At 41.3% G+C, this 144,179-nt stretch overlaps 2 protein-coding genes and 1 long non-coding RNA gene across 8 annotated transcripts; 2 read left to right on the top strand and 1 right to left on the bottom strand.

Moving 5' to 3' along the window:
• The first annotated feature begins 32,772 nt into the window (after positions 1–32,772).
• On the top strand, positions 32,773–64,258 carry LOC125460597 (uncharacterized). The gene is made up of 4 exons (XM_048548236.2): positions 32,773–33,260; positions 48,685–48,832; positions 51,344–51,505; positions 61,430–64,258. Exons 1-4 carry the CDS (start codon positions 33,176–33,178, stop codon positions 61,650–61,652), a joined length of 618 nt encoding a protein of 205 aa, XP_048404193.1. The 5' UTR covers positions 32,773–33,175; the 3' UTR covers positions 61,653–64,258.
• A 21,734-nt stretch (positions 64,259–85,992) lies between these two features.
• On the bottom strand, positions 85,993–99,510 carry LOC125460599 (uncharacterized). Of its 2 annotated transcripts, XR_007249282.2 has the most exons (4): positions 99,179–99,510; positions 97,819–97,928; positions 86,987–87,131; positions 85,993–86,148 (listed from the first exon to the last, which is right to left on the bottom strand). It is a non-coding gene; the product is annotated as an uncharacterized LOC125460599 (long non-coding RNA). The 2 variants fall into 2 exon arrangements; XR_007249281.2 differs by lacking the exon at positions 86,987–87,131.
• On the top strand, positions 98,155–139,531 carry card19 (caspase recruitment domain family, member 19). 5 transcript variants are annotated; one of them, XM_048548234.2, is made up of 7 exons: positions 98,198–98,289; positions 116,326–116,477; positions 125,696–125,832; positions 129,810–129,963; positions 131,766–131,828; positions 133,037–133,108; positions 135,823–139,531. In XM_048548234.2, exons 2-7 carry the CDS (start codon positions 116,471–116,473, stop codon positions 135,936–135,938), a joined length of 549 nt encoding a protein of 182 aa, XP_048404191.1. In that variant the 5' UTR covers positions 98,198–98,289; positions 116,326–116,470; the 3' UTR covers positions 135,939–139,531. The 5 variants fall into 5 exon arrangements, with proteins under 5 accessions (XP_048404188.1, XP_048404191.1, XP_048404187.2 ...); XM_048548233.2 differs by lacking the exon at positions 98,198–98,289 and adding an exon at positions 102,986–103,051; XM_048548231.2 differs by lacking the exon at positions 116,326–116,477 and having other exon boundaries at positions 98,155–98,289.
• Positions 139,532–144,179: the final 4,648 nt, after the last annotated feature.

Here is a 144,179-nt window from a genome sequence, read left to right as displayed (position 1 = left end):
AAACATGACCAAGGACACCCCATGTTGATTAGCAGCTATAGTGTCTCTACCCCAATCTTTAACTGATGAAGCAGTTATCCTCCATGTTGAACATCACTTAGAAGATACATTGAGGTTGGAAAGGGCAATAGATGTACTCTGTGTGGGAGGATTCAATGTCCACATCCAAGAGTGGTTCATTAGCATTCGCCATGCTGGCCTTGTTCTAAAGGACACAGCTTCGAGTCTGGGCCTGAAGCAGCGAGTGAGGGACCTTGTCTTCACCAAACTACCTGTAGCAAATGCATCTGTAAACAACAATGTCACTAAAAAATACAATGGCACTGCCTTTATAGAGATAATGGATCATCTTCAAATTGAGATTACCTTCTACTACTGTGTGGTTCTACCGCTGTACTGAATAAGATAGACTTCAAGCAGACATGGCACCTCAAGGCTGAGTAGTGATGGGACTCTGTGGGCAGAATTGTTTTCAACTGCAGACTCATGACCCACTCTAAAATTACAACCAAGCCAGGAGATCAGTCTTGGTTGAATGAAGAGTGATTGAGGGCATGCTAGGAGCAACACCAGTTAGACCCAAAAATGAGGCATCAACCTGCTGAAGCTATAATGCAAGACTACTTGCTTGCCAAACAGCATAAACAATATGCAATGGACCAGCCTAAACAATCCCACCCCAAACGAATCAGATCTAAGCTCTTTGGTCCTACCACATCCAATTGTGAATGATGGTGGATAATTAAACATCTCACTAGAAGTGAAAGAGAATCTACAAATATTCCCGTTCTCAATGATGGGGAACTCAGCACATCAATACAAAAGATTAGGCTGAAGCTATTTGCAAGCACCTGCAGCCAGAAGTACAGAGTAGATGATCTATCGCAGCCTTGACCTAAGGTCTCCGGTCACAGATGACAACTTTTAGCCAACTTGACTCACTCCATTTCATACTAAGGAAGGAGGAAGGTACTGGACATTGCAAGGGCCATTAGGCCTGACAACATTCCAGCAATAGTACTGAAGATGTGCTTCAAAACTTGCCCCTCCCCTAGCCGAGCTTTCCAGGACAGCTATCACAATGATGCAATGTAGAAAATTGCCCAGGCATGTCCTATCCCCGAAAGGTAGGGGAAATACAAATTGGCCAATTCCCACCCATCAACGTACTTTTGCTCATCAGTAAGGTGATCAACATCAACACGTGTCATCAACAGTGCTATTAAGCAGCACAAATAACCTACTCAGTAATGCTCAGTTTAAGTTTCACCAGTCCCACTCAACTCCCTCATTATAAACCTTGTCAAGATAGCCTAATTCCAGAAACAGGTTGACAGTGACTGCCCTTAACATTAAAATCCATTCGGTCAAGTATGACATCAAGGAGCTGATGACAAAATGGAAACCAAGAGAAAAGCTCTCAGTGGTTGAAGTTAAACCTAGCATAAAGAAAGATAGTCGTAGGTGTTAGAGACCAATAATCTCAGTGGCAAGACATCATTGCAGGAGTTCCTAAGCATAACATCCTAGAGCAACTACCTTCAACTGCTATATTAATCATCTTCCCTCCATCATAAGGTCAGAAGAAGGGATATTTGCTAATGATTGCATAATGTTCAATACCATCTGCAACTCCTCAGATACTGAAACAATCTGTGTCCAAATTAAACAAGACATGAACAACACTCAGATGTAAGATAATAAAGTGTGAAGCTGGATGAACACAGCAGGCCAAGCAGCATCTCAGGAGCACAAAAGCTGACGTTTCAGGCCTAGACCCTTCATCAGAGCTCAGATGTAGGCTGGTAAGTAGCAAATAACATTTTTGCCACACAGCTATGAGGCAATGACTATTTCCAACAAGACAGAATCCAATTGAGAATACCATAGTACTCTTAGGGTCGGTGTTCTAAGATTCAATGACATCAGCATCCTGACTTGAAACTATATTGCTATCCCTTCACTGTTGCTCAGTCAAAATGTTGGAATGCCTATCCTAATAGCACTATGTGTGTGCCTACACCACGTGACTGCAGCAATTCCAGAAGACAGTACTTGACAACATTCTCAAGGACACATAGGGATAACTAATAAATGCTGGTCCAACTGGAGATACACATATCCTGAGCCATGAATTTAAAAAAGATATTCCAGTCACCAAATTTAGAAATAATGTCAAAACTTTAAAGAGGGTGCAAAGGAGATTATCAAATAAATCATGAATTAAATATTTTATTTCATCGGAAAGATAAGTGAAAATGTGATTGTTCTCATTGGGGCAGGGAAGGTTTATTCAAGATTTGACAGTGGTGTTCAAAATCCTGAAGGAAGTTGATGGAGTAAATGGGGAGAAACTGTTTTCAGTGACAGCACGGTTGGTAACCAGAGGTCACAGATTTAAGCTGAAGAGCTAGAGGCAACACATGAAATAAATTGCTGCATCAAGTCATGATGATCTGTAATGCATTGCTTGAAAACGTGGGGAAAGCAGACAGGATAATCATTTTCAAATAGCAAGTGAATGAATATAGTAATTGAATAAGGAAAACTTGCAGGGCTGTAGGGAAGGACCAGGAGAGCAGGTCTCACTAGATAGCTCTTTTGAATACCTGATACAGAAGTGGATTGGCCAAATGGCTTCCCACTTGCAGTAGTTTTCTGTGATTCCCGTGAGTGCACTTCCTCACTCTCATCTAAGTATTTTTAATGCACTGATGTATATATAGAAAACAAACATTTCATTGTCACAAACTATTTATCCCTATCTATCCAGGTGAATTTCTGGCATATGTGCCAACTCCTAATTCTGAAAGATAATGGCAAACCATCCAGCTGCATTGGCCCATTGTGCTTCAGAATCAATAAAGGTACAAAGCTTATCAGTAATTTTAAAAATTGAAAAAGGTCACAAGTCATTCATACTTCAGCACTGAAAGAGGCCATTTACCTCATGATGTTTTTGCCTGTGATAGATGCACATTTGAGCAACCTTTTCCAATTATTTTTCCTTGCTTTCTCCCAATTTTTGAATGTTTCTATTCTTCACATGCTTGTCAAATTCCTCCATAAATTCAGTGATTGATTTGAAACAATGCATTCCATTGTGGCAGCACAGTGAGTCAGTGGTTAGCACTGCTGCCTACAGGATTAGGGACTCGGGTTCAATCCCATCGTCGGGTGACTGTCTGTGTGGAGTTTGCACTTTCTCCCCATGTCTGTGTGGTACCCTCTGGGTGCTCCGGTTCCCTCCCACAGACATGCAGGTAAGGGTGGTTTGGCCATGCTAAATTGCCCATAGTGTTCAGGGATGTGTAGATTAAGTGGGTTCTAGGGGGATGGGTCTGGGTGGGATGCTCTGAGGGTTGGTGTGGACGTATTAGGCTAAAGGGCCTGTTTCCACACTGTAGGAATTTTATGATATGATGATTGATTTTAAGTATCGTGATACCTTCCATTGTCTAATAAAGCTTATATGAAAAAAAATCTCCAATTATGCATTTTACAAAAGAAATTCGCTGACCAATGGAAATAATTCTGCACTTTTTACAGTTTCAAAGCATTTTGGCAATTTGAATGCATCTTAAATCATCCTGTAGTGAAAACAATCATAGTTTCTAAATAAAACAACTTGAATTTATGGGTTGTACATAAATAGTGAGGTATCAGTGAAAGCACTGAACTATACTTCAGCTTGATTTTCTGATTTTGGAAAGAAAGTCAGATTTCCAAAAAAGGGAAAAAAAAGATCTATGTCACAATACAATAACTGCCATAAATTGAAGTTTTCCTAGTCATTCATTACATTAACCATTCAGCTGATTAGCTTATGAATACTTTCCTTTACAGAATGACCTCTGGAAAGGGGCCATACAATATGACTGTTTTCAGTGGATATAATCAGTATGGCAATGAAAAGTGACATCTATGAATCACCTATATAAGTAGTTAGCTTGTTATACTGTGTTGGTGCTTGAAATATTTACAGTGAAGTAACGGGATGAAAATCTCCTCTGCAACTCTCATACAACATACCTACCATCCAAGGTTCAGTTTCTGATCATAAGCATTAACAACGCAAAAATAGCTTCTAAATGAATGAAAAGCATTATAAGGCATAAATGACTGAACATTGAATAATAAGCAATTAGTCACAGATGATAAGTCATGACTGAAAAGTTCACTTTCCGGTTTTGAGAAGTGTAATTTTATGTCGTTAAGTTGTAAATTTTGCTTAATAGCTCTATTAAATAGGTATGTGTGCATATACATGTTATATAAATAAATAGACACCTCTTCAGTTTTCCCTGTCATATTTTTCAAGCCAAAAGAAATTTCTGAGATAAAATAAATCCTGAAGCTGGAATTTCTCACATTTAATTTTTATGTAAGGGCATATAAAGTAAAAAGGCAAAAAAAAAGACTTTTATGTTGCTCTTATCATGATTTCAGGACCACCTAAAATTCCTTCCACCCAAATTGTTTTATTTAAGTGTATTCCTGCTTTGCTGTAGCAAACGTGGCAACGAATTTGCACAAAATGAAGCCCCACAAGTAGCAACAAAATAATCACCAGATTGAATGGTCGGTATTTTAGCAGGTTGTTGTGGGGTAAAAAGTGCCTTAGACTACAAAAGAACACTTCTGCTGTTCTTTGAAATAATACACTAAGATCACTTTATTCCCATCTGTTTCAAGACTGTGAAATGCATGTAATGTCCAACTTTGTGGTCACAAACAATCTTGACCATGTCAATTGGACATTGCGGAAAACTGATTTCCTCTCAACTTGAACTGTAAGTATTCACTAACATTTCTCTTCTAACGCAATGCTGCCTTACTTTGGTGAGGTACTGCTGGGAGGAAGGATGTCAGTGGCCATACAGAATCACAATCTCCTTTTGTATTTGCATGACATGACTTGCACTGTAGTCATCAGGTAAGGTCCCTGCGTCTGAGATCTATGTAGTGATGTGCCATGGCCCTCTTCGTTGGTATGCTCCGTGTCCTATTGCATGGAGCAGATAAACTACCATTTGTGAGTGATGCACATGCTGATTACTCACATTACTTAGGATCTGTTCTGATTTCTGCTGACTCTCCCCGATTAACAGAAATTTTTGAGGTGATCATATCTATCTTTGATTGTAGATTTCAACAATTTCCTCATCACAAATGTTAGGCTAACTGGTCTGTGATTCCTTGGTTTCCCTTTGTCACTTTTCCTAGAGAGTGGAATGACATGAACAATTTTCCATTCCAGAGGTACAACTCCTAAATCCAAGGAACTCTGAAAGATTATGGTTAGGGCTTTGACAATGTGCTCTGCCACTGCTGTTTCCACCCATAGATGGAAACCGTCAGATCATGGGGACTCCCTGGTGAGAGATTGCAGAACTTCGAAATTTGGGTGACATTGTACACAATTGCAAACCTTAGTAATCAGGCACAGTGAGTAATTAAACAAGTCTAATATAACATTATAGTTTATTGCGAGTGGAAATGAAGACAAAAGTAGGAAAGTTATCTTTCAAAGCATTGCTGAAACCATATCTGGTGAATTGTATACAGTATAGTTCACCTTATTTAAGGAAAGACGTAAGTGCATTGGAAGAAGTTCAAAAGAAGTTAGCTACAGTAATATTTCAATAGGGAAGGTTATCCAATGAGGAAAGGTTATACAGGTTACGCTTGTATATGATAGACTTCAGAAGAATAAGAGGTGACACTGTTGAAACATACAATATCCTGAGGGATCTTGACCAGCCGCATGTCGGAAGGATTTTTCTTTTTGTGCGAGAATCCAGAACTAGAAATCACTGTTTCAATATCAGGGTGCACCTATTTAAGACAGAAATGAGGGAAACATTTTCTCTCAGCTGGTTTGATTGAGAGTCTTTTGAACTCATTTCATCAAAGGTCAGTGGAAGCAAAGACCTTGAATATGTTTAAGGCAGTGGTAGATAATGATTGATGAGCAAGGGAGTATAAGATCATCGAGGTTCGGCAGGAACATGCAGTAATCATATTAGCCATGATGTTGTTAAATTGCAGAGCAGCCTCGAGAGGCTGTGTGACTTATTTCTGTTCCTAATGTTTGTAAAAGCTGTGGCAAGTAGTTATTTATGGTAACTCCAAAGGAACAGACTAAGTATTAAATTCTCCATTGAATTTATTAGTCTTAGCATTCAAAGTGTTGACTATTTTCTGGAACTACTGATAGGACAGGGGAGGTGATGGCCTGGTGGTATTATCACTAGACTTTTAATCCTAAGACCAAGGTAAATTTGAATCCTAAATGGTGGAATCTGAATTCAATAACATTCTGGAATTAAGGGTTTGATGATGACCACTGCCATTGTCGCTTGTTGGAAAAAAACCATTTCATTCACTAATGTCCTTTAGAGAAGGAAACTGCCATCCTTACCTGGTCTGACCTGCCTGTGGCTCCAGACCCACAGCAATGTGGTTGACTCTTAACTGCTTTCTGGGCAACCAGGGATGGGCAATAAATGTTGGCCTAGCCAGTGAAGCCCTCATTCTGTGAATGAATAAAAATTTTAGTCATGGTACACAAAAGAGGACCCAATGATCCATCATGAAATCCAATTTCAATACAAGCTTCAGTTAGGCTGTCTTTGCTTTTCTTTCTGTCAATGATGTTTAGTTCTCCTTGGATCTCCTCCATTAGTTAAAGTTTAAACCAAGACAATGCAACAAGTGCTGAGCAGACAACTATTGTGGCTATACTTCTGTTTCCACTGATCAGTAATCTATTCTTTTCAAACTACATTCATTCCATTTTCCAACAACCTTTTGTGATTGATGTAGAGTAAAAGATCAATGGATGGTTGTCTCATAGTCTTCAACCGATACTCCAAGCTAAAAACAATTGCAATTGATCAGAGATGTTCAAGTGTACAGTTGACATAATTAGAAATTTAATGCAGTAGTGCATTGACAATATGAATAATGTTCAGGAAATTCCCATTGGATCTTAGAAATGGTTATATTGTTGCATCAAAGATATAGAGAAGCTTTTCTGCAACAACTAAAAACATTTTGTGGAATTTTGCATACATGTTACCATTGAGCTCTTCCTATATTAAACAACGGTAATAAAGCAAACCCCATGTTTTCATTTTAAGCAAGTATACATTCACATAGGCGAGTCCATTCAATTAAGAAGCATACAGCTTTTCTCTTTGTCCTGACATTTATCAACAATAAGTACAATTTTGCTGCAAATAGTAAGTACATTTACTCTTTGTAAGTTAGTATTAACCTGGAAAGGTCATCAAATTTTGTTTCATTAATCTTGTGAAAATTTTTAATTTACTCCTTTTCTTCTGAACTAAATGTCTTTTAATTACACCAAATTTTGCAGGATCGAAAAGAAATTATCCTTATTATAAACCATTAGGTACGCTGGAGATTATATTGCGGAAAATAAGCACCACAAGAGAAAGCATGTTGAAGTGCGCCAGTGGGTTTGTAAATGAAATTAAACACAACAGAAATTATCTTGAATTAGGCCAGATTTGATGACCCTCTCAAATGTTGAAAATGTATGCTAATGGGCCAGATTTTTCAGAAATAGGCCATTGAACGTCACCTTCCATTAGTTAGATTTAGATCTGTGCTCTTCACCTCAAAAATTGGCCCACAGAGTTTCTAAGTGTGATTTCGTTCTCGTGCATTGCTAAAGAAAGGGTATCAGGAACCCGAGTCTATTAGTTGAGCACCAATGTGAGTTAAGGATTGGGAAATAAACACAACACCTGAGACGGAGTGTGATTATAGAAGATGAATTTGAAGTCAGATTTGATACAGAAAGAAAAATAGGAGGAAAGAGAAAACATAAGAACATAGGAACCAGGTGTGGAAGTAGGCCACCTGGCCATTCGAGCCTGCTCTGCCATTCAGTAAGATCGTAGCTGATCTTTTCATGGCCTCAGTTCCACTTGCCCACCCCCTCACTATACCCTTAATTCCTTAACTATTCCAAAAAAAATCTACCTTAGCTTTAAAAACATTCAATGAGGAAGCCTCAACTATTTCACTGGGCAGGGATTTCCACAGATTCACAACCCTTTGAGTGAAGAAGTTCCCCCTCAATTCAATCCTAAATCGGCTCCCCCTAATTTTGAAGCTATGCCCTCTTCTTTTAGTTTCTCCCACTAATGGAAACAACCTCCCTGCTTCTATCTTATCTGTTGCCTTCATAATTTAATATGTTACTACAAGATCCTCCCTCGTTCTTCTAAATTCCAATGAATATTAAATTAAGAGACTAAGTAAGAAAAATGCAATCTTTTAAAATCAGCTTGAAAGGTTTAAACACAACAAAATAAAATATTTCACTTGTAAAAGTCACTTCAGAGCTAATGAGGTTGATTGCCAATCATTAATATTGCTTTTTAAAGAGGTATTTATGTCAATATAATAAGATTTGACTTCATGATGATTTTAATAAATTTGGGAGGTCCCTTTAAGGTGGAGAAAAGGGAAGCTAAAGGCAAGATGCCAACATTGCAAAGGGATAAGTGTAGCAATACAGCTTAGACAACAATCTTTGGGATACTCACATTGAATAGTCCAACTGTGCCTCACTTAAGATTTCTGTACCACTTACCCATATCAATATCAATGAGTGCAATTAGATCATAGATTCCCTACAGTGTGGAAACAGGCTCTTTGGCCCAACAAGCCCACACCGAACCTCAGAGCATCCCACCCAGACCCATCCCCTTGTAACCCACACCTCTCTGAACACTACAGGCAATTTAGCATGGCCAATCCACCCAACCTGTGGACTGTGGGAGGAAACCTACGCAGACACAGGGAGAATGTACAAACTCCACACAGACAGTCACCCGTGGGTGGAATCAAACCCAGGTCCCTGGTGCTGTGAGGCAGCAGTGCTAACCTCTGAGCCACCGTGCCACCCCTGGCACAAAATTTGACAAGTTCTGGCCCATTATGGTTAAATTCCTCTAAATGTGTGGATAACTGCATAAGTTCAATATCTAGCCATTAGATTCAGAAAACAAATGGCAGAGTATTTTAACCTCTGTGTTATAATGTCAAGACCAGGTTGCCCAATCATTTGGCTGGTATGATAAGCAATCTGTCCACTTTTGCCATGCAAAATCTGACAGCTCAGTCAGTGATCCATTTAAATATGCCCTTCAGGCTGATTTTTTAAATTGTGATTGTTGGGAAAGAAGCTGATACTGCACGTATTATCACCTATGCATCTTTGACTACATCATTTCCTTTTATCACAGCTGCTCACTCAGTTATCAGAACGTCGCTCACATGCTGATGAATGGTTTCCATTGTTTTTCAATGGAGAATCAAACTAATTTTGAAGCAGTAACAAATTTTGACAATGCTGAGGGAGTTTTTCTCATATTTCGTGTAAGGCAATTGAACAGGTCACCAAAATGACTGTCTCTTCTTTTCTGGTGCTCCTTCATCTTCATGCAATTCTTAAATTTATATTATTTCTGTTGAATGCATTTGCAACCTGAGGTAGCCTTGCAGTTAAAGTGGCAATTGATAGATTCTGGTCAAAACAGGAAGGAAGCTGAAATAACTGCGCAGAAACCAGCCAGCTTAGAGTCAGTGATAACAAGGAGTCGAGCTGGATGAACACAACAGGCCGGGCAGCACCAGAGGAGTAGGAAAGCTGGTGTCTTGGGTCTGGACTCTTCTTCAGAAATGTGGAAGGGGGAGGGGACTCGGAAATAAATAGAGAGAGGGGAATGCGATGATGGAAGGTGGATAAAAGAGCAGATGGGTGGAGAGAAGACAAACTGGTCAAGGAGATGGGGATGGAGCTAGTAAAGATGAGTGTAGGTAGGGAGTTCGGATGGGGATTGGTCAGTCGAGGGAAGATGGACAGGTCAAGGAGATGGGGATGAGGCTAGTAGGTAGGAAGTGCGGTGAGGGTTGGTCAGTGAAGTGGGAAGAGCGGATAGGTGGGAGAAAAGACAGACAGGTCAGGATGTGGTGAGCAGTTTCAGGGCCAAAGAGATTACCAGAGGGTTGCAGTGGAAGACAGATCCACTGAGGTCTTTCCGAAGGGAGGAGGGTAACTTCTTCAAGGTAGGCATCCTCAGTCCCTGAAATCAGGACAATCTCTGAATCTCCTCTTTATATCAGTCAGCCAGGGTTCCCTGATTTGTGTAGGTTAACAACCCCAATCAAGGATCTCATAGTCAATAAAAACCACCTGGTTCCGAATACCACAGAAGGCTTTTCAGCAATTTTCATCACACAACTATCCCATTCTTGGTAAGTGACTGAGATTAATATTGGATTCCTATAAATGAGGATTATATTGTAAAGAGTTATGTCATACATTGTACAGCTACACATTGTATAACAATTGGTGCTTTTTTAAAATTAATTAATAATGAACATTTTGTATTGTGGATATATAAGAGTTATAGCTAACAAAGTATTAATCACAGTTTAGAAAACGCATGGCTCACTGAGTTGTGGTGACATGAAAAACCAAGAATCATTAAATGTCACTTTAGCCGAAATATTTTACAGGCAATGTGCAGTCTATTTCTTCTTGCCCCTTGAGGTAAAAATCCTTAGTAATTCTCTGTGAGCTTAACGAATCAATACACTTCAGCAGATCTGCCAATCAGCTGTAAACTAAAATAGCTCATTTTTCACATTAAAATCCGTTTCATCCTATTTGAATTTATCTAGTTAGAATATACAAATCTCTCCCAATATCAGCAGAATCTCTCACAAATGTCACCTGGCTGCTTGGTTTGCTGCCCATGACAGTTTGGTAATATATAAAATATTCTCCACATTACCCATGAATGCTGTGAATAGCAGGGAACTCAGAAGTAGGGGCAAGATGCAGCGGATGTGCGACATTTGAAGCAAATATCAAAAATGCTAGAAACATTTGGAAGGTCAGGCAACATCTGCAGAGAGAAAAGGAAGAGATATTTGAGAATGTGGCATTAATCTGCAAAACTCTCTACTTATTTAGCTCATTAGCTTTTTACAGGTTTGTATTGTCTTGATAACAAAATTGCTAAAGTCTGATCATCTATTTTTTAAAAAGTTAACTAATGAGCCATGTTTGGCTCTAGCAGGGTTCTAACAATGTTTATCATTAACTAAACTTGCCCCTAAAAACTCAGCCCAAGAAGCCTTTGATTTTTACCAATTAGATGGATGAGCTGACATCAAGGTGATGTTTAGGTTGGCAATGTTCACAGATGGGCAGCATGATTTTTTGAAGGATTTTATGAGGAAAAACCATTTTAAGGATACCTTGGCCAATTAAGGGTGGCAAGCAGACCATAATTACACAAGCTCACACACAACACCATTTGTAAAGATATATATAAGAACTCAAGAAATATGAATAAAAACCAAAAGAATTGCGGATTCTGTAAATCAGGAACAAAAACAAAGTTGCTGGAAAAGCTCAGCAGGTCTGGCAGCATCTGTGAAGGAGAAAACAGAGTTGACATTTTGGGTCTGGTGACCCTTCCTGAGAACCCGGACCCAAAACGTTAACTCTGTTTTCTCCTTCACAGATGCTGCCAGACCTGCTGAGCTTTTACGGCAACTTTGTTTTTGTTCCTGATTTACAGCATCCACAGTTCTTCTGGTTTTTATTTAGTATTCAACTCACTGCCACATCTCTTCCAGGCATGCCCATCTTGAAGAAGTTCTGCTCCTTTCTCCGACAGGATTTCCGTATCAATCTCTCTTCTTGCCCACCAACTTTAATTTGACTGTCACTCCTGGTGTTTGACCAGGTATTTGCTAAAACTCATTTCGACAGCCATATCACATGCCTCAGTGACTGCCTCCGGCTCAGACTCACCCCACGTAGATTCCAACTGAAGTTTCATCCCTCATGTTTTGAATCCTCCCAGGATCATAGATACCACCATAGCAACACAGACAGTTACTCTCGCCCCATCCTGAGATCCACGCTCAGTGCCATGCAGCGTCACCTGCACACTCTTAACCTCTCTCTCCAACAGTATCGCAACGTGCTGGCTCAGGGCTGCGCCACTCCACACTTCCACTTCATCCTCCGGCTCATTTGTCGTGCTAACAATAAACGTTTTTGTTTCCTCTCAGGCATCAAGGCCCACAAGATACAACAACTCTTCTGGAGCCTTCCTCTCCTCATGTTCCCTCTGACTCTATATCCCCCAATACCCGCCCCCCACCTCCTGTCGGGTATTCACCATCCCCCCTAACCTTCCGCTCTCCGATGCTGAACGCTCTGTACTCAGCAAAGCCCTCAGCTTTATCCCTCTGCGTCCCCACCTTAACGAATTTTGGGCATGACAATGACGCTGAACTGTTCTTCCGCCGTCTTCGCCTCCGTGCTCATTTCTTTGCACAAGAGCCCTCTCCCAGCCCCTCAGACCCCTTTGCCCAACTCCAACATTCTCCCTCCACCTGGACCACTCCCTTCGGCCTTTTACCTGCGCTCGATCTTTTCATTGAGACCTGAAAAAACACAGTACTGAGGAAGGGTCACTGGGTCTGAAACGTTAACTCTATTTTCTCCTTCACAGATCCTGACAGATCTGCTGAGCTTTTCTGGCAACTTTGTTTTTGTTCAAGAAATATGAGTTGGAAAAGTCCATTAGCGGCTTAAGCTGTCCCACCATTGAATGAGATCAGTGCTGATTTTATACTTCAACATGATTTTCCTGCATTATCTCTAGACCTCTGAAAGTGTTCAATTTGTAGAAATGTATCAATCTCAGCGACACAATGACTGAGCCTTCACAGCCAATGAGGGCAGAAATTCTAAAGATTTAGCATCCTGAGTGGAGAATTCCTTATCATTTCAGTCCGAAATGGCCTGCCCTTGTTTTGAGACTATATTCCCAGGTTCTAGACCATCCCCAATCATTTCTACATCTAACCTGTTGAGATCTGAGAGAAAATTGAGTGTGTGAATGAGATCACCTCTCATTTTTCTAAATTACAGAGAATGTGAACATTATTTAAGAGACAGTGAGAACTGCAGATGCTGGAGAACCTGAGATAACAACGTTTAGAGCTGGATGAACACAGCAGGCCAAGCAGCATCAGAGGAACAGGAGGGTTACATTTGGACCAAGACCCGTCTTCAGAAAATCATTTTTTGAAGAAGGATCTAGGCCCGAAACGTCAGCCTTCCTGCTCCTCTGATGCTGCTTGGCCTGCTGCGTTCATTCAGCTCTACACCAACTGACTATTTAATCTTTCTTTGTCAGACAATATTTCCATTCCAGGGATTTACTCTACTCCCCCATGGCAAGTATATCTTTCCACAGGTAAGGAGACTAAAATTGCACACAATACTCCAGTTGTGGTCTGACCAAAGTTCTTTATGAATGCAGTAAGAGTTCTGCTGCTAAAACCAACCTCTTGTATGAAAGGCCATTATACATGTATTCACTTTTAGTAACTAGTAATATTTGTGCCATATCATCTGTCAGCCTTATTCATGAAAGAGTTTGTGTATTTGAGGTTTTTAAAGGGCCACAGTTGAAGCTGTACAGTAGTAGAGTAGGAATCTTTTCTTTTCATAGAATCCCTACAGGGTGAAAACGGGCTCTTCAGCCCAACAAGTCCACAGTGAACCTCAGGAGCATCCCACCCAGACCCATCCCCCTAATCTACGCATCCCTGAACACTGCGGGCAATTTAGCATGGCCAATCCACCTAACCTGCACATCTTTGGACTGTGGGAGGAAACCAGAGCAAACCCACGCATACACGGTGAGAACGTGCAAATTCCACACAGACAGTCGGCAGAGGCTGGAATTGAACCTGGGTCCCTGGCACTACGAATCAGCAATGCTAACCACTGTGCAACCATGGTGCCCCTATGGGCCGTTTATTTACTTTCTGATAGTGAAGAACCTAGTGAGAATTGTTTTTGTCTGGAATAGCAGTCAGTCAGACAAAATGATCATCTTGGTGATCAAATTGAGATTTCATACATTTTGTGCCAGTTTGTGGACAGAAGGGCACAATTATCAGGAAACCCTGGCTGACACTAAGCAAGTAACATTCACACCACATAAATGCCAGGCAATGGCCATCACCAATACCAGAGAATCTTACCACCACCCCCTGACCAGCATTGAACTATACCCTCTAAACAACATCCTGGGGGCTTACCATTGACCAGGAACTTAACTGGACTTTCTACATAAACATATTGGCTACAAGAACAAGTCAGCAGCTAGGAATAGTGCAGTGAGTAACTCACCTCCTGACTCCCCAAAGCCTGTCTAACATCTACAAGGAATAAATGCTCCCCATTTATCGAGATGGGTGAAGTTCCAATGGCACTAAAGAAGCCGACATCATCAAGGACAAGGCAGCCACTTGATTGGCAACACATTCACCAATATCCACTCCCACTGCTCCGATACTCAGTAGCAACAGTGTGCATTATCTACAAGGTGCACTGCAGAAATTTGCCAAAGATCCATTGACAGTATCTTCCAAACCCACAACCACTTCTACCTACAAGGACAAGGGCAGCAGGCATAGGGCGTTGTAGGAACGCCCTACAAGTTCCCCTTCCAGCCACTTACCATCTTGATTTGGAAACATATCATCATTCCTTTACTGTCACTGGGTCAAACTCCTGGAATTCACTCCCTAAGGGCATAGAACATAGAACAATACAGCGCAGAACTGGCCCTTCGGCCCTCGATGTTGCGCCGACTTGTGAGCTAATCTAGGCCTATCCCCCTACACTATCCCAAAGGGCACCGTTGGTTTACTTACAGCATATGGACTGCAGCAGTTCAAAAATGCTCACCACCACCTTTTCAAGGACAACTAGGATGGTCAATAAATGCTGGCCAGCCAACAACGCGCATGACCCATGAGTAAATTAAAAAACAATTTTCCAGTATTGACATGACATGGTGTAGCAAAGAACTGAAGGGAAACAAAATTTTGTACTATATAATCAATAGATCACCATCTCCAAAAACTGCCACCTCTCAAGAATCATGTCTTGCTTGCAATAACTGCTTGTGGATCTGAGACATAATTTTTCATCAATAGCACTTTATTTTGGTCCCCAACTCTGCTGTGCTTTAAAATATTAGAATCGCTTCTTCTGCTCACAGCCTGCAGACAGCTTCCCAGTATGGCCTCTAGTTCCTTTCCCAAGTCAACTACCACTTAGTTTGATTTAAGCATGATTATGAGCTTCCGTAAATGCCACACACTGTTGGTAAAATCGGAAGAAAGTAGGAAACTGTGTGATGAATAATTCTTTTAATTACCTACCCCATTCCCACAATGTACGTTCCACTGATCTATGTTACTGCCTCTATTTTGTAGGATATTATTAGAAACCCACTTTACCAGTCACCCCAGACTCAATTCCTGTTATCATGAGCTTGGTAAAATTCTGGTCAAAGTTCTTGAAAGTGCATACTGGCTACAATACAGCAAAGGGAAGTCCTTAACTAATGACACTTAAGGTTTGGGACATAAGCACGAAGAAAGAATGAGAAACAAGTTGAATCAAATTTTCAAATTAGGCACAGAAAGAGAAATGGGGGGAAAGAGGTTTGAGATAACAGGCTGAAAATACAGATTATGAAGAAATAAGAAGCATTGTTGAGTTTACAGTGTGACATTTTCAAAAAAGTTGCCTAATAACTTTTCAAAACCTAAGGATTGGAGTTGAATATCAGTCAGTAATGATCAAGTCATAAAAGGGTACTTCAACGATTAATTGCAAACCTAAATTATCTGTGGTGGACTTAGTTTATATTTATTCCTGAAAGTAACAACTTAATAACATTCGGTGCAAATCTATGCCCAAGCAGATAACGAAATGCCAATTTTACAAGTACGTTAATGGCAGAGTAGCACAACTCAAGCAGAAACATTTAGATATTAACATTCTGCCACACCTGAAGTTGTTGCAACATTTATACTAAAATAAAACCAAGGGCCATTTTACTGACTGAATTTACTTCAGGTATCTTTTTCAGAGATTTCCTTCTGAAACTAGGGTTTATTTATAATGACATACCAGCATGATGTTGCTCTGGCAGACACTGCAAGAGATCCTCAACTTTCCCTTTAAATGTTACACTTCCACAGATCAAGAGTCAAGGAAAATGCAAGTAAAATTGAAATTTATATGACTTGTTTTAACTGTCATAAGTGTTAATAAATAATTCTTCCATTGCAGCTTGCGGTTGTATTTAAGTATGTTTGGCTCTAAAATTGTTCAGTAAGTTTCATTAGTGCTATTGTATTGTATGGCAATAACATATTTTCTTTCTGCTGAATTCAATATCAAGATTGATGCAAAAATAATTCCACGCTGTTGGTCTTCTTACGTTTCAAATCTAGCAGTGTGGGAGGAATGCAATAGTGAAGGCAACAGAGACATCAGTAACCATTCTTTTTGTGTTTGACAGCTTTCGTCAAATATACAAGGATGCAAGGTTAATGTGAAGTGTTTTGCAGTAACTGAGCAGAAGCAACTGCAGTAAATTGAAGAGAAACAAGCCGAGCAATCTTTATAAATATAGAACTATGTCATTGCATGAGAGAACATTTCCACAGGTACAATTTGATTGCACACTATTGGCTTCCTCTATGCCGCATTGAATTTTCCATTTGCAAAGGATGTCAAAAAATCTCAAGTAACATACCATTGAAAATTCAGTTCTTCAAATCTATGAGAGATTTTCTGGTGGATGCTTATCTGCTGGTAAATGTTACTGACGCTGTTTGAACCATTAGAAATAAATTACCTTGAGAAGTGCACAGCTTATTTTGATGGCAGAATGGTTGCTTATTTGTAACTACTCTCGTTCATTGTTTATTCATAGATCCATTGTTACTTGGAACTGTACTGGTCCTTTTGCTATGATAAGAGCTATAAATATTTTGTAATTTGCAATTATTTTGCAATGATCAGGCATCATTAATTCATCCAATGCAGCAAATGTAGTGATTTCTGTTTCTAATATGAGTTTTAAAATATTTTTCAGTGCAGACTTAGCTAATTCATGACAAGAAGGGTGTTTCTTTTCTGATAATATTTTTATTTTCATAAGTTGTAAATAGAAATTTGAAGTCAATTAAAAACCAAAAGAACTGCAGATGCTGTAGAAACAAAGTATATTGAGTCTCTGATGAAGGGTCTAGGCCCGAAACGTCAGCTTTTGTGCTCCTGAGATGCTGCTGGGCCTGCTGTGTTCATCCAGCTTCAGGCTTTATTATCTTGGATTCTCCAGCATCTGCAGTTCCCATTATCACTAATACTATATTGAGACCAAACTGGTCAGGTGCATAATGGCCTGGTACGGCAATTGCTCTGCCAAGGATCATAAGAAATGACAGAAGGTGGTGTGCATAGCCCAAATAATCATGGAAGCCAACCTTGAATCCATGAACTCTATTTACACAACTTGTTGCTGTGGAAAGGCTGCCTGCCAACATCCTCAAAGACCCATCGCACTCCAGCAATGATCTCCGACACCCTCTTCGGTCAGGCAGAAATACAGAAGTTGGAACACATGCACCAGTAGTTCAGGAACAGCTTCGTCCGTGCCATTATTAAACTGAAGAATGGACTCTCCAGCCTCAAATAATGCTGATCTCGCTAACGTTGATCTTACCTAGTGCACGCCCTGTGCAATGTAACCTGTATGCCTCTGTCTAAGTTTTTTTGATCTGTACATCATTGTTTACTATGATCTGCCTGTACTGTAATTGACAAGGTTTTTCACTGTACTTTGGTACGCAGAAAAATCAATCAATCAATCAATCAATCAGCAAAAATAGAAATTGCTGAAATGACTCAGCAGGTCTGGCAGCATCCATGAACAGAAATCAGAGTTAATGTTTTGGGTCAAGTGACCTTTCCTTGGAACCCAGTTCACTCTACCCAAAACATTAACTCTGATTTCTATCCAGAGAACAGGCCTGCTGAGCTTTTCCAGCAACTTTTATTTTTGTCTGTGAAGTACATTAACCTGAAGAGTGTGAGAAGATGGTTAAAAACCCATATATGCACACTATTGTGTGATGACTCAACAGCCTTTTGTTTTAAAGCATGCAATGGGAAGACAACATCAAATATATGTTTTGGGAAAGGGGTCTCATTTTAACTGAAGTACAACAAACCAGTCTAATTGTTTCAGAGATAGTAAGAACTGCCAATGCTGGACAATCTGAGATAACAGGGTGTAGAGCTGGATGAACACTGCATGCAGATGGCTCAAGGCCCTCTGCTTCTTCCTGTCCCACAGGCCCAACCAGTCCCCCTCCACTGACACAATACACTTAGCTGAACTCGTCCTCACCCTTAACAACTTCTACTTCAATTCCTCCCACTTCCTACAGACAAAGGGGGTGGCCATGGATATCCGCATGGGCCCAAGCTATGCCTACCTCTTTGTAGGTTATGTGGAACAATCCCTCTTCCGAAGCTACACTATCCCCCACCTCTTCCTCCAGTACATTGATGACTGTATCGCCACCGCTTTGTGCTTCCATGAGGAGCTCGAACAGTTCATCCACTTCACTAGCACCGTCCAGCCCAACCTTAAGTTCACCTGGACCATGTCTGATACTTCTCTCTCCTTCCTGGGCCTCTCTGTTTCCATCTCTGGCAATCACCTGGAAAATGATATCCATTTCAAGCCTACCGACTCCCACAGCTACCTAGAATACACCTCCTCCCACCGAACTTCCTGAAAAAATGCCATCCCTTATTCCCAATTCCTTTGCCTCCACCACATCTGCTCCTGAGATGAAGCATTCCACTCCCGGATATGCCAGTTGTCCTTGTTTTTCAAGGACCACAAATTCCCCTCCATAGTGGTCGAAAACGCCCTCGACCATGTCTTTCACATTTCCCGCAATTCATTCCTCAGACCCCTTCCTGCAATAACAACCAACACATAAACCCCTCATCCTCACATACCACCCCACCAAACTCTGGATCCAACCATCCTCCGGCACTTCCACAATCTGCAATCTGACGCCACTACCAAAGACATTTTTCCCTCCGCACCCTTGTCTGCTTTCCAGAGGGACCACTCTCTCTGTGACTCCCTTGTCCACTCCATACTCCCCACCAACCCCACCACCACCGGCACTTTTCGCTGCAACCTCAGGAAGTGCTACACCTGCCCCCACACCTCCCCCTTCACCCCCATCCCAGGCCCCAAGAAAACCTTCCACATCAAACAGATGTTCACCTGCACATCCGATAATGTGGTATTGTGTATCCACTGTTCCTGTTGTGGCCTCCTCTACATTGGGGAAACCAAGTGGAGGCTTGGGCACCGCTTTGTGGAACACCTTTGCTCAGATTATCACAAACAACTGCACCTCCCAGTTGCGAACCATTTCAACTCCCCCTCCCACTCCTTGGATGAAATGTCCATCCTGGGACTCTTCCAGTGCCACAACGTTGCCACCCGAAGGTTGCAGAAACACCATCTCATATTTCGCTTGGGAAACCTGCAGGCCAATGGTATAAATGTGGACTTCACAAGCTTCAAAATCTCCCTGCCCCTGACCTCATCCCAAAACCAGCCCAGCTCGTCCCCACATCCCTGACCTTTCCGTCCTTTCTTCCACCTATCCACTCCTCCCACCTCAACCCTCACCTACACCTCCTACCTACCAGCCTCATCCCCGCCTTCTTGACCTGTCCATCTTCCCTGGACTGACCAACCCCCACCCTAAGGCTCAGGACGAGGATAGATGGGTTACAGTTAGGGGGAGGAAAGGGGACAGACAGACAGTGCAGAGATCCCCTGTGGGCATTCCCCTCAGCAATAAGTATACCGTTTTGGATACTGCTGGGGGGGATGACCTACCAGAGGAAAGCCATAGTAGTCAGTTCTCTGGCACTGAGCCTGACACTGTGGCAAAGAAGGGAAGGGGGCAGAATAGAAAAGTACTCGTGGTAGGGGACTCGATAGTTAGGGGAATCGACAGGAGATTTTGTGGTCAAGATCGGGATTCCCGGAAGGTATGTTGCCTCCCTGGTGCCAGGGTCCAGGACGTCTCCGATCGGGTGTATAAGGTTCTAAAAGGGGAGGGCGAACAGCCAGAAATCGTGTTACATATTGGCACAAATGATATAGCCAGAAATAGGATTGAGGATATAAAAAGTGATTTCAGGGAGTTAGGATGGAAGCTGCAGAGCAGGACGAACAGAGTAGTGTTCTCTGGTTTACTACCGGTGCCACGAGATAGCGAGGTGAGGAACAGGGAGCGGGCGCAGCTGAACACGTGGCTACGCAGCTGGTGTAGGAGGGAGGGCTTCAGATATGTAGATAATTGGGATGCCTTCTGGGGAAGGTGGGACCTGTACAAGAAGGACGGGTTGCATCTGAACTGGAAGGGGACCAATGTCCTGGGTGGAAGGTTTGCTCGAGTAGTTCGAGAGGGTTTAAACTAGTATGGCAGGGGGGTGGGAACCTGAGCTGTATACCAGAGGTGAGCGTTGATGCAGCTGAGGCAGTAGCAAGAGGTAGACCAGCTAGTGGGAAGGATTTTCCTGGGAAGGAACCAAGGGATCGGTTAAAGTGTGTTTGCTTTAATGCAAGGAGTATCAGGAATAAAAGTGATGAACTTAGAGCATGGATCAGTACCTGGTGCTATGATGTTGTGGCCATAACAGAGACATGGGTTTCTCATGGGCAGGAATGGTTGCTGGATCTTCCAGGGTTTAGAACATTTAAAAAGAATAGGGAGGGGGGAAAAAGAGGAGGCGGTGTAGCACTACTAATCAGAGAGGGTATCACAGCTACAGAAGCTTCCATTGTCGAGGAAGATCTGCCTACCGAGTCAGTATGGGTGGAAATTAGGAACAGCAAGGGAGTAGTCACCTCGTTAGGGGTTTACTACAGGCCCCCCAATAGCAGCAGGGAGATTGAAGAAAGCATAGGTCGACAGATTTTGGAAAAGTGTGGACGCAGTAGGGTTGTTGTAATGGGTGACTTTAACTTTCCTAATATTGATTGGAACCTCCTTGGAGCAGAAGATTTGAATGGAGCTGTTTTTGTAAGGTGTGTTCAGGAGGGTTTCCTAACGCAGTATGTTGACAGGCCGACGAGGGGAGAGGCCATTCTAGACTTGGTGCTCGGAAACGAGCCGAGGCAGGTATCAGATCTTGTGGTGGGAGAGCATTTTGGTGATAGTGACCATAACTGCCTCACATTCTACATAGCTAAGGAAAAGGAGAGGATTAGGCAAAATGGGAGGATATTTAATTGGGGAAGAGGAACCTATGATGTGATTAGACATGAGTTAGGAAGCATGGACTGGGAGCAGTTGTTCCATGGTAAGGGAACTATAGACATGTGGAGACTGTTTAAGGAACAGTTGTTGGGAGTGATGAGTAAATATGTCCCTCTGAGACAGGCAAGAAGGGGTAAGATAAAGGAACCTTGGATGACGAGAGCAGTGGAGCTTCTTGTGAAAAGGAAGAAGGTAGCTTACATAAGGTGGAGGAAGCTAGGGTCAAGTTCTGCTAGAGAGGATTACATGCAGGCAAGGAAGGAGCTCAAAAATGGTCTGAGGAGAGCCAGGAGGGGGCACGAGAAAGGCTTGGCAGAAGGAATCCGGGAAAACACAAAGGCATTTTACACTTACGTGAGGAATAAGAGAATGATCAAAGAAAGAGTAGGGCCGATCAGGGATAGCACAGGGAACTTGTGTGTGGAGCCTGAGGAGGTAGGGGAAGCCCTAAATGAGTTTTTTGCTTCTGTCTTCACGAAAGAAACGAACTTTGTAGTGAATGAAACCTTTGAAGAGCAGGTGTGCTTGCTGGAATGGATAGAGATAGAGGAAGCTGATGTGCTGAAAATTTTGTCAAACATTAAGATTGACAAGTCGCCAGGCCCGGACCAGATTTGTCCTCGGCTGCTTTGGGAAGCGAGAAATGCAATTGCTTCGCCACTTGCGAAGATCTTTGCATCCTCGCTCTCCACTGGAGTCGTACCTGAGGACTGGAGAGAGGCAAATGTAATTCCTCTCTTCAAGAAAGGAAATAGGGAAATCCCCGGCAATTATAGACCAGTAAGTCTCACGTCTGTCGTCTGCAAGGTGTTAGAAAGGATTCTGAGGGATAAGATTTATGACCATCTGGAAGAGCATGGCTTGATCAAATACAGTCAACACGGATTTGTGAGGGGTAGGTCATGCCTTACAAACCTTATCGAGTTTTTTGAGGATGTGACTAGAAAAGTTGATGAGGGTCGAGCTGTGGATGTGGTGTATATGGACTTCAGTAAGACATTTGATAAGGTTCCCCATGGTAGGCTCATTCAGAAGGTCAGGAGGAATGGGATACAGGGGAACTTAGCTGCTTGGATACAGAATTGGCTGGCCAACAGAAGACAGCGAGTGGTAGTAGAAGGAAAATATTCTGCCTGGAAGTCAGTGGTGAATGGGGTTCCACAGGGCTCTGTCCTTGGGCCTCTACTGTTTGTAATTTTTATTAATGATTTGGATGAGGGGATTGAAGGATGGGTCAGCAAGTTTGCAGACGACACAAAGGTTGGAGGTGTCGTTGACAGTGTAGAGGGCTGTTGTAGGCTGCAGCGGGACATTGACAGGATGCAGAGATGGGCTGAGAGGTGGCAGATGGAGTTCAACCTGGATAAATGCGAGGTGATGCATTTTGGAAGGTCGAATTTGAAAGCTGAGTACAGGATTAGGGATAGGATTCTTGGCAGCGTGGAGGAACAGAGGGATCTTGGTGTGCAGATACATAGATCCCTTAAAATGGCCATCCAAGTGGACAGGGTTGTTAAGAAAGCATATGGTGTTTTGGCTTTCATTAACAGGGGGATTGAGTTTAAGAGTCGTGAGATCTTGTTGCAGCTCTATAAAACTTTGGTTAGACCGCACTTGGAATACTGCGTCCAGTTCTGGGCGCCCTATTATAGGAAAGATGTGGATGCTTTGGAGAGGGTTCAGAGGAGGTTTACCAGGATGCTGCCTGGACTGGAGGGCTTATCTTATGAAGAGAGGTTGACTGAGCTCGGTCTCTTTTCATTGGAGAAAAGGAGGAGGAGAGGGGACCTAATTGAGGTATACAAGATAATGAGAGGCATAGATAGAGTTGATAGCCAGAGACTATTTCCCAGGGCATAAATGGCTAGCACGAGGGGTCATAGTTTTAAGCTGGTTGGAGGAAAGTATAGAGGGGATGTCAGAGGCAGGTTCTTTACGCAGAGAGTTGTGAGAGCATGGAATGCGTTGCCAGCAGCAGTTGTGGAAGCAAGGTCATTGGGGTCATTTAAGAGACTGTATATGGTCACAGAAATTTGAGGGTGCATACATGAGGATCAATGGTCGGCACAACATCGTGGGCTGAAGGGCCTGTTCTGTGCTGTACTGTTCTATGTTCTATGTTCTATGTTCTAACTCCCCACCTACACTTACTTTTACTGGCTCCATCTCCATCTCCTTGGCCTGTCCGTCTCCTCTTCACCTATCTGCTCCTTTATCCACCTTTTATCCGCCTCCCCCTTTCTCTCTATTTATTTCAGAATCCCCTTCTCCTCCCCCATTTCTGAAGAAGGGTCCAGACCTGAAGTGTTAGCTTTCCTGCTGCTCTGATGCTGCTTGGCCTGCTGTGTTCATCCAGCTTCACACCGTGTTATCTCAGATTCTCCAGCATTGGCAGTTCATACTATTTAAAAGTACTGAACATTTTATTCCAGCAAGTTTTTTTAGAAAGCGGAGCTAAAGCCAAAAGATGTCGGCAAATGTAAATTTGATGACTGTCTGGCAGAATCTGAAAGGACCCATGGAACAGCATCAGGTTGGGCACTATTGTTGCTATTGGAAGTGGTGAGCAGGATGTAAAGAACACCCAGGATGATTATGACAAGTTGAGCCAGTTAGCAAATGGGTGACAAATACTGAATATCCTGGTTAAGTGTGAAGCTGTCCACTTTGGCAGGTGAAACAGAGTGAGAGAGTCATTAAATGGGAAATGTTGACGTATAAAGGGATCTGTGAGTCCTTGTACACCAGTGAGCATGGAAATGCAGTTAGAAAAACAAATGCTGTCTTGGCTTCATTGCAGGAGGGTTTGAATACCTTAAGACAATAAGACACAGGAGTGGAAGTAAGGCCATTCGGCCCATCAAGTCCACTCCGCCATTCAAATCATGGCTGATGGTCATTTCAACTCCACTTCCCTGCACTCTCCCCGTAGTCCATGATTCCTTGTGAGCTCAAGAATTTATCGATCTCTGCCTTGAAGGCATCTAACGCCCTGGCCTCCACTGCACTCCGTGGCAATGAATTCCACAAGCCCACCACTCTCTGGCTGAAGAAATGTCTCATCATTTCCGTTTTAAATTTACCCCCTCTAATTTTAAGGCTGTGCCCATGGGTCCTAGTCTCCCCACCTAACGGAAACGACTTCCCAGCATCCACCCCTCCTAAGTCATACATTATCTTGTAAGTTTCTATTAGATCTCCCCTCAACCTTCTAAACTCTAATGAATACAATCCCAGGATCCTTAGCCGTTCATCATATGTTAAACCTACCATTCCAGGGATCATCCGTGTGAATCTCCGCTGGCCATGGAGTGGAATACAGGAGCAAGGAAGTCTTACTGTAGCTGTACACTGCCTTGGTAGAACCATACCTGGAGGATTCTGCACTGTTTGGGTTACTTTAAATAAGAAAAGATATACTTGCCAAAGAGGCAGTGTCTCAAACGTTTACCAGACTGATTCCTGGAATGGCAGGTTTGGCATATGTGGAAAGATCAACTGGACCTGCATTTACTAATTTATTTGAGAAGGGATTTCATTGAAACATATAAGCATCCTATGGATTGGACAGACTGGATGCAGTGATAACATTTCTTGCAGTGAAGGGGCTCCAGAACAAGAGGACTATGGTCTCAGGATATGCAGTAGGTTGTTCCAGATTGGGATAAGGACAAATTTCTTCACTCAGAGGGTAGTAGACCCATGGAATTCCCTACCACAGTAGGCTGTGAAGGTCAAGTCACTGAATATATTTAAGAAAGAGAAAAAATTGTGGAGGATAAAGGTGTCAGGGGGTATGTGGAGAGAGCAAGAGTATATATTGATAGAGGAGATCAGCCATGACAATGTTGAAAGGTAGAGTGGGCTCAGTGGGCCACATGGTCTACTCCTGCACCTATGTCACTTCGTATAGAGACAGGGAAACTTTAGACGGAAAGAGTAAGAAAGAAGAGATAATGATAAGCTGTCTACCAACCCTCTCTCGGCATTAATGAAACAACTTTAGAGAGTTAAGCCAACAATAGTAACTTGAGGAACGCTTGCAGTGAAGTCCTGGGGTGATTGACCTCCCACAACCAAAACCATTTTTCACTGTACTAGGCATGACTCCAGCCAGCAGAGATCATTCCCTCAGTTCCTACTAACTTCCACTTTGCTAGGACTCCTTCACGCCACACTCCACCAAATATTGCTTTGATGACAAGAGCAGTCGCATTCATTTCAACTCATGAATTCAGTCATTTCATCCACATTTGGATCAAGGCTGTAATGTGGAACTGAAACTATATTATTGAGTGTGTTATTGTTGTTTGAGAACTGTTTGATAGCACTATTGTGACATTTTGCATGATGTTTCAGAGTAGACTGATGTGGCAGTAATTAGCTGGATTGTATTTTCTGCTCTTTGTGGACGGCACATAACTGGGCCATTTTCCACATGTCTGGGTAGATGCCAGTGTCATAGGTGCATGAAGACAATTTGGCTAAGGACATGGCCAGTACAGGAGCACAAGTCTTCAGGCCTTGTCTGCCTTCACCCTTTCGTTTTCAGAACCTCAGCAGGTATGCCAACTAGGCCTGTCACTTTGGTTGATGGTAAAGTTATAGACAGCAGAAGGCACAGATCAAAAAAGGTGGCTAAAGAAGTATACAAAATTAGGCCCGAAAAGTCAACCTTCCTGCTCCTCTGATGCTGCCTGACCTGCTGTGTTCATCCAGCTCTATACTTTGTTATCTCGGGTAGATGTCAGTGTTGTAGCTGTACTGGAACAGCTTGGCTAATTCAGAAGAACAAGTTGTTAGTTCTGCCAGAATGGTGTCAGGGTCAATAGCCTTTGCTGTTTCCATTGTCTTCAGCTGTTCCCTAATATCATGAGCAATGAATCAAATTGGCTGAAGACTGGCATCGGTGATTCTAGGAGACCTCAGAAAGTAGCTGAGATGTATCATCCATTTGTACTTCTGACTGAAGATGGTTACAAATGCTTAGTTTTATTTTGTGCACTGACTTGCTGTCCTGCCTATTATTCGTGACCTTCGCCACCATGCATGCACAGTCGTAGCGACCTACAACATGTAGTGTAGCAACTCAAGAGCAGAGAAACCAAGAATAGAGATGTACTGCTGAGGCTGCATTAGGCTCTGGTAAGATCACACTTGAAATATTGTGAGCAATTTTGAGCTCTGTATCTAAGAAAAGAATTGCTGGTACTGGAGAGGGTCTGGAGAAGGTTTACAAGAATGATCCTAAGGATATAGTGCTTGCCATATGAGAAGCAGTTGAGGACTCTGGGCCTGTACACAATGGAGTTTGGAAGGATGAGCAGGACCTGATTTAAACTAACAGGATACTGAGGCCTGGACGTAGAGAAAATGTTTCCACTAGTAGGAGAGCCTAAGACCAGGGGAATGGCCTGTGGATGAAGGGATGACCCTTTAGAACTGAGATGAGGAGGAATTTCTTTAGCCAGAGGGTGGCAACTGTATGGAACTCTCTGCCACAGCGGGCTGTAGAGGGCAAGTAATTGAGTGTATTTAAGACTGAGTTTCTTGGTTTGTCAGAGGTTCAAGGGAGAAGGCAGGAGAATGAGATTGAGAAATGTATACTATATCTTATGGCCTTATGGTCTAACTCACCTTTGACTCCACATTCCAAACCAGAGACCTCTACCACCGCAAAGGTCAAAGGCAGAAAAAGTATGGGAACACCACCATCCACAGATATCCATTCAAAGGAACACAACATCCTGACTTGGAAATGATATTGCCATTTCTTCACTCCTGGATGAAAAACTTGGTACTTGCTTCCTCACTGTACTGTTCAAGAATGTGACACAGCACCACCTTCTCAAGGGCAATTGGGATGGGTGACTGATGCTGGCCTCGCTCAGATCCTATGAACAAATAAGAAAGAAAATGTTACAGAGATCGTAGGAACTGCCAATGCAAGAGCATCTTAGAGAACACGGTGTGAAGCAGGATGAACACAGCAGGCCAAGCAGCATCAGAGGAGCAGGAAAGCTTAACGTTTTGGGTTGGGACCCTTCTTCAGACACTTCCTTAAGAAAGAAGATAATAAAATGTGAGGCTGGATGAACACAGCAGGCCAAGCAGCATCTCAGGAGCACAAAAGCTGACGTTTCGGGCCTACACCCTTCATCAGAGAGGGAGATGGGGAGAGGGAACTGGAATAAATAGGGAGAGAGGGGGAGGCGGACCGAAGATGGAGAGTAAAGAAGATAGGTGGAGAGAGTATAGGTGGGGAGGTAGGGAGGGGATAGGTCAGTCCAGGGAAGACGGACAGGTCAAGGAGGTGGGATGAGGTTAGTAGGTAGCTGGGGGTGCGACTTGGGGTGGGAGGAAGGGATGGGTGAGAGGAAGAACCGGTTAGGGAGGCAGAGACAGGTTGGACTGGTTTTGGGATGCAGTGGGTGGGGGGGGGAAGAGCTGGGCTGGTTGTGTGGTGCAGTGGGGGGAGGGGACGAACTAGGCTGGTTTAGGGATGCAGTAGGGGAAGGGGAGATTTTGAAACTGGTGAAGTCCACATTGATACCATATGGCTGCAGGGTTCCCAGGCGGAATATGAGTTGCTGTTCCTGCAACCTTCGGGTGGCATCATTGTGGCAGTGCAGGAGGCCCATGATGGACCATTATCTCTGATACTCCTTAAGAAAGAAAATGTGTTTTACATAAAGCATAATCTTAGCCCTAGATCTTTTTGTGATATTTGGTACGTGATTTTCAGTTGTATATCAATTTGCAACCAATTATATGCTATCACTGTCATACTCACACAACACCTATATTGGGAGATAATAGGAACTGCCAATGCTGGAGTCTGAGATAACAAGGTGTAGAGGTGAATGAACACAGCAGGCCAGGCAGCATCAGAGAAGCAGGAAAGCTGATGTTTCAGGTCTGGACCCTTCTTCAAACAATTTCTGAAGAAGGATCCAGACCTGAAACGTCAGCTTTCCTGCTCTTCTGATGCTGCCTGGCTTGCTGTATTCATCCAGTTCGACACCTTATTATGACACCATCTATATTGGCCTGTTTTTTCTTCACAAAGAACACTAGAATCATGGCTGTGTAACAATCCAGCATGGAAGCTGTCTGCAAATTGGATTTTGGAACTAATTTTAAAATGATCCAGTTGCCAGTATTTGTGGTATTTATCTGAGGATCTATACGTGCAATTGTTTGATCTTTCTCACATGCTGCAGCACTTGACTCAAACAGAAGAACTGGAAGCCTATGTATAGCTTGTAGAACTGAATCGAATGGTTGTGGTGATAGTAAAAAATAGTTGCACAGGAAGGGACAATAATGCTTGGTTCCTGCAGGATGTGGGATCTTCAAGTGACAGATGTTAATTCAGATAAACACATTTATGAAAAACTAGCACAGTTTATTTGAGATAGAGTTGGAAAGAATCTGAGATTTTTGACAGGGAACAAGCTGACAGTATGAGTATATTAATAACAATAAGAAATCATTGATCACTGTTCTAGGATATTTTCATCATTCACATTTTGATTCGGAGACAGATGAATTAAACTCTATAATAAACTGAATCCTAAAATTTGTGCAGGGCTCCCTCCTCAAGCAACGTTTGCTGAAATCAATGGTATTGCTAAATCTAGCTATCATTAATGTGATAGATAATGTTACTAATTTCAAAGTAAGTGAGCACATTGAGTATAGTAATTTGAATACATGTAAATAGAAAAGAGTACATTTAGTACAATAAGAACAAAGGCACTGCACTAGAATAGATTCTAAAAGGATAAAGGATAATTCATTGAAGAGATGGGGAGCACAGGAAGTCCAAAGTCAGCAACAGCCTTGAAATTGATCAATGTGGACAATCCTGAGAACCTGGGCTTTCTGTGATTGGAGATTGTCTACCCATTTGCATCAGCCCATCTGTTTTATGTAAATATAGGCAATGGTTTGAAGTGGTTCAAGAAGTTAGCTCACCACCACCTTCTTGAGGGTGGGTAATAAATGTTGGCATAGCTAGTGATATCCATATCCCTTCAAAGAATAGAAAAATTATAGCAAAAAGGACAAAGGGATTTTTCTTAACAAGGCTTCCTAAAAATCACATTTTGTCTGATGAAGGGTCTAGGCCTAAAACATCAGCTTTCCTGCTCCTCTGATGCTGCTTGACCTGATGTGTTCATCCAGCTCTACGCCTTGTTATCTCAGATTCTCCAGCATCTGCAGTTCCTACTATCTCTAAAAATCACTTGATTGGTGATAACTGCCCACTTTGCTATAAATCCCTGCTTGGGCTGTTTGAACAATGATTGGCTTGGAAAGAATTTTTTTGGTACCCACTATTAGTTGGAAGACAAAAATTATTCTGGGGAAGGCTGCTAGGCTGATCTCTTCCATTTCAGAAAAGAAAATCCTGTTTTTGAGTTTCTGCAAGAGTGATTGGAGAAATTTCTCAATGTGTATTTCCTGAGCGAGCTACTTCTATAAGATTTTGGAGATAACAGTGTGTGATTCATGACTTAACCATACGTGCCAGAACATCAGCAATGGTAGACTTAGGAACATCCCAAACTTTGCCTTCAAGGATAGCCACTGGCCAAAATGTTTATTTCAGAAAGCTAATCTCTGCAGATACTGGTTTCATTTTTTTTCTTTTTTCCTGAAGAATATGTGTGTGTGATTTGGAGATATTTACAGGGATAAGTAATTATACTTCTAGGTTATTGTGTAAATTAACCACTTATTACAACTTCGCTGAATATGTTTTGTTTTCAAATTTATCCTATAATTGTATATATTAAGAAACCTGGCTAATTGATATTTCATATTTAAAACGTTATGCAGATAAGCTATTTAATTGTCCATTTTGGTAGCTGCAAACATATTTTTAATTTATGTTGTTTCCTGTGGAGTAGTGGGATGAGAACAAAAGTGAAATCCTCCAGCCTTGGCCATTACAACAGTCATCTTTAAAGCTTTAATGCAAGCTTTCATATGTGAATCTTCAGCCTCTCATTATCATGTTAACACTTGTTTCTCTTTTTACATCCCTCTTAATGGGAAGAATTTACTTTGAATCTGCTGAAACAGATACCCTGTTGCTGACATCACCACCTCAAGAAGTATGGTCACACATTACAACCCTCTCAGGAACCAGACTGGGGATCAGTATCTCAGACAGATCGATAGTAAGGTAGAGAAACTTGTGAGTGGCACAACATACACAAGTATATTATCAAGCACTGGTGGCCAGGCCAATACACAATAACTGAGGTCAGTATTCACTGCTGGTTCTGGAAAGGTCAGAAATTCTGAAATCTGGTATCTGGTCATGGAAGGGAAAACTGCATGAAGCAAGCTAGAGTGTTGCTATCCTCTCTAGTTGGCAGGTCTCAATCATGTGCAGGATTCTAATGCTTGTTACAGCAAAACCCAGGACCTATCAAGGCACCGAAGCCATTTTAGTTATGAACCTTACAGTGAGCTTAATGACCCTCCTCCTAACGGCATGGCTCTGCAATAACAACATATTTATACAGAATCTTTAATGCAATAATAAAAGATCGCAAGATGCTTTACAGGAGCATTATAAAACAAAGTATGACATAGAGCTGAGAGAAGACAATCAGTCAGACAAACTTTGCCAAATGAATAGCTTTTGAGAAGTGTTTTAATGGATAAAAGCTAATTGGAGAGGCATTGAGAGTTAATTCCAAAGCTAGGAGCCTAGGCAACTAAAGCCTCACAATCAAATAATGCAGCAATAATGATCGGGAAGGCACAAGAAGTTAGAATGAGGAGTTTAGGTAGCTATAAGGGTTGTGAAATTGGAGGAAATAGCTGATACAGGGAAGTTTAAGGCTGTGCAGGGATTTGAAAATAAGGAAAATTTTAAGATCAGTGCTTTGGTCGACTGGGAACCAAAGTAGGTCAACAAGAATGGTGACAGGACAACAGGACTTGCTCTGAGTTAAGACACAAGCAGTAGTGTTTTGGATGACCTCAAGTTTGCAGAGGGTAGTAGGTGGGATACCACTCAGGACTGCAATGGAATAGTCCATCCCAGAGGGCATGGATTAGGTTTATACCGGAATTAGCGGTGACATGGCATTTTAAAAGCACACTAGTTTGGTTCGTGTTTTTTCCCAAATAGTCATCCTTTGATGTGCCTACAATGGTGGAAAAGTAGGATGTTGTTCAACTGCTTGAATGGAATTTCTTAGGGTCATGGAGTCATAGTCTTACCATAATGAAACAGACCCTTTGGTCCAACCAGACCATGCCTCCATAAACCCAACTAAACTAGTCCCACCTGCCTACTTTTGGCCTATATCCCTCCAAACAATTTTTTAATTCTGTATTTATCGAAATGTCTTTTAAAACATTGTAACTAGATCCACAGCCATCATTTCCTCTGGAAGTTCATTCCACAAATATACAACTGTTGACAAAATCTGGTCCAGCATTACCTTGATGGCAATGTGAGTCCATTCAATTGCACAATGTTATTGAGAATAATGTACATTGTTCCAAATTCAAAATGATCTTTCACTTTGGTTATTTTCGTCAATCGGGTGCATATTGTGCTAAGATTACAAGGTGTAGAGCTGATGTGATAATGGGAACTGCAGATGCTGGAGAATCTGAGATAACAAGGTGTAGAGCTGGATGAACACAGCAGGCCAAGCAGCATCAGAGGACGAGGAAGGCCGGAAATTGTCATCTGGGTTGCAACATCTACCCATGCAGGATGGTTGCAATGTAATGGAATTTTGTTACAGACGCACTGTCTGACACAGCGCTTTAAACCACCCTTGGTGCACCTCTGGCTGAAACAGCAATGCTAACACACCCACACAAGCAACACGATGTTAGCATTATATCCAAGTTTTTTTTAAAAAAAGTTGAATCCTTATCATTTTAAGTTCGTTATGACTTTCCTTTTATATTATCGTGTCAAGTATATGATGGTAGTTGATGAAAGCACAAAATGAGTGCACAAACAACACTGAATTGACAGCATTTCGTTGCAGCTTGCAGAAATTTGCGTAAGTGCTGCAGTTTTCAATTCAGCGCTAGCCTGATAAATAGTCAAGTACCGACTCAGCTTCAAAAACAAAGATTCTAAATAATGGGCAGGGGAATTTAGAATTTCCTTCGCGGGTTTTAGGCTGAGGATGAATCGTTCATTAAAAACCTTTACAGTGGGGTTTTGGTGATGAGATCGGCTGCAAGGAACGTTAAACTTCATCGATCATGTCTTTCTGTTAGCATTTTTTTGCCGGTTTAAAAGAAAACTGTCCCTCTACCAGGCCCGCTGTATTGTACAGCTTCTTTGATCAGTGCAGGATTATGCACGTGGCCCTTTTTCAGAGCTGGTGTGATTTGACAGAAAGCATCCTTGTTGCCAATCCTCTTCTGGAGTGGATTTTTTTACAATGTAAGCGAGAGAGCAAGCTGTCTGCTGAAAGTAAAACATTGCTTCATAGTGAAACCACAGCTCATAGGCTGAGACTAACGAGGAAGTGATGCTTACGATAATATATATGTGGTATAACGGCTGTCACGCAACTTTTAGGATTGCTCATTAACCTGACCTAACGGTGCGACTTTCTTGGATTAGTGACTGGAGAAAAGGGGCATAAATGGGTCGACTGGGACCAAACGTGTCCCTGTGAGGTCGTACAGAAACAGCGCGGGGGGTATCCTGAACCGTCTCCGACACTGGCCTCGCCAAAGAAGACTTTGAAAGTAAAAAAAAGGACCAGCCTCCGGTTTAGACTGAAGGCAGAAAAGTGATTCGTTTTATATCTAATACACGGGAGTAATTGAGAATTATTTTATAAGTTCGGATATGCAAACCACTACTGAATCGTCCTTCAATAACTCAGTGATAGGAGTATTCTCTGAAGATGCAAACAGCGTCCAAAATCATAAAGGTGAGAGGGTTGCATTTTTGAATTGTCTGAATACAGAGATACGACTGTATTTGCTGATGGTGCTGCATTTTTATCGCATGCCTTCCTTTCAGACGCCATTGCAAATACCTACCTAGAGCCGGTGGATTTGCATAGCGTTAGCTGGGATACGAACCTGGTTCCTTAAATCATCTGGTACACACATCCTGCAGCAAATGATCTTACTCACTGTCAACGTGTGAATCACTCAATCCAGCGCCAAGAACATGCCAGTAAATCTCAATTATTCCCATATACCTCATTGCCAGTTAAGAGCATTTTAAGGGAACTTAAATTTCCCATTTCAAACACACTTTTGTAAATCTGAGTTTAACTTTTTAAATCAGGTAAATTGTACAGATGACATGGTTTTAAAGGCCACGTGGATTTTGAAAAATAGCTGATTTTAATGCAAGTTGTTTATCAAATTATTTAATTGGAATTTTTATTTTTTTTTAAAAGGAACCACAGTAAGATTAGTGCGTGACAGCGTGTTCAGTTGAAGGATAATTCAACAAAACAGGTTAATCGCAGCAGAATGCCTGTGGATAGATTGGTGGGGGCAGCGTGCTGAGCGCCCCCTCCTGAGCGGATGGAGCAAGGCTGCAGGCTCTGGTCTTCGCACTGTAAACTAGGGCAGGAACAGCGGGCTTCACCTTCCTTTCCCCATTCCACCCCTTTGTGCGACCCTTCAGCCCCTTTCTCATGGCAGTAGGCTCCGAGCTGTTTTCTTGGAGACTTTCGAATTTTCTGAAAGTTAAGTGGTATTCGTTGTACGAATAAAGGCCTGTTATAGTTCAATAACTTTGGACGCTTTATTTTCTTCAGAGAAGTAAACTCTGCTTCAAAACGATGAAGATTTGAAGATTCGCCTATTTTTAAAAATTAAAATGTTAATGCCATAGCAAATACTTTATCGTCTCTTCGAACAACTTCATTTTGAGTTTTATTCAACCCGACGATTGCTTCCAGTCGATTATTTTCCTAGATCAGGCAATTTAACACAGAAAGGGAGAAATCTTTTAGATATTATACATTCCGTTGTGTTTGAAACGCAGTGTAGACGATATTGTATGGTAAAGTTTTATTTTAAAAAGTCAGTATTTCTTGCAGACATACACAACTAAGATCTTCACGTCCTTTTCTTGCATTTAAAAGTGGGCAGGTTTTACATTGATGCTCTGGCTGAGGTTTCTGTGTTAAATAATTTAAAATGCCTTTGGTATTTGTGATTGAGAATCCCAAACCTACAGAGTGTATCCAGGCTCTTACGCTTGATTATCCTGACCAACTTTGACCCAAATAAATGATAAAATTCAGCAGTATTCCATAAGTCTTTGCTCAGTTCCATACCATCTGGTTTATTTTTGTCTGCTGGGAATCTACATGAAAGTTCTTACTTGAATAGATCATTTTATCTCTGTCTCTAAATACCTTAATTGATCTATTTTAAAAAGAAGGAAAATATTGTTGTTCTCAGTGGTGCATAGGTGCATTTTGGTTAAGTTTGGAATTTGGACCATTTTGATGAATTTTTGCCTGATGGAATTTGTTAAAATTTTATTTTTCAAATGTATGAGGTAGCCCATATTCTTATTGCTATTTCATATTTTTGTTCCTTGCCATATATGTACACGAAATGATGCTCTTGTAAGGTACTGTTGATCAATTTTACATATGTAATATGGTTAAATTGGATTCCGAAATGATAGGATACTGGGTGTTTTTATTTGGTGACATGTTGATCAAAAGACTTGTAAAATAATAATGTATCTGATTAGTTTGAGCTGTTGACCAGCCTGGCAAGCATCTGGTCTTCATTATGACCATTCAGTTCTGCTTTTTCCACTTTGGCAAAAATGATCTCATTAAATATGGCATGTGAGGATTCTTGAGTAATATGTTCAAAGTGGACTAATAAATTAGCAATGCAATTAAAGTATCATTGTTAGGTTATTGATGCATTGTGACATTTTCAATAAAGTGCCTCACAAACTGAAGGTAATATACAAGGTATGAGTTACAGAGTTTGGAGTAAAATATCACGACTGAAAGAAGCTCGATTAGCATACTGAAAAGAGAGAGTAAAGATAAAAGGGACATGTTCAAGTTGACAGGCAGTGTCTAGTGGGGTATTGCAAGGATCAGTGTGAAGGCTTCAGCTATTAACAATCTATATTAATGGCTTAGACCAAGAGATGGAGAACGATGTATCTATGTCTTCTGATGATATAAAGTAGGTGGGAACATAAACTATGAGGAGGAGACATGGAAGCTGCAAAGAGATGTAAACAGTTAGGGAGGTGCTGGCATTGTGGTAATGTCGCTGGATGAGTAATCCAGACCCTCAGGGTGATGTTCAAGGTGTATGAAGGGATGCAGTGGTCTCGTGGTATTATTTCAAGACTATTAATCCAGATGCCCAGGCAGTGTTCTGGAGAACAATCCCACCATGCAGAATTCAAATTCAATTAAAATTAAGTGTCTAATGATGACCATTGCTGATTGTTGGCAAAACACATCTGATTCATGGAAGTCATTTTTAAATAAGAAAATTTGTCATCCTTTCCTGGTCTAGCTTCCATCTGACTCCAGGCCCTCTCAGCAATTAGGAATTTCTTTTTAAATTCATTCTTGGGATGAGGGCATCGCTAGCTAAAACAATATTTGTTGTTTACCCCTAATGGATTAACAATTACTATGAGACTCTTAATTCCAGGTGTTTATTGAATTCAGATTCCACCATGGCAGGACTTGAACTGAGGTTCCCAGAGCATTACCCATATTTCTGGATTAACAGTCCAGTGATAGTACCACTAGGCCATTGCCTCCTCATGTAGGCAATAAATGCCAGCCCAGCCAGTCATGCCCATAACCAATGAAATAAAGAAAAATAATGAGTGGTCAATAAGTTGTCAGATGGAATATTAATATGGCAAAGCATGAGGTTATACTCTTTGGTTGAAACAAAAGTATTGCTATTCAGAGGGACCTGAGTGTACATTTACAAACAACTCAGAAAATTAACGTTCAGCTATAGCTAGCAAGTAGGAAGGCAAATGGCCTCTTGACCTTTTACAGTTGTAGAAAGACCCTTCTGAAGAAGGGTCCAGACCAAAAACATCAGCTTTCCCGCTCCTCTGATGCTGCCTGGCCTGCTGTATTCCTCCTGCTCCATGTCTTCTTATCTCATTTGTAGAAAGACTGAGTTTTGTTGAGACCCTGTACAGATAACTTTGTACAGAATCAGTCTCTATATGTTAAGGAAAATGTATACTTAAACTGGAAGTAGTACAATAAATGTTAAGAGGTGCTCTCATTCAAACATACAAGATTCAGGAAGGCCTTGACAGGGATGATAATAAAAGATACTTTTCTGTCACTGGGGTGTCTAGAACACAGAAGCTGGGTAGGAGGGAGGCCATATTCCCGGGATAAGGGATGGATCATCTAGAACTGAAATGAAGGAGAAATTTTTTCACTCGAAGCGTAGTAAATCTTTGGAATTCTCGAGTGTTATGGATGCGCTATCGTTGAATATATATCAAACAAAATTTCGGTTTCTCTGAATCACAGGATGTGAGATGGAAAACTGGAGTTAAAGCTGATGATCGGTCATGATTGTATTGAATGGAAGAACAGGCCATATGGCCTACTCCTGTTTCTTTTCCTTGCAATCTTTATGATTTATCATTGCCAGTTGATGAATACTTGTTCTTGGCATGAGTATAATCCTTGCATGTTGAAGGCTGATGGCTGCTGTAGTTGTTGGATCCGAACCAGAGCTTAATCTTGGTACCTTGTAGCACCAACAGACAGAAGTTTTTCAACTATGAAGTCTTGGAACTCTCCTTGCATGAATACTGTTGAAATGAAGGACATGACAGATCACAAAACCAAACCTTTAGTTTTTTTTTCCAGGAATAGTAGAAGCCTAGCTGGATTTCACTCAAATTGAAGTAAACAGCCTTAAACAGTAGTTGGAGACATTCCAAAGTAATGTAGAAATGGAAAAAGAAGTTCAAACAGTAAAATTTTAAGTATAATGGAAAATAGTCCTTAATATACATGAGCAACAGAGTTTCAGTTAGAGGAAGGGTGAAGTAAAGAAGGGACAGAAACCATTGGTTAATTCAGAAAGAGTTTGGATTGAATATTGAAGAAATTCCTTTGGTGTGGAATTATCGAAATAACTTGGAGAGCTGGATGAGTGCCAGTGAAATGGAAGGATAATAACAAGCAGCATCTCGACACTTGAAGTGGGTGCTTTCGGACAGAAGGAAATTAGTAAAGGCCCCAGGCTTCATAAGGGCATAATAACATGGTAAAAATAATAATGGAAAGGAAGAGAACTGCTAAAAATTCCATCCCCTATTCCCAATTCCTCCGCCTCCGCCGCATCTGCTCCCACGACAAGACATTCCACTCCCGCACATCCCAGATGTCCAAGTTCTTTAAGGACCGCAACTTTCCCCCCACGGTGATCGAGAACGCCCTTGACCGCGTCTCCCGCATTTCCCGCGACACATCCCTCATACCCCGCCCCCGCCACAACCGCCCCAAGAGGATCCCCCTCGTTCTCACACACCACCCTACCAACCTCCGGATACAACGCATTATCCTCCGACACTTCCGCCATTTACAATCCGACCCCACCACCCAAGACATTTTTCCATCCCCTCCCCTGTCTGCTTTCCGGAGAGACCACTCTCTCCGTGACTCCCTTGTTCGCTCCACACTGCCCTCCAACCCCACCACACCCGGCACCTTCCCCTGCAACCGCAGGAAATGCTACACTTGTCCCCACACCTCCTCCCTCACCCCCATCCCAGGCCCCAAGATGACATTCCACATCAAGCAGAGGTTCACCTGCACATCTGCCAATGTGGTATACTGCATCCACTGTACCCGGTGCGGCTTCCTCTACATTGGGGAAACCAAGCGGAGGCTTGGGGACCGCTTTGCAGAACACCTCCGCTCAGTTCGCAAAAAACAACTGCACCTCCCAGTCGCAAACCATTTCCACTCCCCCTCCCATTCTCTTGATGACATGTCCATCATGGGCCTCCTGCACTGCCACAATGATGCCACCCGAAGGTTGCAGGAACAGCAACTCATATTCCGCCTGGGAACCCTGCAGCCATATGGTATCAATGTGGACTTCACCAGTTTCAAAATCTCCCCTTCCCCTACTGCATCCCTCAACCAGCCCAGTTCGTCCCTTCCACCCACTGCATCCCAAAACCAGTCCAACCTGTCTCTGCCTCCCTAACCGGTTCTTCCTCTCACCCATCCCTTCCTCCCACCCCAAGCCGCACCTCCAGCTACCTACTAACCTCATCCCACCTCCTTGACCTGTCCGTCTTCCCTGGACTGACCTATCCCCTCCCTACCTCCCCACCTACACTCTCTCCACCTATCTTCTTTACTCTCCATCTTCGGTCCGCCTCCCCCTCTCTCCCTATTTATTCCAGTTCCCTCCCCCCATCCCCCTCTCTGATGAAGGGTCTAGGCCCGAAACGTCAGCTTTTGTGCTCCTGAGATGCTGCTTGGCCTGCTGTGTTCGTCCAGCCTCACATTTTATTATCTTGGAATCTCCAGCATCTGCAGTTCCCATTATCTCTGCTAAAAATAACTGTTCACCCAAGAAAGAGTAGTGTGAGAAAACCAAGATGAGGTATCCTGGCAAATATTAATCTCTTCGCCATAAATTCTTGCTTAGGTATAGTCTCCAGTTTACCATTCAACCTCCACTTAGACCTCAATGATTTTCTAATTCAGCTTGCAAACCTGCCTTGTGCCCACTTAGTTTAGATTGTATTCATACTTCCATTAACTTCCAATTAGAATACTCACTGTTAATGGTTGAATGATTTAATTGCTTCTTGACAAATTGTCGAAGAAAATAATGAGGGATATGGGCCAGAAGCAGGCAGGTGGGCCTGGTTTAGTTTGCTATGGACTGGTTGGACAAAAGGGCTTGTTTCTGTGCTGTATGACTCCATGACAAACAAGTTATGCTGTAATTGCTTGTTAATTTTAAAATCATGATTGGCAATACTAAATGTTTTTTGTTTTTAAAAATGAATAATATATGGTCAATGACTAATAAAGTCTCCAGTTGTACCACAGTAACTCTGCTTTAGCTGGTTTATGGATTGTCAAACTGTCTGGATCAACGTTTGATGGGCTTAATTTTTTTTATTGGACATATTATACGCTTGACAAAATCAACAGTATGAGAAGGCAGGCTGTTGGTTTATTTGTGCTGGCAGTTGACAAGGTTCTAGAATTTAAGTAAACAAGGTGTAGAGCTGGATGAATGCAGCAGGCCAAGCAGCATCAAAGGAGCAGGGAACAGAACGTAGAACATTACAGCGCAGTACAGGCCCTTAGGCCCTCGATGTTGCGCCGACATGTGAAACTAAACTGAAGCCCATCTAACCTGCACTATTCTATTACTATCCATATGTTTATACAATGACCATTTAAATGCCCTTAAACTTGGTGAGTCTACTACTGTTGCAGACAGGCATTCCACGCCCTGACTAGTCTCTGAGTAAAGAATCTACCTCTGACATCTGTCCTATATCTATCACCCCTCAATTTAAAGCTGTGTCCCCTCGTGCTAGCCATCTCCATCTGAGGAAAAAGGCTGTCACTGTTCACCCTAATCCTCTGATCATCTTGAATGTCTCTATTAGGTCACCTCTTAACCTTCTCTCTAACCAAAACAGCCTCACGTCCCTCAGCCTTTCTTCATGAGACCATCCCTCCATACCAGGCAACATCCTGATAAATCTCCTCTGCACCCTTTCCAATGATTCCACATCCTTCCTATCATGTGGCGACCAGAACTGTACGCAATACTCCAAGTGCGGCAGCACCAGAGTTTTGTACAGCTGCAACATGACCTCATGGCTCCGAAACTCAGTCTCTCTACCAATAAAACCTAACACACTGAGCTGACATTTCGGGCCTAGACCCTTCTTCAGAAAAGGGGGAGGGGAAGGGGATTCTGAAATAAATAGGGAGAGAGGGGTAGGCGGATAGAAGATGGATAGAGGATAAGTTAGGTGGGGAGGAGACAGACAGGTCAAAGAGGCGGGGATGGAGCCAGTAAAGGTGAGTATAGGTGGGGAGTTAGGGAGGGGATACGTCAGTCCAGGGAGGACAGACAGGTCAAGGGGGCAGGATGAGGTTAGTAGATAGGAGATGGGGGTGGGGTTTGAGGTGGGAGGAGGGGATTGCTGGAAGGAAGAACAGGTTAGGGAGGCGGGGACAAGCTGGGCTGGTTTTGGGATGTGACGGGGGAGGGGAGATTTTGAAGGAAACCAAATGGAGGCTTCGGGACCGCTTTGTGGAACACCTATATTCTGTTCACGACAAACAACTGCGCCTCCCAGTCGTGAACCATTTTAATTCGCCCCTCCCACTCCTCAGACGAATGTCTATCCTGGGCCTTCTGCAGTGCCACAATGATGCCACCCGAAGGTTGCAGGAACAGCACCTCATATGTCGCTTGGGAACGCTGCAGCCCAATGGTATCAATGTGGACTTCACAAGCTTCAAAATCTCCCCTTTCCAACCACACCCCAAAACCAGCCCAGATTGTCCCCGCCTCCCTAACCTGTCCTTCCTCCGACCTATCCATTCCTCCCCCTTCAGGCCTCACCCCTATCTCCTACCTACCAGCCTCATCCCGCCCCCTTGACCCGTCTGTCCTCCCTGGACTGACCTATCCCCTCCCTAATTCCCCACCTACACTCACCGTTACTGGCTCCACTTCTGCTGTTTGACCTGTCTGTCTCCTCTCCACCTATCTTCTCCTTTATCCATATTCTATCCACCTCCCCCTCTCTCCCTATTTATTTCAGAATCTCCTTCCCCTCCTCCCTTTTCGAAGAAGGATCTAGGCCTGAAACGTCAGCTTTCCTGCTCCTCTGATACTGCTTGGCCTGCTGTGTTCATCCAGCTCTACACCTTGTTACCTCAGATTCTCCAGCATCTGCACTTCCTACTATCTCTAGAATTTAAGTCACCCGATACTGAGAAGTTGTGCTGTTAGCTAGGTTATTTACTTTCCCTGGGGCAATTGGTGTTGACTTCTGAGGTGACAGAATAGTAAACATCTATTTGTGCAGTTGGTGCCTATTGCTGTCAAATGCTGGGGCCTGGGGTAAATATCCAACTTACGCATTGGACCTGGAATCCAAAGCAGCCAACTTACATCTCATCATCCTTGCTCTCCAGATAATGTGAATTTGATTAATAATCTGGCTGTTGTACATGTGCAAGCTTTTAAGATAATTCACACTGAAGTATTCCTTGTGATAGGTGCATACAATGTTGTGGTTTGGCCTGATTTTAACACTGCTTTGTGTGTGAAACCTGCACACACACGTCAGTTGATTTCCTTTAATGTCTGCTTCATAACTTGTAACATGTTTTACAATTTAAACAAACTAACCCATGGAGTTAATCAGTCCCTAACAAGTGATTGTTTATTAGACTGTTAACATCAACATGACTTTGGCCACAGCCTAAGGGATGGCAAAGAAAATGTGATTAAGGGAAACCTAGGGAAGTAAACAAGAGGTAGAATAATCAATGTTTATATTGAGGGCAGGGTTATGTGGAGCATTGACATCACCTTTGGACCAAAGTAACTATTTCTGTGGTAATAAATTTGATGTAAGAAAGTACAGTTAAATAAATAATAATACAGTTGATCAGGATTCCAGTTGTAAAATTGTATATACTTAGACAAAAACATTGAATTTGATTAGAAGATTTTTACTTGATTTATAGGTCTTGTTGCTGGAGTTTTAACTCTGTAGTATTAATTAGAAAGACAAAAATGAAGACTCAGATCTTCTATTTGGCGCTAATATATTTATCTTCTAGTTTTCAATTTAGTGGATTACGGCCTGCATTAAATATTTATATAATCCAGTCCCCAAAGAACAGTTTGGATGTGTGCAATCAATCCCACTAACATCTACCTATTATACATTACAGCAGAATTTACGTCATATGAGTAGGGTGGAAATCATTATACACGTGAACTGTGCTCAACTGAAGCTTCAGGAAAACCTTTTGATCTTTTGATCAGGCAAATTAGAACCTTCCAGATTCAATATTGATTTAAACAACTTCAGTTTGCAATCTGTGCCCCCATTTTTCCAAAGTCAGCTGCTGCTGCTGATGTACTGTTTCTACTTACACCTCCTCTAGACCCATTTTTAGTTTTTGTGCTTAATCTTTTGCCATACATTTTGTCATTTAATCTCTCCTGTCTTACATCATTTCACAGACCCTTGCTTTTGTTTTTACTCCTTCCACTCTCCATTTCTTGCCTCTCTATTTGTTCAAATCCTGTCACACCTGTTAATTTATTCAGTTCCCTCTCTAAAAATGTTGTCTTTTAAGTGCTGACTATTTCCAAACTTTTTATTTACAGCCTCCCTAGTTTGTATCAGTAAAATTTTGTTAAACAATTCACTAAAAATCTAAGCAATCAGAAACAGTGGTAAATGAGACTAGTATTTCAGGAAGTATGTGTTATAGGTGTTTTAAGACTGATCAAACTTAATCAATTAAATGAGCTTCCGTGTTAAATAGTTGGATTACATGATTCTATTTCATTTTATTTAGATGCGTTCTTATGTTATTTAGTCTTCCATTTAATTGAACATAATTATTTGCAAAAACACCTCAATTATATGTGACTTTACTCCAAGGTCAGTTTTGTACATTTATAAGTTTGTGGTATTGATTTTGGATTTCCAGATTTGTTTTTTGTTCCAATGTGGCCCAATATCTAAGCTAAGGTCCATAGACCATAGAAGATCTCCAAATGAATCTGTGACATCATCAGATTTCTACGTAAATGAGGCTTGCCATGTACACATTATCAGCGCAATGCCTCAAGACTTCTCTTCCATTTTTATGGCTTTGTTACCTTTCCAACATTAGTGATTTTGTGATAATTACCACTGGTTTTCTTTCTGTGGCTGACATTATCTCTCTGAAGTTAGGAAAAGGTTACCTGGAGTGTGCCAATCCAATCAGTCCAGTGCAAAAGACAAGTTCAATTTTTCGTTCTATTTTGTTCTTTTGAATTATCCGTACCCCTGGGCTATAACATGGAATGTTGTACAGGAATGAAACAATTTCGCCAGGGAAGGCACAAATAAAAACAAAGATCATTGCTTATCTTGCATTAGCTAATTCTGATGTAAAGCAAAAGACTTGAAACATGAACTCTGTTTCTTTACCCATAAGTCCTGCCTCACTTGCTGACTATTTCTAGCATTTTCTGTTTTCATTTCAGATCTTGGATATCTCAATATGATGCTTTTTATATTTACTTCATCCTCCTTCATCTTAATCCCTGCTGGCTGGTGCCAACTAATGTTGTTAGACACTATGGAAATGTGTCTTGCATATTGAAGCTTACTCTTTAAAGTATGTTGAAGACATACCAAGGAAAAGAATGAAATGATGAACAAAAGGATTCTCTTTATTTAAATATAAAATGAGGAATGCATTTCTGTGTTTTTATTTCCCTGTACTGTTGAATGAATTCTCAATTGTGGTGAGTGATCAAGGAGATGTGGGCAACAGATGAAAAATCTTCCAAACAGTAATGGACAAGAAGGAGTTATAACTTGAGCCTCCTAGCATCTGGTTCGAAAGCAGCTTTTGAGACTAAGTCAGCCATTTGAAAAATGGTACAACAGAGGCATATGCTAGGACAGAAAATGGATAATAAATAGTCAGGAAAATACTTAACTCCAGTTGTGGCATTTGCATTTCACAATGTAAAGTACTTTTATTGGCAGACACTCGATGAAGAATAAAAGGAAATTGCGAAAGTATAGTGACTTTCATTACCTCAAAGTTCCACTTTTTTGTGCAATTCTTTTAAGTCTTTTCAATGCAGTTATTCCTGTAAGAAACACTGCAACATATTTGTGTACATCAGTGCTGCAAAGATGAAAATAAAATAAATTACCAGATTGTCTTCTTCTTTCATCTTTTTTGAGGGACCAGGACACTGTGGGAAATCTCCCAGTCATGCCTCAGTTGTGTGTATTAATATCGGCATTGTGGTGTAACAGATGTTCACAGCCAGTATTAATCTTTTCAATGCAAGTGGATCATTTTTCATTTATGTTAACTAAAACAGCATTTGTTGGAGCTTGGAAATTTTACTGCAAATGGTAGTAGGGCTTCGTTATAGAGTACAAAATAGTTAATGATTTGAGCATGATACTATTCCACAGAGTTAAAAATGATCAGTTGTTGAAGTAATTTTGGTAGACAATAACAAAAATAGGTAGATAAAGTCTGTGATCAAAGGGAGGAATTAATCAAAAAACCTGACAACTTGATATAAAAGCTAAGATATAGAAGTTACTGAGGTGACATAATTTACAAAGTTTGCAAAATTAATTTTTAGATTTTCCCCTGAAAAGTCATGGAAACAAATGAGAATATTTGCTAGCTACTGTCAGTACTGATCAGAACTGCCTCCATGGGGTAGGATGATGAGAGGAATATAGTTAAGGTGATGGCTATGTTTATTCTGCTTGGGAAGGAGCATTGGCATATCTGGGATTCTTTCACATTGTTATTGTGGTCCTGGTCATTTTGATGAATGGCTTTCAGAATAACCTTTGATTTTATAGGTTTTTCTTAGCTAAGCTAACAATGTTTCAATTTTCAAGTAATTTGGGACAGGTACTTACAGTTTATGCATATCTCTAGTGACCACAAAGGCAATACTGTGCTACTGTTGTTATCTCCTTTTCTCAGCTTTTATCTGCAAGGAAAGGAACCAGTGCAGCAACAGTAAGTAGATTTCCGCCTTGCTGCAAATAAATACCAGTTGATGACAATGGAAATATTGCATGTATAGTGCAGCCTGGAGTGAATAATTCCATCATGGAAGTAAAGTTAGTAAGTCTCCAACTAATAGAGCATTTTCTCCCTTATTCTCGGTGACTCCAGTTTTGCTAAGACTCATTGGTGACACATTCTAAGAAATGCTCCTTTGATGTCAAGGGCAGTCATTTTCACTTCACTTGTTGGGTTCAGCTCCTAAATTTATGCTTGGAACAAGGTTGTAATGAGGTTGTGAGCTGAGTTGTCCTAGCAGAACCCAAACTGAGCATCAGAATGTAGATTATTGCTGACTAAGTGCTACTAGTTACAGCTGTTAATGACACTGTCTGACAGTTTCTTGATGATCAAGAAAAGCTTACTGGGACATAATTGGAAGGGCTGGAGTTACCCTGCTTTTAGTGGACAGACAAACATTGGCACTTTTCCAATTTGTTGGGTAGATGCCAATGTTGTATCTGTAATGGAACAGTATGGCTTGGGCCACAGCTAATTCCAACTCGCATCTCCAGAAGTATTCAGTATTTCAGTATTGCTGCTGGAATGTTCTCAGAGCCCAAAGTCATTGCAGTCTTCAGTGCCACCAGCCATTTCTTGATATTATGTGGAGTGAATTGAATTGGATGAAGACTGGCATCTGTGATGTGAGGGGCCTCTGGAGGAGGCAGTGGTGGATCATTCACTTGGTACTTTTGACTTAAGATTATTGCAAATGTTTTAGCTTTATCTTTGACAAGGATGTGCTGGGCTCCCCTGTGATTGAGGGTATGGTTGTTTGTGGAGCTTCTTTATTCAGTGAGTTGTTTAATCATCGACCATTCATGACTGGATACAGCAGGACTGCACAGATTATATCTTATCTGTAGGTTGTGGGATCCTTATCTTTGTTCATTGTATGCTGCTTGCACTGTTTGGCATGCACATATTCCTGTGTTGTATCCTCACCAGGTTGGCACATTGAACAAGAGTTGATTACCCAGCTTATTGATAATGGCAGAGTGGGGGATGTGTTGAACCATGAAATTACAATTTGTTGCTCAGCGCACTTATGCTGATGGCCCATCAGTGCCTCATGGATGCCCAGTTTTGAGGTGCCTGTACTATTCAAAATTTATCCCATTTTAGCAGAGTAACAATGCCACACAGTGCTGTGGAGGGTATCCTCAAAGTGATGGTGGAATTTTGTCTCCACAACAGTTGTGCAGTAGTCATTCGTATCATTGCTATGGACAGTTACTTAAGTGACAAGTTTATCAGTGAGTAATTTTTTTCCCACTTGTTAGCTCCTCACCACCACCTTTCCTGCAGGACTGTTCATATCACTGTAACATCTACCTTAGGATCCACAGCGTAGAGATTTGGCCAGAAGCTAGGTTTTTAATAGATGCCAAATATATTATTACATCAGAAAATATATTGTGCTGATGATTAACCTCTTGTGTTTTTAACACCATCATGTTAACTGCATTAAAACACATATTATGGATGCTGGAAATGTGAAATAATAATGAGTGCTGGGAAACTTAGCAGGTCTTGCTGCATCTGAAGAGAGAAACAGAGGCAACACTTCAAGTATGACTCTTCACTTTCTGTAGGATATGGTTATAGAGACAATTGCTGCTTAGTGTGTAAAACTTTCTGATATATCATGTACAATTTAAATTTGACATTTGTTTCTACATTTCATGATATTCAGTTCAGTGATTTCCTTCATGTAATAAATTCACCTGAACCCTGAGGATTTTGGAGGCATGGATGAAAAAATTGCTGAACAGAAGGTCCAACAAAAATATTTTTTTTTGTCTGATTTAAAAATGTTAACTGCTCCCAAATATATTTTAGTTATAAATCCATGGTATCAAATGCCAATTTGATCCTGATAGAAGTCTCATAAGTTCTCAATTAAAAAGTCAGTACTTGTACTTTCACTGAGGCTGATGCTGTCTTATCTTATTGTTTAAATCACATTTTTTGACATGTGCTATCACATATTTCTAAAGTGAGCATGGCACTATCCTCTTGGAAGGCTATTGGTACGTGTCATGCATGTATGTAAATATTTTCTTAAACGAGTGGAGCTGGGCTCCTAAAGCAGCAAACAGACCATCCTGGGCAACTAGCTTGTGAGTTGTCAAATAATTCTTCGCATTAGAGCATAGATAGGAATGAGAGATAGCTAAACACAGTGGCTCACTGGTTAGAACTGCTGCCTCACAGCACTGGGGACCTGGGTTTGATTCCACCCTCTGGTGACTGTGTGGAGTTTGCACGTTCTGCCCGTGCCTGTGTGGATTTCCTCTGGGTGCCCTGGTTTCCTCCCACAGTCTAAAGATGCGCAGTTTAGGTGAATTGGCCATGCTAAATTACCCATAATGTTCAGACATGTGTAGTTTGGGTGGGTTATAGGGTGAAGGGTCTGGGTGGGATGCTGTGAGGCTTGGTGTGAGGCTGAAGGGCCTGATTCCACACTGTAGGGATTCCACAATCTATGATCATAACCTGAGCTCAAACTGCAGTTTAGTAAGATTATTATTGATCTTGTACCTAAAAACCACTTTCCTGCCCTGGCCCTGTATAGTTTAATTTAGTTATCACTGACTAGCAGGATCCAAATGTAGAACTGAGTTCTGTTATTTGTTGCATCACAATGCTTTTGTTGATATTAGATATGATGTCTTAATGATCAACATACTATCCATTGGTGGCATAATCCACATGGGAGCTAACAAAATCCAACTCTGTTTCTTCCCTCTAAAATTACAATAGATGCCAAAATTATGCTAATGAATAGCCAGGTATTTTCAAAGATCATTATAAATCTTATGAAGATCAAAATACCAGGCTTGAGCAATAACTGGAACAGAATTAAATTATACTGATGTTAAACATACAATTCTTAGCTCAAACATATGCATTGGAACTGGTTAGCATTTTAAAAGTAGGAAATGCAAATTTCCTGTGGTGAAATACACTGCACTGCACTATCCTACTGTTTCCTTTGGAGACCAGTAGCAGAAGTGAGCATGATCATTGGTCAGAGTGAACTGATGTACTTCCTTATTTCAGTAAGATACATATCCTGTTTGTCTTCATGCCATGTTTTTATCTGAGCTGTGTTTCGCTTCTGAAATTGTTATCTGCTATGAACTGGACTTTCAACCACAAACATTTACTGAATTATTTTATTACAATTTATTGGTGCCTCTAACCCTTTATACAAATACAGTACAAGAAAATTATTGATTTATTGAGTTCTTCCCTAATTGCCTTCCACTTCCATGTTGCAAAATTCTTACTTGGAAGTTCACCATTTTAAAGTTGTAAAGTATTTCACAGAACTCCCAGAAAAGAAATAGAGGTGCATTTCCTACTTTTAAATAGAAGTGCATGAATCTTTTAATGGTTTATATTTTATTCTCTACCTTAAAATATAATAAAAATAACCTTTGAAAATTTTGCAAGATAACTAAATAGAAATATTCTTGCTTTATTTCAGCTATTTCAAAGTATGAAGACTTTGGTTTTAAACTAGCAGTGATTGCTTCCATTGTCAGCACAGCTGTAATTTTATTGATAAGCATGGCTTTTTTAACCAATTGTCTTATCAAATGTGTGAAGAAAAGTGAAAGAAGGAAGCAGCAGAGGTAAGGATGTATTGATGAACAATTTGTTAACTGTGATGTTATAATGATTATTGTTTCCTTGTTGCCATTTCCTTCCATTTCGTCTGTTAGAATCATAGAATCCATACAGCGCAGAAACTGACTATTTGGCCCATCAAGTCCACACCAACCCTCTAAAGGGCATCCCACCTAGACCCATCCCACTACCCTATAATAGAGATAACATGGTGTGGAGCTGGATGAACACAGCAGGCCAAGCAGCATCTTAGGAGCAGGAAAGCTGACGTTTCGGGCCGAGACCCTTCATCAGAAATTTCTGGTGACCCTAGACCCGAAACGTCAGCTTTCCTGCTCCTAAGATGCTGCTTGGCCTGCTGCATTCATCCAGATCCACACCTTATTATCTCGGATTCTCCAGCATCTGCAGTTCCTATTATCTCTGATACAATTTCAACTCCAATACCCTATAACCCTGCATGTCCCGTTGCTAATCCACATAGCCTTTCTTCTGTGGGAAGAAACAGACACCCGGGGAAACACATGCAGACGTGAGGAGAATGTGCAATCTCCACGCACAAGTTGCCCAAGGGTTGAATCAAACCTGGGGCTGTGAGGCAGCAGTGCTAACTACTAAGCCACCATGCTGCCCTGTTTGTGAAATGCAATTCGGGACCATTAGACAGGTGACCACAGCATGAGCTTAGACAGTGAGTGTGGGCAGACTGGCTGACTGTAGGAAGAGCGAAAATCCTGCTTGATTGTGCCCACGTAAAAGCAGAGCTCATTGGATAGCCACCAGCAGCAGGAGTCCTCCCCACTTTTGGCTTCATAACCCAAAATTCACACTAATGACAACACTCCCATTAGATAGTGAGACATAGGAACAAATGTAGTTCATTTAGCCCATTGAGTCTGCTCTGCCATTCATTGAAATAATGCTGATCTGATAATCCTCAATTACCCTGCTGTACCCTCATAATTCTGATTCTCTTACTGATTAAAAATATCTGTCTCAGCTTTGAATATAATTAATGACCCAGCTTTAACAGCTCTCTGTGGTAAAGAATTCCAGAATCGCAATTCAGAGAGAAGAAAATTTTCCTTGATTTCTGTCTTAACAGGACCATCGCTTACTCTGAGATTATGCCCTCTAATCCTAGTCTCCCATAATGTGAGACAACCTCTTCACAACTACCCTGTCAACCCTAAGAATGTTTTAGATTTTAGTAAAGTCTCTGAAATAGCTCCAGTGTCGCTGGTATCCCATCACCAAGTCACCCTTTATTTACATGTGAAGAGCCCTTGACACTGATCCAGCTCCCTCAGAGCCAGCTCTGAGTGAATAGAACCTCTGATACTCCGGTTTATGTATTTTTTTGCACCTGGATTATGTGAGTGCAAGTAAAGGGACTCTGCGAGACATCATTGTGCAAATAATTGTATTTAATACTTTTACCACCGGGAAAAACACGCATATGGCCAGAGAACCAGTAACAATCAAAGCCCAATAAAGTCAATGCTTACATGAAAAAGTGAAGGGGAAGGGTAGGGATTAAATCAGAATAGAAACTCCTGTTTATATCTGTCAGCCAAAGTACCCTGATTGGATCCAATGAACAGCCCCCAACAGGGAATTCATATTCAGTGAGGTCCACCTGGCTGACCTCGTTACAATCACTACAATTCCCTCTGATTCTTCTAAACCTCAACAAACTTAATAAATTTCTTCTCATTTAAAAAAAACTCCATACCCAGCATCAACATACTGAACCTTCTCTGGACTGCCTTCACTGTATCCACATTATGTATGCTACATGCGTTAGTACTGCTTATGTATCAGTTTAATGTGCAATACGTTTACAGCAAGAAACACCTCCTGGACTTCACTGCCATGGCCTTTTACTGCATCAAAGGAGGTCAACTAACTCAGCCTAAACTGGAGATATTACATATTTATTCAAAAGATTCTTGCTTCAGTTTACACAATGTCTTGTGATGAAACCACACTGACTTATTGTGGGGTGTGGCTTCCCACAGAGTGAGTTACCAACATATATGGAAAGAGCACAAAGTAGGATTATGGTAGATGATCAGCAGTGATCTCGAATGGCTGAGTAAGCTCAATTGATTGAATGGCCTATTGCCTTTCCTGTGTGGCTACCTTGAAACAGGTCCTAAGAAGTCAAATTTCATGTGCTTTCCTTCAGGAAAGGTATTGGTGTGAATCAAGAAACCTTTTAATCCTTTTCATTATTTGGTTACGTGGTAGAAACTTCCTTACGTTCTTTAGTGGCACAAAATTATTTGCAAGCACAAAAGGCCAGCTTTCAAAAATATGGAGGAAATATCAGTAACCTACAAGTTTCAAAATTGATGGACTGGAAAAGACCTCCTGCAACATGTAACTTCACACCCAAACTCGTAATGTTCAGGGGAGTAGTCAGAAACGAAATAAACATGCAGGCTGATTGGGGGGAGAAACATAATTTTGTTTGAAACATTATTTTGAATATGTCTTGTGATGTTTTTCAGAGAATTGCAAACCTGGTACCAGATTGAATGTGATGTAATGGAAGGGTCCAGAGACATTTTCCATGGATACAAAGGCAGTAACAATAACAACAATAAACTGTGGGATAATGCATTAACAAAAGAATTAGGAACGAATGGATTGGAGAACATAGGATTTTCCAGGTACTTGTTTTTCAGTCTGTCATTGCCAAAGAAGTTCTCGAATGTAAAAGCAACATTACATTAAGAATATATGCCTTTTCTTCAACTTACAATCAAATAGAAGTCCCTGTTCAATTGATGAGTTTACTGCTTGATGTGATTGAAACTGGGCCACAAGGGGCTTTGACCATCCAATGTTGATCATGTGAGAGGGAATAAAAAGCTCTCATTTCTTTTTAGTGATCTTTGCTAGATTGTGAGGTAGTTTCAAACAATGTTTCATTGCAAAGTAACCACCTCTTGGAACGTAATGAGCCACAAGGGAATTACAGAGCAGTGTGAATCAGTGCTTTTTGTGAATGTGGAGTAAATTATAACAAAATACCATTCTGCTACTGTGAAAGAGTGCATACAGATGTTAGAACGTAGAACAGTACAGCAATGAACAGGCCCTTCAGCCCATGATGTTGTGCCCACCATTGATCCTCATGTATGCACCCTCAAATTTCTGTGACCATGTGCATGTCCAGCAGTCTCTTAAATGACCCCAATGACCTTGCTTCCACAACTGCTGCTGGCAACGCATTCCATGCTCTCTCAACTCTGTGTAAAGAACCCGCCTCTGACATCCCCTCTATACTTTCCTCCAACCAGCTTAAAACTATAACCCCTCGTGTTAGCCTTTTCTGCCCTGGGAAATAGTCTCTGGCTATCAACTCTATCTATGCCTCTCATTATCTTGTATACCTCAATTAGGTCCCCTCTCCTCCTCCTTTTCTCCAATGAAAAGAGTCCGAGCTCAGTCAACCTCTCTTCGTAAGATAAGCCCTCCAGTCCAGGCAGCATCCTGGTAAACCTCCTCTGAACCCTCTCCAAAGCATCCACATCTTTCCTATAATAGGGCGACCAGAACTGGACGCAGTATTCCAAGTGCGGTCTAACCAAAGTTTTATAGAGCTGCAACAAGATCTCACGACTCTTAAACTCAATCCCCCTGTTAATGAAAGCCAGAACACCATATGCTTTCTTAACAACCCTGTCCACTTGGGTGGCCATTTTAAGGGATCTATGTATCTGCACACCAAGATCCCTCTGTTCCTCCACACTGCCAAGAATCCTATCCTTAATCCTGTACTCAGCTTTCAAATTCAACCTTCCAAAATGCATCACCTCGCATTTATCCAGGTTGAACTCCATCTGCCACCTCTCAGCCCATCTCTGCATCCTGTCAATGTCCCGCTGCAGCCTACAACAGCCCTCTATACTGTCAACGACACCTCCAACCTTCGTGTCGTCTGCAAACTTGCTGACCCATCCTTCAATCCCCCATCCAAGTCATTAATAAAAATTACAAACAGTAGAGGCCCAAGGACAGAGCCCTGTGGAACACCACTCAGCACTGACTTCCAGGCAGAATATTTTCCTTCTACTACCACTCGCTGTCTTCTGTTGGCCAGCCAATTCTGTATCCAGACAGCTAAGTTCCCCTGTATCCCATTCCTCCTGACCTTCTGAATGAGCCTACCATGGGGAACCTTATCAAATGCCTTGCTGAAGTCCATATACACCACATCCACAGCTCGACCCTCATCAACTTTTCTAGTCACATCCTCAAAGAACTCGATAAGGTTTGTGAGGCATGACCTGCCCCTCACAAAGCCGTGTTGACTGCATTTAATCAAGTCATGCTCTTCCAGATGGTCATAAATGCTATCCCTCAGAATCCTTTCTAACACCTTGCAGACGACAGACGTGAGACTTACTGGTCTGTAATTGCTGGGGATTTCCCTTTTTCATTTCTTGAAGAGAGGAATTACATTTGCCTCTCTCCAGTCCTCAGGTACGACTCCAGTGGAGAGCGAGGATGCAAAGATCTTCGCAAGTGGCGAAGCAATTGCACTTCTCGTTTCCCAAAGCAGCCGAGGACAAATCTGGTCTGGGCCTGGCGACTTGTCAATCTTAATGTTTGACAAAATTTTCAGCACATCAGCTTCCTCTATCTCTATCCATTCCAGCATGCACACCTGCTCTTCAAAGGTTTCATTCACTACAAAGTTTGTTTCTTTCGTAAAGACAGAAGCAAAAAACTCATTTAGGGCTTCCCCTACCTCCTCAGACTCCACACACAATTTCCCAATGCTATCCCTGATCGGCCCTACTCTTTCTTTGACCATTCTCTTATTCCTCACATAAGTGTAAAATGCCTTTGTGTTCTCCCTAATCCGTTCTGCCAAGCCTTTCTCGTGCCCCCTCCCGGCTCTCCTCAGACCATTTTTGAGCTCTTTCCTTGCCTACCTGTAATCCTCTAGAGCTGAGCTTGACCCTAGCTTCCTCCACCTTACGTAAGCTACCTTCTTCCTTTTGACAAGAAGCTCCACCGCTCTCGTCATCCAAGGTTCCTTTATCTTACCCCTTCTTGCCTGTCTCAGAGGGACATATTTATTCATCACTCGCAACAACTGTTCCTTAAACAGTCTCCACCTTCACCATGGAACAATTGCTCCCAGTTCATGCTTCCTAACTCATGTCTAATCGCATCATAGTTTCCTCTTCTCCAATTAAATATCCTCCCATTTTGCCTAATCCTCTCCATCTCCATAGCTATGTAGAATGTGAGGCAGTTATGGTCACTATCACCAAAATGCTCTCCCACCACAAGATCTGATACCTGCCCCGGCTCGTTTCCGAGCACCAAGTCTAGAATGGCCTCTCCCCTCGTCGGCCTGTCAACGTACTGAGTTAGGAAACCCTCCTGAACACACCTTACAAAAACAGCTCCATTCAAATCTTCTGCTCGAAGGAGGTTCCAATCAATATTGGGAAAGTTAAAGTCATGTTAATAATCATTCCCTGCTATCTTCTTTATGTTCTGGATTTTCCAGAACAAATATAATAAAAATATATTTGAAGTGAACTGCCATCTTAGCTGCAAAATAGAAAGCCCCATGCCTTGGACCTTGCCTCAGTCAAGGAGTTTTGAGCTATTAGATAGATGGTGGTGTAAAAGTAAGATATTCATAAGGAAGCAGTGAGTTAGAAAGTAAGTTATTTTGTATATGAGGGGTCATTTATCATAGATAAGAGATAATGGGAACTGCAGATGCTGGAGAATCCAAGATAATAAAATGTGAGGCTGGATGAACACAGCAGGCCAAGCAGCATCTCAGGAGCACAAAAGCTGACGTTTCGGGCCTAGACCCTTCATCAGAGAGGGGGATGGGGTGAGGGTTCTGGAATAAATAGGGGGAGAAGGGGAGGCGGACCGAAGATGGAGAGAAAAGAAGATAGGTGGAGAGAGTATAGGTGGGGAGGTAGGGAGGGGATAGGTCAGTCCAGGGAAGATGGACAGGTCAAGGAGGTGGGATGAGGTTAGTAGGTGGGAGATGGGGGTGCGGCTTGGGGTGGGAGGAAGGGATGGGTGAGAGGAAGAACAGGTTAGGGAGGCTGAGACAGGTTGGACTGGTTTTGGGATGCAGTGGGTGGAGGGGTAGAGCTGGGCTGGTTGTGTGGTGCAGTGGGGGGAGGGGACGAACTGGGCTGGTTTAGGGATGCGGTGGGGGAAGGGGAGATTTAGAAGTGTTCTTTCTTGTTCTTTCTTGATGGTCACAGCAGAAATAGGTTTAAAAGTAGCTATCGTTCACTGTTTCTGCTGCCTTTTAAAGGATTTAGTGGCAGTGTGGTATGTCAAATGCCCTGATAACACATTTTTTTCTTAGTGCCTTTGTCGTTGAATAGAGATCTAGTTTAAAGGTCAAGTCCAAGTGTTTGCGATAAAGAGGGGTTTTCCGAAAAGGAGTCAGGCTATTCAATTCAAGTCTAAGAATGGTGTGAATGACTGCTGTGTAACATTACAAGAAAAATCACTTTAATTACTTCTGTTCTTAGATTTCTTCAGAGAAATGTAGAATTCTATCTTGGTTAAAACCACATGAAGCCTTTTTTTTAGCTTATTTATGGGTTGCGAGTTTTGATTATACATAATGCCCATTCCTAAGAACCCTTGAGAAGGTGGTGGTGAGCCACCTCTTGAACCACTGCAGTCCATGACTACAGTTCCATGACTTTGACTTTGCTCAGTAACAATGAAGATTGTTGATGTAGTTCCAAGTCATTCAATGTATGTGACTAGCAAAGGAACATGCAGTTAATGGTGTTCCAATGTATCTGCTGCTCATTTCCTTCTAGGTGGTATAGGTTTGTGAAGTGCAGCTGAAGGAGGCCTGGTGAGTTGCCGGTGTGCATCTTGTAGACGGCATACAACATTGTTGCTGTGTGTGGAAAGTGTGGGGAGTGAATGTTTAAAGTGATGTATGCTGCCAGTCAAGTCAGTTACTTGTTCTGATTGTTGTGGAGTAACTTGTGTTGTTGGAACTGCATTTTTTCGAAAACTGGAACGTATTCCATCGCACCCCTGACATGCCCCTTGTAGATGGAGGACAGACCAGGAGGGTCAGAAGGTGAGTAATTCACCACAGCAATCCCAGCTTCTCACCTGTTCTTATTGGTATAATGTTTACAATATATAGCTGTTTCACCGACCTTCTGATCAATGGTGACCCCTCAGGATGTTTCTAGTGGGGGATTCAGCATGGTAGTTCCATTGAACATCAACAATGATTATCTCTCACAGGAAATTGTCATTGCCTGACATGCAAGTGATGTGAACATTACCTGGTACCATTCAGCCCAAGCCTGAATTTCCCTGGATCTGGCTGCATGCAGTCATGCTCTGCATCAGTATCTAAGGAGTTTCAAATGGTACTAAATGTTATGCAGTCACCACAAAACATCTCCAGTTCTGCATTTTGAGAAAGGGAAGGTAATTAATAACGCAGCTTAAAATGTTTGGGTGTAGGATACGACCCTGATGATGTCCTGGTGGTGAAATGATTGGGTGCCAACAACTTCAGCTAGCTTCCTTTCATGCTAGATATGACTCCAGTCAGTCAAGGTTTGCCCTGATTCCGAATGTTGTCAGTCTATAGACAGTAATGATAATGTCTGGGGGAAGGAGGGAGAGGGGTGTTGGAAGACAAGTTTGTTGTAATGCACTACCATGTTAGAAATGGATCAATGACAACAAAAGATTATTGGACACTTATTTCTATTGTCACATTAAAGTTCGAAGTCAGAAAGCATTTTTGGTTTTGTCACATTGAAATTAGTAGCAGGTTAAAATACTTTATGTGTGCAGTACGTTTGCATCAAGCAACACTTCCTGGGCTTCACTGCCACAGCCTTTTACTGTAGTGACCCCTAGCTCTACAAGTGCCCTGTTCTCCTGGTCATCTGATGTTTTTGACCAGAAATGTGTGCAATCAATCAAACCACCAATCCAAAGAAAGACTGTTGATCAGTGCTAATAATTGCACTAATCATCTTTGCTTAACTTCTTGCATTTTGATAAGTTTGCACTGTATGTGTTAACTGTTAATGGCTGAGCCCAGTACCAGTGGCAGTTATAACTTGGTATGGCCATTCTGCCCTGATGCTGCTGGGCCACCAAACCCTCAAGTGTTTGAAACCTCGGGCATCAGCCAACTGATGACTCTGGTAGAGAAGGTGCTGGAATACATGTCCGTGACATGGTAAGCAATACAGCAGGACGTGGTACTTTCCAGGTTTTCAGTGAGTAATGCTTGGTTCAGAGTGGTGACATAAATCTGTAAGCATTTGTCTCCCTGTGAAAGGGAAGTACCAGGTTAAAAGACCCTAGTGTACTGTGACTGACTACGTTAATGGAACCCTAAATATGACTGTGGAAGGACCAATCTGGTATGCAATAACTAATGTATAAATGATTAGGCTCTAACAGCAGATGTCAAACCAGCCTGGACAGTGACAGATTCCTGGCTTACAGCAGTTCTGGATGGAATGTGGAAGACGCATAATTAATGTACTGGCATTACTGTCACTAGTAGGAACTGCTGATGCTGGAGAATCTAAGATAACAAGGTGTAGAATTGGATGAACACAGCAGGCCAAGCAGCATCAGAGGAGCAGGAAAGCTGACATTTCGGGTCTAGACCCTTCTTCAGAAATTACTGCCACTAGACAACCAGGTTTAGGACAATTGAACATAGTGGAAGGTAGATCTGTCCTAAATTATCATAAATATAGTGTGATTGCAAGTGCCCCTAACACTGTAAGTGTGTTCACGTGTTGAGTCAGATCATAACAGCATGGTTCTGGTGCACATTGAACATGGTGAACCTCATCCAAGTATATATACCAGTTGCAGAAACTCATGATGCTGTTGATGAGCTGTATGTAATTTTTCAAAGAAACGTCGACTCCATCTCTAAATGTGAGAGATTGACCATAATGAGAGACTTGATGTGAAAATTGGAAGTGGTGCTTTGGCTTGGTTGAGCAGAGTTTTTTATTGTGGAGAAAAATTGATGTATCGGCTGACTGACAACAGTTGTCTTTCTGGAAATAAATGCTTTCAGTAGTCTGAAATAGAATATTACACATAAATATTACCCAGTGGACAGTGCAGAAGTATGGTTTATTATGTTTTGATGATAACATGTAACAGTAGAATGTACTGATTACAGAGTTGGCTAGAGCAGATTGTGGGTCTGACCTCAGCTGGTATTGGGTCAAACTTAGACCCATGTGGTGGAGGCTGAACTTAGAAAGAGAAACTGTCTCAAATGACTGATTGTTTCCCTAAGATCTCTGGTATGTTTGAATAATCAGAGATGGCTTCGCCTAGGGAAAAGGTACTAACTCAAAAAACATGCTTGTCTGCTATAAAAATTGTGGTGAATATAATGTGTGCAAGAAGCCCCGGATAACAGTTCAATGCCTGAAAATGATGGAAAGTAGCTGATACAGTAGGCAGAGAGACCATCAAAGAGTGCCTTACTAAGATCTCTACAAAAAAGTGAAAAATACTTGCAGAACAGCCAGAAAGACTGGGTTAAAAGAAAGGTTACAGATAGTAGAAGATGAAGATCATACAGGACAGTCAAAGAACTGTTACTGCTGGCAAGGTGTGAAAGTGGGTCAAACAGGAATATAACCTAAAGTTAATTAAATAAAGGAATAGTGGCATCAATACTTATATAGTCCACATGCAGGTTGTACAGCTTGTAACTTGGGAAGAGATGGAACCAGAAGGGCTGATCTGTGAAGTTGAACATGCAGTTCAGAAGCTGGACAACAGTGAAGCAACAGTCAATGATGATGTACCACCTGAAGACTAGAGGAGTGACACCTGCCAAAGCCACAAAAGAAGTCATTTGAGCTGAAATGGAGACATGAAATTTGACCAAATAATTGGCTAGTTTCTAATCTGGTAATACTGTCAAAAGGTGAAGGCAGCTGAGACTAATCATATTTGCAACAATGAGCTTGATGATACATGTCTCAGAAATGCTGCTTGAAATGATCAAAGACCCTCAGACTTCAACACACAAGAAACAGCTGAGGAAAAGTTCCGTTTCACCATAGGAAAAGGGACATCACATGCCATTCAAGTGCTGGACAATATAATCAGGAAACATGTGAAAAAGCAACATGAGAAGAAATTCTGAGTCTACTTTGTAGACAATGCAAAGGCACCACATGGTAAACCTGTGAGCATTTTAAATTCCACATCACTTTATCTGGCTCATTTAGAAACTGCAAATGAATAATGTGTTGTGTGTATATCTGGTGACAAGACGGACAGAGCCATTCACTTTGGCAAGTATGTCAGGCAAGGATGCTGTTTTTCACCAGCGCTCCTGTCCCAGAATATCTCGAGACTAGTACTTTTGATCACAACCTCTGGAGCAACAGAAATGCTGATGACACTTCCTTAATGGCCAGAGACTAACATGATGGCTGAAGAGCTGAGAAAGTCAAGTCTGTCGTGAAGGTGGAGCATCGACAAAAGTAAGACATACTTTTATAGAACTTACAGTGAGACAAGTGTGACAATTTGGTCCACAACCATTGCAAAGATAGATGTATTTCAATTGCTGCATTGATGGGACAGGGATGTTGAAATCAAAACAAGGTTCTCTGATGAAGGGTCTAGGTCCAAAACGTCAGCTTTTGTGCTCCTGAGATGCTGCTTGGCCTGCTGTGTTCATCCAGCTTCACACTTGGTGGTCTGAGAGATATTGGTAGACGTCTTTTCCTGAGGATGGAAGATTTCAAGTCTCGGGGGCTCATTTGTAAGGTGAGTGGAGAGAGATTTAAAAAAGACATGAGCGGCAAATTGTTTACGCAGAGGGTCGTTTACGTGTGGAATGAACTTCCTGAGGAAATAGTGGTTATGGGTACAATTATAACGTTTAAAAGACATTCGGAGAAGTACAAAAATAGGAAAAGCTTTGGAGGGATATGGGCCAAGAGCAGGCAGGTGGGACTAGTTTAGTTTGGGAGTATGTTCGGCATGGATTAGTTGAACTGAAGGGTTTGTTTCCATGCTGTATGACTCTAATTGCATCTGAATTAGCATGAGAGGAATTAGAATATTGTGTTGGATGAGTGCGACAGCTGACTGGAAGAAGTTTACAACTTTTGAAATGAGGTTGCGATAAAGAGTTGTTTTGCAATCAACCAGACAGAGCAAAGAACCAATGAATTTGTCCACAGGAAAGTCAGATTCCCAGCTTGTCATGCTCTTTTAGCTGAAGAGAGGAGGCAGGAATTGAGAAAATATGACGGCTGGCAAAAGCAGGCAAGAACCTGGTGTTGGTACACGCGAAGATGGATCATCAAAGAAGAATAAGCAAAGTTGAAGAAGGGCTAAATGGAAGGACAACATCAAAAACCGGGGTGAGGAAAGAACAACAATGGTATGCTGATTTGCAGTGAGCAGGAGGAGATGTCTATGACCTCTTGTGAGTTGTTTTCACTAAATGCCTAAGGGTGTAGAAGATAAGCCCAGTTGAATTAAATGAAATTCTTCTGAAACTGCAATAAAAAAGATTTTTGAAAAAATACTTGATTATGGGATGAGGGTGTTGCTGGTTAGCTCAACGTTTAATGTCCACCCCAACGGTTAGTCACTTTCCTATGGGTCTAGAGTCACATCTAAATCAGACCAGATACAGATGATAGATTTCCTTTCCAAAAGGATACTAATAAACCATACAGGTTTTTACAATAATCGACAGTGATTACCTGGTTGCCATTTGGCAGCTTTTAATTCTAGATTTATGTTGAATCTAAATTTCACCATTTGCCACAGTGGGATTCAAACCCACGACCTCGGAACACTAAAATAAAACAAAGAACCATGGATACTGGAGATCTGTAACTAACAAAAACAGAAATCGTTGGAGAAACTCTGAAGAGAAAATGGGAGTTAATGCTTTGAGTCCAGTGACTATTTCCATCTAAAGAAGAGTCACTGGACTTGAAACGCTAGCTCTGTTTTCTCTCCGTAGATACTGCCAGACTTGTGGAGTTTCTCCAGCAATTTTGTTTTTATCAGAACATTAGCGAAGGGTTCTGGATTACTAATCCCGTGTCATTACTCCTATGCTACTGCCTGCTGCTTTGAGCAGTAATATTACTGTGTGTAACAATTTGAATCCTATTTGCTATGAAAAATAATTTCTAAGCCTGCACAGCATATTGTGTCGTGTGCTACACAGCCATTTAACTAGTTTGGTTCTAGTTTAGATCATTGCTATTCCTGAGTTTCATCCTTAAGGTCAGGGTGATGCTTATGCTGCTGCACATTTGTTCTGTCAATTGCACTAATGAGAACAAATATCAGGCAGGATTTCTGACCAGTGGGCTCGTAGGGAATCCTTTTGTATCTACATCAGGTGAGGAACAAGATCAGATTTGCTTGTATTGACCTCTCCCATGAACAATGGTTTTGGAAAGTAAAAATAATGAATTGTGTTTGAACTTCAAAAAGATGTTTTTTGAAAATGATTTAATAATCTTGATTACTATGAATGCTGTTAGCTTTTATTTTATTCAATGCAGGTGCCAAGAGAAGACCACAAAGGACTTTGAAATCACAGCAGGTTGCAAGGAAAATGGATCCCAAAAATGTTTTCAGCCATTGAAATCACAGGTTTCGCAAAACTGCGTATTCACTGAGTCAGTGATTTTATTGGATTCACCAACTGACAGGCACATTGAGATTTGTCAGTTTCAACAATCTCAGCATAAATCTGATCACCATATTCCGAGACATCATACTTGACACAGGATTTGCTGAAAACCTGTTGGTATAATTAAAGCTGAGCAGACATGGGTACAGAACATAACCTACTTGGAAGTGACGTGCCTTATGACTATGATTAACATATCAGCAGACTTGGTTTTATTTAAATTTTATTGAGGAAATGTTTATATTCAAAGAAAAGAATGTTCACCAGTGACAATCAGCCATTTCAAGGAATTCCTGTTTCTGTGTATCTGTTCGAAGATCATGATTAAACATTGGTTCTGGACAGTCATTAATTATTAACTTGGAATTTACTATAGTGCGGTACTTGAAGCACGGCAGTTATTAGTTACTCCTTGGTAACTCTTATGCAACAATTGTATGTCTGCCTTAAAGTCTGTTTAGTACACTTGTTAAGCTAATCATTTTCATTTGTTAGTGGCATTTCTCATACACTTGCAAAGTGAGGTAATTAAACCATTATTGCACGAGATAATTTCAGGTCTGTGATATTTAGGATGAAATGCAGCAACTTCTTTTCGTTTCCCTTTATTTGTTGGCAGGATGAGGGTGTCACTAGCTAGGTCAGCATTTATTGCCCATCTCTAATTACCAGAGAAGGTAAGGAGAGTGGTTTCCTTCCCTAAGGGACATTAGTGAACCAAAAGGGTTTTTCATGACAGTTGGCAATAGATTGATGGTCATCATTAGACTCCTAATTCCAGATACTTTTTCATTTCCAACTTCTATCAGCTGCCATGGTGGGATTTGAACCCAGGACCCTAGAATATTACCTGGGTCACTGGATTAACAGTCCAGCAATAATACCACTGAGCTAGTGCCTCCCCTTGCCTTAAGATCTCTTCATCCAGTCATTCTACAATCAAGACAAGATAAATGTCAGAATGATATTGAGTCCTTCCTTGTTGAATTAACAAAAAATAACTACACAGATAATACCCTGTACATAAGGGAAATCAAAAGTCGAGATTTGAAAATATCTTCACAAACTGAAGCTTACACGTAGCAGTTACTGTCAAGATATCTTTCTGACTATTCATTTTGACCATGGGATTTTCTTAGTATTAAAAAAGGTGTGCGTGGGCCAGCTCTGTAAATGCTGGATGCTGGTCCACACTGTTTAAGTTGTTGAAGCAAGATTAAATTTGATTACACCAGTATTCTGCAGCACGTGTACAATAGATTGTTCCAGAATCCCTCAAAGATCAACCCTGGGTCACCTCCACTTTATTCATATGATGGATTATCATTTAGATAGTTGGGATCATTTTTCTGTGTTTATGGTGGCGATGAACACCATAATCACTGTGTACCACCTCATTATGCAGCATTGTCTGTGTTATCAGGCTGCCTGTCTAACAGGGATGAATTGCAGTTTTCTCCAGCTAAATGTTAATGAGATCAAAGTTATTGTGTTTGATGCCCTGCGCCAAACTCCACTGTTGCTATAAATTTCATTCCCCAGATGATCCCACCTTACTGCCAATTACCTTGAGCCAAGCTCAGTGTCCTGTTTGACCCTGAGCTAAACTTTCGATATATTTCGGATCTGTGGCAAAACTGAAGCAAATGGAGATCAATGTAAGTGAGGTTATCCAATTTGGACCAAAAAATAATGGTTTGGGGTATGTTTTAGATTGTGTGGAGTTAAATACAGTGGCTGTCCAAAAAAACTTCAGGGTTCATGTGCACAGCTTTTTAAAATGCCACAAATACATACAGAAAATAATCAAGAAAGCTAATGCTGGAATGCTGGCCCTGATATCAGGCAGACTGGAGCAATAAGGATTCCGAAGTTATGTTGCATTTATACAAAACCCTGATGAAACTCCACTTGGAGTACTATGAGCAGATCTGGGCACCATATCTTAGAAAGAATTTCTAAGGCCTTGGAGGGAGTACAACGTAGGTTTACAAGAATGATACCTGGACTTCGTGGGTTAAGTTATGAGGGGTGATCCATGCAAATTAGGCCTGTTTTCTCTAGAGTTTAGAAGTTTAAGAGATAATATGATCAAAACCTTCAAGATATTAACAAGAAAAGACAGGGTACGTAAGGATAAAGCATTTTCACTGGTTGGGGACTCTAAAACTAGAGGGCAAAGCCTGAGAATTAGAGTTACATTCATCATGAGAGATGCGAGGAAGCATTTCTACACACAAAGGGTGACAGATATTTGGAGCTCTCCTCCACAAATGACAGTAGATGCTGGATCAGTTGTTATTTTTAAATCTGAGATAAATACATTTTTGTTAAGCAAAGATATTAGGGGATGTGGGCTAAAGGCAGGTGTATGGAGTTGGGCCACAGATCAGCCATGATCTTATTAAATGGTGGAGCACACTTGAGGGGCTGAATAGCCGACTCCTATATTTTTGTAGTAGTTACAAAGACTGGCTGCTTCCCTCTCCATAATATCTCACAACTGTACATCTACCTCAGCCCCGTTGGTCACTGAAATTGTAACCTGTAGATGTTTTGATGCTTTCCTTAGCGATTTCCCATCCTGAAGATATTTGAAAAAGAAAACATAATTTCCTTGCCCCAGAAATGATTTCTCTGTGTTTTGAAGTTGCATTTTCTTCTGCAAAGATCTGATTCCATCTCTGTTTATGCAAGATTAAAGATATTAAAATTGTAATTTCAGGGAGTCCATCAAGGTCAACTGTTTATCTGTTGTTTATGTGACACTTTTATTCCTGTTTCATTTTAGTGATTGAGATTTCCGATCAAACTATTATTAGATTGCAAAATGAAGTTCTCTCTCACGTTTCAGCATCCTCTGCGACACTATTACTGTCTTTTCCCCTCTTTAGTCTAACTCTCCTTCAGCTGTCTTTTATCATCTTTTTCTGAGGCTTCTTGTCTTTGTTGAAATTCTTCTTACTTAGTGTATCTGTCAGTATCTTTCTTAGTGCTTTGTGATTGGATTTAGACAAGACTTGGCTTTTGTCCCACTTTATTTACTGTGTCTTACATCCAAACACCAAATTGATGAGAGGGAATGTGGGCCTTTAGCATTTTTTTCTTTAGAGCCTAGAATTTATTTTAATTTTTAATCATTTTGTAGCCACGGTAACTTATGATTTCAGAGAATTGTAATACTTAAACACCTATCTCACGGCTTTGACAGTAGATAACTTTTCGTTGGGGACATAGATGTCCAAAAGCACTCAAAGACATAACACATTTTGCCAGGTGGCTTTATGTTCTGTCCTGCTCTTGCTGGATTGTAGTGTTTCAAACTAGAAAATCTCCTGCTATCACGAGCTGCAATTATCAAACAAATTTGCACTTTTACACCCACCTTGATAAATCTAGTCCTAATTAATCCTAAGAGTCCATTGTACTTCTTTTAGTCTATGGCTATTTGGAAGAAGATTGCATCTGTTTTCTGGATTAGTTTTGACAAACCGTGTAGATTTTATATTGGACACAGATCCAGTATTGATTATCACATTTAAAGACTATCAGCAAGTCAATCCCATAAGAAACACTTAAATTGTCTCTTTCAGTTGCAATTGGACAAAATTCTCCATAAAGATTATCCTATTTGAAACCAAAGTGACACGAAATACTTTAGATAATTACTATGATTTCCCAATCAAGTTTGCATTGCTGTTGGATCTTCAAAGCCTGACTCAATTTGTCCATCTGCTCAGACTCTCTGAAAATAATTAGTCATTTTAATCCTTCTTGTGTTCAGGATCTGATTATGAATTCATTCATTCAATGAGAAATTGTAGTGCAAACCTCTCAAAAAACTTTTTTTAAAAAAAGCAAATATTGGAGGTTTTAAGATGACATATGGGAGGGAATTTTCCCAACTCCTGAATGACGGGGGCAATGATGAGTCAACTGGAAAATACGGCAAGAACATAAAAATTAGATTCTCTGCCTCAAAGAAATAAAATTCCGATTTTTGTTTCCATCCAAGGTTTTAATGTCTAGTTAAGATCCTGCTAGTGAGTGGCAAGGGGATCTATTTGCATTCATAGGCATCTCAATATTTCCTAATTACAGTTTGTTTATATACAAGAACGAGCTGCCAGAGGAAGTGGTGGAGGCAGATGCAATTACATCATTTAAAAGACATTTGGTTAGGTTGATGAATAAGAAGGGTTTAAAGGGATATGGGCTAAATGGGACTAGATCAGTTCAGGATATGTGATCGGCATAGACGAGTTTTTCTGAAGGGTCTGTTTCCGTGTTGTATAACTCTATGACTCTAAGTTGCTATTTTTCCAGGTAGCAGAGAGAAACTAGGTGGCGCCAATTCCCACCATGAAACTAAATAATGATTACTGGCTGTTTCCGTTTGTTATTTGCTTTTCCAAGCCTCCATGTTACTGAGCATTCCCAACACCTAGGGCAGGCTCTGTGGATAGAGTCGACCTGCATCCGCTTTCTGCAAAGGTTCGCAGCAGAATTGCACCAGCCTTGACACATCATTATGCCCAATCTCTGACTAACTCATAATAAATTTCACCACATCAATACTGCACTCTGAAGCTCACGAACACCTTACATTGCAGTGTTGCTGCCAGGACACTTCGATTGATTGCAGCATCTTTGCTTTGCCTTTCCACATATTACCACCTCGTTCAGAACTTACAGCCTCACAGAATTCTGTTTTTGGCTTGCCTTTTAGGCTGACACAAAGCCAGGCAGCTTGGCATATTAGTCAGCAATGAGCTGTCAAGGGGTGGACTTTTTGCCATATGGCATTGTGCTACCTATACCTATCCCATGTGCCAGCAATTTATTGTGGTAAACAAACTGAATTTGCTTCAACCAAATAAACATATCTCCAACTCTAACGGGGGTAGGCCTCAGGTGGGGCAGCACAGTGGCTAAGTGGTTTGCTCTGCTGCCTCACAGCACCCGGAACTCCGATTCGATTCCACCGTCAGGCAACTGTCTGTGTGGAGTTTGCACATTCTCCCTGCATCTGCGTGGGTTTCCTCTGGATGCTCCAATTTCTTCCCATAATTGAAAGATGTGCAGATTAGCTGAATTGGCCTTGCTCAATTGCCCACAGTGTTCAGGGATGTGTACATTAGCTGGGTTACAGGGGGATGGGCCTGGATGGGATGTTCTGAGGGTCAGTGTGGACCAGAACCATCACCACCCTCCTCCACTTGGCCGAGCTTGTCCTCACCCTCAACAACTTCTTTGTAGTTTTTATAAATGGCTCGGTTGAGGGGTGGGTTAGTATGTTTGCTGATGACACAAATGTTGGAGGTGCCGTTGATAGTATCGAGGGCTGTTGCAGGCTTCAGCGAGACATTGACAGTATGCAGAGCTGGGCTGAGAAGTGGCAGATGGAGTTCAACCTGGATAAATGCGAGGTGATGCATTTTGGAAGGTCGAACTTAAATGCTGAATATAGGATAAAAGGCAGGATTCTCGGCAGTGTGGAGGAACAGCGGGATCTTGGTGTTCAAGTGCGTAGCTCCCTCAAAGTTGCCACCCAGGTGGACGAGGTTGTTAAGAAAGCATATGGTGTTTTGGCTTTCATTACGAGGGGGGTCGAGTTTAAGAGCCGCGAGGTTATGCTGCAGCTCTACAAAACCCTGGTGAGACCACACTTGGAATATTGTGTCCAGTTCTGGTTGCCCTATTATAGGAAAGATGTGGAGGCTTTGGAGAGGGTGCAAAGGAGGTTTACCAGGATGCTGCTTGGACTGCAGGGCTTGTCTTACGAGGAGAGGTTGACTGAGCTCGGACATTTTTCTCTGGAGAGAAGGGGGAAGGGAAGTGACCTGATCAAGGTGTACAAGGTGATGAGAGGCACGGATAGAGTCGATAGCCAGAGACTTTTCCCCAGGGCAGGATTGATTGCAACGAGGGGTCATAGTTTTAAGATGTTAGGAGGAAGGTATAGAGGAGATGTTAGAGGGAGGTTCTTCACCCAGAGAGTTGTGAGCACATGGAATAGTTTGCCCGTGGTAGTTGTGGAAGCAGAGTCATTAGTGACATTTAAGCGACTGCTGGACATGCACATGGACAGCAGTGATTTGAGGGGAATGTAGGTTAGGTTATTTTATTTTTGGATTAGGATTATTCCACGGCACAACATCATGGGCCGAAGGGCCTGTTCTGTGCTGTACTTTTCTATGTTCTATGTTCTATGTTCTCTTTCAACTCCTCTCATTTTCTTCAGGTAAGAGGGGTTGCCAAGGGTACCCACATGGTTCCTAATTATGCCTGTCTCTTCACAGGGTATGTGGAACATTCCTTGTTGCAGTCCCATTCCGGCCCCCACCTACAACTCTTTCTCTGATATATCAATGGTATCATCGGTGCTGCTTCCCTCTCTCGTCAAGAATTGGAAAACTTTGGTACTTTCTCCTCCAATATCCACCCTGCCCTCACTTTCACCTGGTCTGTCTCTGACTCATCCCTTCCCTTCTTTGACATTTCTGTTTCCATTTCTGGGGATAGACTAGCCACTAATATCCATTACAAACCCACCGACTACCATAGCTCCCTGGACTATACATCCTCACACCCCACTCCCTGTAAAGACTCCATCCCATTCTCTCAGTTCCTCCGTCTCTGTCGCATATGTTCAGATGAGGCCAACTTTGACAAGGGAGCCTCCAAAATGTCCACATTCTTCCTCAACCAAGGATTCCCCAGCTCCGTTGTTGACAGGGCGAAGGTGCAAAACACCTGCCCATTTACTGCCAGTATCCACGGGCCCAAACATACCTTCCAGGTGAAGCAACACTTCATCTGCAGCTCCAAGAATCTAGTCTACTGCATTTGCTGCTCACGATGTGGTCTCCTCTACATTGGGGAAACAAAGCATAGACATCTACGTTCTGCTCACAAAAAAGACCCAGAACTACCTGTTGCCCGCTACTTCAATACACCACCTTGCACCCTGGCCAATATCTCTGTCTCCAGCTTGCTAGTGTTCCAGTGAAGCCCAGCGCAAGCTGGAGGAAGAACACCTCATTTTCCGCTTGGGGACCCTGCAGCCATCCGGTCTCAATATTGAGTTCAATAATTTTAGGGCCTAAACTCTCCCATGTCTCAGCCCCCACCCCACACACCAGGCCCTGTTACCACATAGCTTGCCACTCCACACCCCCCATTGTTAGTCACTAACAAACCCCATTAACAACTATTCACCCTTCCAGCCTGATTGTTAGCAACTCCTTTGTCTGCCTAACTGTCTTTCTCTCTCTTTGGGCTCTATCCTATCGTTTACTCCCTATCCCACCCACCTCCCTATTTTCTGCATATAAACTGACGTTTTCCCAGCCACCATCAGTTTTGAGGAAGGGTCACCAGACCCGAAACATTAACTCTTTTTTCTCCTCCACAGATGCTGCCAGACCTGCTGAGTTTTTCCAGCAACTTTGTTTTTGCCAGTGTGGACCTGTTGGGCCAAAGGCCCTGTTTCCACACTGTAGGAATTCTATGATAATTTTATGAAATCTGCTGAGGGTGGGAGGGGAGTGGTGCAGTGGTGACAGGAGGGTCATTAGGCAGGGAGTGCCACTGCAATCAGTGAAAAGCATTGTCTAACCTCAAGGGTTTGGGTAAGGTCAGTTGGAGAATTCAGGGTCAGGGGTTCCACATCATTTTAATGTAGGGAGTGAGTCACTGACGGTCCCTCAGCTCCAATGTAATCAGCCTGGAGAGCTGCAGTAAATCAGTTGTGAATTTGCACAGAGCTGAGTCAGGTGTCTGGATAGTCATCAGTCAGGATTGTCCTAACTTGGATGGAGGAGTAGCCCATGGTCAGTCCTGCAGGTCTGCTAAATGAGAATCAACGGGAGATTTTGCTCAGTTACAGATGTGGTAAGCAAATTGGAGAAGTCAGTTGTGGGGACAGCATGCTGGAATGCAGAGGGGCATTAATTGTGAAGGAGGCTAATCGAATGCTGGTGGACATGGGGTATTATGTGGGGTATCACCACCCTTGTTGACAGTGGTTGACAGTGAGTGTAAGGCAGAAAGAAACATGAACTTTGTTTGGGGTCGCCTAGATTGAAAGGCTCTGCCTGCAACTCACTCTGTAAAAAGTGTTCACTGTTGCCTTTAGTCCTCATCTGAATCACAAATACGCCACAGAAATGATCAATGGCTGTCAACATACAAGGAATGGGCTCAGTATTGTTTTCTGTTTCTGCAATTTGGCTCGACTTGTGAGTGAGGTGAGGCCCTTGAACGGGCAGTTGCTTTAAACAGACACTTAGAACAGAATAACAATGCCTGTAAATACACAATTCTGCCTGTGGAACCCATGTAGTGACCAATGATGTTGAATACAAATCCTGGTTACATACAAACTTCAGGTGTGGATTATTACAAGTTAATCATAGTAATCTTGTAAAGCAGCGATAATCATAGGAGACCTTCAAAGTTTCACCAGCAGGCCACAACTCTCAAAGGCAATCCAAGGTCTCAAAGGCTGCACAAGGACTGCTTTCCTATCAAATTGAACTGTAAATATTTGACAACATGCTCTTATATACAATGCTGCCTTTCTTGGGTGATGTGAGAAGTGGTGGTAAAAGGTTTCAGTCATCCTAATACACTTACGATCTCCAAATGTATTTGTGTGGCATGGTTTATGCAACATACATTGGAATAAGGGCCCCAATATCAAAGGTCCATCCATGTACAGGCATCCCATGACCCTCCTTGACAGAGTCCTCCATGTTCCACTGTATTGAGGACTCCGATAAACTGTCACTTTCTTCAACTACTGACTGCTTACCACAGCTCCTGAGCCTATAAATGTATTAAGACTATTACCAATGCACTTTGTGTCAGATCACATCATAATATTGCATTTCCCCGTCAGTGTTGCCGTCTGGATATTAGGTGTTGCTAACATAGCTGGGTTCCCCCAGGTGTAGGGTGCTATAAACTGTACACACATTGTGTTGACAGCACCATATCAGAAAGTGACTGACATAATCAATAGAAAAATGTTCACTTCGGTCAATATACAAGTTGTAAGGAACCACATTTTTTTTTCCTGTTTGAACTATAAACTGGAACGGAATTCAGTCACTGCTACATGACTTAAATACCAGGTGAGTCTGCAACTTGGAAAACTCAAGTGGTGCACATTTTTTACCCGTGCCAAGACAGTGTTGCTTTTCAAGATCATTACTTTGAGGTAAAGTGGCACCAGGAGCCTTTGAGTTCTGGAAAAAAATGACTTGATGATAGCCTACAGATCAGTTGAGCTGCAGTTTGTAACAGAAGTGTAAGTATAGAACAGCCAAAGACCCCCAGGGCAGAAAGATGGAAAACACCCCTGCTCCATTCTCTTGATATGAATGAGAAGAGAGAAACCAAGAAACTTAAAAGAACAACTGCTAACAGGAAAGGACCTATATTGACTATTTCACCCCTTGAAGTGTGAATGAACATTGATTTATAGAAAATAGCCAACTATCATTACTAAAATCAAAATTATGACATAATTTAACCAAACTTTGACATGTGGAACTTTTAATCTTCAGAATTTTGTTAATCCCTTTTTCTGTTTTTCCTTTTATAATATTTGTGTCGACTACCTGTCTTATGACTGTTTTAATTATTATGAATGTGTATGTGTTTGAAGTTTTTAAGGGGTGTTCACCAAAGATCCTTAGACAGTACCTTCCAAACCCACGACAGTTACCATCCAGAATGACAAAAACAGCAGATACATGGGTAATAAAATGTGAGGCTGGATGAACACAGCAGGCCAAGCAGCATCTCAGGAGCACAAAAGCTGACGTTTCGGGCCTAGACCCTTCATCAGAGAGGGGGATGGGGGGAGGGAACTGGAATAAATAGGGAGAGAGGGGGAGGCGGACCGAAGATGGAGAGTAAAGAAGATAGGTGGAGAGGGTGTAGGTGGGGAGGTAGGGAGGGGATAGGTCAGTCCAGGGAAGACGGACAGGTCAAGGAGGTGGGATGAGGTTAGTAGGTAGCTGGGGGTGCGGCTTGGGGTGGGAGGAAGGGATGGGTGAGAGGAAGAACCGGTTAGGGAGGCAGAGACAGGTTGGACTGGTTTTGGGATGCAGTGGGTGGGGGGGAAGAGCTGGGCTGGTTGTGTGGTGCAGTGGGGGGAGGGGATGAACTGGGCTGGTTGAGGGATGCAGTGGGGGAAGGGGAGATTTTGAAACTGGTGAAGTCCACATTGATACCATATGGCTGCAGGGTTCCCAGGCGGAATATGAGTTGCTGTTCCTGCAACCTTCGGGTGGCATCATTGTGGCAGTGCAGGAGGCCCATGATGGACATGTCATCAAGAGAATGGGAGGGGGAGTGGAAATGGTTTGCGACTGGGAGGTGCAGTTGTTTGTTGCGAACTGAGCGGAGGTGTTCTGCAAAGCGGTCCCCAAGCCTCCGCTTGGTTTCCCCAATGTAGAGAAAGCCGCACCGGGTACAGTGGATGCAGTATACCACATTGGCAGATGTGCAGGTGAACCTCTGCTTAATGTGGAATGTCATCTTGGGGCCTGGGATGGGGGTGAGGGAGGAGGTGTGGGGACAAGTGTAGCATTTCCTGCGGTTGCAGGGGAAGGTGCCGGGTGTGGTGGGGTTGGAGGGCAGTGTGGAGCGAACAAGTGAGTCACGGAGAGAGTGGTCTCTCCGGAAAGCAAGATATGGGAACTGTTAACATCTGCAAGTTTCCCTCAAAGCTATTCACCTTCCTGACTTGGAAATATATCATCATTCCTTTGCTGTTGCTCGGTCAAAATCCTGGAATTCCCTCACAGGGAGCTCCTACAAGGAGGAAAGGATACATTCTTTATGATAGTGGGTTTTTTTCTGGTTTCAGTGGGAATATTTCATTAAGTAACTGATTGATTTCTGAGTTATTGCTATTAGACAGCACAATATGTGAATTCATGGAAATGTTGATGGGGATTCTGTTCTCCAACCAAGGTTAGCTGAAGTTGTGGAGTTATGGAAAGGATAGTTTAAAGTGTGCAGAGTGGCTCACAGCGAGTTAACAGACAAACTGATTTAGAACAATAGAATGTTAGTGCTCGGTGATGCGTTGTATTATCCAGCCACTGATTTCTAGTAATTGAATAAGTCAAATTCTGTAATATGGTTCTCGAAATCTGGGCAGTGTCTGAGCATCAAATTTTATAGCGTCATCTGTTGCTTTGCGAAAACCATTTGCAAGTTTTTTTTTAAAAAATTTTGATTTCTTTCCTGATTTTTTTAAACCTCAGGGCACACATAAAATATATGATGTGTAAAATGTTCCAGATGGGTGCATCGCTCACTGACTGAGACTGCTGCCTGTTTCCTGGTGGTTAGCTGGATGTCTTGGTTTTATAACTCAGCCAGCGGGCCATCAGAGCAATCTGCTTCATGGCTTTCTATCACATTGGGGTTTTTCACATCACTGTTTAGCTTCAAAGTGTATACAAACAGCCTATTCCAAATAACAGAAATGCAACAAATAATCTGCAAATCTCAAGGTTTTCTTAGGAACCGTACCCCCAAAAGTAGATCTAATGTATGATGTGCACACATATAGGTTTCTAAAATTGCCATTGCAAATTACTGATTGAGTTTGCAAGCAGGAAGTACAATAGAATTTTACAAGACAGGGAATAGAAATGTTTTCATTATTTAGTGACTCAGTGGTGAATTTGCACCAAATTTCAAGGTTTTATTTTTAAAATAATTTCATCTCTCATGCAACATATACACTATGATTTTGAGCAGAGTTTAGAAGTCTGGTAAAGATTACGCTTTTTGTCAACAAGATTTTCTGTGTTTTTAAATAAAATTTCTGATGGATGTGTTTGTTAAATGGTAGTGTGGCATTTCTCCTGACTTAGTGCATAAATCTTGGCAAACTCCATGATATAATGAGATTCACATGAATCATGAACAGTATTGCAAATGATCAGTTGACATTCACATCAGTAACAGAGCAGATACCAGTCTTAGAATGTAAAGAGGGAAGTCTCATACTAGAGGGCTGTATTTGATAACCTACTATGTACAGATGTAAATAAAAATTGTGTTACAGTACATGAAACGTTCAAGAACTTTACTCAGTAATAAAGAGCAAGCAGTCTCGGGGACAATGTATGTGCAGACACCCAAAGTCTGTGACACTCCAGAACGGTATCTCAATGTACAAATGGCCGTATTATCTTAAAGCACAAGATACAGCAGATTCCATGAGCTGATGTTTCCATTGGGCATCAGGCATCTGACATTCGGACCATTTCTGGACCCTAACCCAACTGATGTTTCCTTTTTGCACTGTATGATCTTACAAGAGACCCTAATTAAGGACATTTGTACTTTCACTGCCTGAGTAAGGATGCTGGGTGGAACACTGATATGGGAAGCCCAATCTGCAGTCAATAATTGTGGACCACCTCAGGAGAGATAAAAATGGGAGCTTGAGGACACCTCAAAATAGAATTCAAAAGCAAAAGCTGTTCATTGTTTCGGTCACCAGTATGGAGGGGGTGTCTTTCCAAAAATATTGATGGCTGTGGCTGCACCAATGAGAGGAGATCCCGATAGGTCCTCTGACCTTCCCCGGGGCCGGTCTCCAAGTTGTTCTCATGCTAGGCTTTGTGAGTATTGCTGTCTGACACCAGGGAAAAAAAATGAACTGATGGGTTCTCGAAATGGACAATAAACGTGACCTTAATTGCTGTAGTTGGCTGTCTGACACTCATTGGTTGCTGATTCACATGTCAGCCCTCCCCTGGGAAACTCACCAACATTAGGAATGGCCCTGATGTTGAATTTTCCTGACCCCAGCCATCTCCAAAGCCACCTCTGTGGGAATGGCAAAGTTTCAACAATATACCTGTCATTTTAATTGGTCTGTCATAAACAAGCTGTTTGCATTAGCATTGTGATAGTCTGAGTACACATGACTGGGGTCAGTTAATTCAGTTGTCTGGACAGCTGGTTTGCAATGCAGAGTGAAGCCAACAGCATGGGCTCAATTTCTGCACTGGCTGTGGTTGCCATGAACAATTCTTCTCTCCCTCTTCCCTCACCTGAGGCATGGTGACCCTCAGGTTAAACTACCACCAGTCATCTGTTCCTAACAAAAGAATAGCTCTGTGGTCTGGTGAAACTATGGTGACTTTAACTTTATACAGGGCAACCTATAATAAGTTTACCCATAACCATATAAGGTTCCCCATGGCAGGCTGATGGAGAAAGTGAAGTCACATGGGGTCCAGGGTGTGCTGGCTAGGTGGATAAAAAACTGGCTGGGCAACAGGAGACAGAGGGTAGTAGTAGAAGGGAGTTTCTCAAATTGGAGACCTGTAACCAGTGGTGTTCCACAGTGATCTGTGCTGGGACCACTGTTGTTTGTGATAAATGTAAATGATCTGGAGGAAGGTAAAGGTGGTCTGATCAGCAAGTTTGCTGATGACACTAAGATTGGTGGAGTAGCTGATAGTGAAGGGGACTGTCAGAAATTACAGCAGAATGTAGATAGATTGGAGAGTTGGGCAGATAAATGGCAAATGGAGTTCAATCCGGGCAAATGCGAGGTGATGCATTTTGGAAGATCAAATTCGAGGGCGAACTATACAGTAAATGGAAAAGTCCTAGGGAAAATTGATGAACAGAGAGATCTGGGTGTTCAGGTCCATTGTTCCCTGAAGGTGACAACACAGGTCAATAGGGTGGTCAAGAAGGCATATGGCATGCTTTCCTTCATTGGGCGGGGTATTGAGTACAAGAGTTGGCAGGTCATGTTGCGGTTGAATAGGACTTTGGTTCGGCCACATTTGGAGTACTGTGTACAATTCTGGTCGCCACATTACCAAAAGGATATGGATGCTTTGGAAAGGGTGCAGTGGAGGTTCACCAGGATGTTGCCTGGTATGGAGGGTGCTAGCTATGAAGAGAGGTTGAATAGATTAGGATTATTTTCATTAGAAAGACGGAGATTGAGGGGGGACCTGATTGAGGTTTACAAAATCACGAGGGGTAGAGACAGGGTGGATAGCAAAAAGCTTTTTCCCAGAGTGGGGGACTCAATTACTAGGGGTCATGAGTTCAAAGTGAGAGGAGGAAAGTTTAAGGGAGATACGCGTGGAAAGTTCTTTACACAGAGGGTGGTGGGTGCCTGGAACGCGTTGCCAGCGGATGTGGTAGACGCAGACACGTTAGCGTCTTTTAAGATATATTTGGACAGGTACATGGATGGACAGGGAGCAAATGGACACAGACCGTTAGAAAGTAGATGATAGGTTAGACAGAGGATCTTGATCGGCGCAGGCTTGGAGGGCCGAAGGGCCTGTTCCTGTGCTGTAGGTTTCTTTGTTTCTTTGTTTACAACTAAATCTAGTTTTACAGTTTTATACAAAAAAGGTAGTTCATCACTTTTTCTGTTTCACACACAGTTCTTAAGATCTAACATTTTGAGTGGTAGATTGAATGAGAAAAGAACATATGCTATACTCTATTATAAATAAATATGTCATTAACATCAAATAGAAATATTTCAATTTTCTAATTGTACTAAAATAATGAGCATATTTTACCGTTAACTGGATAACTACCTGGTGTGAAAGTTATGGAGCCAGGTATTGAGAAAATAATGATATAACACCATGGAACTTAATGAATTATACAATATTCAAAGTGTTACCTCTGAAAAGCTAAAGGTCACGGTTGAAGAATGGAGATTAAACAATCTACAACATTTGGGGATTCAGGAGAAAGTGTTAGTTTATGAGGCAAAATGACTAAGGAGAATCTATAAGAACCAGGAGCAGGAGTAGGGCATCTGGTCCACTCTGCCATTCAATGGCTGATCTTTTCATGGCTTCAGTTCCACTCATCCACCCTCTCACCACAACCTTTAATTTCTTTACTGTTCAAAAAACTATCTTGGCTTGAAAACATTCAATGGGGAAGCCTAAACTACTTCACTGGGCAGGGAATTCCACAGATTCACAACCCTTTGAGTGAAGACGTTCCTCCTCAATTCAGTCCTAAATCTTCCCCCTCTAATTTTGAGGCTCTGCCCTCTTGTTCCCATTTCACATGCCAGTGGAAACAACCTCCCGCTTCTATCTTATCAATTCCCTTCATAATTTTATATGTTTCTATAAGATCTCCCTCATTCCTCTAAATTCCAATGAATGTAATGCCAGTCTACTCAGTCTCTCCTCATAAATTAACTGTCTCAATTCTGGAATCAACCTTGTGAATCTCCTCTGCACCCCCTCCAGCGCCAGTACATCCTTTCTTGAGTATGGAGAACAAAACTGCACGCAGTACCCCATGTGTGTCTCACCAGTACCCTATACAGCCGTACCATAACCTCCCTGCTTTTAAACTCAATTCCATTTGCTGCCATAATTACCTGTTGTACCTGCAAATCAGCCTGCTGCGATTCATGCACAAGGACACCCAGGATGCTCTGCATAGCAGCATGCTGCAATATTTTCACTCTTCAAGTAATAGTCCTTTTTACTGTTATTCCTACCAAAATGGAAGACTTCACATTTATCAACATTGGTACTCCATCTGCCAGAATTATCTATATCCCATTGCAAACTTTCAGAGTCTTCTACACACTTTGCTCTACCACTTATTTTAGTGTCATCCATAAACTTTGACACATTATGCATGATCCCCAACTCCAAATCATCTATGTAAATTGTAAACAATTGCGGTCCCAACACTGATCCCTGAGGCAGACCACTAGTCACTGATCGCCAACCAGAAAAATATTCATTTATTCCCACTCTTTGCTTCCTTGATCCATGCTAATACATTGCCTGTAATGCCATGCATCTTTATCTTATGCAACAGCCTTTTGCTACACATCATGTCAAATGCCTTCTCAAAATTCAGATATACCACATCTACTGGGTCCCCATTGTCCAGTGTGTTTTTAATGTCTTCATAGCATTCTATTAAGTTAGTTAAGCATGACCTACCTTTCATGAACTCATGCTATATCTGCCCAATGGGACAATTTCTATCTAGATGCCCTGCTATTTCTTCCTTGTTGATAGATTCAAGCATCAAGATTCAAGTTAGAAGATAAATTAACTAGCCCATCTTTTGTCCACCTCCTTTTTTAAAACAGTGGCATGACATTTGCTGTTTTCTATTCTGCTGTAGCTGCCCCAGAGTCCAGTGAATTCTGGAAAATTACCATAAATACATTTGCTATTTCTCCCATCTCTTTTAGTACACTGGGATAAATTCCATCAGGGCCAGGAGACTTGTCCAGCTTTAGATCCATGAGCATGCCAAAACTATCCGGTTCATGAAAATGATCATGTCTAGGTCCTCACCTATCTTAGTCTCCTAATCATCAATTACTGGCATGTTATTCATGTCCTTCACTGTGAAGACTGACACAAATGCCTGCTGATGCCTTGGCTATTTCATCATTTCCCATTATTAAATCCCCTTTCTCATTCTCTAGAGGACCAATGTTTACCTTAACTATTCTTTTTCATTTTATGTATTTGTAGAAATTTTTGCTACCTGCCTTTATATTTGGAGCTAGTTTACTCTTGTAATCGATCTTACTTCATAGCTTTTTTTGTAGCTTTCTGTTGATGTTTATAGTTTTCCTAATCTTCAAGTTTCCCACTGGCCTTTACCACTTCGAATGCCTTATCCTTCAGTTTGATAGACTCACTTATTTCCTTAGACATCCATGGCTGATTACCCCTTTTCCTACAGTCCTTCCCTTTCATTGGTATATACGTCTGCTGAGCACTCTGAAAAATTGATTTGAAAGTCCTCCACTGTCCCACCATGAAGTATTTGTTTTCAGTCTAATTCAGCCAACTCCTCCCTCATCCTATTGTTAGATTAGATTAGATTCCCTACAGTGTGGAAACAGGCCCTTTGACCCACCAAGTCCACACCACCCCTTGAAGCATCCCACCAGACCCAACCCCCATAACCCACATATCCCTGAACACTACGGGTAATTTAGCATGGCTGATCCACCTAGCCAGCACATCTTTGGACTGGGGCAGGAAACCGGAGCACCCAGAGGAAACCCACACAGACACAGGGAAATGTGCAAACTCCACACAGATGGTGGCCCAAGGTTGGAATCGAACCCGGGTCCCTGGTGCTGTGAGGCTGCAGTACTAACCACTGAGCCACCATGCCACCCTGTAGTCTCTTTTGATTAAGCACAGGACCCTGGTATTGGATTTTATCTTCTCACTTTCCATCTGTATTCTAAACTCAACCATACTTAAGTTGAGCATGACCTACCTTTCACGAACCCATGCTGTATCGGCCCAATGGGACAATTTCTATCGAAATGTCCTGCTATTTCTTCCTTGATAATAGATTCAAGGATCAAGATTCAAGTTAGAGGTTGAACTAACTGATCACTCCTTTTAAGACGATCCCTAACGATGAAATCATTAATATTCTTGTTTCATTACACAGGAACAGATCTAGAATAGCTTGCACCCTCGTCAGTTCCGTTACATACTATTCAAGAAAATTGTCATGGAAACATTCAATGAACTCCTCCTCAGGGCCGCCTTGACCAACCTGTTTCGACCTATCGATGTGTGGATTAAAATTCCCCATGAGAATTACTGCACCATTTTTACAGACATTAGTTATTTCTTTGTTTATGACCCATCTCAATGTCATGTTATTATTTGGTGGCCTATAAACTACACCTATCAGTGACTTTTTCTTCTTAGAATTACTAATTTCCACCCAAATGGATTCAAACTTATTCTCCATAGAGCCTATATCATCTCTCACTACCACCCTGATGTCAGCCTTAAATATCACAGCAACACCACCTCCCTTACTTTCCTGTCTGTCCTTCTGAATAGTCTGATACCCCCAGATATTTAACTCCCAGTCATGACCATCTGGCAACCATGTCTCTGAAATGGCTACTAAATCATTCATTTGTGATGATTTGCGCTATTAACTCATCTACCTTGTTTAGAATGGTACAAGCATTCAGGTAAAGTGCCTTTATGCTAGTTTTTAATACTTTTTTTTTGAATTCTAACATCTCCATTAATAATATCTCCTGAGTTTTCCTTCTTCTTCTTTCATAGTCATCGATGTAGTTAAACCCTCCTGCTGCTTTCTTTTCTATTTACCAATATACTTTTTGTCATTTACCCATTCCCATCCCCCTATTTCATGAGTTTAAAGTCCTAGTGACCACCCCATTTATCCTTTTCTAGAACACTGGTTCTAGATCAGTTCAGGTAGAGACTGGTCCAATGGTACAGATCCATTCTGTTCCAAAGCTGCTGCCAAAACCCCATGAAATGCAACCCCTCTTTCACACATCACTTCTTTAGTCACATGTTTACTTCCCTAATGTTCTTATCCCTCTACCAATTTGTACATGGTTCATGCAGTAATCTGGAAATTTTTACCCTTGAGGACCTGTTCCTTAATGTTGTTCCTTGTGCTTGATAATCCTCAAACAGGTCCTCCTTCCTAGCCTTGACTATGTTGTTTGTACTAACATTGACCACAACAACTGGATCCTCACCCTCCCACTCCAATACCCTTTCAAGCTGGTCAGAGAAGTCCCTCTCCCTGGCACCGAGTAGGCAACATACAATGCGGGACTCTCGAATGCGGGATCTCTTACAAAGAATGCTATCAATCTCTCTAATTATAGACTCTTTTACAACTACCACTTGTCTTTTTGCTCCCCCCTCTTAAATGGCTTCCTGTACCACTATGCAGTGGTTAGCTGGCTCATCTCCTGCCTTTTCCCTCATCCTCACAGACAGCAATTACCTCATGCCTGTTGGGCAAGGTCAAGAGCTGAGTTTCCTCCATTCCTGAATTCAGGATCCCCCTACCTGCTTCACTTATAGTCACACCCTGCTGTTCCTGATCACCGACTGAATTTGAAATACTAACTGCACCAAGTGTGGCTGCCTCCTAAAACTAAACTTCCAGGTAAATCTCCCCTTCCCATATATGCTGCAGTGTTTGAAGCTCAGATTCCAACTCATTGGTTCTGAGCTGAAGTTCCTCTAGCAATCAACACTTGCTCAGATGTGGTCACTGCAGTTCACAATGGGATCAGCCAGCTCCCACATAATACTGCTATAGCACATCAGCTGCCCAGCCATCTCCACTTAGTCAATGTATTTATTTAATTGGTAGGTTGTGTAGTAAGTAATAAGCTAACTACACTTTCATTTTCTTTTGCATATTTTCTGATGTCATTCATTACTATATTAGGCACAGTACTAATATACAGGCAGATTACTATCTGAATGAATGACTGTAATTTGGGAGAGGGGAGTGTGCAGCGGGACCTGGGTGCCCTTGTGCAGGTGTAGCAGGCAGTAAAGAAAGCAAATTGTATGTTGGCCTTCATTGTGGGAGGTTTCGAGTGTAAGAGCAGGGATGTGTTATTGCAGTTAACAGTGCCAAACCCAAAATATTGTGTGCAATTTTGATCTCCTTTTCTGAGAAAGGATGCTCTTGTTCTCAAGTTAGTGCAGCAAAGGTTTACCAGGCTGATTCCAGGGATGGCAGGGCTGACGTATGAGGAGAGATTTGACTGGGTTGGGATTGTTTTCGCTGGAGTTCAGAAGAATGAGGGGGAATCTCATAGAGATTTATAAAATTCTAACAGGACCAGACAGGGTAGATACAGGGAGAATGTTCCCAATGATGGGTGTGTCCAGGACCAGGGGTCACAGTGTGAAGATTCGGGGTAGACAATTTAGGACAGAGATGTAGAGATGTTTCTTCACCAAAGAGGTGGGATTCATTACCACAGGAAGCATTTGATGCCAAAACTTTGAATGCATTCAAGAGGTGGCTAAAAATAGTTCTTGAGGCAAATGGAATTGAAGGTTATGAGGAGAAAGTAGGCTTAGGCTATTGAGTTGGACGATCAACAATGATCAAGATGAATGGCAAAGCAGGCTCGAAGGGCCAAATGGCCTACTCCTGATCCTATTTTCTATGTTTCTGTGTTTCTAATATTATGATATCCTCATGTTATTTCTAACCTCTGTATAAAATTGAATCTAAAAAGTCAAAATCTAGCGCACATTTAATTATTTTCTGAAAAATCAAGGAAAAAATGAATCAGAGCTTTAGTCTTTTACTTTTGGGACCATGGCTCAGATCTAGCCCAGTCTGATATGGTTAAAGTTTCTCTTTGATGAAAAAAATGCGATTCACTTTGTTCCCAAAAACCATGAGTAAATGCCAAAATTCAATACAAATTGGCTTTGCCGCACTAAGATGTAAGAAATAGAATAGGACCTGTGGTGAGTTTGTGGTTAAAAACACGTGGTTGCTGAAACTTTAGAAGTTAGGTGATGTCATGTTGAGAACTGACTCTCAGGTTGACGTTCTATGTCTTGAATTAAGTAAAATGCCAGATTGCAATATTCTGCCAAATTTGCCTCATTATACTTAATACTGGATCGTCACAGCTTCAATAAATGGCTGAATGTTTATAAAAAGCCAACATAGGCAATATCATAGACTGATAATGAGGAGGCACTTTTCTTTGACTTGTTAATTTAATCAACCTATTACCATCATGAATGAATTAAAATTGTGATAAAATGATAGATTTATGCGTAAAAATGATTAATTAGTAAACAATATATCAACCATTTAACATGAGTCTGCAATGCATTATGTTGTAAAGTATGTCCTTGTGATTTGTCATACAGTCTATATTAATCTGAAGCTGGCAGTAAGACAAAGATTAAAGCAATGCTTCATATGCAAAGAATTAAGTATGAGAGTATATTCTTAAATTACAGACTCGTGTTTGTTCAAAATAACATTAATAAACTTTTCATTCCTCTTCATTATATTGTAGTTAGGATTTGGTGGTTGCAATTTGCACTCACTTCAGACATTTATGAGAAACAATTTACCTGATTTTATTTTTTGAATGGACTACCAAGCACTCCCTGGCCAGATGTTGAGCAGTAAATTCCCTTTTCTCTGGCCCTTCAACATGTATTAGTTTTAAATTCAGAAAGGCATTGCTACTGTGCCATTGTAGATTTTCCTAGCTCACAGATAAATTAATCTTCCTTTCTGGGTAATTTTGGAAATTTGGTGATGAAATATGAGTAATTTTGCACTGGCAACTGGACATTCCAACATAAGATCACTCTTGCAGGCAGATTTCAGTCCCATCATCATGTACTGGCTCATGGAACAATGGAACAAGGGCATTGCAGGCTGGCCAGCATTTATTGCCTGTCCTGAGACACCCTAAAACTGAGTGGCTTACCAAGCCATTTAAGGGGGCAGTTAAGAATTACCGAAATACTGTGGGCCTGGAGGCACATGTAGGCCAGACCAGGTGAGGATGCAGATTTCCTCCCCTCATGGATGTAAGTGAGCCAGATGGGGTTTTCCTGACAATCGGCAATGGTTTCATGGTCATTGGTAGATTCTTAATTCTAGATATTCTCTTTTTCAAAAAAGTGAATTCAGATTTCCTCCTCATAACTCGACCAATGAAGTCCAGGTGTCATTCTTGTAAACCTGCATTGTTCTCCCTCCAAGGCCAATATATTCTCACTAAGGTGTGGTACCCGGATCTGCTCACAGTACTCCAAATTACAAAGAGGGATATTACAAATTAGTTTACTCTAGAATTTAGAAGATTAAGTTGTGATCTGCTCGAAGCTTTCGATTTGATGAGAATTTAGGAGGCACGGTTAATGTTTGCGGAAAACACCAAAATTGTTGGTATAGCTGAGAATAAGGAAGGTTATCAAAGATTACAAAGGTACTGCATTTTGGTAAAACGAATGAAGACAGGACTTATACAGTTAATGGTAGTGCCCTGGAGAGTGTTGTTGAACAGTGAGACTTAGGGCTTCGGGTAGACAGGGTGGTTAAGAAGGCATTTAGCATGCTTACCTTCATTGGTCAGACAATGAATAAAGGAGTTGGAATGTAATGTTGAGGTTGTGCAGGATGTTGGTGAGGTCACTTTTGAAATACACTGCAGATCTGGTCATGCTGTGATAGAAAGAATACTATTAAATTAGTGAGGGTTCATAAAAGCTTTACAAGGATAGTGTCAGGACTGGAGGGTTGAGTTACAGGGAGAGGCTAGGAAGACTGGAACTTTTTCACAGGAACATAGGCAGTTAAGGGGCCTTATAGAGTTTTATAAAATCATAAGATGCATAGATAACATGAATAGCAAAAGTCTTTTCCCTAAGGTGCAGAGATCAAAGCTAGAGGACATATTTTTAAGGTGAGAGAAGTAATATTTACTATTTACTATCATGAATTAATTAAAACAGTGAATGAAATGTCAGGTTCATGCATAAATATAATTAATTAGTAAATAATACATCAACCATTTAAACATGTTTCTGCAATGCATTATTACAATGTACACCCTTGTGATTTGTCACACAGTCTATATTAAACTGAAGCTGGCAATATGACAAAGATTAGAGCACTGGAGCATGGGAGGTTGAGGAGATTTATAGAGGTTTCTAAAATTATGAGTGGCAGGGATAAGGTGAATAGCAAGTCTTTTTCCTAGGGTGAGGGGAGTTCAAAACTATGGGACATATTTTTCAGTGAGAGGAGAAATATTTAAGTGGGAAAGTGGTACCTGAGGGGTAACTTTTTCAGACAGAGAGTGGTTTGTATGTGAAATGAACTGCCAGAGGAAGTGGTAGATGCAGGCATGGTTACAACATTCAAAAGATATTTGGATGGGTACATGAATAAGAAAGGGTTAGATGGATATGGACCAAATACAAGCAATTGGGGCTAGTTTGGTTTGGGAAACTTGGTCGGCTTGGACAAATTTGACCAAAGAGGCTGTTTCCTTGCTGTATAACTCAATGACTATATTAAAAGAAAAAGACAGAACTGATAAAGATTAACTATTTCCACTGGTTGGGAATTCTAGAACTAGGGGTACAGTCTGAGAATTAGGGTCAGACCATTCAAGAGAGATGTTAGGGAGCACTCATACTCACAGTGGGCGGTAGATACTTAGAACTCTCTTTCACAAAGAGCAGTGGATGCCGGTTCAGTTGTTAATTTTAAATCTGAGATCGATTTTTTTTGTTAAGGAAAGGTATTAAGGGATATGGGCCAAAGGCAGGTGTATCGAGTTAGGTCACAGATCACCTATATTGAATAGCAGAACAGCCTCAAGATGCTAAATGGCCTACTCCTGTTTCCGTGTTCGAAGTAACTGTAGATGGATTGATGAAATTCAAAGGTACTAAGCTTGGGATGATGTGGACTGTTGGACTGGGGTGGACAAAGTCAGAATTCACATGACACCAGGTTATAGTTCAACAGGTTTATTTGAAATCATGGGCTTTCTGAGCTCTGCTCCCTCATCAGGTGAGCTTCACCTGAGACATTTCAGATTGCACAAAAGAAGGAAAGATTCCAGGGAATCAGGAGTAGTGGAAACCAAAAGAACTGCGGATGCTGTAAATCAGGAACAAAAACAAAGTTGCTGGAAAAGCTCGGCAGTTCTGGCAGCATCTATGAAGGAAAAAGCAGAGTTAACGTTTCAGGACTGTGTTCATCAGAAACATGTGATTGAATAGATGCAATAAGAAGAGTTCCAAATTTCTCGGACATTGGTATGAGTTCTGGAGCAAGTAGAACATCTGCTGCTGGGATAGGCTTCACTTCAATCTAACCAGGTCCATGTTATCAACAGAGAAGTTCAAAAAGACACATAGAGGATCTATACTTTAAAAAAAAAGGGCAAATGTAGGTGAAGGGTTAGGGATCAATGTAGAGTACAAAGTGACCTATAACAATTTGTTGTGGTTGAATAGAGAGACTTGAGACAGAACTTAGTAAAGGTACTTAAGCAGTTAATGGCATATGAGTAGGGCAGAAAACAAAAGAAAAACATGTTTTGGAAAATATGATTGTGTGCTATAAATATTGCAATGTTTATACATGAAAAGCAGTAGGAAACAAAGAATAAAAGCAAAGAACTGATGGCGCTGGCAATCTGAAATAAAAAAAATGAAGTGCTGGAGAAACTCAGCAGGACTGGCCACATCTCTAGAGAGAAACATAGTTTACGCTTCGAGCCCAGTATGGCTCTTCTTCGGAACTTCGGAAAAACAATGGGATAGTCTGATGGCTAATTAGAATATATTCAGTTATCACCAGGACCCAAACAAAATCAATGTTATATTGAAAAGGCACATCCAATAACTTTGAGAAGAGGCATGCATGAAACTGGAATTCACGCCTCAATGTCCTGCCAGCACTCTTTGTACTCTTGCTAGGCAGACCATAAATTTGGACAGCAAGGATGGTCAGTCTCACTATTTAAAGGCACTTTTCCCCCAAAGATGCATCATGAGTACTTGCCTGTTGTAGTTTGAAAGTGGCAAACTGTGGTGTGCTGTCTTCTGGTAACCCTTTAATCTCCCTTCTTGCTGCTTGAATGTCTCCTAAGCGGTGACATTGACAGTAACTGGCATGCTAGGCATATCCTGCTGCTGGGCTCCAACTGTTGCAGTCACAAGTGACCTGATACAGTGAGAACATTCCAGGTGAAGCAAAGATACTAGACATTCTGCTTTTTTCCTCAAGTTAAAGGAGAAAATGTTATTACAGAAGGCCTAGAGATAGTAGGAATTGCCGATGCTGGGAAATCTGAGATTACATGGTGTGAAGCTGGATGAACACAGCAGGCCAAGCAGTATCAAAGGAGCAGGAAGGCTTGATGTTTCAGGTCAGGACCCTTCTTCAAAAAAACAAATTTGAAGAAGGGTCCTGACCCGAAATGTCAAGCTTCCCTGCTCCTCTGATGCGGCTTGGGGAGCTGTCTTCATTCAGCTTCACACCATGTTATTACAGAAGGCCTACATGCTTCCTGTGCTCCGGCCTGTTCTGGCCTACTGTAACAGCAGCTGTTGAGCCTACTCCTCCAGTTGCTTCAAAAGAGAAATTAGTAAAACATCAGTTTTGCTGCAATGAGCAGCTGACAGAAAATGAGTGGAAGTTGAAAATAAAAGTATTTTGCTAAACAATTATCTCTGTCATGGAAGTCCATAAACTGCTAAATGTTAAAATTGGTCTCAGCCGGATGTAAAGAGTAAAATGAAACCCAGCATTTTGATTTGGAAATGACACATGCTCATGAATTCCTGAGATGTGCTGTGTGTCAGTACTCTTCCTGACAAACAATGAATCATAGAATTACTCTCATCAGCTGGTCTTTCTTTTGAACTGTTCCCTTATGGACTAGAAAATGACTGTGACAAATGATTGTGGCTTGTGTCTCTGAATCCTGATTATCCAATAAGCAAAAAGGGATATGGCATCAATTTGATTCATGTGTAGGATTCAAGATGTACCCTCTTACCACGTTCCTTTGAGAAGGTGTTCCCAATGGAATCCAAGAGCAGTTTTTTTTTGTTCCATTGTGGTAATCATGAAGTCAGTATATTTCAATCAATGGATTTCCTTGAATGTTCTCACTCACTGTTTCTTTGGCACAGCATAGTTACCTAACAAAGATTTAGAAATATAAACTAAGTTGCTAGAAAAGCTCAGCTGGTCTGGCATCATCTGTGAAGGAAAAGCAGAGTTAACGTTTCGCGTCTGGTGACACTTCCACAGGACTGATGGTGGCTGGGAAAGTGTCAGCTTATATGCAGAAAAAAGGGGAGGGTTTTGGGGTATGGGGTAAACGATAAGATAGAGAAGAGCAGTTGGGCAGACAAAGAGTTGATAATGATCATGCTGGGAGGGTGAATAGTTGTTAATGGGGACTGGTAGTCACTAACAACAGGTAGTGGTATCTCTGACTCTTCCCTTCCCTTCCCTGACATTTCTGTTTCAATTTCTGGGGATACTAATATCCATTACAAACCCAGTGACTCCCACAGCTACCTGGACTATACATCCTCACACCCTGCTTCCTGTAAAGGCTCCATCCCATTCTCTCAGTTCCTCCGTCTTTGTCATATATGTTAAGATGAGGCCAACTTCGACAAGGGAGCCCCCAAAATGTTCCCCTTCTTCTTCAACCGAGGATTCCCCAGCTCCATTGTTGAGAGGGGCTTCAACCATGATTCATCTCCCCCACTTCTGCCCTCACCCCTTCCCTTCCCTAGGGTTCCCCTTGTCCTTACCTAAAATCCGATCAGAATCCACATCCAGACGATCATCAAGGTGCCATTCCCGCCACCTGTCGTAAGATGCCACCATCAGACACATATTCCCCTCCCCACCCTTGTCCGCCTTTCGCAAGGACCATTCCCTCTGGGACACCCTGGTCCACACTTCCTTCACCCACAACATCCCTCTACAGCCCTACGGCAGCTTCCCCTGAAACTGGCGAAGGTACAACACCTGCCCATTTGCCTCCTCCGTCCCAGTATCCAAGGGCCCAAACATGCCTTCCGGGTGAAGCAACACTTCACCTGCACTTCCCAGAATCTAGTCCACTGCATTCGCTGCTCACAACGTGGTCTCCGCTACATTGGTGAAATGAAGCATAGATTGGGTGACCGCTTCGCCAAACATGTATGTTCTGCTCGCAAAAAAGACCCTGATCTACCTGTTGCCTGCCACTTTAACGCACCAGACTGTTCCCTGATCAACATCTCTGTCTCTGGCATGCTGCAGTGTTCCAGTGAAGATCAATGCAAGCTGTAAGAACACCACTTCATTTTCCACTTGTGGGCCCTGCAGCCCTCCGGCCTGAATATCGAGTTCAATAATTTTAGGATATAAACTCTCCCATATCCCAGCCACCCACACCACACACCACCCCACCTTGTTACCACATTGCTTCCAATTACATGCTACTAGTTATTAGTCACTAACAGTCCCCATTAACAACTATTCACCCTCCCAGCCTGATCATTATCAACTCTTTGTCTGTCCAACTGCTCTTCTCTCTCTTTAGGCTCTATCCTATCATGTACTCCCTACCCCATCTCCCTCCCCTTTTTTCAGCATATAAACTGAAGTTTTCCCAGCTACCATCAGTTCTGAGGAAAGGTCACTGGATCTGAAACATTAACTCTGTTTTCTCCTCCACAGATGCTGCCAGACCTGCCTAGCTTTTCCAGCAACTTTGTTTTTGTTCCTGATTCACAGCATCTGCAATTCTTTTGGTTTTTATTAAAGACTTAGAAATGTTCTCCTTTCAGGATACAAATCCCAACGGCAAGTGATGAAGATGGTGTAGCAGAGTCAACTTCAATTAATTGGTGACTTAATTCTGAGCGTACCAATTAAAATGACTGCACATTCACTACTGGTTCTGTGCTGTTTTCCAGACCAGCAGTAGCACAACAGTTATAATAGATTTCAGCTTCTGAGTTACAGGGAAACAAGGAACATTGGGACATACTGTTGCATTTTGTAAGGTCTCTCTTGTGTTATTCGTATGATGACATCAGATAAGAATCAGAATTTAACCATTACTTGTCACAACGTGCCAATATTTATTACCATGGTTCATATTTGCATAATTGCCCATTGAACAAATACGCAAAAAATGAAAGGTCCAATCTAAATCTTACCATTAGTATTTGTGGGTTTGTCATCTTGATTAACACTCAGGTATATTGCAAATAGAATGCTGCATTGTTGGAGGCACTGTCCTTTGACTGAGGAATCAACCCAAGGATTCTGTGGACTGACTCTTTGGTTCAGATCATGCAGCACATCTCAGGGAACTACATGGTAAAAGATCAGAGAGCTCCTCTTGGCTTGATTTATTGCATCAACATAGAGTTATATAGCAAAGAAACAAATCCTTCAGTCCAACTCATGACACATGTCATGACACAACTCTGGAGAAACAATGAGTTGAACGCCGGCCTCTTGGCTGAGACCTGGGGACACTACTGCTGCACTAAAAAGCCCGAAATTCCCTGGTAGCCTGGCTAACAGTCAACGCCATAAAAATGACACAGCTGAACTGATCGTTTATCTTGTGGTTGTGTAGGGGATGCTGCAGTGGCAGAATGACTCTGCTTGCTTAGCAACTGTGACTACATTTCAAGAGCACTTCATTTTGTGAAGCATTTGATATATTTTGACACAATCAAGTGCTATTCAGGATTTTAAAAATGAGTCATTGCCTTCAGGAGAAGTAGAGAAGATCTCTAAGAAAAATTGAAACATAAGAATCCTTAATTACCTCAAGCAAAACAATGTCCTCATTTTGTTTGCTAATTAGACATTTTAGACAAATTCTATAAAAAGAATCCTTTCACATATAATGCAAATGATTTGGATTCAGTACAATGAGTATTTTGATGTAGAAACACCTGTGAATTTAATGCATATGCCATTATTGATATGTAAAGAGCTCAGCTTTTGTGGTCAACAAAGAGCCCCATGAGTCAATGTTCCTTCAAATCTTTTTCTTGTCCTGATAATTTAGTGCAGTGTGTAGCCATTTTACACTTTTTACACAACAAGGCTTATGCGGTAACTTAAAAGGATGAAATTGTGCATGGCTATTGCAGGGAGTTAATTTATATTCTCTTCATTAATTTTAAGAAGTTGCTGCATTTGCACTCAATACAACTTAAGCTCTTCACAGAAAAATAAGGGAAAGACAGTTGAAGCAGATTCAGAGTAGGAACAGACGAGCTACATAGAGCACCCTTGGTACATGCAAATAACTCTCAGACTTCAATATGCAGAATCCAAGAGGGCACAGTGACACAGGGTTGAATCAATATAAACAGCACAATCCATGGAGTTGGCAGGGCAGAAGACTTCAAACTATTCACTAAGATAAATATTTGCATTGTAATGGGTTTTGAATTAGTATAGAAAGTGGAGTTAGGTAGATCACCCTTGATGGGACAGATTGGCAGAACAGGCTTGAAGGGTCAAATAGACTCCCATTACCTATAGTTCCTGTTCTGAGGAAGGGTCACTAGACCTGAAACGTTAACTCTGGTTCCTTTCCTTCACAGGTGTTGCCAGACCTGCTGAGCTTTTCCAGAAACTTTGTTTTTGTTCCTATTATTCTCACTGTTTTGTTTTTATGATAGATGTGAATGGTAACAGGAGCTTGGTAGATTTGGGATAAAGAACACACACACACACACACACACACACACACACACACACACACACACACACAAACACACACACACACACACACACACACACACACACACACACACACACACACACACACACACACACACACACAACCCTCATATATCTTATGGCTTTTAGCTTCCTTTCTCAGCAGACACTGACTTTGCCCTTACTTTGAGTGTACCAACCTCTGTAGCTTGTAGAGATAGTAGGAACTGCAGATGCCGGAGAATCTGAGATAACAAGGTGTAGAGCTGGACGAACACAGCAGGCCAAGCAGCATCATCGGAGCAGGAAAGCTTGATGTTTCGGGCCTAAACCCTTCTTCAGAAATGGTGGAGGGGAAGGGGGTTCTGAAATAAATAGGGAGGGGGGGAGGTGGATAGAAGATGGATAGAGGAGAAGATAGTTGGAGGGAAACTGACCAGACAAGAGACCGGATGGACCCAGTAAAGGTGATTGTAGGTGGGGAGGTAGGGAGGAGATAAGTCAGTCCAGGGAGGACGGACAGGTCAAGGGCGTGGGATGAGGTTAGTAGGTAGGAGATGGGGGTGGGGCTTGAGGTGGGGGGAGGGGATAGGTGGGAGGAAGGACAGGTTAGGGAGGTGGGGACGAGCTGCGCTGGTTTTGGGTTGGGGAAGGGGAGATGTTGAAGCTTGTGAAGTCCACATTGATACCATTGGGCTGCAGGGTTCCCAAGCGGAATATGAGTTGCTGTTCCTGCAACCTTCGGGTAACATCGTTGTGGCACCGCAGGAGGTCCAGGATGGACATGTCATCCATGGAATGGGAGGGGGAGTTGAAATGGCTTGCAGCTGGGAGATGCAGTTGTTTAGTGCGAACCGAGCGGAGGTGTTCTGCAAAGCAGTCCCCAAGCCTTCACTGGGTTTCCCCGATGTAGAGGAGGCAACAATGGGAACAGCAGATGCAGTATACTACATTGGCAGATGTGCAGATGAACATCTGCTTGATGTGGGAAGTCTTCTTTGGGCCTGGGATGGGGGTGAGGGAGGAGGTGTAGGGGCAGGTGTAGCACTTCCTGTGGTTGCAGGGGAAAGTGCCGGGTGTGGTGGGGCTGGAGGGGAGTGTGGAGCAGACAAGGTAGTCACAGAGAGAGTGATCCTTCCGGAAGGCAGATAAGGGTGGGGAGGGAAAAATGTCTTTGGTGGTGGAGTCGGATTGCAGATGGTGGAAGTGTCGGAGGATGATGTGTTGGATACGGAGGTTGGTGGGGTGGTATATAAACACGAGGGGGATTCTGTTTTGGTTTTTATTATGGGGACGGAGTGTGAGGGATGAGTTGCGGGAAATGCGGGAGACACGGTCGAGGGCGCTCTTGGCCACTGAGGGGGGGTAGTTGCGGTCCTTGAAAAAAGAGGACAGCTGAGATATACGGGAGTGGAATGCCTCATCCTGGGAGCAGATGCAGCGAAGGCGAAGGAATTGGGAATAGGGGATGGCATTTTTGCAGGAAGGTGGGTGGGAGGAGGAGTATTCCAGGTAGCCGTGGGAGTTGATGGGCTTGAAATGGATATCAGTTTCTCAGTGGTTACCGGAGATGGAGACTTGTTGCACAGGCACTACAGTGTTAACCTCTAGACGATCAGCCTCTGTGGCTTGCCTTTTAGCACACCAGGAGAAGCAGATAGTTTAGCACAACTGAACTGTCAAGGGGGTGGATGTGGCACTGTATAGCAATGTGTTATGTCAGTCTCACAGTCGCACCATGTGCAAGCAGCTCAAGTTGCAAACACACTGTATGGCCATATCTGAAAGCCAAAAAGGAACATTCCTCAGTGGGTCAAGGGAAGTTTTGTCAGTCATGGGGCACCATCCGGTCAGTCAATGACTTGTCCAGTTCCAGTCCAGTGAACTAGCCTTGGTCAGAATTCAGGGAACTGGGTCTTTGTAGTCCAGGGAGTCGGCCACAATAAGTCCTGAAGTTAAATTGCAACCAGTCCAGGGATTACAGGTACATCAGCCAGGGTGCTGTGGAGACATCAGTCAGGGACTCAGCCATTTTCACTTTATGCTGTCCTCAAAAGTTAGTCTAGGTTGTGGGGCATGGTCACTATTTAGATTTGGGCATTAATGGTCTGGAGGCATGGTCCATGGAGTCTTGGGGTAAGTGGGAAAATCAAGTGTGGTGAAGGGCTTCATTGGACTGGGTGTTGAGGAAATGAACAGAGTGAAAGAGACAATTCAGAATGGAAGGATGGGATCTCATAGAGCAAGGGTGAGACCTGTAACTCTTGGGTGAGGTGGTTTTCAGAAGTAACATCATTCTGGTGTCTACCAGAGGGGAGTGTGTGGCCATCAATGGTATGGCAATTTGCAAAACTGTGTCTCTGGGAATAAATTTAGAGATAGCTTTTAGATTAGGACTGAACAAAAATGAGGAGGAATCTATTGAGATTCTAGATCACTGCTAGCTGCTTATTTATTTTCTCCTTGACAAAAGAAGTGAAGCAGACCAGGCAATGCAATTCTCCACCATTACTGACTTCTACATTGACAGCACCCGTATCACTTTGAGAGCACCTAAATCACCAACCAGCACAGTTCATCAGCAGAAAAAGCTTCCATTCCATAAATGTTGAAATTATATTTCTGAGACACATTATCTAAGAACAAGGCATCATGGCAGAACCAAGGAAGACGAGAGCCAGAATTGAACTTTTTTCACTGAAGAGTATAAATAATGTATAGCATTTTTTAGACATGGGAATCATGTGAGAAGATTTATCACCAACTGAATGAGTCTTATTCAACCCATAACCAAAGACCAGCAATACCACTGGAGTCATGAACAGGCTGTAGCTTTTGAAAGGTTTACACTTAGGTTAAACTGAAAGAACTGCAGATGCTGTAAGTTGGGAACAAAAATAGAAGTTACTGGAAAAGCTCAACAGGTCTGGCAGCATCTATGATGAAAAAAATCAGAGTTAATGTTTCAGGTCCAGCGAGAGCTTTGGCAGTGGCTGAACACAGATGCACAGCCAGAGAGAAAGAAGCATTAACAGTTACACATCATGTGAAATATTCGCAGACTAACTCAACGAATGAAATTTCAGTTCTAGACAGGCCACAAGCTATTGCTAATATTCCTGCAATGAACAGAAATCTTAAAATGCCTTTACACATTCAAACATGTGGGTGTAGGTTGATGACATATGACTATGGATTAGTTTGGGTTCCAAGCAAGGCACACATAATGGTAGATAGATTCTTGAGACCAGCAGCGGATTGAGCAGAAAGGGATATGCCGTTGCAGTTGTACAGGGTATTTTGTTTGACTATACCTAGAATATTACATGCAGTTTTAGTCTCCTTTGCTGAGGAAGAATGCTCTTGCTCTTGAGGGAGTGCAGTGAAGGTTTACCAGGCTGATTCTGGGGATGACAGGTCTGGTGTATGAGGAGAGGTGAACTAGGTTGGGAATGTTTTTGCTAGAGATCAGACAAACGAGGGGAATCTCATAGAGGCTTACAAAATTCTAACTGGACTGATGAGGGTAGATGCAGGGAGGATGTTCCTGACAGTGGGTGTGTCCTAAACCAGGGTCCAGAGTATGCAGATTCAGGGTAGACCATTTAGGACAGCAATTAGGAGACAGTTCTTCACCCAAAGGGTAGTGAACCTGTGGAATTCATTCCACAGGAAGTGGTTGATACCAAAACATTGAATGTATTCAAGAGGCCACAAGAATAGTCCCTTTTCTGCGGCTACACTGGCACTATCCCCTACCTCTTCCTCCGTCACATCGATGGCTGCATTGGCGCCATCTCATGCTCCCATGAGGAGCATGAACAATTCATCCACTTCACCAACACCTTCCACCCCAACCTTAAGTTCACCTGGACCATCTCTGATACTTGTCTCTCCTTCCGGGACCTCTCTGTCTCCATCTCTGGTAACCACCTGGAAACTGAGATCTATTTCAAGATCACCGACTCCCACAGCTACCTAGAACACACCTGCTCTCACCCATCTTTCTGTAAGAATACTATCCCCCATTCCCAATTCCTTCCCCTCTGCCTCATCTGCTCCCAAGATGAGGCATTCCACTCCTGGACATCCCAGATTTCCTTGTTTTTCAGGGACCACAATTTCCCCTCCACAGTGGTCAAAAAGGCCCTCGATCACATCTCTTGCATTTCCTGCACCTCAGCCCTCACACCCACTCCCCGCAATAACAACAAGGACAGACCTCACCTTGTCCTCACATATCATCCCATCAACCTCTGGATTCAATGCATTATTCTCCATCACTTCCATGACCAGAAACCTGACCCCCCTACAGGATATATTTCCCTCCCCACCCCTATCTGCCTTCCATAGGGACCGCTCCCTCTGCGGCTCCCTCATGCACTCGACACTCGCCAGTAACCGCACCACACCCAGCACCTTTACCTGCAAATGCAGGAAGTGCTACACCTGCCCCTACACCTCCCCCTACTCACCCCCATCCCAGGCCCCAAGAAAACCTTCCACATGAAACAAATGTTCACCCACACATCTGCTAATGTGGTATGTTCTATCCCCTGTTCCCGAAGTGGCCTCCTCTACATCAGGGAAACCAAGCAGAGGCTTGGAAGCTGCTTTGTGGAACACCTACACACAGTTCGTGACAAACGACTGCACTTCCCTGTTGCAAACCACTTCAACTCCCCCTCCCACTCCTTGGATGATGTGTCCATCCTGGGCCTCTTTCAGTGCCACAATGATGCCACCCGAAAACTGGAGGAACAGCACCTCATATTCCACGTGGAAACCCCACAACCCATTGGTCTCAATGTGGACTTTACAAGCTTCAAAATCGCCAACCCCCCACCTCATCCCAAGATCAGCCCCCCATCCCTGCCTCCTTGACTAGTCCATCTTTTCTTCAACCTATCCGCTCCTCCCAGCTCACTGACCAACACCCACCACCACTTCCTACCTACATTCATCTCATCCCCACCTCCTTGACCTGTCCATCTTTTCTTCCACCTGTCCGCTCCTCCCAGCTCACTGACCAACACCCACCACGACTTTCTACATACACTCATCTTATCCCCACCTCCTTGACCTGTCCATCTTCCCTCCGACCTACCCAACCCTCCATCATCACGGACCAACCCCCAGCCCAACTTGCTACCTACATTCACCTTTACTAGCTTCACCCCTGCCTCCTCGACCTTGCCATCTTCCCTCCCACCTACCCACCCCTCCCTCCTCACTGGCCAACCCCCACCCCAACTCCCTACCTACACTCACCTGTACTAGCTTCATCCCTGCCTCCTTTACCTGTCCCTTCTTCTCTCCACCTATCTGCTTCACTGTCCACCTTCTATCATCACCTCCCCCTCTCTCTGAGCCCCCTTCCCCTCCCCCATTTCTGAAGAAGGGTCCCAACCCGAAACATCAGTTTTCTTGCTCCTCTGATGCTGCCTGGCCTGCTGTGTTCCTCCAGCTGCACACCTTATCTCAGACTCCAGCATCGGCAGTTCTCATTATCTCCATTAGATATAGCACTTGGTGTGAAAGGGATCAAAGGTTATGGGGAGAAAGCAAGATTAGGCTATTGAGGTGGATGATCAGTCATGATCACGAAGAATGGCGGAGCAGACTCGAAGGTCCGAATAGCCTCCTCCTGCTTATATCTTCCATGTCACTATGTTTTTTCTTGTTGAAGAAATCGAGTTGTATTCTTTCGCAATTCTTTGCGAATGAGTGAAAGCTCAAATATTTGTGCCGCTGTAAAATCTGACAGAGTGCAAAAGGTCAGGCAACTGTATGAAAAGTTTGTTGAAATATAGCTCAGCTAATCCAGTGCTGAAAAGTTATTATGACCAGAAACAATACTTGACAATAGTGAATGAACCACTGGTGTATGACTGTAAAATCATCATCACAAAATTGATATGAAGAGTAATCCTACAGAAATGTCACGGGGTCATCCAAATATCACAAAGTGCAGAGCAAGACAGCAACAATCAGTTGGTGATGAAAGGCCTACAGGCTCACATTTCATCATGTCAATTGTGTGCCATATACATTTAAATGCATATATACATACAGAGCCAATGATTTAATCGAGATTTCTGGAAAGGCAATGGAAAAGGCTCAGAACAGGTTTGTTTGTGTTTAAAGTCCGATGCATTTTGTTGACTATCAATCAAAATGGAATTAAATGGCAGGACCTCATTCAGCTATAGCAGACTCAGTCATCACAGCATTGAAACAAATTTTTGCAATATATGCTTTCCATGAAGATTTAGAATCAGACAACAGATCTTCATTCATGAACAAGGATCCCAGGGAGTCCTATTTAGAGGGAGGCATTAACCAAGTGACAAGTTCTCCACTCAAACAGAGTTGCATAAAAAAGTCAAGGCTGTGAAGTTGAAACAGTACAAAGAGCTCCAGGTCCATTCCCAAGAGCTGCGCTTTTACACACTGCCAATTCTGCTATTTTCTTGAACAAGAAGCTGTTTCTTTTGATAGAGAGGTTTCAGTAAATAGGCCTCAATTATAACTAAGCTTGGCACAATTCAACAGCATACATTAAATTATTATGCAGTTTTTAAAAATTCGATTGCAGCAGAGAATGCTTGTTTCTCTTTTTAAAACTGATTAATGCTGTTTATTCCTGTTGATTTAGTGGGATTATTTTGATTTAAACAGTACATTTTGCTCATAGAATCAGTGAGAATAGTTTGGAGCAGTTTTTGACCTAGGCTGTGTGTGGTAGCTAACCTTTAACCCAGTGTACCACAATTGTTAACGTAAGGTTGGAAGCAAGTGTCCATTTTTGCAATGCCAATATGGGAGTGGCACAAATCACCCAGCTTTGTGCCCACGTTCACCTCAAAGTGTCTCTCATTATTAATGCCAATTGCTGACTTATTTCAATCCACCTTTCACAGATGACAGGGCTTGATAAATCTTGCTCCCACTTTTCTTGGGGAAAGAAAATACTGGAAAGGTTAGTTAAAGATGATTTGTTTGACCACAGACTTTTTACAGGATGATGCTAATGGTGACATTTCCTTTCATTTGCTTGGGAGCTGCTGCATTTGTACAATATGCATTTCATGAACAAATGAGTAAGGCACTGGAAAAGTCACTTACTTTTTCATGAGTCATTTATTCTTCTGTGTATTAAACAGCAGCTACACAAGTACAGTTATTGTACTGCATTTATTACTCTGGTGATTTCATCATGTGAGCCACTTGTAAAACTGTGAAAGATAAAGTCTAATCAAATTTGTGATTATCAAGCTGAAATCTGTCTATAATATTTAACCAGTTGTACACACTCTTTCAAGTTATTGTAATTCGATATCAGTCAGATGAACATTTCCAGTTTTGATTAGCTAAGATTCTATGCAGTATACATAGGCAATGATTAATAAGAAGCTGTTGGTCACTGTATTTATTCATCAAAAGCCGTTGCAGCATGGGATGGAAGTAAATGTTGAATGTATGACCTTGAATTTGTTACTACTATTAGATTTATCACTGGATTTTGCCTGGGAGCCTGTTTGAATGCACAGCAGCAGCCCTGACAGAAAATGTCAAAGTTCCCATGGTGTTACAGAAGTAAGTTTGTGGATGGAGGCGGGCGGGGTGAAAGTTCTTACCATTTGTATCCAAGCAGCATTCAGCTGGATAAGGACCATAGAGAGTGTGAAGCAGTAATTCCATGCGCTACATAAACGAGAAAAATGCTTCTTAACGCTCTTCTTCTGTTCATTTAATGTAGCAAAGTTGATTTTCCTGGTATTGTTATACAATAATCATGGATGTACTTTGAATCTACATTCTAATGTCATATTGTCACAGCGAGATTTTAATCATTTATAAACTACCTCGTGTAGGCAGAAGGGTGCTTTATTGCATCTTTAAAGTCACCAAAAGCTGCGTAAGATATGAGGGTAAATTACAACCCCTTTTACAGCATGTTATTTATACATCCGAAAACTAAACAAAGAAACAATTGAAGGATGAGTGGTATAGAATTAATCTATTTTCTTAAAAAGTTGACTAATTGAGAAACAAAATACCTGGTGTGGAATAGCCAAGCTTTTTACTTGGGCACACGTGCAATTTTTATATGAAATGTTCTCATTAATTTGCATATACTTTAAGTTGTTGATTCTGACAATCTTAGTGTTTTGATTTGAGATTTACCCACCAATGAGGCAATGACAGTAAGATCAGCTCATTTCAAACCTTCAGATCACAAAGCGGGAACAGAACAGTAAGTTAAAAACCTCAATGCAAGTAGGACCAAGTTAATTCAGCTTTAAGCACTTGTTTGCGGGAGCCTATGGGTTTTGCTTTCGATATCCCTGACCTTGACTAAAGCAGTACAGTTTAAAAAAGTGCAAGAGGGGTTTCACATCAAACTATTTTAAATCCACGTTTGAACAGTTAATGGAATAAGTCCAAATGTGTCAGTCCAAATTTGTTCCAGAAGCACTCTTACCTTTAAACGAGATTTGTCCTTTCTTTGTACAATAATTGCAAATGTTTCATGTGGTTGAGCTTGTCCACTGTGCCTCTTCTAAATTTCAACTGCTCTATCACAACACACAATCAATCAATTAATTAATTAAGTCTCTCTGATAGAGTACCAGTTTTATTGGGCAAATTCACAGATCAAATTATGGAATGAATATCCATCTTCAGTGGAGGTTTCAAACTGTTGGACTGGCTGTCTGTTACACATGCCAGTCAATTTTTGTGAGAAAGGATAAGCTAGTAATGTACAAAGTGAGTGGCCAATTGGAAACTGCCAGTTTTGAGCTCTTAACAATTTTGAACAATATATATGCCTGTAAAAGAATTGCCACAATCAATTCAGGTAGTTTTAAAAGTAATCAAGATATTGCCTGTACCACGCTACGTGCATGTACAAATCTCAAAATAGAATTAATAGTGAATCTTCTGGCCAGTAAATACAGTGAAACGTATGATGCAAGTCAAGGTTTCACTCTCAGAAAAATGCTGAATTATCATACAAAGACATTTTTTTCAAACATTGACACTACTGCAATAGGCTAATGAACATATTATTGTAAGACAGTGATTTGAGGTTTCAAAGAGAAATTGACAGAAACACAGAATGTGATCCTCAAGACACAAGTTAAAATAAGTTAAAAGATTGTGAAACCTCAGAAAATTACTGAAATTGATTTATGAAGCTATCAACTATTGGCTACCTAATAAAAATAAATTTAACTTTTTATTCACTGTTAGTGGCACTGATTATGGTGGAATTGGGAAGAAATCTAATATCAAATTGTCTTGAAATCAAGTTATAACGTAAACACTTCAGTCCCAGTAAAACTGAATCATTTATAATCACTGGAGATTTTTCACAGTAATTTGAATGATGCAGTTTTTTATAAGGTTGGAAGTGCTGTACCATGTCAGTCACATAGTATTGTTTTTTTATTAATCTAATCAGTGTCTTCTCAAACTAATAGGTCTGCAGGTTGATTGGATTTTAATTGTTATGAGTTAATTTTTTAGGGTGCAAAGTGATTATAAATTCCTGGATTAAACTTATTTATTTTGAATTTTTAAATAAAATGTGTCATCTGGAGTGTGATGGAATACATGCTGGGTATAAAATATTAATCACTTTCCTGTGGCATTCACATAGTAAATCAGAGAACATACCAAAACTGCATAAATGATGCATTGGAGAAAGGTGATTGGCTACACTCCGCAGTGGCTAATTCTCTATGATTTTCGATTACCATCGTCTCTTTGAAAGCCCAGCAAGTGTACTTAACATTCTAAAGCACAACCTAATTTCTTTGTTGCTCCAATCAATCAAGATATCATCCTCTTCATCAAGCCACCCTTGCTTCCAGCCACAAATACATTATGTAGCACTTCGTGACATGTAATGCTAATCGAGCTGAACCGGGAACTCAGAGATTGTAAATTCAAAATCCATTCTAGAATCTCTTCCCATTATGGTAAGCTGTGAAATTTAATTAAATGTGGTAAATCATTATTAAAGTTTCCACATTATCAAAAAAAAGTGTCACTATTGTCCTTCAGAAATAGGAACCTTTCATACTTTCCTTAACCAACATGGATGAGGCTCCATTCTGATTGGTTATTAATGTTCCCTAAGTTCATTTAGCAAGCCTATCAGTGGAAAATAATCATAACAGTAGTAGAAGGAAGAATTAGCCATAATCCAGACAATGGACCTAAAAAAATGTGAGCAATCCCAGTCCCTTTATAAAATCCTTCTCACTAACATGTTGGGATTACTGTTCATGTTGGTTGAGCTGTCCAACAAACTATTCTATCAACAGACTGACAGTGTCATATTTAGCAGCTAACATTTCAGATTTCTCTACCAGTATACATATTCTGTCCTACCGGCAGAATGGACCCAACAGAAGTGAATAGATTTAGACCAAGGGTCCTCAATAATGTCACAAGATTCTGTTAAGTATAAGTTTCAGATTAACTAACTACTGCTGTGTCTCCACTGCAAAATGTTTCAATCTCTTTTCTAACATCCTCATTGTGGGTCTGCTAACTCACAATCGTGCATCATGTTGTGAATGATACTGGAGACTTGTATTCATTCCATCTTTAAATAAAGAAATACAGGCATGATGGATTGTTTCGTCATGAAAGAATTATGAGTACAGTCAATATAATGATCATGGCTGTACTGTATTTCTGCATCTAGATATCACTTCAACATTTTGTGATGGTCTCCAATAAAAAAATGCATCATTCAAATTACTGTGAAAAATCTCCAGTGATTATAAATGATTCAGTCTTACTGGGATGAAAGTGTTTAGGTCATAACTTGAGTCCATGTAAAATTCCTCCATCTCTTCAGAAACCATCACAGAGCTGTGTCCTCTCTGGATGGTATTTCTGTTCCACCTGATAAGCTATAAAAGTTGCATTGCTTGGCATACATCATGTCAGTCATTTGCTTTATGCAAAATTAAATGCAAATTAGGTTATCCACCAACAAGCAACTGCAGAGGCTTGGAAGCCTAATGCATGGAAGCTTCCTGCCAAAAACCGAATTATAGGAACAGCTATTGCATTCTTTGAAGTTCCATAAATGTCACCCCACATCAGACAACATGGCTATGGTCATTACCTTTGTAGTCTAGTAGATGAGGTGAAAAACAGCTTTGACATGTTAAAGGTTTAATGACACGGTCTTCAAAGGTGAATCCTTGGGTACACGTAACAACAATGAACAGGTGAAACCCATGGATCTTTCAAGACATGTATGCGAGATGGTAGAAGAGAGCAGGTACGAGGAGAATAAAGAAGGGCATTTGACTGCATGATGGAGTGGTCAAGAAGTAATTGCAGGGGGAAGACAAGGGCACTCAGACCGGCAATGAGTGGGAGAACAGATGGAAGAATAGGCAGAAATTAGAGTGAGTGAGAAAGAATTTGAATTTTTTGCCTATTTCAACATGTTTTAAATGTTTAATTTTCCATTAACATGCTGGGATATTTGTTGTTTAAACAATATCATCAGTTTGGATATTTCATATTTTCTATTTCAATTGGGGGGCTTCCCCAATCAGCTTGTGTGTGGAACGCCTGAAGGAAATTTTATCTCTGCTGAGAGTAAAGGGCTATTACTATTTTTTTTCCGTAAGCAGAAACTTCCCTTAAATCAGTGAAGTGATTTTGTTTCATACACGCAGGGTAATTTTATAAATGCTGAAATGACTAACTTGTATTTGGTTTGTCACCAAAGAGGAACACACAGTTACACTTCAGAAGATTAGCACATGATGTTTCATTGTGCCCTGTTTCTTAGAAAATAGCATATCCTCTCATATTAATTGAATAGACAGATTGCTAAGATATTTAAGAATGTAAATTGACTCTAAAAATCCACAGAAAACTGACTGATCTCGCACAATATTTCAACATTGGGAATGACTCTGCGCAAGTAACATTCTTAATGTTTATCAAACCCTGGTTTCATAACTGTTGTATTAGGTTAATTCTGTTATACAATGTTCAGATTCCCTTTGTGACACAATGAAAATGTCAAAATATTGCAATCTGACTGTATAACAGAATATTTGGCAGGACAAAACATTATTTTGAGACATCTTTGTTTGAATTCTTCACATCCTGTAATGAATGATGTAATTGAATAAAATAATATAGCAGCCAATGAAAATGCATTTTGTATGCAATATCTGAAACATTTCCAAAATGAGCTGAATTGAAATATTGAGAAATCCATTACTTTATTTAAAGCTGAGAATGAATACCTTAAAGCTGCTGTACTGGAAACTACGAGCTTCATGTCTCCATGAGGAGAAATTATTGAGTAAGTACCCTATTTTCAGATGACTACTTCACCCCACTTACAACTTTTTTAGTTTTACTTAGCATATCCACACAAGATCAGAGTAAAAATATAAGCTAATCATGAACAGTCTGCCTCTTTAAAGATATTAAATGGGAACAAAATGTAGACGTCAGTACTTTGATTCAAGGTACAAAGAGTTACTTGAATTGTCTTCATTTCTTTTCACCAAAAAGCGGTTTCCCACCCGAGCTGCTCCACTGACGTTAACTATGGCCAGTTGCCCAAGTGGGCCTGGATTAAGGGTTACCATAATGCCTGGAAATTATGTTGCTGGCTGGAAAATCTGACAGCACTAGAGCAACTTGGGGGTGGGGAAACTATTTGTGAATCTCCATTTCTAAGATGAACTTAGTGTTTAAAAAGTGTTACAAAATAACCTTCTGCAAAGAATATTACATAACAAGAGTTAATGCCTTGAACTATAAATATTTCCTTTAAATTTTTCCTTACCATTTATATGAAGTAATTTGAGAAATTTGCATGTAAGTGCATTTTCACTTGATATTTGAGACTATCTTTTGGGTGGTGCATGAGAATACAATTAAATTCAGCAAAGGAAAATGATGACCCTGCAGTCTATCTGACTTTTCCCAAAAACAAAACTTCAGTCTTTTTGCATAATCTGTCTTCATGTTTCCATGCACGCACACCCTCTGCATGGAAGAGTTATCCCTCAGGTTCTTTTTAACTCTTTCCCCTCTCTCCTTAATCCTAGTTTTAGACTCCCTTACCCTATGAAAAAGACCTCGGTTATTCCCCCAGTATTGCTCCACATGATTTTATAAATCTCTGTAAGGCCACCCCTGAACCTCTGATGCTTCAGAGAAAAAAGTCCCAGCCTATTCAGCCTCTCCCTGTAAATCAAACCCTCTAGTCCTTGCAACATCCTTGTAAATCTTCTCTGTACCCTCTCAAATTTAATCACATCCTTCCAACAGAAGGGCAACCAGAATTGTATGCAGCATTCCACAAGTGGCTTCACCAATGTCCTGTACAGCTGCAACGTGACATCCCAACTTTGATACTCAATGTTGTAACCAATGAAGGCGAGCATGCCAAATGTCTTCTTCACCACCTTGTCTACCTGTGACTCCACTTTCATGGAACAGCTGCAACTCTAGGTCTTTTTGTTTGACAACACTCCCTAGGGCCCTATCATTAAATGTATAAGTCCTGCCCTGGTTGGTCTTACCAAAATGCAATGCCTCATATTTATCTAAATTAAACTCCACACTCCACTCCTCAGCCCACTGGCCCATCTGATTAAGGTACCGTTGTACTCGGGATTAATTTTTTTCACTGTCTACTAACCACCTATTTTGGTATCATCTTCAAACTTACTAATAATGCCTCCTAAATTCACGACCAAATCATTTATATAAATGACCCAGCATCAATCCTTGTGGCATACAGGCCTCCAACCCAAAAAGCAACCCTCCACCACCATCTTCAGTTTCCTGCCTTCAAGCCAATTTTGTATCCATTTGGCTAGCTTTCCATGGATTCAATGTGATCCAACCTCACTGAGCAGTCTACCATGTGGAACCTTATCGAACACCTTGCTTGAAGTCCATAGAGATAACGTATACTGCTCTGCCTTCATCAACCTTGTCTGTCACCCCCTCAAAAAGCTCAATCAAGTTGGTGGGACATGACTTGCCATGCACAAAACCATGTTAACTATCCCTAATCTGTAACATAAACAAAGTTTCTGGAAAAGTTCAGCAGGTCTGGCATCTGTGAAGGAAAAAAGAGTTAACGTTTCAGGTCCGGTGGCTTTTCCTCAGGGTTCACAACTTTGTCTTTGTTCCTGATTTACAGCATCCGCAATTCTTTCGGTTTTTATCCCTAAGCAGTCCTTGCCTTTCCAAGTGCATCAGAATCCCCTCCAACAACTTACCCACCACTGATTTAAGGCTCACCAGTCCATAGTTCCCTGGCTTTTCCTTACAGCCTTTCTTAAATAATGACATCATTTTGGCTCCTTTTCTTAACATTACAGTAATCAGTAGGTAGTCCTCAATTAAAGTTGTCTTTTCACTACAGAGAAACAGTATTTAACTGAATCAATTTCATGTGAAACATAGGTTCCCATCTGTAGTCATTGTCAAAACCAGAGCTCAAAACCTGCGTGGAAATGGACATAGATTATTAAAGGTGGCAGGTCAGATGGGGCAAATCTGTTAATAAAGCATATAGTATCCCGGACTTTATTAAGAGTCATACAGAGTACAAGAGCGAGGGGGGTATGTAAGACACTTTTTAGACCTCATCCATAGTTTTCCGTACAGTTCTGGATGCCCACTTTTACAGGGATCTGAACATATTCAAGATAGTGCTGAAGTGATTTACAGGAATGGTTCTAGTGATGAGAAGCTCGAGTTGTGAGATAGATTGAAGAGATTGGGACTGTTTCCCCCTTGGAGAGATGAAGGTCAACAGGAAACCTGCTAACAGTTTTCAAAATCATGAGGGGGCTCGATACAGAAGGTAGGGATGAACCATTCCTATTCAAAAAATGATTGAACGGGTGGGTACAGGTTTCAAGTCATTTACAAAAGAAGCAAATGGGATGTGAGAAGAAAACATTTTCACAAATAAGTGGTTTGGGTCTGGTATACACTACCCGGAAGTGTGGTGGAGACAGGATCGAGTGAGGCAATTAAGAGGACATTCATGATTATTTGCATAGAAACAAACCAAACAAAGGTGCCTGGAAAAGGCAGGAGAATTCCACTAAACTTTTGATGCTCATTTGGAGAGTTGGTGCAGACAGATGGGCTGATGGCCTCCTTCTGTATTCTAATACTTCTGTGATTCTAAGATAATGCAGTGCCAACCACTGCCACAATCAAATTTAGTAACCCTCATGAACCACATAAAATGTTCATATAATTTCTAAATCCTTCCCAGAGAACACTGACTTAACTTGAACCACAGTACATTGATTCTATTGATACGTATTCTATCAGACCAGGGTTTAGGCTTAGAAGCCATAGATGGTTACCTAAGCTCAGAACAGGTCTGTGATTAATATTTCTCTTATTTACAAACAAGGTTAGTTTATTGTTGAACACTACATCTTGGAAAATTTTACTCACTACATATATGCCAAAATCTTACTATAAAATCAAATAGCCTAATGACTATAAACTGGAAGTATACTTGGGCATCAACAAAAAACTTTCAAATGAAGGCTTCCATCCCATAAGAGGTTATTAGCTATCCAAATCGGCTAATGTTTAGGTTTCCTTTCATTTAAACAACTGCAGTAATCCATCCCTGCCACCATTCAGATCTCTATGAAGCAATCTGCAACCAGTATTTCTACATCCCTGTTTATTGTCTGCTTCACCAATGTCTCCTTTAATTCCACCAAAGATGCTAAGTTTTTTTGCATCTACTACTGGATAAGCAGAAATTTCCTCCAATGAAATGTTGGGAAGACTGAAGCAATTGGTCTTAGTCCAAAATCCATTCCTTACATACAGTCCCTGTCTACCCCCTTCCCTGGCAACAGTCTGAGATTAAGCCAATCTGTTTGTAGCTTTGATATCACTTTTCATCCCAAATGAACTCCAGCCTTATATTTGTGCTATTACTAAGATTGCCTGTAATCACCTTTGTGACTTTGTCTCCTGCCTCAACTGTTGTTTCTGTCCTTTTTCATGGAATGTGAAACATTGCTTAAGATATATTGCACTTATCTAACTGCTCTTGACAAGTTGGTGGTTGAATTACTGCAATCCATTTGGTGCAGGTTACACTCACAACGTATCAGATTGACCGACTGATTTATTGTCATGTCTACCAAAATACAGAGAAAAGCTTTGTTTACAAGCAGTACAGGAAGATCACAGCAAGCATTATTTGAGACTAGAGTCCATTCAACAGTCTGATAACGGCCAGAAAAAAAGCTGTTCCTGAATTTGCTTGTGCGTGTGTTCAGGCTTCTGTAATTTCAGCCTGATGGAAGAGGTTGTAGGAGGTTATTACCAAGGTGCGATGGATCTCTGATGTTGTTGGTGGCCTTTCTGCAGCATTGAGCTGTGTAAATAGAATCCATGGATGGAAAGTTGGCTTCTGTGTTGGTCTGGGCTGTGCATACCACCTTACAGTCCTGAGCAGAGCAGTTGTCATACCAGGCCATTATGTACCCAGACAGTATGCTTTCAATGGTACATTTGTAGAAGTTCATGTGGGTCCTTAAGGACGTCTCAAATTTCCTGAGCTGCCTGAGGAAGAGGCAGTATTGTTGTGCCTTCTTGACTGTGGCATTTATGTGGCAAGACCAGGACAGATCGTTGGATTTCGTCCCTCCGCGGTACTTGATGCTGTTCACTCTCTCAACCTCAGTACTGTTGATGTAGATGGAGGTGCGTTCTCCTCCTGTCTTTCTGAAGTCAATGATCAGTTCTTTAGTTTTGCCGACGTTGAGAGACAGATTGTTTCATTGTACCACGTCGCCAAGTCCTGAATTTCCCTTCTGTATTTTGACTTATCATTGTTAGATATCCATCTCACTACAATGGTGTCGTCTGTGAACTTGTAGATGATGTTCATTAGGAATTTAGCAACACATTTGTAGCTGTACAGAGAGCACATTAGGGGGCTGAGGACACATCCTTGGGGGGGGGGGGCTTCAGTGTTGAGTGTTATTGTAGTGTTATTATAGAGGAGGTGCCTAACCTCACTGATTATGGGCTATGGGTCAGAAAGTTGAGGATCCAGTTGCAGGGAGCAGAGCTGAGACGAAGGTCACACAGTTGTGAGATCAGCCTGGAAGGGATAATGCTGTTGAAGGCATGTGTTGTCTTGAGTACAGGGATGATGGTGGTCATCTTGAAGCAGGTGCGGACTTCGGCTTGTAGGAGGGAGAGGCTGAAGATGTCAGTGAATACCTCCACCAGCTGGTCTGCACAGGATCTGACTGCTCGGCTGGGGACACCGACCGGGCCCTTCACTTTTTTTGGAGTGACTCCCAGGAAAACCGATCTGATTTGTGAAGGGGTGACAGAGGAAACAGGTCTGTCCAAGTCTGTTGGGGCAGGCATCGCTATGCTAGTGATAGTCTGCTCACACCAAGCATAGAAATCATTGAACATACCAGGGAGAAATGTGTCATCATCTGCTAGCTTACATTGTTTTATTTTGTATCCCGTAATGTCGTTTAGGCCTTGCCATAGGTGGTGGGAGCATGTTTGGTAGTTCTGGGCCTCTAATTTAGTCTGGTACCGCCTCTTAACCTCCCTGAAGGCCTTGTGGAGGCCATATCCAGATTTTCTGTATTGATTTGGGTCACCACTTAAGTGCTGCACGTCTGGTCTTCAGTAGGCACTGGATTTCCTGGTTCATCCAAGGTTTATGGTTGGGGAACACTCGGCTTGACTTCTTTGGTACACGGTCCTCACACATTTGCCAATGAACTCTGTGACAGACGCGTGTCCCAGGATTTTATCTCAGTGACATTGAAGAAATGGGAATATAGTCAGGATGGTGTGTGGCTTGGACGGAAAGCTGCAAACGGTTATGTTCCCAGCCAAATGTAACCCTCAATCATGCCTCGATAATCACTAAACTCAACTATTCCACATCATGAGTGAACTATATGGTAAATGGAAAAGCCCTGGGGAAAATTGATGCACAGAGAGATCTGGGTGTTCAGGTCCATTGTACGCTGAAGGTGGCAATGAAGGTCGACAGAGTGGTCAAGAGGATACACGCATACTTTCATTCATCGGCCGGGGTATTGAGTACAAGAGTTGGCAGGTCATGTTACAGTTGTATAGGACTTTAGTTCGACCACATTTGGAATACTGTGTACACTTCTGGTCGCCATATTACCAAAAGGATGTGAATGCGCTGGAGAGAGTGCAAAGGAGATTCGCCAGGATGTTACCTGGTATGGAGGGCGCTAGCTATGAAGAGAGGCTGAGTGGATTAGGATTATTTACATTAGAAAGATGGAGGTTGAGGTGGGGGTACCTGATTGAGGTCTACAAAACCATGAGAGGTATAGACTGGCTGGACAGCAAGAAGTTTTTTTCCCAGAGTGAAGGACTCAATTACTAGGGGTCATGATTTCAACATGAGAGGGGAAATGTTTAAGAGAGATATGCATGGAAAGTTCTTTACGCAGAGGGTGGTGGGTGCCTGGAACGTTTTGCCAACAGAGGTGGTAAAGGCAGGCATGATAGCACCATATAAGATGTATCTAGATAGATACATGAATGGGCAGGGAGCAGAGGGATACAGATCTTTGGAAAACAGGCAATAGGTTTAGATAGAGGATCTGGATTGGTGCTGGCTTGGAGGGCCAAAGGCCCTGTTCCTGTGCTGTAATTTTCTTTGTTCTTTAATCACACCCTGTAAGTTTCCCACATTCTACACTCCAAAAGCCTGAATTATCCAAAGCTCTGCAGGACATGTCATAACTCTCAACAACTCTTATTCCCCAATATATAGCCTTGAACTCACCAATATACATTTGTGTCTCAATGAAGCAACATCCTGATTTTAAAATCTCATCATTATTTTCAAATTTTTCAAATCCTTGCCCCTCCCTATTTGTGTAATCTCTTCAAATCTCCCAGATATTTGACCTAATTCTAATGTTGGCCTTTAGTGACTGTGCCTTCAGAGTGCCTCGACTCCAATCTCTGGAGTATCCTCCCAACACTTCTCCATGTTTGTTTCCTCCTTTAAGACACTGAAAACCCTATCTCTTTGACTAAACCTTTAGTCCACTGAGCTAATGGCTCGGTCTCACACCGACAAAGAACTGAATAGGTTTTAGCAAAGCTCTAAATCCTAGATTTTTTTTAAAGGATCCTATAACATTGAGAGATGTGGTGAATTGATTTTTATTGAAAGAAAACTGAGTATTATTTGATTTAGAATACTGAGTGTTCTGGAACATGGTGATTACCTCAGATACAATAGTGGAATTTGTAACAGCTGTCAAATGTGAGCACAGATTTCAAAGCAAGTTGTTGCATATAGATTGACATGACACCTCTTCAGGGAGATGGAAGATCCTTATGAAAAGTATGTTTTTTTAGCTTTGTAGTTACAGTACATCAACCAGATAGGTAACAGGTTAAAGGAAGAGCTGTGTAATTATAATAATACTGACATAATATACTCTAGACATCATGTGCATTCTACTGAATGCCTTCTTTACTTTGAAGAAATGAACAGTATTTTGTGTCCTTGTCATTGGCCAGTCACTAAGGAGTACAGTTACCTACCAAGAAAACTCCATGTGAGTGGTTATGGAATTTGGAGGTCCTTGTGTGGCTAATGAGCCCAATCCTAGTACTATGTCTCTGACCATACGTTTAGCAGGTGTTTCTGGGAGGTGAAGTTGGTCCTTGGCCTTGAGATCTTTGGCATTTCTTTCTCGGGCTTCTTTTCCATACTTCCTCTAGCCAACAAGTGTTCTCACAGATTTCTGTCCCTTCCTGCAGGAGCATTCTTCAAATAGTTTCTTCTGAACGAGCCCATGTGTTGACATCTATGTTGCATTTCCTGAGAGAAGACTTCAGGGAGTGTTTGAAACACTTGCCTTGTCCTCTCTCAAAGTGCCTTCCTTGAGCAGGGCGAAGAAGATTTGCTTTGGCAGCTGGACATCCCTATTTGACAGACATCCTAAGTACATGGCCAGCCCAGTGGAGTTAATTTCAAAATGATCAAGGTCGTGATGCTGGTACTATTGGCTGATGCTGGTATTAGTATGCCTGTCCTCCCAGCTGATGCAGAGAATCCACCTCAAACAATGTTGATGGTACTTCTTCAAGGCCTTGAGGTGGTGTCTATATGTAGTCCAAGTTCCAGTGCCACGTAAAAGAGTCGGAAGGATGTCTACCTTTATACACAAGAATCTTGGTATCAATACGAACGTCTCTCATCCTTGGGCATCCGAAGGTGGTGCTTGCACATCAATATGATTTTGAATCTCCGCATCAATGTCAGCCGTGGATGAGAGGTAGTTTCCTAGGTAAGGGAGATATTCTACTTTTGGCAGAATTTCTCTGTTGATTTTAGTAGAGTGATGGACCAAAACTTGACCTGGTCAGGTTGGTAAATTCTTTGAGGTCGATGTCAAGACCAATTCTTTAGTATTGCTTCCATAAAGCATAAAGCGAGGTTTGAAGATTCTCTTCCACGAGTGAGGAGATGATGCTGGTCATCTGCATTCTGAAGTTTCACTGATGAAATCGGTATCATTTTCTTCTTGGATTTCAACTGGTTTAAGTTGAAAAGATTTCCGTTCATCTGTAGACAATGTCCATACAACTGAGAAGTTTGTTCTCAACAAGATGAAAAAGTTGGTCATGAAGATGAAGAAAAGGTTGGAGGAGATGACACATCCCTGTCTTGATCTCAAAGGATTCTGTCATAATACCATCAGTGAGGACTATCTCTCACATCTTGTCATGAAGGGGTTGGGGAATGTGAATGAATTTCTCTGACGAATGTGTGTTCTGGCTGTCTAGCTATAGACATGTGACCTCTACATCTGCTGTAAATGTCTTTGTGTGCAGTCTGTCACAGCCACTAAACACATCTCTTGTAAAATGGTGTCAGTTGTGCAGCTGGAAACATGTGGATTTTCAGAAGAATAAGCAAACTTATTTTGCTTATAAGTTACTGAAAGAAACAGCAAGAGAGAAGACGTCTGCAACTTTGATTCACTGAATGCACTACAATGGCTGTTCAGTTTCCGCTCTGTGCTGCTGCTGTGAAAATGAAAAGAGGCACGAGACAGAACTGTAATGTTTCCACTTTCTGGCAAAACTATGAAACAGCAATAGAATGGATTAATAAAACATAGTCATTTACAAGTTGCAACCTTGCTATCCATAATAATATTAAAGAGTTTTAAAAGCTGTATTGCAGCCTTGATCTCACAGAGTAGAGGACTTTCTAGGCTTTGAAGGCATTTAATGCCCAAACTAATGGTACTTGTTCAATGAGATAACAAGGTGTAGAGCTGGATGAACAGAGCAGGCCAAGCAGCATCAGAGGTGCACGAAGGCTGACGTTTCGGGCCTAGACCCTTGTTCAATGTCAGAATTCAAGGAAAAGGAGATACATGATCAATATGTGACTGCACTGAAACCTGAAAGTTTGGTTAAGTGAAAGATGATCTTAAGAGTAATAGAATTGCTTTGGGCAGAATGGACCCTATTATGAGAGCACAAGGTGTAGAGATGGATGAACACAGCAGGTCAAGGAGCAACTTAGGAGCAGAAAAGCTGACTTTTCGGCCTAGACCCATTCTGATGAAGGGTCTAGGCCCGAAACATCAGCTTTCCTGCTCCTAAGATGCTGTTTGGCCTGTTGTGTTCATCCAGCTCCACACCTTGTTATCTCGGATTCTCCAGCATCTGCAGTTCCTATTATCCCTATTGTGAGAGCATGTCTGTTGGTCTCGGAGAAACTTTCTCTCAAGAAAGCCATTGTTATGTGCAGAGGCTGTGGGCAAGGTTGCATATGAAGGGGGGAGGTCAAGCCCTTGTGAGGAGTGGGGGCTGCAGTGTTGAACTGTTGCTTAGTTCTTCTATGTTTTAGGGAGAAGGACTGTAATGATTAACTTTTAACTTTGATTCATTATTTTTCTGCTTTCTAGCTAAGATTCTGTAGCTAGGTACCTTTGTACCTAAGATGGTGCTGTATGTAACGATGTAAACTTCCCACAGTACTCAGGTGAGTACATGTGACAATAAACCAGGTCACCAGACCCGAAACGTTAACTCCGTTTTCTCCTCTACAGATGCTGCCAGACCCGCTGAGCTTTTCCAGCAACTTTGTTTTTGTTCCTGATTTACAGCATCCACAGTTCTTTTGGTTTTTATCTGACAATAAACCTAATTCAACTCCAATTGAATAGAGCCTAATAATGAGAAAACAGGAACACTTTGCATTATGCTGAGACAAATTTCGGGCTGAAGAAGAACAACAGACTGGGAAAAAGAAAAGATTTGCAGAAAAGCCAGCAGAAATATCACAACCAAATGACAGGAAGTAAACATGAAGCAGAATGTCACAGAAAATAAATAAAGGAAGAGAATGCAACATGGGAAAACAGTGCTTAGAAAACAAGAAGCTTAATCTCTTAGGAAGAAGTCAAATGTGCACCTAAAGGTGGCTGCTGGAGAGATCATTCTGACAAATGTCTGCACAACATAAATCATTAGGTCTAAGGTGATCAGTGGTTTTTAGAGGGATAACTGCATAAGGAGAGCATCAAGTGAGTGTGAAGTGTTGGACAGACATAGGTGCTTCATGCAATATCATGAACTTCACAGACTTGCGCTAAGGGGCTCAAGGTCGTGATCCAAAACAAAGCCCTTGAAATTAAGGCTGAGTCTGTATGATGGAATGATCCTCAAGCCAAGAGGGCAAATGAAGGTGAGAGACCAATGGACTGGGAAAAAGGAACATCTAGAGTTCCAGATGGTAATCAATATGCAAGATTCATTCAATTCAGCTGAAGCAAGCCAAATGTTTGAACTGATAACCTCGAATGTGCTTGAGGAAATGTGCAGAATTTCACAGCTCACTAAGCGCTGAACAGATCCTAAAAGATTATTAGGATCCTTTACAGGGATATGTTCCCGGTGAATACCATCTTGAAAATGATGAGAATGAGAGACCAACTCTGCTGCTGTCAATGGGAATTCCAGCTGTCCTCAACTCCAGGCTGAAAGACAATATAGAAGAGCTGGAAAGGAAGGGACAAATCAAGAAATTGAACACTTCTGCATACTTTAACACATTATTCTAATCAACATGTTGTTATTACACACCTTTGGAGTATGTGGGACTTTAACCCGGGCTACCGGTCTAGGGGTAAGGACACTACCACTGCACTACAAGAGGGCCCCCTCTGCAGACTGTATTAGCTGCAAGGTGAAAGTAAAATAAACTGAGAAACTCAGATGGATCTGATCTCAATGAAGCTTTGCCTGATGCAAAGGATGGCTACTGGCAAGTGAAGCTGGAAGAAGGCAGAAGTTTTTTTTCTGTGTACGGATGCTATCCAGTGTTACAGATAATTGTACATGCCAATTGGCATTTCCATTCTTCTGGCAGAATATCAATATAAACAACATGCAATTGTGATCTTCCTGAATTGGAAGCTGTGTGTTTCTGATGGTATATGAATGCACAGACACAGTGGAAGAAGCCAACACAGATCACAATCATCATTTGGTGTAACCACTACAGAGAGGTCACCAGATGATACAATTTAAGATGTCTGAATATATCTGAAGTCAAGTACATAGGTCACTGAGAGTGAAAGAACTTGGATGAATCCAACAAGGTGGGAACTGTAGTCGAGATGAAGTGACCATCAGATATGAAAGCAGTGGAATGATTTGTTCGATTCAGGAATAATTCAGTAAGTCCGTGTCTAACTTGACATTACAGTGTGGACATTTATAATTCACTACTAAGGACATGCAGTCGTATTGGGACACAGAACAAGAAGCTGCTTAAACTAGTCGCATCAAACAGCCAGTGGTGACAATTGTTCTGTTGAGTCACTATGATGTCAGTGATGAAGTCAGCCTGCAATGTGATGCCAGTGAGACTGTACTTACAGCTATCTTTATGAGGCAAGGAAAATCACTTATATTTGCATCCAAGGCATTAACACAAACTAAATGATACTACACTAGGGAAAGAGTACCTGGCAGTGTCTTTCATTCATTCGTGGGATATGGGCACTCCTGACTGGGCAGCACTTTTTATCCATCCCTAAAGATCCTTGAGAAGATGGTAGCAAGGTGCCTTCCTGAACCACTGTAGTCCACCTGTTGTGGGTTGACCCATAATGCCGTTAGCACATTTCTGTGTGGGTGCTGCGGTTTCCTCCCACTGTCCAAAGATGTGCATGTTAGATAGATTGCAGTACTAAATTGTCCTGTAGTGTTCAGGAAAGTGCAGAATAAGTGTATTAGTGATACTAAATGCATGATTAAGGGTGTAGGATGATTCTGGATGGGATTCTTTTTGGAAAGTCAGTGCAGTCTTGTTGGGGCAAATGGCCTCTATCTGATTCTAGGATAATTGCCAACTAATTTATAGAAAATACAGAAAATCCAACACAAAGTTGGACAAAGAAATCCACAGGCATGTGAGTATGAGATCCTTGATTGGGGTTGTTAACCTGGGCCAATCAGGGAGCCCTGATTGACAGAAATAAACTGGGATTCAGAGCCCCTACTTCAGGGATTGGCTCTGAGCTGGCCAGGCTAGGGTACTTTATACATGTAAATAAAGGGTGATTTGGTGATGGGGTACCAGCCTCTGTGCAGTTATTTCAGAATGTTAAATGACTAGATATATTATGACAACCTCAACTGGAAAATACAAGCAAAAAAAAAACTGTGCCTCTACTGCAGGCAGCTGATCAGGAAGATCAGATCTCATCACACCTACATATAACAAAATAACTATGCATTGCCCAGCAACAGCAATACATTCGTAACAATAGTTACCATGACAACGGCACTTACCACAGGAACAACCACGTCAGAGAAGGAACTCCGCTTTTAGAACAAAACAGCCCACACAACGTGCAGCATTAAATGGAGCTGTGCAGTTTAAGGGCAACGCATATGTAGAGACTGATGAAAAGACTTAACACACTTTTAATGAATAAAATTTTTTTGCGATCACGTGTGTTCAGTAGCACATTATTCGTGTTTGCAAAAAGGCAAATGTTCGGAGAAATGCAACTGTACTCGAGTGTGCTGACTCGCTGTTGTCATGCAGTCTCTACATCTGCAGCAAGCGTCTTTTAAACACCTAAGTTGTGACATCTGTAGTGACCTTTGTGGTCATAATGTCATAGCTTCCACCTACTATTGAAAAGTTATTTACTAACTTTATAATTTTAATACCTATATACCAGAATTCTGCAACTTGTTCCACATCTTTCCAGATATATTTTTGCACCTCGCCTTGCCCCTTTGCATCAATATTGTCTCCCTATTATATAAAGTTCGCCTTCAATCAAACTTCAAAACCACCCTGCCGTCCCACACACACAATTTGGAAATTGCAGCATCTGCCGGAGTCGCCCTCTAGCCGTTCAATTTATGAAATGCCTTCCTCAATCTGCCAATTCGTAAACCTACACATCTAACAACTCTTTAATCATGTTTCTGAGCTGTAATCTTATTACTATAACGCTTCCCTCACTCTTGCTTGGTCAGATCCTGTTCTGAGCTCTGATTGAGGGAAGTTTCTTCCGCTGCGGTTGGAACTTGACACTGGCCTGGGGCTGTACCTTCTGCCGCTGGAGAAGGAGAGCACGGAAGTCTGTGAGCTGGGCGGAGTACAGGATCAAGCAGCAACGCCATGTCAGGTTAGTGCTCACCGCCCAGTCACACAGCAAGCAGCCGGGCTAAACTCTAGAGGCCAGGCAACCGGTTGGAGCATGTGGACTGACACCACGTACTATTCCTGCATCCAGCCGCCCGTTTGTTGCGCCTAGGGCTCGTTTTCATGTAACTTGTTGGCGAGTGCGGAGCAGACTTTGCACTCGTGGCACCGCCTTGTTACTTCGTCATAATCCGAGTGCTTGTCTTTTGTTGCACTCTCTCTGTCCCCTCCCGTTCTAAAGCTTGTCTTAACAGCATTTGACTGGACACCCCTTGAAGCGTGAGAAGGCGCAGCCAGTTAACCTTGGTGTTGTAAAAGGCGGTGCTTGTCCTGACGTTAGATGCTTTTTCATTTATTCATTCATGTAGTCACATGCCATAAAACTACCTTCCCTATGCTTTTTGGAGTCAGTATTGACGTCATTTCCAGTAGCAGTTAGATTTCAATTAGACCAATCTCGTGCAATGATTACCTATAAATCAAAGAAGTTCATTTGTAGTTTTCGGAACCCAAACTGTGAAGCTTTTACAATCAGTGAACTGCGTGTCAGAATGTAGTCAATGCTGAGATGTAGGGATACAGCAGCGTACGCACTCCGTAAACTCCCCCAAACAGCAATACAATAACTAGGTGGTCAGCTGTTGTGTTGTTGATAGAAAAGTCAATATTGACCCTACACCAGGGTAACTCCTGATGTGTGTAAATTATCATAAGCTGCTGTTAATTTGGCTGTTTATCAAACAACCCAACAAACATTAAAATACTGAAACAATTATTTAAACTTTATTTCATGTAGGGACCAAAATAAGACCTCTCAAGTAAATAAGTCAAGCCTCAAAACCCACCTTAGTCATTATCCAATTCGAGTCATAGAGATGTACTGTACAGAAACAGACCCTTCGGTCCAACCCGCCCATGCCAACCAGATATCTTGTATTAATCTAGGCCCATTTGCCAACAGGTGGCCCATATCCCTCTAAAACCTCCTATTCATATACCAATCCAGATGCCTATAAATGTTGTAATAATACCAGCCTCTACCACTTCCTCTGGCAGTTCATTTCATATATGCACCACCCTCTGCATGAAGAAGTTGTGCCTCAGACCCCTTTAGTATCTTTCTTTCTCACCTTAAACCTATGCTGTAGTTTTGGGAGAAGACCTTGTGTATTTACCCAATCTATGCCACTCATGATTTATAAACCTTGATATGGTCACTGACTGTAGGATGTAACTATGATTTCAAACAACAGTGTTTGTCTCTGGATATATCCAGGTTTGATCCTTGTGCAGTGTGGCTTTCTCGAGTTCTACCCTGAAGAATTCTCAAGTTGGATTCTTATAGGATTTTCTGTCTTGTTAAGCTTGTGGTGAACAGTAAAGGAATTAAGGTTACCGTGAGCAGGCAGCTAAGTGGAGCTGAGTCCACCGAAAGATCAGCTGTGACTGTATTGGATGGTGGAGCAGGTTCAATGGGCCAGATGGCTGCCTCCTCACTGTATTGGATGGTGGAGCAGGTTCAGTTGGCCAGATGGCCACCTCCTGCTCCAACTTCTTGTGATCTTATGGTGTGACAGTGTTTATGACTCTTCTGAAGTCACCTGTCTGTAGCTTACTTACTTACCAGGAGTGAAAGCCAGCTCCTCTCAACCTAGCTTCTCTGTTCTTTGTTACTTTAGCTGTTCGCTGTTTATAAATAGGCATGGTGGAACCTGGGATTGCTGGCACATTCTCTTATAAGAATGACATTCCTTTAAACCTCCAGCTGTGTGGTCATGTTTGCAAAGGCATTCTGAAAAGTATTATGCTCACAGAAAAACTGGTAAAAGGTAATATTATATTTTCACGGTATCCAGTGTTTCCACAAACTGGGGGCAGACTCTTAGTTATTGGTGTTGAACTGAAATTGGTTTGAACCCATTCAGGGAGAATTTGAATTGCCTGTTCATTGCCTTGAAAATAGAATTGTGTACAGGAAGAATAAGCAGTCTGAATTGTGAACTACAATTTAAATGGGCCATGAGAGAGATATGTTGGCATGGAATTTATTGGAGCATAGCATCTTGTAGCAGCCCCCGTTTGTTATGTTGCTGATCTCATCATTTAACATGGACGAAAATGTGCTCCGAATTGCTGAAAATGTGAACTGATGGTGTCCACAGCATCAATAATTTCAGTAAACATCAGGACTACCATTTTATACCTTTAACTAATCAGATTTACTAATGAAAAAGACAAGAAAAATGAAGAATGGAATGGGGTGAATTGTAGTCAAATTAGATTCCACAAAAACTGAAATAATAAAAGGAAAACAAAATGTAAAAGTGAAACATTTTAGGAACAATATTCTACCTTCAGGAATGATATTCTTTTGTTTCAGTGTACTGTTTTTGGACCAGTGAGGTTGTGTGGCCCTGAGGATTTAGAAATGGCATTATGTTAAAAAGTGACAGCCCATAGTTTCTGCGGTAAGTTAAGTATTTTTACCAAAGCAAATCCCTGGATACTCTGACCCTCATAGGAGAAGCCCACGAGCTCCCATCTTTGCAAGGCTAACAGTACTAAATGTCCATCAATATCAGGGGATTTGCACGTCTGACATACCACTTGCTGGTCACAAGTTGTTGAGTTACTTAAACACTTATAACAGCCTGTGCACTTGCTGTTATTGTGAAGCAGTTCTGGATGATTGCATTTTTTTTAACAATTATTTTCCTTTCTTCTCCTTCCCTGAGAGAGGTTGAATCCTTGAAGGGGTACAGTTTAATGCGTAACAAGCACCCTATCACTCTCTTCTATCTTGACCCAACATCAGAACAGCCGAGCACTATGCAACTGAATCTCTTTTTCCCAGAAGTTATTTGACATTCAATTCAGAAACTTTGGTTTTTGTTAGACTTGTGAGGTAAGAAACGTAGATAACAAGGTTTAGAGCTGGATGAATACAGTAGGCCAAGCAGCATTTTAGGAGCAGGAAAGCTGACATTTCGGGCCTAGACCCCGAAACGTCAGCTTTCCTGCTCCTAAGATGCTGCTTGGCCTGCTGTGTTCATCCAGCTCTACACTTTGTTATCTCGGATTCTCCAGCATCTGCAGTTCCTATTATCTCTGAGGTAAGAAACTTGACTTTTGGTGCCCTCTGCTTTTTGAGGGTGAGTAGTGCACCCTCTACCTCAGCATGGATTAAAATAGGATGAAAGTAGTGTGGGTTAACACCGGAGGTCAGCCAGGTTGTCTGCACACTCTGCTGTTTCGTGTGTCATTGTTTTTCAAGTTTGGGAAACTTGAGCTTTGCAAAATACAGAACATAGGAACAGGAGTAGGCCACTTAGTCCCTCAAACCTGTTCCAAAATTTAAAGAGATCATGGTTCATCTGTGGCCTAACTCCATATATCTGTCTTTCGCCCATATCCATTACTACCTCTGCTTAATTTAAATAAAAATTTATTTCTGATTTAAAACTGAGCTAGCATCAACTGCCATTTGTGAAGATAGTTCCAAACATCCACCACCTTTTGTGTGTAGAAGTATTTCCTAACAGCTCTCCTGAACAGCTCACCACCACCTTCTCAAGGGCAGCTAGGGATGGGTAATAAATGCTGGCCAGCCAGCAATGCCTGCATCCCACAAATGAATAGAAAAAAAAGTTCAAGCCCTAATTCTCAGACAATGCCTTCTAGTTCTAGAATCTCCAACCAACGGAAATTTGTATAATCTCTCTTTATAACTTAACTCCTGTAAGTCGTAGTCTCATTCATGTAAACCTACATTGTACTCCCTCCAAGGCCAATATATCCTTTGCCTAGATCTGTTCATTGCATTCCAAGTGCTGAACCAGCTGCACTTGCAAAACTCACAATCAAATGTCCAACGTCACGTGTAATTCCATATCAGACAATACTTGGTAGATGATCCTGAATGTGCAAATGATAGTATCAGAGATAATGGGAACTGCAGATGCTGGAGAATTCCAAGATAATAAAATGTGAGGCTGGATGAACACAGCAGGCCAAGCAGCATCTCAGGAGCACAAAAGCTGACGTTTCGGGCCTAGACCCTTCATCAGAGAGGTTGGCTTTTCAGCTTGCAATGAGCACTCTTGAAATGTACTAGAAGTTACATGTGTTCATACACAGGACTTTTCCTTATAGATGAAAAGAACACACGCAGACACCGTGATATTTCTACTCAAAATAAGTGATAGCTATTCTCTGGTTCATTTTTGACCATCAGAGTCAACAAGTCTGATCTAAAATCTAAAAAAGCTTGGCAGTTATTTAATAATCACCAGTAAGAGGTACATCCTTAGTGGTAACTCCTGCTGATCAGATTCCATTTGCTAACTGAACAGCATTCTTCTCAGTATATATGTTGTTTTCCCTTTATTTGAGAATTTCTTCTTATTTTTCCCGATGAGCACAAGATGAAAAGCTTCAGCAATATGTTCACTTTTTCAGCCCTATTCAAAATGTACTCATTTGAAGTAAGACCACTGTGTTTTGTTTGAACAAAGGCCACACATTTTGAAATAACTTGCATTAAAATTTGTGAAGCTGTTTAGTTTTTTGGTGCAAATCTTTTGCACCTAATATTTCCAATAAGAACAAAGCACTGAGTGGGGTAAATTGGGGAAAAAAAAAGAAATGATGGGGAATGGAGAAAACAAAAAGGAGGAAATGATGTGGATAATGAATTTATGGAAGGAGAAGACTATCGTGGACATGAGCCCAACTCCGCATGTTATGACAGTTTGAAGTATCAACAGTGGCTTTGCTACACCAATTAAATTTCTTGCTTTCCTTTTCCTGCATTTTTTCCCCAGTCAGAACTGTGATTTGACCTCCAGTGAAGTCTTCATCCTTTACTGTGAATGAGATCTTGGGAATAGTGGTATGGTGAGTGGGTTAAGACACACAATCCATAATTGTCCTCTCTTACAAATCTAAAAAAATCAGCTAGGTAAAAATTCACTTCATTAGTTTATTTCTAAATAATTCTGTAAATGCTGTAAGAGTGCAGAAATATCAACAGCATGCAAATGTCCAGTAGTTATTTTTAAACATTTGCGTTATTCTAAGTGCACACTATATATAGTATGCTTTCAACAAGTATCTATTTTACAGTGAAAGCTGTGAAAGTCTGGCCGGCACCAAAAATATTAAAATGGATTCACAGCAGCTAAATAGTGAGATACATGATCAAATTAAACTGAAACATTTAGTTTCGTTGTAACAGTGCTCACAACATGATGTAACCTAATTTATATTGGAGTACCTTTTTGTCATTATAATTCTGAATATCTGATCTAGAGTACTGTAATGATCAAACAAAATATTTTGTGCAAATATAATAGATTAAAATTAGTTACAAGAAATAGTGTAAACGTTCAAATGATGGGAGCTGATGGCCTAGTGTTATTAGTGCTAGATTATTGATCCACAGAGTAGGGTAATGTTCTGGGGATCTGGATCATAATCCTGCCTTGACAGATTATGAGGGGCATGGACAGCGTGAATAGAAAGCAACTGTTCCTCTTAGTCTAAAGGTCAATACCAGGGGTGCAAATTTTAAAGTGGAATGTAGGAGGTTTAGAGGGGATTTGAGGAAAGACCTTTTCACCAGGCGGTGGTAGGGATGTGGAATACACTGTCTGGGAAGGTAGTTGCGGTAGGGAACCTCACAACCTTTAAAAATATAGTGGATGAGTGCTTGAAGTGTCATAATATTCAAGACTGTGGGTCTAGTGAGGGATAGTGGGATTAGTGTAAGTTGTAGTATATTTTTGGCAGTACAGACTCAGTGGGCTGAAGGGCCTTTTCTGTATCCTGTGCTTTCAGGTGTTGAAGAGCAGCATTTGGAACAACAACTTGACATTGTTGAGCAATCACTGCATAAGTGAGTGAGTGAGAAGGACTGTGACTGTCGACAAGCCATTTTCCTTTGGGGATATAACAGCCAAATCCAGTCCAAGCTTGCTGTCCTTGTTTGCATTTCCAGCAGAAATCACTGGATTACAATCAGGAGTGAGAATACTGAACTATTGTTTCAACCCAAAATACTGACTTCAGTGACACTAATACAGTTGTCATCTTCATTGGAATGAATTATTTTGGTACAGACCAGATTTAACCTATAGTCTGTGATAGTAGGAACTGCCGATGCTGGAGAATCTGAGCTAACAAGGTGTAGAACTGGATGAACACTGCAGCCCAGGCAGCATCAGAGGTGCAGGAAAGCTGATGTTTCAGGTCTGGACCCTTCTTCAGAAATGGTGGGGGGGCCATGCTTCCACTTCCTACATACAAAGGGGGTGGCCATGGGTACCCGAGATAGCAAAATGTGGAGCTGGATGATCACAGTAGGCCAAGCAGCATCTTAGGAGCACAAACCCACGTGGGCCCAAGCTAAGCCTGCCTCTTTCCACAGACCCTCTTCCACAGCTACACTCACCCCATCCTCCACCTCTTCCTCTGTTAAGTTGATGACTGTATGGGCGCCACCTTGTGCTTTGCACAAGGAGCTCGAACAGTTCATCTGCTTCACTAACACCTTCCACCCCAACCTTAAGTTCACCTGCACCATCTCCAATACCTCCCTCTACTTCCTGGACCTCTCTGTTTCCATCTCTGGTAACCACCTAGAAACTGATATCCATTTCAATCCCACCGACTCCCACAGCTACCTAGAATACCCCTCCTCTCACTCTTTCTGCAAGAATGCCATCCACTATTCCCAATTCCTTCTCCTCCGCTGCATCTGCTCCTGAGATGAGGCATTCCACTCCTGGACATCCCAGATGTCCTCATTTTTCAAGGACCACAACTTCCCCTCCACAGTGGTCGAAAACGCCTTTGACTGCATCTCTCGCATTTCCCGCAACTCATCCCTCAGACCCCCTCCCCGCAATAACAACAAAGACAGAATCCCCCTCGTCCTCACGTACCACCCCACCAACCTCCAGATACAAAGCATCATTCTCCGCCAGTTCCGCCACCTGCAATCTGGCCCCACTACCAAGGATATTTTTCCCTCCCCACCCTTATCTGCTTTCTGGAGGGAGCACTCTCTCCATGACTCCCTTGTCTGCTCCACACTCCCCACTAGCCCCTTTCCCTGCAACTGCAGGAAGTGCTACACCTGCCCTGACACCTCCACCCTCCCCCACCCAAGAAAACCTTCCACATTAAACAGATGTTCACCTGCACATCTGCTAATGTGGTATATTGTATCTGCTGTTCCTAATATGGCTTTCTCTACATCAGGGAAGCCAAGCGGAGGCTTGGAGACTGCTTTGTGGAACAACTATGCTCAGTTTGTGACAAACGACTGCACCTCCCTGCTGCAAACCATTTCAACACCCCTCCAACTCCTTGGACAACATGTCCATCCTGGGCCTCCTCCAGTGCCACAACGATGGCTGCAGGAACAGCACCTCATATTTCGCTTGGGAACCCTGCAGCCCAATGGTCTCAATGGGGACTTCACAAGCTTCAAAATTTCTCCACTTCTGACCTCATCACAAAAGCAGCCCAATTTGTCCCCAGCTCCTTGATCTGTCCGACTTCTCTCCACCTATCTGTTCCTTTACCCAACTTCCATCATTGCCTTCCCCCATTTATTTGAGTCCCCTTCCCCTCCCCCATTTCTGAAGAAGGGTCCAGACCTGAAACGTCAGCCTTCCTGCTCCTCTGATGCTGCCTGACGTGTTGTGTTAATCCAGCTCCACACCTTGTTACCTTAATATATAGTCTGTAGGGTTTGGCTGTTCACTGCCTTAAACATCATGCTTGTGATCCAAATGTGACATTGATTTTTTCACTCAGATCCACTCATTTTCTCAGCCTCTTGGACTGTTGCATGAAGTTGTAACATGAACATAAATACATGCTGCATGTGGTAAAAGAAATTGGTGGGATCATTCTTGGAAGTTCTGTACTATGCCATTATCTCCTCCTATACTTCTGATTACAATTCAAAACTATTATACTTTAAAAGGTCAGAACGTCTTTAATATTCTTACCTGACTTTCAAACAATGTAATTTTGTACAGTGGCTGTTGTAAATTACAATGGGAGATGTATAAAAATGAATGCTGTATTGAAAGGTTGTGCTCAAAATGCTGGCAACCTTTTCAGAGGCAAAATTCATTATTTGACATGGATTACAATTGGCCAGTGCAGATTGGCAACCAGTCAGAGTTTATTTTTCATCACTGTAGTGCAAGACAATAATCAGACCATAACTAGTTTTTAACAGTGCTGACAACTTATTGGAAGTGCTAGAAGATCTGACTTTGCTTGAAATCTGCAGACCTTTTAAATGGTATTTGCAAAGTTTAACTGCACAAAGCAGTGTTCTCAGTACAATTTAAGTGTCATCTTTGCAATTAACTTCTATGATAAATTGTTGATATAATTTGTTTCAATAGAGGTGGCTTTCCATGATAACACAGATGGTGTCAGAATGGGAACAGTTAGTAGCCTTTGTCAAGTTTGGAGGGAGAATTCTTGCAAGGAAGTGCAGTCAAATTTCAAACCCTAACTGACTACCGCTGTCTCTGAATTTATTGATTAGGTTTGTTGGTTAATGTATCTAAACAGAAATGTAAAGAGACCTAGGGACACAGATTCTCAAACCGTTAAAGGTAGCAAACATGTCACTATGGCTATGTATCAAAGAATTAATGTATGTATTAAATATATGTATTAAAGAATTTTGGCTTTGTTTCCAATCGTATGTAACACTTGTTGTTCGTATGTGGCAGGGGAATTATTTTTTATTTAATAGGAACTCTTAGTCCACCACAGTCCACAAGTTTTTTTAATCACCAAATTAAAAACCGAAAGAACTGCGGATGTTGTAAATCAGGAACCAAAACAAAGTTGCTGGAAGAGGAAGGGTCTCCGGACCCGAAATGTTAACTCTGATTTTTTTTCACAGATGCTGCTAGATCTGCTGAGCTTTTCCAGCAACTTTGTTTTTGTTTCTTCATCACAATCACTTGGAAAGAGGTTGAGGCACATGACCTGTGAGAAACCTACAGCAGATAAGCTGCAACACAGCTAAAAATCCCTCCATGTCTCTCAGTTAGATATCTAGCTCACCCAGCAGGGAAGGCAGTAGCAAAAATATGCCAAATGTGACTCTGATTTGTTGAAAGATATCATGCGGTTGCATGCTTATGTTGTGGTATTTTACAGACTACTGCAAGCGGCTGGAAAAGGACACACAGTTTCTAACGAGTGAAGGAACACTGAATGAAAAATTGGTGGACAGAATAGTTCTTCATCTGTATAGAATCTATCCCCAAATTCTGAATAATACAGAAGCTGAAATGGTAGGAAAATGTATATGTTACTGTACTGCATGCTATATCATCCAAGTTTATAGCCCTTTAAATCATTTTGTTGTCCTCTGGTGAAAGTATGTTTCTGCTCAGTAATTGTTTAGAGTACAGTGGTATTTCAGTGGTACAGTTCATCACTGTGCTAACCAATTGCAGAAGTTTGCAGGAAAAGTAATATGTCCAACCCACAATAACTCTTGTATTGTCAGGGTGACAACACATGAAGGTAAAAAGTGCGAGGTAAATTAACAGTGCACTTTCCCTTATCAACTTCTGGCTAATTTCAGATAACTTTGTAGTGGAGAGAGAGAGACTTGGGAATAGTGCATGGTGTGAGGAAATGGAGACGGGATAGTATGTTACAGTGGGAGGCCGTTTGGTCTGTAATGCATATAATTGTCTGTACTGGTGTTCATGATACGTCTAACACCAAAATTGGAATTACCTGATCAAGTTCATCACTCGTTCTTTTGCTATAACCTTTTATGTGTGTGAATTCTCAAATGTATATTTCATTCTCTTTAACTGATGGTCCATGTATCAGTTTCCTTCTGTTGTGAAACAGTCTGTGCTTGAATAACTGTGCAAAGAGTTCTTCCAATTCTCGTTGGCTCAGCATTATCCAAGAGCAATGACAGTTTATTCAGTCGTTGAGAATGGTTGAAATACACAAAATGCTGGAAACATTCAGTATGTGACTCACCATTTGAGGACAGAACAACTTGTTTTGGTGTTTCGAAACCAGGTTTTTAAGTTGTAAAACATTCACCTGTTCTGCCTACAAATATTGTCTGCCCTGCTAAATGTTTCTATTTTGTCTGAGCTCACAGTCATTTGCTTTTCAATTTACCGTTGTTATGTGTGTAGAGCTTCTTTAAATATATCAAAAATGAGAGAAAGGCTAAAGTTAACACAGGCCACTTAAAAAAGAGAGGGGGAGAGAGGGAGAGAGAGAGGGGGAGAGAGGGAGAGAGAGAGAGAGAGAGGGGGAGAGAGGGAGAGAGAGAGAGGGGGGAGAGAGAGGGAGAGAAGAGAGAGATGGAGAGAGGGGAGAGACGGAGAGAAGGGGGAGAGGGGGAGAGAGGGACAGAGGGGAGAGAAGGGAGAGAGGGAGAGAAGGGAGAGTGCGAGAGTGGGAGAAAGGCTGAAGTTAACACAGTTAATACAGGCCACTTAAAAAATAATAATGAGGAACCAGGAAATGGGATAGGAGGATAAGTACTTTGCATCAGTCTTCATAGTAGAAGACATTACAAGCTTTCCAAAAATTCTACATAACCAAGGGACAAAATGAGGAGAATAAACATGTGATAACAATTGCAACAGGAAAAAATACTAGGGAAACTAATGAGGCTGAAGACTAGCTTGATCATTGAAACTGATGGGATGCATCCAAGGACATTGAAACAAAAAGCTGTGGAAATAGTGGTTGCACTAGTAGTAATCTTCCAAGAATTCTTAGATCCTGGAAAAGGATTGGAAAACTACAAATGTAACACCGTTAATTAAATAGGGAAGTACACAGAAACATGTAACTATAGGCAAGTTAGCTTAACATCTGTTAATAGAGAAAAACTTCAGAAAGCTACAACACAGAAGGATTTGGGAATCCTCATGCACAAATCACAAAACGCTGGCATCTAAATTCATCAGCTATTAGGGAAGGCATATGGACTTTTGACCTTTATTTCAAAAGGAATGGAATATAATAATAGGGAGGTTTTACTAATATTACACAAGGTACCACTCAGACGACAGCTGGAATATGTGAACAGATTTGGGCTCCTTTCCTCTTAAAAGATATACTGGCATTGGAAGCAGTCCAAACAAGGTTTGCCAGGTTGATCCTGGAAATGGAAGGCCTGCCTCATGAGGAAAGGTGAGTATTTTGACCCATACACATTGGGGTGTTGAAAAATAAGAGGCAACATTACTGAAACATACACAATTCTTAGTGGATGTAGCAGGTTAGATACAATAAAATAGTTTCCCTAATGGGGGAGTGTAGAACCAAAGACATAATCTCAGAGTAAGGGGTCATTCATTTAAATCAGAAATGAGGAGGAATTTCTTCTCTCAAAAGATAGTGAATATGTGGCATTCCTTACATCAGAGGGCTGTCGAGGTTGGGTTAGTCAGTATATTCAAGGCTGAGATAGACAGATTTTTATTCAGTAAGGGAATCAACAATTACAGGGAAAAGGCAGAAAAGTAGAGTTGACGATTATCAGGTCAGCCATGACCTCATTGAGTGGCAGAGCAGACTGAATGGGCTGAAAGACCTGTTACTGCGCCTATGGCTTGTGACCTTATGGTCTCATAGATTAAGTGATTTTCTTTGTGTCCATTTTTGTGGATTTTCAGGTTGCAGACATTAAGTCTGGGTGACGATTATGCCTTAATTTCTGTAAGGGGAGGCAATGGCCTAGTGGTATTGTCACTAGACTGTTAGTACAGAGACCCAGATAATGTTCTGCGTACCTGGGTTCGAATCCTGCCGCAGCAGATGGTGGAATTTGAATTCAATAAGTATCTGGCATTAACACTCTAACAATGATCATAAATTCATTGCCGATTGTCCGTAGGGGGGGGCGGGGTAAAAAAAACCATCTGATTTTCTAATGTCCTTTAGGGGAAAGGAAAACACCATTCTTACCTGGTCTGGCCTACATGTGACTCCAGACCCGCAGCAATGTGGTTGACTCTTAACTGCCCTCTGGGCAATTGGGGATGGGCAATAACTGCTGCCCTAGCCAGTGACACCCACGTCCCATGAACGAATAAAGAACAAAAAGTCATTCCCAGCCATGAATCAGTCCCCATCTGAAGAAAAAACACAATCAAAGGTCACCTGTCCTCCTGGCAAGGTAAATCGTCCATTCCATCCTGATTTTTAGAAGTAAAATATGTGTCTTTTTCATAAATACATGTGCAGAAATCATGGGCATAATAGTATAAGAAATAGCTTTTTGGTAATTTTAAATCAGATTGTCTGCCAAAGAATATATAAACTGGTGACAGCTGGTTAGTTAGAGTTCTGTTCAGTGTCAAGCATAACAGAGGTACCTGTGTTTTCTTTCAGGTGATAATAGTGCATTACAGTTCACAGCAGAGGTCTGAGTCACTGTGGTAGCCATCACATTTGGATGTACATTGTCATCTGGGGCTTATGCACCAACGGATGATTGATGAGGCTCTTTGCCTGCACTTGGCTGTATATTGATACCAACTGTTTAGCTAAGTTAGAAATATGTATTCCCCGAACAATCACTTCTGTGTTAGGACTCAGACTACGAGGTTTCATGAGCAAATTACTTAACAATGTATTGGAAGTTCAGACTCTATTTGTAACTTAGGTTACGTAGCATACAGCAATGTCTCACAAACAGCTTTTGTGTCACCGCAGTCTTACCAGACCAGAGGACTGCTCTCTCATTAGAGAAAGATGACTGGTGATGATTTAACCTGATGGCCACCATACCTCAGGTTAGGGGAGAGGTTGAGAAGGACAGTCCTTCATAGTAATCTCATCAGTGATGGGAATTGAACACACACTGTTGGCATCACACTACTTTTGCAAACCAGTCTCCACAAACAGCAATATAGTAAAGACCACACATCATTTTTTAGGCATTAGTAAGGGGTAGATATTGGCCAGAACACCAAAGAGAACGCCACAGTTTTTCCTTGCGTAGCATTATAGTAGGTAAAATAGCATATTTGTTTAATGCTGTACTGAAATATCTAACCACTTCCAGCACAGCAGTTCATTGACACTGCACGAGAGTATCAGCCAAGATATAAGCCCAAGTTTTTGGGGTAGGATTTGAACTCCTGACTCAGAGGGAGAGCGCTACTCATTAAGTCAAGGTTAATGCAATCAGAATAAATGATCTGATGTCAAACAAAGGTAAGATATGCTTCACCGTTGGCAATATTCATGCTAAAGCTTGCATTGTTTTCAACAGTTCAGAAATGTAAATACTCCAGTATGTGTAAGAATATCTGAGCTCCTCCTTCATCTGCAGACCAAAAGCAACAGAGCATGTAAAGAATTTTACAATGCTTTGGAGATAAATGATGTGCACATCTACAAAAACCTACCAAGCAAATCTGTGGCCAGTAAGTTTGCAATTTCCTACAAGCAATAAGCAGTGTGTTTTATTTGTCTTACTGGATTTGTCTTTTTTATCCTCTGTAGAAACCCACCATTTAAAATTGGATTCGATATTCATATTATTATCGAAAAGAATGAGATAGCTATACTTCATGATTTAAAACTTTTACTGAAACAATTGACTAAAAGCAGTACGGATTAAACACTATTTCATTTTCGTAAGCACCTTATACTTCATATTTCAGAAAGAAATGTTACTCTTTTATGCGAGACATGCAGCACAATCTCCACTATATAATAATCTTACAGCAAATAGACCATTGTCGCCCCTAGCTTCCTATGGGTTTCCATTACATGTATTGCTGAATATAGTCTTTGAGTTAGTGTTTTCAAACATTTCCCTTAGTTTTCAGAGTTTTGTACACCCATCACCAGCAACAAAGCCTGTCCAAAGATTATTCTTTATCTCCCCCAACCCCAGGATGACTCACCCGGTATCTGTCAAAGGCTGCTGAGTGTGAACTTTGATTTAAGATTATCTCCCTCCTGCATCTTCTTATGATAACTCACAAAGACCAACAATTTTATTTCTCTGCTGTTTATACAAAACTACTGTGTCTGGCTATAATGTTCATTAATTAGATGGGAAACCTACAACCTGATCTCAAAAATGGTTGCTTCTGCCTTCTCTCTCGGCATTGTGAAACATCTTAATCTTGCATCCAGACAGAAATGCTATCATCTATCCTTATACCAGAATCCCTTTCATTTTATAATGTAAATGTAAGCCTCTGGCACAATTGTTTACCATCCAATGCCAAGAATACCTTTCTGGGACCTTGGACACTCAAAGTCAGACAGCTGCCATTGTCTACTATGTACGCACACCATACACCTTCTTCTCATTAAAACAATTTCAGCCTACCTTAATCTCTAACAGTCAAACTATCCAGGCTACAGTCAGGCAGATTTCAGACAAAGTCATACAACTTCCTTCATATTGCCCTAAATTTAAAGTTACAGTCACCATATAATAATCCTATAACTTTCAGAACTGTAACAAACTTTATGCAAACTTACTTGAGTTAATTGTACATGTTGACATTATCTGTATAACACAAGCATCACAGAACATATTGAGGTTATTTTTGATGTACACAGGAATCTGCTAACTACAATCATTCTCTTGTGAATTAATGCCATTCAGTAATTGTCTTAACCTGAATATGTTTGGAGTCTGTGTTTACATTCAATCACTTAGGACTCTGACGGCACTGGCAGTATCCCTACCTCTGGGTCGGAAGGTCCAAGTTCACATATCACCACCTACTCCAGATATATGTCATAACATCTAAGCAAGTTGATTAAAAACCGTCTTAATCTAATCCTAGTCACTAATTTATTGACCTACAAGTGAGCTGTTTGTGCACTGCGTTGGGTTTGGCTGATGTCAAAGGTTTGAAAGTTGGGCCAATTCTGTAAAAGTGTGATCTGTTGGATGAGACTACATTCCAGGTGATGAAAGTGATAATTAGTTCATTATCATTTCACTTCTTTGTGACTTTATCATAATGGAAGTTATGCGCCTCTAATTACTTTACTCCCTAAAACAAAAATTAGATTTGCCAATAATTTTGTTGTGATGACCAGGTGCCTTTAAAGTCCTGCATGATGTGATTACTCCAAAATTCATCTTCGGAATTCATGGTGTCTTAATGTATTCTGAGATACAACTTTTTAGATTGTGATAATTTACACAATTCAGAAAAATGAAACTAAATAGTATCTGCATTACTTGCTTTCACAGGAACAATAAGACCGGTGGGATTGGATATGTACAGTAGAGAGAAATACATACTCAATGACAGGGGTAATTTATTTTTAAATATATTATTTTGAAGCTTAATGAGCAGTTGATTTGAAATGTAAGAACACTCAACTTTTGTTTTATATAGTTACTGAGGTAGGTCGGCATTAGTGTTCTGGCAAAATGAATTTTCACATGTAATACTGCAGAGAGAAATCATGAAATTAATTTTTGAGAGCATACATTTTAGGAATATGAATACATTATGTAAATTAATGTAAGTTCACACCTCCATTCTTTTAAGGGTTTAGTTCAACAACAATGATGTCAGTATTAATGTCTGCATAGCATTTTGAATTTTCACTTCCTTTCAGAGTGCTAAAGTGTTTTAATATGAAGTGAGATTACCTGGGAGAGATCATCATCGACTCTTTCATATTCCATCAAAAAACCTGGTGCTTGATTTGATCATTGTCTGATTGTAAATATATACGTGCTACCTGTGGTAATCTGCCTAATTCCATTTCATAAGGCTGGCAAAAAATGTGTTATATGACCAGTTCAACTGTATTTCCTGTAAAAGCGTAAAAAAAATTAAAGTGGTTTACATTAAAGATTTTGCAGATACATTAAATTTTTAATTTATTGTATTTTCCTTGCATTGCTGATAATTTTGGAATCATTTTGAAATAATCATGATTGTTATGTTTGAAATATTGTGCACCTTGCCTAAATTACTTTAGAACGTAAAATGTTTAAATTGTAACTTACTACCCATATAAGAATGAATGAAGTAACTAGGGTGAATTTGGAGCCACTTTTCCCTGATGCTTTTGAAAGAGAACATTGATTCACTACATTATATGTGTATTAAATGCAGTATGAGTCACACTGGATTTCTGTAGAAATGCCAATTTCTTTGATGGTTATTCTACACCTCTGCATCAAAAAACAGGCAAACATGTGACTAGCTGATTTTTTTTCCTTCATTGATCCAACTCGTATACAAATAGTTGACCCTTTTATGTCCATGTTTGTGGTAAAATGTTCTGGTTCTAGTAATTAAACATTGACATTTTTATCCTGTTACAATATGAGTATTGCTAGCAAGGCCAGCATTTAGTCCATTGGGCTTGAACTTCAAAACTACTGTTTCTTTTCCTGACCCTACTTTATAAGACATTAATTTAAGACACTCAATGATCTAATCTAACACTTGGTCTAAAATCCATAATAAAATGTGTGTCATTAATTGTTGCATCTATTTTCAGGTCCTGTGTTTTTTCTGGCTTGTTTCAGTATGGCAGCAGGATTGGCTTTCCTGCTGTATTACTGTAAAGAAGGTAAGAGTGCATAATTAATAAAGGAAGTGATGAATTAAACTAGCTTTATAATTCATATCTGCCCCAGGCAAACATAAAATATTCTCCTTTTATTAATAGGTTGACACAGATGGTAGAAGCACAGGAAGTGTGAATAGATTTTTGCAGTGCAGCATCCTATAGTTTAGAAACTCTAATTATATGACTGTGACTAAACCGCGCCCCCCCCCCCAACCAAATCACCTTAATGAAAACTAAGGATTATTTTGCATTTATGTGTTATGAAGGAAACTCCTAGTTTCATAACAATGTACGAAGCAATTGTTGTGGAGACTTATTTTTAAAATCAAACATTAGCGTCCATTGTTTGTTTGATCAAAACCGGACCTATCACATCAGAGATAGTAAGATCTACCAATGCTGAAGTCAGGGATAGCACAGTGTGGAGCTGGAGGAAGACAGCAGGCCAGGCATTTCTGAAGAAGGGCCCCGACCCAAAACGTTAACTTTCCTGCTCCTCTGATGGACCTATCTTACGTTGATGCAGAATCAATAGAAATTTGAAGATGTTTGGTTTTAAACTTATGTCCATTGAAATATCAAATTTGATTACTTTATATATTTCCATTGCCACTAAAGGGCAATAAATCTCATTAAAAGTGTGATCCATAATGCCCCATATGTGAGAACAGCTTGCAATTTATAGAATTCCTTATCTACTGAAAGATATCATGGAGCATTCTACAGAGGAAGTAGGAAGGGGATGAAGGGAATAGAAAAAGACTATGTTTCTATTTTGAGGGGTAGAACAGAAAGAATGATTAAAAGCAATAACGGATTTGGCAAGTTTGAAAAATTCAAGAGTGAATTCTAAAGCAAAGCAACAATACAGCTAAATGATTAACCACGAGTGATGGAGCTGAGGGAGCAGTATTTGAAAAGGAGATGACCCATTGAAGAGCAGTGGTATGTGTATGCTGAATTGTACAACCTGAGCACATTGCTGAGTTAAGGTGGGGTGAGTCCATGGAGGTTTGTGGAAAGGGGATCTAAGATCTTTATCCACATGCTCGGGGTGCATTTCCAGAACTTGGTGAATGAGTTGCAATTTGTGGTGATTGGAGACGAATGAATAGAATATTCAACCAGGCAACCCATATGGTGATAATTAGGATTTTGGAGCAATGGGAAAATAAATGTTGCAGAGGCAAAATTAAATTGTTAAGAGTAACAGATATGGAGCAGGAAACAAACAGTCATTTGTAATTCAAAGTTTTACTGTCATTTTATAAGTTGTGATCAGAAGAGGATCAATGACTGTGTTCTCTCATAACCTCTATTTTAGTTGCTGCTGTTTAAACATAAGAAATAGGGCAGGAGGGTACCATCACTGGCCCTTAAATCTACTCTGCCATTTAGTACATCATGGCTGACCTTGAGTCTCAACGTCTTTTTTCACTATGCTCCCTACACCCTTCTTTTCTCTAATAGACCAAAAATCTTCCCATCACTGCCATAAAATCAAGGCTAACATTCCAATGCAGTGCTGTGAGTAGTGTCATTTTCCAGCTGAAGCCATCAAACCAAAGTCCAACTGCTGCCTGTGATTGAAGCAAAAGATCCCTTGGTACTATTTTACAGTGCTTCCAGGCGGGGTGGGGGGGAATCTCCTGTATATTGACCAATATTTATCCCTCAATCAACATCACAAAAACAAACTATTTGCTCATTATCACATTGCTGTTTGGGCTGTGCGCAAATTGACTGCTAAGTTTCCCACATTACAAAAGTGAGTACTCTTCAAAAATACTCATTTTCTGAAGAAGGGTCCCAACCCAAAACGTCAACTTTCCTGTTCCTGTGATGCTGCCTGGCCTGATGTGTTTCTTCAGCTCCACACTGTGTTATCATTGGCTGTGAAATGCTTTGGGACATCCAATAGTCATTAAAAGTGCTAAATAAATGGAAGACAGTGCTTTTGTTTTAAATATATATTCAATGATATAGCATCTACAACTGTCCAGGATAGAGAATTCCAAAGATTCACAACTATTTGAGTTAAGAAGTAACTTCTTGTCTCAGTCCTAAATGATTGATGTCTGATCCTGACAGTGTACTCCAAGTTCCTTATTTCCCAGCCAGTGAATCGGCCTCTTAGTGTCAAGCACTTGCTGAAAGTGTTGCATAACATCTAAAGGATAGGAAGGTTACTTGATGAAGTTTCTTCTCCGAACACTAGGTCAAATCTGGGTATTAAACAAAAAGAATGGTAAAAATGACAGACAGGTTAATCTAAATAATGAAGAGAGCCAAGCCGTCAAATTGAGTTAAAATTTGACAAATATATTTTGTTAGGTTATGTGAACTAAGTTTATTCAATCAATTATTTAGCTACACCATATAGTTCAACTCAATTCAAAAATGATTGACCTTAAGGTGATTTGACAGTAGAAATGTTTGTGTTAATAGGTACAATGCACCCAGATCTTATTCAGTTGAAGGTATTCAGAATTAAACATTAATTTGGTACATAAAAAAGTGTCTTTCTGTAATTTATCTCGTGACTGCTTATGAACTGACTGTAGATCAATTTCTGCGGGTCCTGTCTAATGACTTATGAAAAAAAGCAAAAAAGACTGAGTCACAAAACGAACTTTAACGTTAGCACACAGACTAGCTATTTCCATATTTAAGATTGATCTTGCATTGTGATGTATTTTCAATTCTATCTGCAGATATTAAGTTTGAAAGTGCTGCTAAGAAGATCATAGGTTTCTCTTCTCTTGGTGTTGGAAGACGAGCTAGAAGGTATTTGTTAGCATACGTTGAAGACCAGGCAAAGAGGAACTAAAGAAACGGCAGCAGTTCAGCAACTAGCCTGTCTGCCTTCATATCAACAAATGACGGAGAATACATATACTTTTTCAAAAAAGGATGGTTCTTCTATCAAAACCAAAGACAGTTATATTTATCTATTTGTATTCCAAGTAAATGTGCTTTCCAGAAATATTACTACTTCCTTTCAGCAACAATGATTGGCCATAAACCTGCAATAGGGTATTGAAATAATCTGGAAGATCAAGAAAAGCATGTAGAATTTATTTCCTCTTCCCTCCCAATGCTGGCAGCTAATATGTAAAAACAGGGATTCAGCTATCCATCCTATTATACTGAAAATACTGTAATTGTAAGTTTTAAGCCAACCATATTTGTAAAAAATACTGACACTCAGGAGAAAAAGAAATGGAGGTTCATAAATTTGTACTGAATGTTATATCTTATTGAACACTCATGGAATTGTTCTAGATTAATTGAAAACTGCAGGTGTACCCAAAGTGCAAGTGAACTGTCAGGACTATATAAAGCAACATACAAGCAAGTGGCTGTACGATACTGTCTGCTTGCACAGTAACGGGTAAAATTAAGAGCCACTCATAAACCTTACAAATACCTGAAGTTATTTCCTATTGTTGTAATTCTTTTTTACTGTCAGAAAATGTTAATTCATTGGAACAGATGAAAGCCTTTTGTATCACCCGTGTATTTTTTAACAAATGAAAATGACCAAATTCATAGTTGTTGGTTTCTCACAGCCGTACTGTAACTACAGTGTGGGGTAACTATTTGATATATGCTTCCATCAAAGCTGCCAAAGATTGTTAAGCTGCACTTTTAGCAGATTCGACGGGTCTTTGGCTGCGATGGTAGCAGTGCCTAGAGCAGGGATTCTTGGTGGTGTGTTGCAGCGACAGAGGCAGTGCCAGGAGTAGGGAGCTCTGCTGGAATATGCCTGAAGTGTACATTCTTGGTGACTTTGTTGTCACTGTACCCGGAGTGGGGACTCCTTGAGACTCGGGACATCTTGCAGAGCCCTCACAGAAGCTCTGGAGATGTGTTTGAAAGCCCCTCAAACAGAAGATGAACTCTATTTATGTAATTTCTTTTTATTCCTCTTGTAACTCAAAATGGCACCGGATTGTGGTGACCAAGCACTTTTCACTCTCTTTCTAGATATTTGTGACAATAGACAACTCCATACCATTGCCCATGCTGTGCAATGATGGGAAAACAAGTTGCATTCTGGAGTCTCACATATAGTCCTCAAGGTCAGTTGGCAGTTGATGGTGGGAGAAGGAGCAGCAAGGAGCTGTGAGCCACTTCCTCACAGGGCAAGCTGCCTTTATTGTTTCTAATTAGCTACTTGCAGAACAGCATTGTTAGTGTGCTGTAAACACACTAATTCTCAGTTAATTCTCAGTTCAGAAATTGTGGCATAAACTTTAACTCTCTCAGCAGCATATCCACTTTCCCTCGTTACTCTCTAAATGGCCACGTGCAGCTGCCGAGTTGGTGCCCAGTGCAATCTGGCAGCTCTGACTGGCACAATTTCTGATGGTCAGAGACCAGCTTGCCTCGGAAAAATATGTTGGACAGAATCCCAGAACTACAGCCAGATGTATAATTAGATTTATAGTCACTGCAGGTCTTAGCAAAATTTTATAGCACTTCATAAATCACTGAAAGTAATAACATTAAATGGTAAAACTATAAAAGGTGCAAACAAAGTATTGTGATTCATTATTATCGAAATAGAATACAAAAGCAGGGAGGTAATGTTAAAGTGAGTTCATTGGATTATACTTTGAGCACTGTGTGGAATTCAGCTTTCCATATCACAGAAAAGGTTTTGACGTAATGGAAAAATGATGAACAGGTATTTAGGGAAGTTGATAAATTGAAGAGGATGCAACTGAAAGGTTTGAGCAGACTGGTGCTGTTTTTCTTTGCAAAAGCGAGTCCCTGATAGTGACCTCTCAAGCTAGCGAAAGGATTCAATAGGATGAATGTGGAGGAAAAGTTTCTACTTGGGTGGGGTATGGGATTGTGAACCTAAGATAGCCACTGGCAAATAATAATAGGAGTAATTTCTTCGCACAGTGTGTGCTGAGAATGTGGAATAGTTGAAACCAATGGCTTTGCATTCAAGTGGAGGCTTGATGCATGATTTGGGGAGGAGGGAATAGAAGTACTGGGGAAAATAATGGAAGGAGGATCACATGTAGATTAAGGAGCAGCATGGACTAGTTGGACCAAGTAGCCTATTTGAGTGCTGCTGGCTCTTTGGGCTACATTTTCAAATACTGGTCAGGATAGGCACAGCTATGCCCTCTGCACTGTCTTTAAAGCCTTGACAATCTTCTGAATGTACGGTGTTCAGAATTGATCACAATATTCCAGCTGAGGCTGAACTAATGTGGACATTGTTATCATTTCATATCATACTAATGATCTTACAATGTCAGAAATTTGCAGCTGGGGCAGTTGTAGGGAAGTAGCTTTGTCTACACGCTAAGCAGCTCAGGAGAGCCATGCACTTGTAAACGAAATTATTCTCTGCCACCTAATAGGAAGACAAATTAGTTTCATTGGTGACTGCATTGCAGAGGGAAGGAGACTGATTTATTGATTTTTTTTCATTTATAGGATGAGGGCAACACTGGCAGGGCCAGTATTTATTGCCCATCTCTAACTGTCTTTCAGAAGATGGTTGTGGACTACATTGTACTTGTGGAGCGGGTACTCCATTGTGCTAATAAGAAAGGAGTTCCAGGATTTTGACCCATCAAAAGTGGAGGAATAGTGATAACAGTTGTAAATCAGGATGCAGCATGCAAGAGAATTTGCAGAATTTCCCATGCATCTGTTGTCCTTGTCTTTCTGGATGGTAGAGGTTGCAGGTTTGGAAAGTGTTGTCAAAGGAGCTTTGGTGTGGTTCTGCAGTGCATTATGTGGGTGACATGTATTGCTACTGCTGTGCATCAGTGGTGGAGGGAGTGAATGTTTAAGGTGGTGTTTTGGGGCACCATTCATCAGTCTGCTTTGTCCTGAACTGTATCAAGCTTCTTGATTGTTGTTGGAACTGCACTCATGCAAGCAATTGGAAATATTTCATCACTTTCCTGGCTTGTGCCTTGAAGATGGTGGACAGGCTTTGATGAGTCAGGATTTGAATTGTTTGCCACAATGACTGGTATTAGTAGAAGCCTAAGAATAATTTGTTTCAATGCACTTCCAAAATTGCCACAATAGGAGGGTAAACTGGAAAGAAAACATACGATGTTTTGTAAGCACTTTCTAGTTATAATTAGACATTAGCATTGCATTTTCAATCATTAGAAATGTCCCACTACATATCCCTCTTATAAGACACACCTTTGGATTCTGCTGCTACTTCATTGCATTAGGTTATAACCATACAACCAAAATCTCAGGACTGCATAGCATTTAGTAGTTCATTCATGATGTTTTTCAGTTCTATTATAGCTAATAGGTACACAGTGACTGGTTTGCAATTTCTAATGCTTTGCATTCCAAAGAAACAAAGAGCCCAAAAGCATGTGCATTCTAAAACTGATAACAAAGTGTGGAGCTGGATGAACACAGCAGGCCAAGCAGCATCTCGGGAGCACAAAAGCTGACATTTCGGGCCTAGACCCTTCATCGGAGAGGGAACTAGAATAAATAGGGAGAGAGGGGGCTCCCCCCTCTCTCCCTATTTATTCCAGTTCCCTCTCCCCATCCCCCTCTCTGATGAAGGGTCGAGGCCCAAAATGTCAGCTTTTGTGCTCCCGAGATGCTGCTTGGCCTGCTGTGTTCATCCAGCTCCACACTTTGTTATCTTGGATTCTCCAGCATCTGCAGTTCCCATTATCACTGCATTCTAAAACTGTTACCGATTTGTCATTATGACTGTTATATGCAAATTTCATTTCCAGTTTGAGAGTTTTAATTTTTGTGAAGGAACCACATTTTTGATGGATTTCATCCATTTAGAATTTGTCACTGCAATTGTGGAACATCTATTTCTTCAGCAACTATTTTAATGGAAATAATTTGCTGTAGCATGTTTAAAATTCATTTTGTATGAGCATTTCTAGCAAGGCTGGGATTTAATGCCAGTCCATGATTCGTCTTGAGAAGATAGTGTTAAGCCTCTTTTCTTCTATGCAAACTCTCTTTCTGTATTGCAGAATTGGATGAAAAATACAATCAGATTATTCTGAACCAAGTGTATTGTTTTGTTGTAAATTAATCTGCCATTGATAAACTTTCAGCTCTTTTATTTCTATCTTTATGCATCTGAAAGCCAATTATTTGCATTATGAAGAATCATTTGATGTTTGTTACAAAATTTAGCAAGTGAAATTTGTGTAAAGCCTCTATTTTTCATAACATTTGTCACAAAGAACCAGGTTCTCACTGTAAATGCAGAGTTGATTTTTTTTGGTCTTTTGTGCATTTAAATATATAACACATCAAATCACAGATTCTCTGTTTGGAATGATAGAAATGCAATCAGTTTTTTTTACCGGTGGTCATTGATCCCATAACTCAGAATCAAAAGTTCATGTTTTAGCACTGTATGCATCCATCTATTGTTCAGCTGTAAATAATTTAGAAACTGTGCAATGGAAATGACGACTAAAACACTCAACAAAATACTGCAGTTGTCCATTCATTATTTATTTGTATCTTTATTGGTTTGGTTGCTTTTCCTTTGAACGCTTGGTCAATATTTTCCCTGACCGATGCCAATGTTTTTGTGCCGCATGTTACAAGGGTGCATGATCTAGGACAGGGCTTCCCAAATTAGGGATTGGGACCCGAAATGGGGTCACAGGCTGAGATTTTGGGGTCCTGGGCTCTGATGCAGCAAGTACCACCAGTACTCTGATCAAGCTCTCACTCTCTCCTCATGTGCTCTCCCAGTTCTCACTGAAAGACTCCAAGAATTTTCAAACCTTGTCAAGGGGTCACGATGGGTGAATATTTGGTAGATGCTGTTCCAGGATAACCATGAAATGAAATTCAAGGTTTGAACATCCCAATTTGCTCTGTTTTTGTTCATTTCTACTTGTCACGTCCTTAACCAAACATTTCTGATACCTTCTGCCTGAATTGAATGCCTTGCACCTCTTCCAATTTTGTAATCGCTGGTGTGGTTTTGAGTTGTTTTATTCATTTGTTGTGTCATTTTCTTCATGTACTCATGTATATCATCTTGTATGGGTTGAAATGTAAAAATAAAAAGCCTTTTCTTAAAAAAAAAGACAAATGGTTTCATTTCTCTTGGATCTCCTCTTAGCTTTCTTCTTTCTAAGGAAACAGTTCTAACGTATTCAACCTATCCCCGTGAAGTTTCTCATCTCAGGAATCATTTTTAAAATATCCTCTGTGCTCTCTCTAACACATTCACAGCCTTCATATAATATGGTACTCAGAGCGGCATACAATACTGCAGCCCTAGATGAGGTCTATTTAAGTGTTTTGTATAGGTTCAGCATAACCTCTTCGCTGTTGTATTCTATGTCCTTATTATTTAAACCCAGGATGCTGTCTTTCCCCCTGTCCTACCACCTTCGTGATCCATGCACTCATACACCCAGGTTTCTCTGCTGTTGCATTCTGTTTTTGATTGTCAATGTTTTCCCCATCAAAATGCATCACCTTGCATTCCTCCTTATTGAACTTCACCTGTGATCTTTTTGCCCACACCACCAACTTGTCACAATGTTCTTTTTGGAGTTCTGCACTATCATCCTCCCAGCTTATATAGTTTATATCCTTCTCTGGGTCATATTTCTTATCATTTTTGTGATTCAATTGTTTATTTTTGGAAGATGCAATGTTCTGTACTTGTTATTTGCTGTAGTGTTTACGCTTCTTGATGACATCACTGTAACTGGATGCATAGAGAACCCTGGTTTGGCATTAGTTTCATCCTGACATGGAGAAGAGGGAAAACTGTGACACTAATATTGCCAAATCATTGTGGAAAACTTTTTTTGAGGTCATCTAATAATGAAATTAAGCCCATTGTGTTTCTCTAAACCAGTACACGTTCATAGCTTCAAGTATATTGGACACTTTTTGCCTCCCTAGTGAAACAAAAATAATGTCAGTACTCTATCCAGCTTGATTTAGGTATTTGATAAATGACTCCTTATAATTGTCCCTTCAAGGCATTTCAGGAAGAACTTTGATATTGAAACAATATTGTGGTGTTGGTAGTTATACTTGCAATTTTGAACAATGATAATGATGAATGCTCCCAGATATGGTAATATGAATCACTGTGGCTCCAGAGAGGATTTTGAAAGCATTGACTGGAATGCATATTATGTATCTGTTCTGATGTTGACTACTATAGCCTCAATTTTTTTTTCTAAGTCAATGCATTGTTTCCTTCTACCAGAATCTCGCTGAAGGTTGTAACTCATACACAGGTCAACAATAAAGTATATATTGGAAATAATACAGGATACTCCCATAAGCTCTACTAACGGCTTGATAAACTTTTAGAAAACAGATAATTCCACTTAGGAAGTGACAACTAGACCAATTCAGAAATAAAATTGCAGGCACATAGCTTAAATAACAATAACTTGTTACGTCAGTGTTTCACTTAACTCATAATATATGTTACAGCAAGAAAATAGCTTGAGATTCTTAACAGTTCCCTGAAGTATTATTTTAAGTTTCCCAGAATCCACAATGCAAAACTTGTGAAATTAAAATATGCGCTGTATTCTATTGCCTTAGTTGCTGTTTTACCTGACAAAGCAGGGATCTGATGTGCTTTCCAAAGGGACCACTCTCTCCGTGACCCCGTTGTCTGCACCACACACCCCCAGCCCCACCACCCCAGCATTTTTCCCTGCAACTGAAGCAAGTATTACACCTGCCCCTATACCTCCCCCCTCACCCCCATCCCAGGCCCTAAGAAGACTTTTCACATCAAACAGATGTTCACCTGCACAACTGTTAATGTGATATACTGTATCCATTGTTCCCATTGTGGCCTACTCTACAGTGGGGAAACCAAGCAGAGGCTTGGGGACCGCTTTCGAGAACACCTACGCTCAGTTCGCAACAAACGACTACTCCCAGTTGCGAACCATTTCAACTGCAACCCCACCCTTACCCCGCCACTCCTCGGACGACATATCCATCCTGGGCCTCCTACAATGCTACAATGATGCCACCTGAAAGATGCAGGAACAGCACCTCATATTTTGCTTGGGAACCCTGCAGCCCAAGGGTATCAATGTGGACTTCACAAGCTTCAAAATCTCCCCTCCCCCACTGCATCCCAAAACCAGCCCAGCTCATCCCCGCCTCCCTAACCTGTCCTTCCTCCCACCTCAAGCCCCACCCTGATTTCCTACCCACGAATCTCATCTTGCCTCCTTGACCTGTCTGTCCTCCCTGGACTGACCTATCCCTTCCCTAATTCCCCACCTACATTCACCTTCACTGGCTCTAACCCTGCCTCTTTGACCTGTCTCTCTCCTCTCCACCTTATCTTCTCCTTTATCCATCTTCTATCCGCCTCCCCCTGTCTCCCTATTTATTTCAGAGCCCCCTTCCCCTCATCCATTTCTGAAGAAGGGTTTCGACCGGCAAGTCAAACTTTCCTGCTCCTCTGATGCTGCTTGGCCTGCTGTGTTCATCTAGCTTCACACCATGTTATATCTGATAAATGAGTCTTGATGCTGGACAAAGGGTTGACCCCTCTGTGCTTTAAAGTATGACTAAGATACAGAGACCAAAATGATAGTCATTACAGATATGAATATCTCCAAAGCAAAGGTGTGCCTGCAGCATAAAAATTGCTAACAAGTTAGTTAGCTCATTTCAACAAGGCAGCAGTGGAAGATGAAGCAGGTGAATTTCGTAGCCAAGGGTAAGTAGGGGAAAATTGGCCAGGCTTCCATCCCTCTCCTGATTTATTATCCCATGATGATTCATCTTTGGCGACGTGTCAGCTGACACTCAGAGCCTGCTGAGCCGTACTTAAGTAAGGAATCAATACGATCGAAAAAAGGAAAATTGCTGATCGAGAAAAAGAAAGTAAGTATGTAAAATGAACAGCAGATCTGATTCACAGAAACGTTTCAGATGTTCATTTATTATGCATGCAGCCTAAAATTGCAACATCTGCTTATCTGGAATCTTACAGCTGATTGATTAACATTTGATGTCCTGGGATAACTATTCAATACCTGTGTGTAAGATGCTCCATTTACCA

The sequence above is a fragment of the Stegostoma tigrinum genome, chromosome 11 (assembly GCF_030684315.1).
Source record: "Stegostoma tigrinum isolate sSteTig4 chromosome 11, sSteTig4.hap1, whole genome shotgun sequence".
Classification (NCBI taxonomy): domain Eukaryota; kingdom Metazoa; phylum Chordata; class Chondrichthyes; order Orectolobiformes; family Stegostomatidae; genus Stegostoma; species Stegostoma tigrinum.
Note: the sequence above shows the minus strand (reverse complement) of the source record. Positions and strands in the feature narration are given on the sequence as shown.

Coding starts and splice junctions, on each gene's coding strand:
- card19 (XM_059649866.1), top strand. CDS start 102,985: ATGAATACCTTAAAGCTGCTGTACTGGAAACTACGAGCTTCATGTCTC. Junction 103,052..125,695: donor CCATGAGGAGAAATTATTGA/GTAAGTACCCTA, acceptor GGTATTTTACAG/ACTACTGCAAGCGGCTGGAA. Junction 133,109..135,822: donor GCTGTATTACTGTAAAGAAG/GTAAGAGTGCAT, acceptor TTCTATCTGCAG/ATATTAAGTTTGAAAGTGCT.
- LOC125460597 (XM_048548236.2), top strand. CDS start 33,176: ATGCAAACCACTACTGAATCGTCCTTCAATAACTCAGTGATAGGAGTA. Junction 48,833..51,343: donor GAAAGAAGGAAGCAGCAGAG/GTAAGGATGTAT, acceptor GATGTTTTTCAG/AGAATTGCAAACCTGGTACC. Junction 51,506..61,429: donor GAGAACATAGGATTTTCCAG/GTACTTGTTTTT, acceptor TATTCAATGCAG/GTGCCAAGAGAAGACCACAA.